Consider the following 144179-nt stretch of genomic DNA (forward strand, 5'->3'; position numbering starts at 1 on the left):
CTTTTCATGTGTTTGTTAGCCATCTGTATATCTTCTTTGTAGAAATGTCTGTTCAGGTCTTTTTCCCACTTTTTGATTGTTTTTTTTTTTTTTTCTGGTATTGAGTTGTTTATAAGCTGTTTATATATTTTGGAAATTAAACCTTTTCCAGTTGTTTGATTTGCTATTATTTTATCCCATTCTGAGGGCTTTATTTTCACCTTGTTTACAGTTTTCTTTCCTATGCAAGAGCTTTTAAATTTAATCAGGTTCCACTTGTTTACTTTTGTATTTATTTCCATTACTCTAGGAGGTGGGTCACAGAGGATTTTGCTTTTATTTATGTCATCAAGTGTTCTGCCTATGCTTTCCTCTAAGAGTTTTATAGTTTCTGGTCTTATATTTAGATCTTTAATCCGTTTTGAGTTTATCTTTTTTGTATGGTGTTAGGAAGTGTTCGAATTTCATTTTTTTTTTATTTGTAGCTCTCCAGTTTTCCCAGCACTAGCCACTTATTGAAGAGGTTGTCTTTGCCTTATTGTATATTCTTGCCTCCTTTGTCAAAAATAAGATACCCATAGTTGCATGGGTTTATTTCTGGACTATATATCTTGTTCCATTAGTTTATATTTCTGTTTTTGTGCCAATACCATACTGTCTTGATGTCTGTAGCTTTGTAGTGTAACCTAACATCAGGAAGCTTGATTCTTCCAGCTCCATTCTTCTTTCTCAAGACTAATTTGGCTATTCGGGGTCTTTTGTGTTTCCATATGAGCTGTGAAAAATTTTTGTTGTAGTTCTGTGAAAAATGCCATTGGTAATTTTATAGGAATTGCATTAAATCTGTAGATTGCATTTGGTAGTATAGTCGTTTTCACAATATTAATTATTTCTACCCAGGAACATGGAATACCTCTCCATCTGTTTATGTCATCTTTGATTTCTTTCATTAGTGCCTTATAATTTTCTGTGTACAGTTCTGTTGTCTCCTTAGGTAAGATTATTCCAAATATTTAATTATTTTCGTTGCAATGGTGAATGGGATTAATTCCTTAATTGCTCTTTCTGACTTTTCATTATTGTTATATAGAAATGCAAATGATTTTTATGTACTGATTTTGTATCCTGCAACTTTGCTAAATTCACTGATTAGCTCTAGTAATTTTTCTGATACCATCTTTAGTGTTTTCTATGTACAGTATCACATCATCTGCAATCAGAGAGAGCTTTACTTCTTTTCTGATCTGGATTCCTTTAATTTTTTTGTCTTCTCTGATTCCTGTAGTTAGGACTTCCAGAACTATGTTGAATAATAGTTGCAAAAGTGGACATTCTTGTCTTGTTTCTGATCTCAAGGGGAATGCTTTCAGTTTTTCACCATTGAGAATAATGTTTGCTTATCTTATATGGCCTTTACTATCATAAGGTAGTTTCCTTCTATGCCCATTTTTTGAAAGATTTTCATCATAAATAGTTGCTGAATTCTGTCAAAGGCTTTTTCTGTGTCTATTGAGATGATCATTTTTTTTTCTTTCAATTTGTTAATATGGTGTATCACATTGATTTCCATATATTGAAGAATACTTGCATCCCTGGAATAAACCCAAATTGATCATGGTATATGAGCTTTTTGACGTGTTGTTGAATTCTGTTTGTTAAAATTTTGTTGATGATTTTTGCATCTATGTTCATCAGTGATATTGATCTGTAGTTTTCTTTTTTGTGTATTGTCTTTGTCTGGTTTTGGTATCAGGGTAATGGTGGCCTCATAGAATGAGTTTGGAATTGATCCTTCCTCTGAAATTTTTTGAAAGAGTTTTAGAAGGATAGGCATTAGCTCTTCTCCAAATGTTTGATAGAATTCTCCTGTGAAGCCGTCTAGTCCCGAGCTCTTGTTTTTCGGGAGATTTTTTATCACAACCTCAATTTCAGTACTTGTAATTGGGTTGTTCATAATTTGTATTTCCTCCTGGAAGATTGAACTTTTCTAAGAATCTGGCCATCTCTCCCAGGTTATCTATTTTATTGCCATATAGTTGTTCATAACAGTCTATTATAATCCTTTGTGTTTCTGCATTATCTACTGTAACCACTCCTTTTTCATTACTAATTTTGTTGATTTGATTATTCTCTCTTTTTTTCTCACTGAGTCTGGGCTAAGGGTTTGTCAATTTTTTTTTATCTTCTCAAAGAACCAGCTTTCAGTTTTATTAATCTTTGCTATTTTTAAATTTCATTTCTTTTTCATTTATTTCTGCTTGGAACTTTATGATTTCTTTCCATCTACTATTTTTTTTTCTTCTTTTTCCAGTTTCTTTAGGTGTAAAGTTAGGTTGTCTATTCAATAATTTTCTTGTTTCTTGAGGTAGGATAGTATTGCTCTAAACTTCCCTCTTAGAACTGCTTTTGCTTCATCCCATAGGCTTTAAGTTGTCATGTCTTCATTGTCATTTGTTTCTAGAAATTTTTGAGTTCCCTTTTGATTTTTTTAAGTAACCTGTTGATTATTTAGAAACGTATTATTAATCTCCATATGTTTTTGTTTCTTACAGTTTTTTTTAATTGTAATTTATATCTATTCTCATAGCATGTGGTCAAATAAGATGCTTGATAAAATTTCAATTTTATTAAATTTACTGAGGTTTGATTTGTGACCCAAGATGTGGTCCATCCTGGAGAAGGCTCCATGTGCACTTGAAAAGAAGGTGTATTCTTCTGCATTTGGATGGAATGTCCTGAAGATACTCATCTCATATAATGAATCATTTAAGACTTGTATTTCCTTATTAATTTTCTTTTTTGATGATCTGCCCATTTCTGTGTGTGGGATGTTAAAGTCTCCTACTATTGTTGTGTTACTGTCACTATCTCCTTTTATGTCTGTTAGTGTTTGCCTTTTACATATTAAGTTGCTCCTATATTTGGTGCCTAGATATTTACAATTGTTTTGTCTTCCTCTTGGACTGATCCCTTGATCATTATGTAGTGTCCTTCCTTATCTCTTGTAATCTTCTTTATTTTAAAGTCTATTTTGTTTGATATGAGGATTTATCCTCCAGCTTTCTTTTGTTCCCATTTACATGGACTATATCTTTTGATCCTCTCACTTTCAGTCTATATGTTTCTGAGGTTTGAAGTGGGTTTCTTATAGACAGCATATATATGGGCTTTGTTTTTGTATCCATTCAGCCAATCTGTGTCTTTTGCTTGGAGCATTTGATCCATTTACATTTCAAGTAATTATTGATATATATATTCATATTGCCATTTTCTAATTTTGGGGGGTTGATTTTGTAGATCTTTTTTCTTTTGTTGTATTTCTTGATTATATAAGTCCGTTTGACATTTGTTGTAAAGCTGATTTGGTGGTGCTGAATTCTCTTAACTTTTGTTTGTCTGGAAAGCTTTTTATTTCTCCATCAGTTTTGAATGAGTTTCTTGCTGGGTACAGTAATCTTGATTGTAGATCTTTCCCTTTCAGTACTTTAAATATGTCCTGCCATTCCCTTCTGGCCTGCTGAGTTTCTGTTGAAAGATCAGCTGTTATGCATATGGGGTTTCCCTTGTATGTTACTTGTTGCTTCTCCCTTGCTGCTTTTAATATTCTTTCTTTGTGTTAATCTTTGTTAGTTTGATTAGTATGTGTCTTGGCATGTTTCTCCTTGGGCTTATCCTGTATGGGACTCATTGTACCTGTTAGACTTGATTGGCTAGTTCCTTTTCCATATTCGGGAAATTTTCAACTATAATCTCTTCAAAAATTTTCTCATACCCTTTCTTTTCCTCTTCTTTTTCTGGGACCCCTATAATTCGAATGTTAGTGCATTTGATATGGTCCCAGAGGTCTCTGAGACTGTCCTCAGCTTTTTTCATTCTTTTTACATTATTCTGCTCTTCAGACGTTATTTCCACCATTTTACCTTCCAGCTCACTGATTCGTTCTTCTGCTTCATATTCTGCTATTGATTCCTTATAGAGTATTTTTTAATTTTAGTAATTGTGTTGTTTGTCTCTTTATGCTTATTCTTTAACTTTCCTGTGGTGGTAGTTTAGTCACTAAGTCGTGTCTGACTCTTGTAACCCCATGGACTGTAGCCTGCCAGGCTCCCCTGTCCATGGGGTTTTCCAGGCAGGAATAGTTGAGTGGATTGTCATTTCCTTCTCCAGGGGATTTTCCCAACCCAGTAATTGAACCCAGGTCTCCTACCTTGCAGGCAGATTCTTTACTGGCTGAGCTATGAGGGAAGCCCTAGGTCTTTGTTAATTGATTCCTGCATTTTCTCCATTTTCAAGGCTTTTGATCATCTTTACTATCATTACTCTGAATTCTTTTTCTGTAATTTTATTATTTCCTCTTAATTTCCTCTTCATTTTTTTTTTTTTTTGCACTTGTGTGTTTCTAGTTTGTTCCTTCATTTGTGCAGTGTTTGTCTTTTCATTTTTTTAAATAGTTATTGTGTTTGAGGTCTCTTTTTCCCAGGCTTCAAGGAAAATTGAATTATTTCCTTGAAGAAAGTTGAATTATTTCTTCCTTTTGGTTTCTGCCCTCCTATGGTTGGTCCAGTGATTTGTGTGAGGTTTGTATAAGGTGAGACTTGTGCTGAGTTTCTATTTGCTTGTTTGTTTTTCCTCTGATGGGCAAGGCTGAGTGAGGTGGTACTCCCGTCTGCTGATGATTGGGTTTGTATTTTTGTTTTGTTTGTTGTTTAGATGAGGTGTCCTTCACAGGGTGTTACTGGTAGTTGGATGATCCCAGGTCTTGTATTCAAATAGTTTCCTTCGTGTGAGTTCTCACTATTTGATACTCCCTAGGGTTAGTTGTCTGATAGTCTAGGGCCTTGGAGTCAGTGTTCCCACTCCAAAGGCTCAGGGTTTGATGTCTGTTCAGGAATGAAGATTCCACAGTTGGTTTGTTATGGCATTGAGGGAGAGTAAAACAAATGCACAAAAACTAGGAATAAAAGATGCATCCCAGACAAATAGCAGTTACAAAATCAGGCAAATAATAATTAAAATAATGGAATATGTATATATATATATCCATGAGCAAAGTGAAAACAGTCCAACAAAAATAAAGTACAGTAGATTGATCTGGCAAAGAACAGTTAAGAACAAAACAAAAAGCACAAACTGGAAAACAAAACTAAAGCAAGGTGCCAAGTGGGGAATATAGCAATGAAAACAAAATCAGCAAATATGTTGAGAGGAAAGGAAAGAAAGAAAAGATAGAAATAATATACATGCAAAGTTAGAGGTAGATGAAGAAGATTTATATATGTTAAATATTAACTGCAAGGGGAAAAGAAAAGTAGGAAAGACAAATGAAGGAATAAATGTAGAAAAAAATATAGTAGGTTTAAAAAATTAAAATTAGAGAAAAAAGAAAAAAAAATGGAAGAAGAAAGAAAAAAGGGGAAAGAAAGAAAAAGTCCACAGAACTGCAAAAGCCCAATGTAGAGGCAGAGATTTATACCAACCAAAGAAAGTGCGATTGAATATACACATATACATATATAGCCATAAGCAAAATCAAAACAGTCCAACAATAATTATGTACAATAGTTTGACCTGGCCAACAAAGGAAAGCAAAAATTATATCTACCAGAGCAAGACTAATTAAAGCACAAACTGGAAAACAAAACTAAAGCAAGGTGCCAATTGGGGAATAAAGAAATGAAAATTAAACTAACAAATATGTTGAGTGAAAAGGATAGAAAGAAAAGAAAAAAGAATAGATATGTAAAATTAATAGAGGTAGATAAGATTTATATTCTTTAAAGATTAACTTCAAGTGTAAAAGGGTAAAAAGGGTAAGAAAAGCTAACAAAGTAATAAATGCAGAAAAAATAACAATAGGTTTAAAAAAATAAAATTAAAAAAAGAGAGAGAGAAAAAAAAAAAGAGGAAAACTCCACAGACCTTCAAAAGCCCAATGTAGAGGCAGAGGTTTATGACAAAAATAAAAAATGTGACTGAGGAAAAAGAAAAAAAAAAAGCTCAAAAGCTTAATTGAATTTCTTAGTGCCAATAAATGGCACCCCACTCCAGTACTTTTGCCTGGAAAATCCCATGGATGGAGGAGCCTGGTAGGCTGCAGTCCATGGGGTCACTAGAGTCGGACACGACTGAGCGACTTCACTTTCACTTTTCACTTTCATGCACTGGAGAAGGAAATGGCAACCCACTCCAGTGTTCTTGCCTGGAGAATCCCAGGGACGGGGGAGCCTGGTGGGCTGCTGTCTATGGGGTCGCACAGAGTCGGACACAACTGAAGTGACTTAGCAGCAGCAGCAGCAGCAGTGCCAATAAAATCAACAACTACAACAGAGAGGGTTACAAAAGGGGAAAAAAAAACAGAAAAAAAAATCCAAAAGAACCTACAGAACAAGTCAAAAAATAAGAATATTAAATATTTTTCTTGAGTCACTGCTGTCAGAATCCTTTCCAGCACTGGGAATCACAGTCCACCTTACCTTCCTAGGATGCCCTCGAACACTGTACTGATCTCTGAGCCTGCTGTGAGGGCTGCTAAGATTCTAATCTGGTCCTACTCCTGTGTGTCCTTGCCTCTGATGTCCACAGCTATTAGAGCTAGTGCATTTTCTTTTGTGGGAGCTCTCACTGGCCTTTTATATAGTCCATAGACACAGTCTGCTTAATTGATAGTGTGGGTTTAATCTGCAGCATGTACAGCTGGTGGGAAGGTTTTGGATCTTTTTCCTTAGCCACACTACCCCTGGGTTTCAACTATGGTTTTATTTCCACCTCTACATGTGGTCGTCCACTGAGGTTTAGCTCCTGAGGCTGCCCTGGAGGACTTGGGTCTGCCCCTGTGAGGGCCAGGTGTGAAGGTGGTGCAGCTGCTTGGGTCACAGGGGTTCTGGCAGCACCAGGTACTCAGAGGGTTTGGTAGCTAAAATAGTAGGAAATATAGTGCTCTAGAAGGGTATGGTGATATGCTCCAGTATTCTTGCCTGGAGAAGAATACCTGGCAGCCCCAGTCTACACGGTAGCAAAGAGTCAGACAGGACTGAATCAACTCCACTCGCATAAGCACAAGAGTTTTTTTTTTTGTTTTTTTTTGTTTTTTTTTTTTTTTGCCTGTGGCAGCTCTGCCCCAGTGACAGTTAAGCATGAAGGTGGTGCAGCTGCTTGGCTTGCAGGGACACTGGGGGCGCCTAATGTTTGGGGACACAGACTGCTTCCATGACAGGAGTTATGGCCCTATAAAAGTCTTTTTTCGAGCCTCTTATAGCTGGCCATCAGAAGGCCTCTTTGGCCTGTTTTTCTCTGTAGCTCCACCTGTTCAGGTACTTAGAGGGATCCCTTGCCTTGGGTCCTTCTCTGTTGTTCAGCACATCCACCACATAAGAGGCCTCCCTGACTGGGGTCCTACTCTGTATATCAGTGCATCAGGCACTTAAAGGGGTACCCTGCGTGGAGTCCTACTCTGTAGTTCAGTGCTTCAGGTACTTGATGGGCCAGCCTCTCTATTGTTCAGCTACTTAACTCTGGCTTGTGGGGAGAGAGGGACTATGGTGATGGCTCCAACCCCTATGCGTGACTCAGCAGTATCGTCTTGCTTCTGTGGCTGCCAGACTTTCCTCCAAAGGCATTTCCCACCACGATCTTCTCCCTCACATTCCATCAATCCGTCTCTTCACAGTTGCTGTCCCTTCCAGGAGTTCCATGTTCCTGCCCAGAATATGTATGGCTGCAGCAAGGACTGTCTGATTCTCATTCAATTTGCACTGCCATAGATCAGCTGTTTCACTCTCAGCCTTAAATATTTCTCCTCTGAATTAGGCAATTGCCCCGATGTGGGGATCTGACTACTGGTTCAGTACCCCCATCCACCAAGGACAGGTCCAGTTCTACTAACGCTCCTGTGTTTTCCCCTAGTTCCTTCATTCTACTGAGTTTTGCATAGTTCTATATACCGTTTTTCACTGGTCAGGTCCTGCTGTCCGCTCTCAGCTGGTGTTCTGCATGCACTTCTGTGTCTGAAGGTGTATTCCTGATGTATCCATGGAGAGAGATGTACTCCATGTCCACCTACTACTCCAACCATCTTATTCTCCTCTGGACTCCTTTTTTTACTATGATGGATATTCTATTTATTCTAAGGGAGTCTTGCCCACAGTAGTAGATACAATGGTCATCTGAGTTAAATTCACCCATTCCAGTCCATTTTAGTTCACTGATTCCTAAAATGTCAACCTTCACTCTTGCCATCTCCTATTTGACAACTTCCAGTTTGTCTTGATTCTAACATGGACCTAACATTCCAGGTTCCTATGCAATATTGCTCTTTATAGCATTAGACTTTAGTTCCATTACCAGTCACACCCACAACTGGGTGTTGTCTTTGGTTTGGCTCCATCTCTTCAGTCTTTCAGAAATTAGTTCTCCACTAATCTCCACTAGCATATTGGGCACCTACCGACCTGGAAAGTTCATCTTTCAGTGTCCTATCTTTTTGCCTTTTCATACTGTTCATGGGGTTCTCAAGGCAAGAATACTGAACTGGTTCACCAGTCGCTTCTCCAGTGGACCACACGTTGTCAGAATTCTCCACCATGACCCATCCGCCTTGGGTGGCACTACAGGGCATGGCTCATAATTTCATTGAGTTAGATAAGGCGGTGGTTCATGTGATCAGATTGGTCAGTTTTCTGTGATTATTGTTTTCAGTCTGTCTGACCTCTGATGGAGAAGAATAAGAAGCTTATGGAAGCTTCCTGATGGAAGAGACTGACTGAGGGGGAAACTGGGTGGGCAGGGCCATGCTCAGTAAATCTTTAATTCAATTGTCTGTTTAAGGGCAGGGCTGTGTGTTCCCTCTCCGTTATTTGACCTGAGGCCAAACTATGTTGGAGGTGATGAAGATACTGGTGACCTGCTTCAAAATGTCCCATGCAGGCACTGCTACACTCAGTGCCCCCAACCCTGCAGCAAGCCACCACTGACCCATGCCTCTGCCTGAGACTCCTGGACACACAGGGCAAGTCCAGGTCAGTCTCTTGTGGGGTCACTGCTCCTTTCTCCTGGGTCCTGGTGCAAACAAGATTTTGTTTGTGCCCTTCAAGAGTTTGTATCCCCAGTCCTGTGTAAATTTTGGTGGGTCTAGGGTTGGTTAATGGCAACCTCCTCCAAGAGGGTTTATGCCATACCCAGGTCTACTGCACCCAGAGCCCCTGCCCCTGCAGCAGTGCACTGCTGACACGTACCTTCTCAGGAGACACCCAGACTGTTCTGTCTCAGTCCTTGTGGGGTCTCCTGGTGTGCACAAGCTTTGTTTGAACCCTCTGAGCATCTCAGCAGGTTTCAGGTTTGACTCTAAATGGAGATTTCACCCCTCTTAGTGCCTTGCTGTGGATTCTTCTGTGCTCTTGGAAGAAGGATATCTTCTCAAAGTCACTCCAGCACCTACCATCTTGTGGAGGTGCTGCCATTCCAGCACCTACCATCTTGTGGAGCTTCTCTACTCTTCAGTTCATTTCAATTCAGTAGCTCAGTCAAGTACAACTCTTTGAGACACCATGAACCGTAGCACGCCAGGCCTCCCTGTCCATCGCCAACTCCCAGAGTCCACCCAAACCCATGTCCATTGAGTCAGTGATGCCATCCAACAATCTCATCCTCTGCTGTACCCTTCTCCTCCTGCCTTCAATCTTTCCAGGATCAGGGTCTTTTCAAATGAGTCAGCTCTCTGCATCACGTGGTCAAAGTATTGGAGTTTCAGCTTCAACATCAGTCCCTCTAATGAACACCCAGGCCTAATACTCTTTAGAATGAAATCGTTGGATCTCCTTGCAGTCCAAGGGACTCTCAAGAGTCTTCTCCAACACCACAGTTCAAAAACATCAATTCTTCTGCACTCAGCTTTCTTTATAATCCAACTCTCACCTCAATACATGACTACTGGAAAAACCATAGCCTTGAATAGACGGACCTTTTTTGGCAAAGTAATGTCTGCTTTTTAATATGCTGTCTAGAATGGTGATAACTTTCCTTCCAGGGAGCAAGCATCTTTTAATTTCATGGTTGCAGTCATCATCTGCAGTGCTTTTGGAGCCCAGAAAAATAAAGTTAGCCACTTTCCCCACTGTTTCCCCATCTATTTACCATGGAGTGATGGGACCGGATGCCATGATCTCAGTTTTCTGAATGTTGAGCTTTAAGCCAACTTTTTCACTCTCCTCTTTCACTTTCATCAAGAGGCTCTTTAGTTCTTCTCTTTCTGCCATAAGGGTGGTGTTATCTGCATGTTGTTATCTGGTGGTGTTATTGGGTGTTATCTGAAGTTATTGATATTTCTCCTGGCAATCTTGTTTCCCACTTGTGCTTCCAAAAACCCAGCGTTTCTCATGATGTATTCTGCATATAAGTTAAATTAGTAGGGTGACTATAGACAGCCGTGATGTACTTCTTTTCCTATTTGGAACCAGTCTGTTGTCCCATGTTCAATTCTAACTGTTGCTTCCTGACCTGCATACAGGTTTATCCAGAGGCAGGTCGTGTGGTCTGGTATTCCCATATCTTGAAAAATTTTTCACAGTTTATTGTGACCCACACAGTCAAAGTCAATAAGCCAGAAATAGATGTTTTTCTGGAACACTCTTGCTTTTTCAATGATCCAGTGGGTGTTGACAATTTGATCTCTGGTTCCTCTGCCTTTTCTAAAACCAGCTTGAATATCTGGAAGCTCATTGTTCACGTATTGCTGAAGCATGACTTGGCGAATTTTGAGCATTTCTTTACAAGCGTGTGAGATGAGTACAATTGTCCACTAGTTTGAGCATTCTTTGGCATTGCCTTTCTTTGGGATTTGAATGAAAACTGATCTTTTCCAGTCCTGTGGCCACTTCTGAGTTTTCCAAATTTGCTGACATATTGAGAAAAGCACTTTCACAGCATCATTTTTTAGAATTTGAAATAGCTTAACTGGAATTCCATCATCACTACTAGCTTTGTTAGTAGTGATGCTTCCTAAGGCCCACCTGACTTCACATTCCAGGATGTCCGGCTCTAGGTGAGTGTGAGCTATCACACCTTCATGAATATCTGGGTCATGAAGATCTTTTTTGTACAGTTCTTCTGTGTATTCTTGACACCTCTTCTTAATATCTTCTGCTTCTGTTAAGTCCATACAATTTCTGTTCTTTATTGAGCCCATCTTTGCATGAAATGTTCCCTTGGTATCTCTCATTTTCTTGAAGAGATCTCTAGTCTTTCCCATTCTATTGTTTTCCTCTATTTTTTTGCATTGATCAATGAGGAAGGCTTTTTTTTTTTTTTAGTTTCAATTTTATTTTATTTTAAAATTTTACAATATTGTATTAGTTTTGCCAAATATCGAAATTAATCCACCACAGGTATACATGTGTTCCCATTCCTGAACCCTCCTCCCTCCTCCCTCCCCATACCATCCCTCTGGGTCATCCCAGTGCACCAGCCCCAAGCATCCAGTATCATGCATCGAACCTGAACTGGCAACTCGTTTCATATGTGATATTATACATGTTTCAATGCCATTCTCCCAAATCTTCCCACACTCTCCCTCTCCCACAGAGTCCATAAGACTGTTCTATACATCAGTGTCTCTTTTGCTGTCTCGTACACAGGGTTATTGTTACCATCTTTCTAAATTCCATATATATGCGTTAGTATACTGTATTGGTGTTTTTCTTTCTGGCTTACTTCAGTCTGTATAATAGGCTCCAGTTTCATCCACCTCATTAGAACTGATTCAAATGTATTCTTTTTAATGGCTGAGTAATACTGCATTGTGTATATGTATTACAGCTTTATTATCCATAGGTCTGCAGATGGACATCTAGGTTGCTTCCATGTCCTGGATATTATAAACAGTGCTGCGATGAACATTGGAGTACATGTGTCTCTTTCCCTTCTGGTTTCTTTAGTGTGTATGCCCAGCAGTGGGATTGCTGATCATAAGGCAGTTCTATTTCCAGTTTTTTAAGGAATCTCCACACTGTTCTCCATAGTGGCTGTACAAGTTTGCATTCCCACCAACAGTGTAAGAGGGTTCCCTTTTCTCCACACCCTCTCCAGCATTTATTGCTTGTAGACTTTTGGATTGCAGCCATTCTGACTGGCATGAAATGGTACCTCATAGTGGTTTTGATTTGCATTTCTCTGATAATGAGTGATGTTGAGCATCTTTTCATGTGTTAGCCATCTGTATGTCTTCTTTGGATAAGTGTCTATGTAGTTCTTTGGCCCATTTTTTTTTTTTTTTTTTGATTGGGTCATTTATTTTTCTGGAGTTGAGCTGCAGGAGTTGCTTGTATATTTTTGAGATTAGTTGTTTGTCAGTTGCTTCATTTGCTATTATTTTCTCCCATTCTGAAGGCTGCCTTTTCACCTTGCTAATAGTTTCCTTTGTTATGCAGAAGCTTTTAAGTTTAATTAGGTCCCATTTGTTTATTTTTGCTTTTATTTCCAATATTCTGGGAGGTGGGTCATAGAGGATCCTGCTGTGATATATGTCGGAGAGTGTTTTGCCTATGTTCTCCTCTAGGAGTTTTATAGTTTCTGGTCTTACGTTTAGATCTTTAGTCCATTTTAAGTTTATTTTTGTGTATGGTGTTAGAAACTGTTCTAGTTTCATTCTTTTACAAGTGGTTGACCAGTTTCCCCAGCACCACTTGTTAAAGAGATTGTCTTTAATCCATTGTATATTCTTGCCTCCTTGATGGAGAAATGTACCGTGTTCATGGATTGGAAGAATCAATATAGTGAAAATGAGTATACTATCCAAAGCATTTTATAGATTCAATGCAACCCCTATCAAACTACCAACGGTATTTTTCACAGAGCTAGAACAAATAATTTCACAATTTGTATGGAAATACAAAAAACCTCGAATAGCCAAAGCTATCTTGAGAAAGAAGAATGGAACTGGAGGAATCAACCTACCTGACTTCAGGGTCTACTACAAAGCTACAGTTATCAAGACAGTATGGTACTGACAGAAAGACAGAAATATAGATCAATGGAACAAAATAGAAAGCCCAGAGATAAATCCATGCACATATGGACACCTTATCTTTGACAAACGAGGCAAGAATATACAACGAAGAAGGCTTTCTTATCTGTCCTTGCTATGCTTTGGAACTCTGCATTCAAATGGACATATCTTTCCTTTTCTCCTTTGCTTTTTGCTTACCTTCTTTTCACAGCTATTTTTAAGGCCTCCTCAGGCAGCCATTTCACTGTTTTGCATTTCCTTTTCTTGGGGATGATCTTGATCCTTGTCTCCTGTACATTCTCATGAACCTCCATCCATAGTTCTTCAGGCACTCTATCTATCACATATAGTCCCATAAATCTATTTCTCACTTCCACTGTATAGTCATAAGGGATTTGATTTAGGTCATACCTGAGTGGTCTAATGGTTTTCCCCACTTTCTTCAATTTAAATCTGAATTTGGCAATAAGGAGCTCATGATCTGAGCCACAGTCAGCTTCCAGTCTTGTTTTTGCTGACTATATAGAGCTTCTCCATCTTTGGCCTCAAAGAATATAATCAACCTGATTTCTGTGTTGACCATCTGGTAATGTCTATGTGTAGAGTCTTCTGTTGTGTTGTTGGAAGAGGGTGGTTGCTATGACCAGTGCGTTCTCTTGGCAAAACTCTATTAGCCTTTGCCTTGCTTCATTCTGTACAATAAGATCAAATTTGCCTGTTACTCCAGGTGTTTCTTGACTTCCTAGATTTGCATTCCAGTTCCCTATAATGAAAAGGACATCTTTTTTGGGTGTTAGTTCTAAAAGGTCTTGTGCTGCTGCTGCTGCTAAGTCGCTTCAGTCATGTCTGACTCTGTGCGACCCCATAGACAGCAGCCCACGAGGCTCCCACGTCCCTGGGATTCTCCGGGCAAGAACACTGCAGTGGGTATAGGTCTTCATAAAACCATTCAACGTCAGCTTCTTTAGCATTACTAGTCAGGACATAATCTTGGATTCCCGTGGTATTGAACGGTTTTCCTTGGAAATGAACAGAGATCATGCTGTCATTTTTGAGATTGCACCCAAGTACTGCATTTTGGACTCTTTTGTTGACTATGATGGCTACTCCCTTTCTTCTAAGGGATTACTGCCCACAGTAGTAGATATAATGGTCATCTGAGTTAAATTCACCCATTCCAGTCGATCTTAGTTAGCTGATTCTTAGAATGTTGATGTTCACTCTTGTCATCTCCTGTTTGATCACTTCCAATTTGCCTTGATTTATGGACCTAACACTCCAGGTTCCTATGCAATATTGCTTTTCATAGCATCAAATCTTGCTTCTATCACCAGTCCCATCCACAAACGGGTTTTGTTTTTGCTTTGGCCCCATCCCTTCATTCTTTCTGAAGTTATTTCTCCATTGATCTCCAGTAGCATATTGGGCACCTACTGACCTGGGGAGTTCATCTTTCAATGGCCTATCTTTTTGCCTTTACATACTGTTCATGGAGTTTCAAGGCAAGCAAACTTAAGGGGTTTGCCATTCCCTTCTCCAGTGGACCACATTCTGTCAGATCTCTCCACCATGACCCATCCAACTTGGGTGGCCCCACAAGCATGGCTTAGTTTCATTGAGTTAGACAAGGCTGTGGTCCTTGTGATCAGATTGGCTAGTTTTCTGTGATTGTGGTTTCAGTCTGTCTGCCCTCTGATGCCCTCTCACAGCGCCTACCATTTTACTTGGGTTTCTCTTACATTGGATGTGGGGTATCTCTTCATGGCCACTGCAGCAAGGTGCAGCTGCCACTCCTTACCTTGGATGTGGGGTAACTCCTCTCGGTCATGCTTGTGTACCATCACAGCCACCGTGCTTGTGCCCTGTCACATGGAGGTATCTCCTCACAGTCACTCCAGTGCTCCAATCCCAAAGAAAGGCAATGCCAAAGAATGCTCAAATTGCTAAAAAATTGGATCCATCTCACATGCTAGCAAAGTAGTGCTCAAAATTCTCCAAGCCTGACTTCAACAGTACGTGAACTGTGAACTTCCAGATGTTCAAGCTGGATTCAGAAAAGACAGAGGAACTAGAGATCAAATTGTCAGCATCTGTTGGATCATCAAAAAAGCAAGAGAGTTCCAGCAAAACATCTACTTCTGTTTCACTGACTATACTAAACTCTGATTTTGTGGATCACAACAAACTGTAGAGAATTCTTCAAGAGATGGGAATACCAGATCACCTGACCTGCCTCTTGAGAAATCTGTATGCAGATCGAGAATCAACAGTTAGAACTGTACATGGAACAACAGGCTGGTTCCAAATCGGGAAAGGAGTGTGGTAAAGCTGTATATTGTCACCCTATTTATTTAACTTATATGCAGAATACATCATGAGAAATGCTGGGCTGGAAGAAGCACAAGTGGGAATCAAGATTGCCAGGGGAAATATCAATAACCTCAGATATGCAGATGACACCACCCTTATGGCAGAAAGTGAAGAGGAACTAAAAAGTCTCTTGATGAAAGTGAAAGAGGAGACTGAAAAGGTTGGCTTAAAACTCAACATTCAGAAAACTAAGATCATGGAATCTGATCCCATCACTTAATGACAGATAGATGGGAAAACAATGGCAACAGTGACAGACTTTATTTTTGGAGCTCTAAAATCAGTGCAGATGGTGACTTCAGCCATGAAATTAAAAGAAGCTTGCTCTTTGGAAGAAAATTTATGACAAACCTAGACATCTCATTAAAAAGCAGAGACATTAGTTTGCCAAGAAATGTCCATCTAGTCAAAGCTATTATTTTTTCTAGTATTCATGTATGGATGTGAGAGTTGGACTATAAAGAAAACTGAGCACTGAAGAATTGATGCTTTTGAACTGTGGTGTTGGAGAAGATTCTTGAGAGTCCCTTGGACAGCAAGGAGATCCAGCCAGTCCATCCTAAAGGAAATCAGCCCTGAATATTCACTGCAACGAAGATGCTGAGCTGAAACTCCAATATTTTGGCCATCTGATGTGAAAAACTGACCATTTGAAAAGTGACTCCCTGATGCTGGGAAAGACTGAAGGTAGGAAGAGAAGGTGATGACAGAGATTGAGATGGTTGGATGGCATCACTGACTTAATGTACATGAGTTCGTGTAAGCTCTGGGAGTTACTGATGGACAGGGATGCCTGACATGCTGCACTCCATGGGATAGTAAAGACTCAGTAAAGACTGAGCTACTGAACTGAACTGCATATTTACATATACGTTAAATAAGCAGGGTGACAATATACAGCCTGGACATGCTTCGTTTCTGATTTGGAACCAGTCTGTTTTTCCATGTCCAGTTATAAATGTTGCTTCTGGTGTATGGTATAACAGAATCTTAAAATAACCATGCTGAGTAAAGAAGTAAAATAGAAAATATATGCAGAATGATTTTTTTAATATAAAATTATAGAAAATGCAGACTATTGTGACAGAGAGCAGATCATTGGTTACCTGAAGGTAAAAGTGACCTCAAATGCAATTACAGGAATATGAGAGTGATGAATACTATCTTAATTGGGGTCATATTTCCATGAGTATTTATTTTTCAGCATATACTCTTTAAATATATGCAGCATTCACACATCAATATACCTCAATAAAGTCATTAAAATAAAATATAAGAATCACCTGTGGAATTAGTTGTGAATAACTTAGATAAAATATAACTAAGATTTTCAAAGCCGCATAGTATACAGTTGTTTTTGTTGTTATTGTTCAATGGCTAAATCGTTTCTTTTTGACACCATGGACCGTATGACACCAGGATCCTCTGTCCTCTACTATCTCCGGGAGTTCACTCACATTCATGTTCATTGATCATCCTCTGCCCCTCCCTTCTCCATTTGCTTTTAATCTTTCCATCATCAGGATCTTTTCCAATTAATAGGCTCTTTGCTCAGGTGGCCAAAGTATTGGAGCTTCATCATCAGCAACAGACCTTCCAATGAATATTCTGAATTGATTTTGTTTAAGTTTTGCAGGTTTGATCTCCTTGCAGTCCAGGAGACTCTCAAGACTCTTCTCTGGCACCATAATTTAAAAGCATCAATTCTTAAATGCTCAGTCTCCTTGTGACACAGCTCGCACACTTGCACATGACTATTGTACAAACCAAAGCTTTTGTTGGCAAAATACTTTTATTGACAAAATTATGTCTCCGCTTTTTAATACATTGCTTATGTTTGTCATAGCTTTCATTCCTCATCCAGCCCATCATTTTACATGATGTACTCTGCATATGCATTAATTAGACAGGATGGGAATATGTAGCTTTGTCATACTCCTACCCCAATTTTAGAGCAATCTATTATTTCATGTCCAGTTCTAACTGTTTCTTGTTGATCCACATACAAGTTTCTCAGGAGATGGGTAAAATAGTCTGATATCCCCATGCTTTTAAGAATTTCCCACAGTGTGTTGATCCACATAGTCAGGAGATTTAGCATAGTCAATGAAGCAGAAGTAGATGTTTTTCTGAAGCTTCCTTCCTTCATCTATGTTCCAACAAATGTTACAATTTGATCTCTTATTCCTCTACCTCTATGAAATCCAGTTTGTACCTCTGGAAGTTCTTACTTCATGTACTGCTGAAGTCTAGCTTGGAGGATTTTCAGAAAAAAACCTGGCTAGCATGTGAAATGAGTGCAATCATATGGTAGTTTAAACATTCTTAGGCTTTAAACATTCTTAGGCTAACCCTTCTTTGAGATTAGAAAGAAAACTGACATTTTCCAGTCCTGTGACCACTGCTGAGCTTTCCATATTTGCTGATGCATTGAATATGGCACTTTAACAATATCATCTTTTGGGATTTTAAATATTAATAGTTCACCAGGAATCCAAACACCTCCAATAGATTTGTTTGCAGTAATGCTTTATAAGGCCCACACATCAGTATGTCTGGCTCTATGCGAGTGACCACACCATATTGTTTATCAGGGTCATTAAAACCCTTCTTGGACCAAACAGAAGCTGAAGATATTAAGAAGAGGTGACAAGAATACACAGATCAGATCAGATAAGATCAGTCACTCAGTCGTGTTCGACTCTTTGAGACCCCATGAATCGCAGCATGCCAGGCCTCCCTGTCCCTCATCAACTCCTGGAGTTCACTCAGACTCACGTCCATCGAGTCAGTGATGCCATCCAGCCATCTCATCCTCTGTCATCCCCTTCTCCTCCTGCCCCCAATCCCTCACAGCATCAGAGTCTTTCCCAATCAGTCAACTCTTCGCATGAGGTGGCCAAAGTACTGGAGTTTCAGCTTTAGCATCATTCCTTCCAAAGAAATCCCAGGGCTGATCTCCTTCAGAATGAACTGGTTGGATCTCCTTGCAGTCCAAGGGACTCTCAAGAGTCTTCTCCAACACCACAGTTCAAAAGCATCAGTTAAGAACTGTACAAAAAAAAGACCTTCACGACGCAGATAATCATGATGGTGTGATCACTCACCTAGAGCCAGACATCCTGGAATATGAAGTCAAGTGGGCCTTAGAAAGCATCATTACGAACAAAGCTAGTGGAGGTGATGGAATTTCAGTTGATCTATTTAAAATCCTGAAAGATGATGCTGTGAAAGTGCTGCACTCAATATGCCAGCAAATTTGGAAAACTCAGCAGTGGCCACAGGACTGGAAAAGGTCAGTTTTCATTTCAATCCCAAAGAAAGGCAATGCCAAAGAATCCTCAAACTACCACACAATTGCACTCATCTCACACGCTAATAAAGTAATGCTCAAAATTCTCCAAGCCAGGCTTCAGCAATACGTAAACCATAAACCTCCTGATGTTCAAGCTGGTTTTAGAAAAGGCAGAGGAACCAGAGACCAAATTGCCAACATCTGCTGGATCATCGAAAAATCAAGAGAGTTCCTGAAAAACATCTATTTCTGCTTTATTGACTATGCCAAAGCCTTTGACTGTGTGGATCACAATAAACTGTGGAAAATTCTGAAAGAGATGGGAATACCAGACCACCTGACATGCCTCTTGAGAAATCTGTATGCAGGTCAGGAAGCAACAGTTAGAACTGGACATGGAGCAACAGACTGGTTCCAAATAGAAAAGGAATACATCAAGGCTGTATATTGTCACCCTGCTTATTTAACTTCCTTACAGAGTACATCATGAGAAATGCTGGACTGGAAGAAACATAAGCTGGAATCAAGATTGCTGGGAGAAATATCAATAACCTCAGATATGCAGATGACACCACCCCTATGGCAGAAAGTGAAGAGGAACTAAAAAGCCTCTTGATGAAGGTGAAAGAGGAGAGTGAAAAAGTTGGCTTAAAGCCCAACATTCAGAAAACAAAGATCATGGCATCTGGTCCCATCACTTCATGAAAAATAGATGGGGAAACAGTGGAAACAGTGTCAGACTTTATTTTTCTGGGCTCCAAAATCACTGCAGATGGTTACTTCAGCCATGAAATTAAAAGACGCTTACTCCTTGGAAGAAAAGTTATGACCAATCTAGATAGCATATTGAAAAGCAGAGACATTATTTTGCCAACAAAGATCCGTCTAGTCAAGGCTATGGTTTTTCCAGTGGTCCTGTATGGAGGTGAGAATTGGACTGTGAAGAAATCTGAGCCCTGAAGAATTGATGCTTTTGAACTGTGGTGTTGGAGAAGACTCTTGAGAGTCCCATGGAATGCAAGGAGATCCAACCAGTCCATTCTGAAGGAGATCAGCCCTGGGATTTCTTTGGAAGAAATGATACTAAAGCTGAAACTCCAGCTTGACTGGAGTTGACTGATTGGAAAAGACTCTGATGCTGAGAGGGATTAGGGGCAGGAAGAGAAGGGGATGACAGAGGATGAGATGGCTGGATGGCATCACTGACTCAATGGACGTGAGTCTGAGTGAATTCTGGGAGTAGGTGTTGGACAGGGAGGCCTGGCATGCTGCGATTCTTGGGGTCACAAAGAGTCGAACATGACTGAGCCATGAACTGAACTGAACTGAACTGAACTGAAGACCTTTCTTGTATAATTTTTCTTTGTATTCTTGCTACCTCTTCTTAATGTCTTCTGCTTCTGTTAGGTCTTTATAATTTCTGTCCATTTTCATGTCCAACCTTGAATGAAATTTTCCCTTGATGTCTCCAATTTTCTTGAAGAGATCTCTAGTCTTTCCCATTCTGTTGTTTTCCTATATTTCTTTGCATTGCTCATTTAATAAAACCTTTTTATCTCTCTTTACTATTCTATGGAACTCTGCATTCAGTTGGATATATCTTTCCCATCCTCCCTGGCCTTTCTCTTCTCTTCTTTTCTCAGCTATTTGGAAAGCCAACTTAGAACCACTTTGTCTTCTTGCCTTTCTTTTTATTTGACATGTGTTTTGTCCTTCCTTCCTGCACAGTGCTACAAACTTCCTTAACAGTCACACTATCAACCAGATATAATCATTTGAATCTATTTGTCACTTCCACTGTATAATATTAAGGGGATCGATTTAGGTCATAATTGAATTTTCTAATGTTTTTCCCTACTTTCTTCCATTTAATCCTGTCTTTTGTAATAAGAAGCTCATGGTCAGAGCCACAGTCAATGCAAGGTCTTGTTTTGGCTGACTATATAGAACTTTTCCATCTTTGGCTGAAAAGAACATAATCAATCTGATTTCAGTATTGGCCATCTGGTGATGTCCATGTGTAGAGCTGTCTGTTGGGTTGTTGGAAAATGGTGTTTGTTATGACCAATGTGTTCTTTTGGTAAAACTCTGTTAGACTTTGCCCTGCTTCATGTTGTACTCCAAGGCCAAATTTGCCTGTTACTCCAGGTAGCTCTCGGAGAAGACAATGGCACCCCACTCCAGTACTCTTGCCTGGCAAATCCCATGGATGGAGGAGCCTGGTAGGCTGCAGTCCATGGGGTCGCAAAGAGTCAGACACGACTGAGCGACTTCACTTTCACTTTTCACTTTCCTGCATTGGAGAAGGAAATGGCAACCCACTCCAGTGTTCTTGCCTGGAGAATCCCAGGGACGAGGGAGCCTGGTGGCTGCCGTCTATGGGGTCACACAGAGTCGGACATGACTGAAGTGACTTAGCAGCAGCAGCCAGGTATCTCTTGACTTTCTAGTTTTTCATCCTGATCCCTTATGATGAAAAGGACATCTTTTCTGCTAATAATTCTAGAATATGTTATAGGCCTTTTAAAATTAATTAGTTTATTTTAATTGGAGGCTAATTACTTTTTAGTACTGGTAAACTTCTGCTTCTTTGACATCAGAGGTTGGAGCATAAACTTGAAATTCTTTGATGTTGAATGGTTTGCTTTGGAAATGGACTGAGATCATTCTGTCATATTTCAGATTGCACTCTAGTACTGTATTTCAGACTCTTTTGTTGACTATGAGGACTACTCTATTTCTTCTAAGGGATTCTTGCCCAAGGTAGTACATATAATTATTGTCATCTGGATTAAACTCTCCCAGTCCTGCCCATTTTAGTTCATTGATTCTTTAGATGCTGATGTTCACCCTTGCCATCTCCTGCTTGACCATGTCCGATTTACTCTGATTATGGACTTAACACTCTAAGTTCTTATGCAGTTTTGTTCTTTAAAGGATGGGATTTATTTTCACTACCAGACACATCCACAATGCAGCATCATTTCTGCTTTGGCCAACTGCTTCATTCTTTCTGGAGCTATAAGTAATTGTCCTTTACTCTTCCCCCATAGCATATTGGACACCTATTGTCCTGGGGGCTCATCTTGTGGTGTCATATCTTTTTGCCTTGTCATACTGTCTATTGGGTTTTCCAGCCAAGAATATTGGAGTAGGTTGCCATTCCCTTCTCCAGTGGACCACATTTTGTCAGAACTCTTCACTATGACCCATCTGTCTTGGGTGGCCTGGCATGGAACGACTCATAGTTTCATTGAGTTATGAAAGCCTCATCAACATGACAAGTCTCTGATCCTTAAAGGGGATATTAAAAAATTATCTATGCTAATTTGTCCCCTACCACATAGTGAAGTATATAAAAACACTGTCTTGGAGGAAAACTTAATTTTCTACACTCCTGCCTTCTATGAAAAAAAAAAAAAAAAAAAAAGCCTTCTCTCAGCTTTTCCAGAAATGTAGAAAGTTCAGCCTAACAAGGATGGCAATAGGCATAAAATAGAAGTTAGAGAAAAGGAAGGGGATGAGAATGCATTTAAGTTGTCATCACAGGTTGTGGTATAATTAAGAATTTGTCTGGTTTTTGTTCCGTGTTCCTGGCTCAGATTAAAAAATCTTTGTAATTTTCTGAATGACATGAGTGTCCTCTCTATGCCAATAACCACTGGTTATGGGTGACCAGTGAATTACTTCCAAGCTGCATCTGTTTCTCATAAATATCAATCATGACTAAAAGATTGGGGCTGTCAGCTTCCAGACTATGAGGGCAGAGAGGGGTGACTGAAAACTTAGTTTAATCACATGGCCAGTGATTGAAACACTCATGCATACATAATGAAACCCCAGTAAAATCTCTGGAACTAAAGCTCAGTGGTGAACACAGTAATATCTTAAAAGGGTGACACACCCTGACGCACAAGGAAAGGGCATGGGAAATTTACCCAGGGAAAAAATCTCCCAGATCTCATCTTATGTATATCCATCACAATAAGCCATAATTCTATATATATAATTCTTAGTGAGTTCTGTAAGTCTTTCTAGTGAATTGTGGAACTTGAAAGAGTTGTGCATGTGTGCTTAGTCTCTCAATTGTGTATAACTCTGTGACTTTATGGACTGTAGCCTGTCAGCCTCCTCTCCATGGGATTCTCCAGGCAAGAATACTGGAGTGGATAGATTTTCCCTACTCCAGAGGCTCTTCCCAACCCAGGGATCAAACCTGGATCTCTGTCATTACAGGTGGATTCTTTACCATCTGAGCCACCCAGGAATCCCAAAACCGTCATGAAAAAAGTGAAAGTGTAGTCACTGTCATGTGTGTCTCTTTGTGACCACATGGACTGTAGCCTGCCAGGTTCCTCTGTCTATGGGATTCTCCAGGCAAGAATACTGGAGTTGGTCAAATCTTCCTGACCCAGGGATTGAGCCCAGGTCTCCCACATTCCATTCAGGTTCTTTACCATCTGAGCAATCAGGGAAGGCTCTTAAAGAGTCATGGGGATCCCTCGAGTTTATAACTAGCTGATCAGAATTATGGGTAAACTTGGGACCCCTGAATTGTATCTGGTATCAAAATAAGGACAGTCTTATTTAGAACCATACCCTGAATTGCAGTACATGCAGTTGAGGTTGAAAGAGTACAAGCAATATAATAAACATAAAGAAAAATGTGTATTACTTATTTATCCAGATTAATGGAAACAGGTGAATATAAGGCCAACATTATAAGGTTTATTTTACCTAATTTTATATTATTATATAATCATAAAAATTAATCCCTGACATCAATTAGAGCAAGTAGAAGCAGCCATTCTAACAGCTAAGGACTCAGATGCAGTGAAATGAATGAAATGAATGAAATGAAGAGCCTTTCCTATTCCAAAATTTAGTACCTGAATATAATATCTTAACTTATCCGTGGATAAGTGGGATTTTAAAACTAAAAGAAAACAACAGAAGGGGAAAGACTAATGATCTCTTCAGGAAAATTGGAGAAACAAGGGAATATTTTCTCCAAAGATGGGCGGAATACAGGACAGAAATGGTAGATACCTAGTAGATGTCGAAGAGATCAAGAAGAGATGGAAAAAATAAATGGAAGAACTGTACAAAAAAAAAAAAAAAAACACGCAATGAACCAGATTAATTCAATGATGTGGTCAACCCCCCAGAGCTACATATTCTGGAGAGTGAAGCCAAGAGGGCCTTAGGTAGTACTGCTGTTAATAAAGCTAGTGGATGAGATGAAATTTCTGTAGAACTATTCAAAACTTCTAAAGGGTGATGCCATAAAGGTGGTTCATTCCATATGTCAGCAAATTTGGAAGACCTAGCAGTGGCCACTGAAAAAGGTCAATCCTCATCCCAATCTCCAAGAAGCATAGAATTAATAAGGTCATCTTTAAAAACTTGCATGTTAAGCTTCAGCATTATGTGAACCAGGAACTTCAATATCCAAGTTGGGTTTGGAAAAGGAAGAGGAAATACAGATCAAATTTCCAACATTCACTGGATCATAGAGAAAGCTATGGGGAATTCCAGAAAACAATCTACCTCTGTTTCTTAGACTACTCCAAAGTATTTAACTGTGTATCATAATAAACTGTGGAAAGCTCTTAAGAGATTGGAATACCAGACAATCTCACCTGTCTCCTGAGGAAAGTGTATGCAGGTCAAAAGGCAACACTTAGAACCCTGTATGGAACAATTATTTGGTTCAAGATTGAGAAAGGAGTACAATAGGGCTGTGTGCTGTCACCCAGTCTGATTAGTCTATACACTGAACACATCATGAGGAATGCAGGATGGAAGAATTACAAGCTGGAATCATGATAGGCAAGAGAAACATAAAAAACCTCAGATATTGCACATGATACCACTTTAATGGCAGAAAGTAAAGATGAACTAAAAAGCCTCTTGATGAAAGTGAAGGAAGAGAGTGAAAGAGCCAACTTAAAGCTAAATATTAAAAAAATAAGAAACCAAAAACTAAGATCATGGCATTTGTCGAGGTCCAGCCCCAGCTGATCCAGGGTATTCGAAGGGGAGATGGCGTCGGCAACTATTTAAATATTCATCAAAGATATAAAGAGTAATAGAATGAGGATAGCTCAGTAGGAAAATTCAGTGGAGAAAAGAGGCTGAGTAGCTTGGTTTACACGGAAAATCAATATAACCTGTGACACCAGGTTAGCTCTGACCACGGAGGCCGCAGGCGCCCTCTCGAATAGCAGAAGGTGCCCCATCTTAGACACCTTCTGGAGTGGGTCTTAGAAGCCCAGGCAAATAAATGGTCTCAGGGGACCTCCGTGCTCCAGATGGAGACTCAGCTGGAAATTGAGGAAAAGAATGACATTGGGAGACCAAGCTTTGGTGAGCAAGGCCCAAAGCTTTATTTTCAACAGGGCTTTTATACCCTAAGTTGCACATAGAGGATAATAGGGGATGTGAAATCATGCAAAGTCAGCAGTCTTTGATCCTTTTCAAAAACCAGGGTTTCTTTCCTGCAAATTTATCCTATACAAATGGTTTAGCTGATTTACATCATCTTCTGGCCAGAAAGCCTATTAACATTTTATGACTCTTGACAAAGGTTTGTCAACAGTAAGACTTATTTTCTCTAAGAGTAATTATTTTAAGGTTTGGCGCCATCCTCCGAAGGTGTTAGATAAAATTACATTCCTATAGGGCAGATGCGTAATGGGTTTACAACAAAGGAAAGAATTTATTACCTTAAGGGTCTAAAGTTGCTAACACCAAGGCCACTACTTATTTTTTCTACATACCAACTATATTAATTAATACACAGTCAAGGATACAATACAGGGGATGTGGAAACTTGGCAGCAAGCATTGGCTCATCAATGAAATCTTTTACTAGCTTTATTCTGACAGTTTCTAACTCTCTGAGAGACTCTAAGCTATTTGAATATCTTAAGCTTCCTGTGCCTCTCGAGGCTGGGAGACTGTAAACAATCTTATGCATAGTTGTAAGAGTCCAGGTAAACTTGTCAGGCGAGTTAGAGAGATATCTGAGGGGTTTGGATTTAAACACTCCTAATTGCCCAAGAACTTTATTAATTGGAGCTGTAAGTTAACTCTTTGACAGAGAGAGTGAGATGGTGGTGGGGGACAGCCCCCAGTAAAGTCAGAGGTGAGAGCACAAAGCAATAAAGTAGGCAGACTCTGGTTTTTTGGGGGTAGATGCTCGAGAATATTCAGGGGGACTCCTGAGGCTCAATCCCGCCTTTGCATATGCCGAGACTCCTTCCTCATGACCTTTGTCATGAGTGGAGTGCCTCTCGCCAGCTCCCGACAGGCATTGGTCACAACAACAAATTCATATCCAACTCTTTGTGACCCCATGGACTACAGTACGCCAGGCTTCCCTGTCCTTCACCATCCCCAGGAGCTTGCTCAATCTCAAGTTCATATGAGATCTATTCCAGTAGATCCATATAATTATGTTTGTACAAACGTTTTAAGTTGGTTGTGGCAGTTTCACACTGAACACACAAGATTATAAGAGATGGCGCAGGGAGAGCTGGTGGAAGAGCAACTCCCTGAGAAAATGTTGAGCATATATTTATTGGTAATTTCATGTTGCAATCTTTAACTAAAAGCAGTAAAGCAAGACAGACACCAGAACTCTAGGATTTTGAAAGCTTCCTTCTGGTGGTCTGGAGGTAATCACATGAGAGTCATCAAGAAGGGTCTTTGAAGATGAGGTGGGGACGGTGCTCATTCTGCATGCAGTTAGCATCTAGCTAATGCTAACCTCTCAGCCAGAATGTCTAACTTAAGGAAGGGCAAGCAAGGAAGGGAGAATGAGAAAGATTAAACTCCAGGAGACATTTCTGAGAAAGCAGTAAAACAGGGTTCCCACAGTTGACTTTTTGAGAAAAAAAAAAAAAGTTTCTCTTTTTGCATGTTCATGTAAAGAATAATATTCCCACTGGAATGTCTGTAAACCTTTTGAGTTTACTCATGGTCATCCTTGGATAGGTTATGCATGCTACAGATAGTATTATATATTTTGCCTCAGCATTGTCCCTAAAATATGCAGTTGATACAGTAGCTAAATGATACCCACACCCCCTGCACTGGTAGCTTGACACTTAGCCACTGGACCACCAGGGAAGTCCCAGAGGAGGAGCATACTAAAGAGAAAGAAGATGCACAGGGCAATGAGGAGTGGGCTCTCTTTCATTTACTTTCTGACTTTTATTTTTAAGTTCAGAGAATCTATTGCATGATTTTAATTTCAGTTTAGAAATAGGTTAACTGTGTACATTAGAAATGATTTTCCGTTTTACAGGATGACCTGACACTACTGTTACTTTTGATACGTGAAAGGAGAGGGCAAATGGTGGAGTTTTTAGTAAAGAAAGAAGCAAATATACATGCGGTTGATAAGATGAAAAAGTACCGTTGTTCTTTTTCTCTTTAAAACCCTTAGTGCTGTTCTAGGATGGTAATATCAAGATTAAATTAATAAGAGGATTCATTTGTGATCTACTTCTGTAGAAAATCAATTATTCTGACTGGAAATCATGAACAATATACAGCAGGAATGCATAGAAGGATTCCTATTCCTTTATAATATTGACTGATGTCATATGCAACCTCTTTTTGTTTGGTTGGTTGATCTTGTAATAGCTGAGGTATTTCAAATTAGTTTTATTAGGTTTGTGAAATATGGATTCTGCTTTTTAGTTTACCTCATGACAGTATCGAGTTTCTTCATTCTTTTAAAAGAATTATTTAACCTCTACTTTGTATGTATATACTTTTATAAGATGCATAGTAAAACTAAAAGACTTGATTTTGTCTTTTGGATAACTGTATGTTTAAATTACTTTGTTTGAAGAATGCTGATGTTACTAGGTTACAAAAGAGTCAGATACAACATAGCAACTAAATAACAACAGCCACAAAAAGGTGATTATTACTCACGGTCACCAGATCCTGTGGGCTCATCAGTTTTTATCCTTTCTCATTTTAGTACATTTTGATATTTTCATTTTTAATGCAGGTAGAAGCAAGAAAGATAGCTTTGATCGGATAAACAGTTCCTTTAAAAAAGACAAGTCAGAGGTGAATGATACAGATGACAATGATGGGCTTTAGATTCAGGTTAGGTTCAATTCCTAGGTTTCCTACCAATTAGGGTTATCATCAGCAAATAAATTTCCTGATACAAAAGGCAAATACTAATGCATCTTTCAAAGGTGCCTGTGTGTAATAAAGTTTTTATATATAGTATTTCATTATTAGCACCTAGTGCATGCTTGTCCACATCATTAACTGCCATAATGACTATTTTTATTCCCATTATTATCAATATTTTTTCTTTAAGCCTGCAAGTAGCCTTTCCTTAACCCCCCAACCTCTAGCTGACTTTGAAGCCGAATACATCAGACTAAGGAGGAAATAGGGAATTTATCCCTTAAATAGTCATCTGCCTCAGATAAGTGACCTCTACATCGTTTCTTGTCCATCAAGAACTTTATTATTATTTTTAAAAAACATTTATTTATTTGGCTACGAGGGGTCCTAGTTGTGGGAACTCTCAGCTGCAGCATATGGGATCAAGTTCGCTGACCAGGGATGGAACCTAAGCACCCTGCATTGGGATCCTAGCGTCTTATCCACTGGCCTACCAGGGAAGTCCCCATCAGGGACTTTTGAAATAGTAAGTGCTGCTACCTGGCATCCCAGTGGGACAGGAGGCTTCTTTTCTGTCCCTTCATTTTAGCCTTGGAGTTAATTTGCAAAGATGAACACTTGAGCCTGTAAATGGTCAGTTCTTCATGAAAGGGCAAGGCGTTCACTTGGTAAAGCATCTCAAATTAACTGTTTAAGTAAGTCAACTCAACTTCCTGAGGCTGAAGTCATCTCTCTGTTGTTTTAAAACAGCCCTCATGCTTGCTGTCAAGTATGAATCAACAAATGTTGTCAGACTTCTTCTTCAACAAGGTGCTGACATATTTTCTCAAGATGTTTTTGGATGGACTGCAGAAGAATATGCTGTTATTAGTGGTTTTAATATGTAAGTGTTCACATTAAAATTCCAGTTCTCACTAAACTGCAGCCAAAAATAATTTTAACTGTTACTTGCTATGTGACCAGTGAGAGTTCCAGTTTGGTGCAGGCAGTTTGGAGAATGGTGGTGAGATGTTCCCCCTCAAGAGCTGAAAGTCAAGCAAAGGCCAATTAGTGACTCTTGGCTGTGGGCTCGGGGTGCTTTATCTCAGGACATGTAGACCTTGATCCTTAGAAAGCTTGACATTAGCTATTTCATTCCAAGTGTGACCTCTTGGTATGGTGTATGAACAGTGTCACAGTTGTGATATTTCTAACTAGTTCTTTTGGTCTTGGAATATTTATTTCAGCATCAAATCCTGTTTTCCCTTGAGGGCTTGCCTCTCTATACACTTCTGCTTGAATTTTCCAAGAACCCAGAGGATTCCCTAAGATCAACGAAACAGTCCTCTTCCACAAGTCATTTGGAGGGGAGAAAATAGTTCCTTCTCATCATTCTGTTCCTTGCATTGATTCTACTGCTGCAGCACTGCTGCTACAGCTGGTCTTGACAGGGTCTGCTTGGCAGCTGGATCTGGAGTCTCGATGTGGTTCTATAAAGACCTTTAATAAAATAAATCAGGATGGGGAACACGTGTACACCCGCGGCGGATGCATGTTGATGTATGGCAAAACCAACACAATATTGTAAAGTAAAAAAAAAAAAAGTACTAACACACACACCAAAAAATCATTTTAGAAGAAAAAAAAATCCTGCAGTGGGCTCATGATTGACCTTTGCTCCCAGGCCACCCCTCTGGGTCTGGGTTCCCCAGACTTTAAGGTGATGGACACATCGACTTCAGAATGAGAGCTCATTTGTTCTCATATGTATGCTGTCACTCAGTCACTGCTGCAAACAAAGCTCCAGCACCCAGTTTGGGCAGCTGGGAGGCCTAGCTTCCCCCCTCACTCAGAGACCTTATGTGGAGCCCACATGGAAGCCTAGATCTTCATGATGAGGTGCTCTTGAGGCTCTTATTTATCTTTTCTGCTAGCAGATATCAGTGGGGACAATTTTAGGCTGTCAGAGAGGGTCAAGTGCTCCTGCAGGGATTGAGCAGACTTCCCTTTCTCCTTTGTATCTAGACTTGAACCTCAAGGCGGCTTTCTGTCCTGTGGGGGAACCTTTTCTTAGGTCACAGGTTCCCTGTCATCCTTCCTAGAGTAGTGGGTGCCTGCTTGCCTGAGATTCCCTAATTATGCTTGGCCCCTCATGGGATCTGTTTCCTGTAATAATGAAAATCTTCCAACGGATTTCTGTCTGCCTCCACCTTAAATGTTTTCAGTATCTGCCCCATAAGGAACCCATTTAGCTGAAATCCCTAAATCTCAAGTAAGTAGGTTGGAATTCAGAGAGGTAAGCCCTGTCTAGAACCTTCCAGTACTCACTGTAAGAGTAGGGATATGTCTTCCAAGTGAATTGGAGAGGAACATGGAGATTAAACATCATTGTCAGAAAGATCTGCTCATTCAGAGTTTGAGTAGGTCGAGAAGAAAGAGTAGTGGTCCAGGCCAGGTCTTGATTGTGATTAGTTTTCTGCTCTTGGTGTAATTAGCTGAAATAATGGTGGTTCTTTATGTTATCTAATGTAATGAATTCATATGTTATAAATAAATTTAGGTACACATTATCTAAAAGCTGAGATTCCCTAAATTATAAACCACAAAGAATAGCTAAACACCAGAATTAATAACAGTTTCATGCAACACTTGAATGTTAAACGTATGAAAAAGCACACATTGGGATTTACTTGGAATTTCAAAGTAATTACAACAATAAAGTTGAAGATGAAATTATTCCACTCTTTGACTGTTTCTGCAATCATTTTGGGGTACATTATCTCATTACATCCTATTAATCCTCTTTTGAAATAAGGTAGTAATATCCCAGTTGTGTAGAGGAAGACTTTGAACTGAAGAGAAACAACTCCTCCGGGAACAAAGAGCAGTTGGTTATAGAGGTAGGACTTGCAAGCTCGAGAGATTTTTCATGTGCCAAGCTAAATCTATTTAATTATTGGAGCTGTACTGACCTGAGTTCATGACTACTTCATCTTCCTTTTCTTTCTCCTTTCAGTTCAGTTCAGTTGCTCAGTCGTGTTCGACTCTTTGGGACCCCATGAACTGCAGCACGCCAAGCCACCCTGTCCATCACCAACTCCCAGAGATTACTAAAAATCATGCCCATTGAGTTGGTGATGCCACCCAACCATCTCATCCTCTGTTGTCCACTTCTCCTCCTGCCTTTAATCTTTCCCAGCATCAGGGTCTTTTCAAATGAGTCTGCTCTTTGCATCAGGTGGCCAAAATATTGGCGTTTCAGCTTCAACATCAGTCCTTCCAAAGAACATCCAGGACTGATTTCTTTTAGGATGGACTGGTTGGATCTCCTTGCAGTCCAAGGGCCTCTCAGGAGTCTTTTCCAAGACCGCAGTTTAGAAGCATCGATTCTTCAGTGCTCAGCTTTCTTTATAGTCCAACTCTCACATCCATACATGACTACTGGAAAAACCATAACCTTGACTTGAAAGTAATGTCTCTTCTTTTTAATATGCTAAGTTGATCTAACTTACTTTCCAAGAAGTAAGTGTCTTTTAATTTCTTGGCTGCAAATCACCATCTGCAGTGATTTTGGATCCCCCCCAAAAAAAAACCAAAATCAGTCACTGTTTCCCCATCTATTTGCCATGAAGTGATGGGACCAGATGCCATGATCTTAGTTTTCTGAATGTTGAGCTTTAAGCCAACTTTTTTGCTCTCTTCTTTCACATTCATCAAGAGGCTTTTGAGTTCTTCTTCACTTTCTGCCATAAGGGTGGTGTCATCTGCATATCTGAGGTTATTGATATTTCTCTCGGCAATCTTGATTCCAGCTTGTGCTTCATCCAGCTCAGTGTTTCTCATAATGTACTCTTCATATAAGTTAAATAAGCAGGGTGAAAATATATCTTTACTTTCTCCTTTACTACATGTTAAATAAAAGTTTATAGAGCTTAGAAACCTGAAAAGTATATGACAATTGAAGTTTTGATATTATCTCTTACATTGTCTGAAATGATCTAAGAATTTGGTAGTTGGTTTTCGTATCAGTGTTAAAATATTATTTATTGCATTTTTAACACATAGCTTTCGCCAACTGATTTCTGAATATAAAGAAAAGAGATCTAAAATTTCTCCTGAAAATAGCAACACAGGTACGTCATCTGATACCGAATTACTCTCAGTGATTCTACCATAGATAAAATAGGAATGAGAAAGTTTCAATAATGAAAGAATTATGAAAAAAGTTGTGTAAACTGCATGTGTATTTTATTTTTAAATTGATTTATTTATACTCTAGTATTCAGAATGCTTTAAGAAGTTAATTGTAGGTGATTTAACATCAAAGACAGTATTATCTGATAAGAAATCTACCTCTTTAATATGGACCCTAAAGTCATATATTATATTTTTGTGTAAATCAGAAAAAAAATTAAGTGATCATGATGGATATTTCATCTATAGTCATAGTACAGCAGATTGGACCTCTTATGAAAGTGAACTTTCATTTTTAGAAATGGTTTGGATTTAGTGAATGATTACTCATACGGTAAAGCATCTGTCTACAATGCAGGAGACCCAGGTTTGATCTCTGGGTCGGGAAGATCCCTTGGAGAAGGAAATGGCAAACCACTCCAGTACTACTGCCTGGAAAATCCCATGGACAGAGGATCCTGGTAGGCTACAGTCCATGGGGTCGCAAAGAGTCAGACACAACTGAGTGACTTCACTTTCACTTTAACTTTAACTTTCACTGTGTAGTGATTCAGTTCAGTTAAGTTCAGTCGCTCAGTCATGTCCGACTCTTTGCGACCCCATGAATCACATCATGCCAGGACTCCCTGTCCATCACCAACTCCCGGAGTTCACCCAGACTCACGTCAGAGTCAGTGATGCCATCCAGCCATCTCATCCTCTGTAGTCCCCTGTAGTGATTAGTCTCACTGAAATAATTACCATGATTAAAACTGAGAACTTGAATAATCCCTTCCTGGTAGGATAATAAATGATAAACAATAACTGCAAAGCTGAGGCAGTGTGCAGCATAGTAGTGAGATATTATTTCTGAAAGATACCTACCAATTGTACAGAAGGCAGAAGAACAATGCCTGGTTGAGAACCAGTTATTTTGCCTATTGTACCAAGCAGGTCTAGATTACCAGCTTCATTCCTTGCAGATCCAGAAAGAGTGAGATAGGTTGACTTCATTAGGATCAGATTTTCTTTTGTGGGTTGGACAATTGTCATGAGAGTATAGTTTTAAAAAAGCTGAACTTTTTTAAAAAGTTTTAAAAAAGTTTTTTAAAAATTCCATATATATATATATATTCCTTATATAAATATATATATATATATATATAATAAATTGGACGTCTTATGAAAGTGAACTTTCATTTTTAGAAATGGTTTGGATTTAGTGACTGATGACTCAGACGGTAAAGCATCTGTCTACAATGCAGGAGACCCAGGTTTGATCTCTGGGTCGGGAAGATCCCTTGGAGAAGGAAATGGCAAACCACTCCACCAATATATATATATATATATATATATATATATATATATATATATATATATATAACTTTTTTAAAAAGTTCAGCTTCTGTGTACCCTACTTCTTGCTCACCACTACAAGTCTAGTCCTCGTTCTCCTCACTGAATTGTGGGGAAACTCCCTGTATTCCCTTAGAGTAAAGGAGAGAAGTGGTGCCATCTCAGTAGGTCTGCTGACAGACCGAGACTCCCATTTTGGATGGACTCAGATTCGTCTCTGAACGTTGAACAGGCAATGGAGAAGGAAAAACCTATTATTCCTCTTTGTTTTAAGTCATCAGGTTTATTCCAGTTTGGGCAAACAAGAATTATTTCAGTCCATCAATTGGATTTCCAGTTAAGCAATTAGAACTTTTAGTGAAAAATTATTTTTAGGCTCTGCCGATACATTGGCTGTCAGTCTGTGTTATGGAAACTAAGAATGAGTGTTAACTAGATATTTCATTGGTTGGGATAGATGGATGCAGAAATAGGTAACGAACAACTTTTTTGGAGACTTCCCTAGGGGTGCAGTGGTTAAGATGGTTAGTAAGACATCTTCTAATGTAGGCAGTGTGGGTTTGATACTCAGTCAGAGAAGCTAAGATCTCACATGACCCAGGGTCAGACAGCCAAAACATAAAATAGAAGCACCATTGGAACTAATTCAGTAAAGACTTTAAAAGTGGTCCACATCAAGAAATCTTAAAAAAAGAAAAGGAAAAAAAAAAAAGCTGTTTTAAAACAGGCCAAATTTTATTCATGTCAAGAAAGTTCATTTAATATATAGACAAACTTTCACTTTTTTTTCTTTTGTTCAAGGACATGAGCTCACTCATTTTTATTGTATGTTTTTGCTTTAAAGGTTTCCCAAGAAACCTGGCATTGATTTAGGGCCTACATCAGACGATGAAGTCTTAGATTTTAAAACCAAGGTAAAGTGTTTTGTTGTTAAATTAGTTTTCCTGCTCTGAAATTAGTTTCATGTAGTATTTACACTTATGATTAGACAGTGGAAGTGACCAATAGATTCAACGGATTAGATCTGATAAACAGTGTTCCTGAAGAACTATGGATGGAAATTCATGACATTGTACAAGAGGCAGCTATCAAGACCATCCCCAAGAAAAAGAAAAGCAAAAAAGCAAAATGGCTGTCTGAGGAGACCTTCCAAATACCTGAGGAAAGAAGAGAAGAAAAAGGAAAAGGAGAAATGGAAAGATATACCCATTTGAATGCAGAGTTCCAAAGAATAGCAAGGAGAGATAAGAAAGCCTTTCTCAGTGATGAATGCAAAGAAATAGAGGAAACAATAGAATGGGAAAGGCTAGAGATCTCTTGAAGAAAATTGGAGATACCATGGGAACATTTGATGCAAAGACGGACACCATAAAGGACGAAATGGTATGGACCTAAGAGAAGCAGAAGATATTAAGATGAGGTGGCAAGAATACACAGAACTCTACAAAAATGATCTTTATGATCCAGATAACCTGGATGGTGTGATCACTCACCTAGAGACAAACATCCTGGAATGTGAAGTCAAGTAGGCCTTAAGAAGCATCACTATGACCAAAGCTAGTGGAGGTGATGGAATTGCAGTTGAGCTATTTCAAATCCTCACAGATGATGCTGTGAAAGTACTGCACTCAATATGCCAGCAAATCTGGAAACTCATCATTGGCTGCAGGACTGGGAAAGGTCAGTTTTCCCTCCAATCCCAAAGAAAAGCAATGCCAAAGAATGTTCAAGCTACCACATAATGGCACACATCTCACATGCTAGCAAAGTAATGCTCAAAATTTTCCAAGTCAGCCTTCAAGAGTACGTGAACCATGAACTTCAGATGTTCAAGTTGGATTTAGAAAAGGCAGAGGAACTAGAGATGGGAATACCAGACCATCTGACCTGCCTCCGGAGAAATCTGTATACAGGACAAGAAGCAACAGTTAGAATTGGATATGGACAGAAAAGATGCTTGGAATGATTTCTATTTTTTTTTAATTTATCAAGGCTAGATTTATGGCCCAGGATGTTATCTATCTTGGAGAAGGTTCCATGTGCACTTGAGAAAAAGGTGAAATTCATTGTTTTGGGATGAAATGTCCTATAGATATCAATTAGGTCTAACTGGTCTATTGTATCTTTTAAAGTTTGTGTTTTCTTGTTAATTTTCTCTTTAGTTGATCTATCCATAGGTGTGAGTGGGGTATTAAAGTCTGCCACTATTATTGTGTTATTGTTAATTTCTCCTTTCATACTTGTTAGCATTTGTCTTACATATTGTGGTGCTCCCGTGTTGGGTGCATATATATTTATAATTGTTATATCTTCTTCTTGGATTGATCCTTTGATCATTATGTAGTGACATGGAACAATAGACTGGTTCCAAATCAGGAAAGGAGTACATCAAGGATATCAATTTTCACCCTGCTTATTTTACTTATATGGAGAGTACATCATGCAAAATGCCGGGCTGGATGAAGCACAGCTGGAATCAAGATGGCTAGAAGAAATATCAATAACCTCAGATACGCAGATGACACCACCATGATGGCAGAAATTGAAGAACTAAAGAACCTCTTAATGAAAGTGAAAGAGGAGAGTGAAAAAGTTGACTTACAGCAAAACATTCAGAAAACTAAAATCATGGCATCTGGTCCCATCACTTCATGGCAAATAGATGGAGAAACAATGGAAACCATGACAGACTTCTTTTTTGGGGGCTTCAAAATCACTGCAGATGGTGAGTGTAGCCACAAAATTAAAAGACGCTCCTTGCATGAAAAGCTATTCCCAACCTAGACAGCAGATTGAGAAGCAGGGACATTACTTTGCCATCAAAGTTCTGTCTAGTCTAACCTATGGTTTTTATAGTAGTCATGTATGGATGTGAGAGTTGGACTGTAAAGCAGGCTAAGTGCCAAATAATTGCTGCTTTTGAACTGTGGTATTGGAGAAGACTCTTCATAGTCCCTTGGACTGCAAGGAGATCCAATTAGTCAATTCTAAAGGAAATCAGCCCTGAATATTCATTGAAAGGACTGATGCTGAAACTCCAATACTTCGGGCACCTGATGTGAAGAACCAACTCATTGGAAAATACCAGTTCTGGGAAAGTTTGAAGACTGGAGGAGAAGAGGACGACAGAGGATGAGATGGTTGGATGGCATCCCCGACTCAATGGACAAGAGTTTGTAAAACCTCTGGGAGTTGGTGATGTGCCGGGAGCCGGCGAGAGACATTCCACTCGTGACAAAGGTCATGAGGAAGGGGGCTCGGCATACGCAAAGGCGGGATCGAGCCTCGGGAGTGCCCCCGGATATTCTCGAGCATCTACCCCCCAAAAAACCAGAGTCTGCCTACTTTATTGCTTTGTGCTCTCACCTCTGACTTTACTGGGGGCTGTCCCCCACCACCATCTCACTCTCTCTGTCAAAGAGTTAACTTACAGCTCCTATTAATAAAGTTCCTGGGCAATTAGGAGTGTTTAAATCCAAACCCCTCAGATGGCTCTCTAACTCGCCTGACAAGTTTACCCGGACACCTACAGCTATGCATACGATTGTTTACAGTCTCCCAGCCTCCAGAGGCACGGGAAGCTTAAGATATTCAAATAGCTTAGAGCCTCTCAGAGAATTAGAAGCTGTCAGAATAAAACTAGTAAAAGATTTCATTGATGAGCCAATGTTTGTTGCCAAGTTTTCACATCCCTTGAATTGTATCCTTGAATGTGCATTAATTAATATAGTTGGTATGTAGAAAAAATAAGTAGTGGCCTTGGTGTTAGTAACTTTAGACCCTTAAGGTAGTAAATTCTTTCCTTTGTAAACCCATTACACATCCACCCTATAGGAACGTAATCTTATCTTCGGAGGATGGCGCCAAACCTTAAAATAATTACTCTTAGAGAAAATAAGTCTTTGTTGATAAGTGCTTGTCAAGAGTCATAAAATGTTAATAGGCCTCTGGCCAGAAGATGATGTAAATCACCTAAACCATTTGTATAGGATAAATCTGCAGGAAAGAAACCCTGGTTTTTGATAAGCATCAAAGACTGCTGATTTTGCATCCCCTATTGTCCTCTATGTGTAACTTAGGGTATAAAAGCCCCTGTTGAAAATAAAGCTATGGGCCTTGCTCACCAACGCTTGGTCTCCCCATGTCATTCTTCCCTTTAACTTCTAGCTGAGTGTCCATCTGGAGCGTGGATGTCCTCTGCGACCATTTATTTGCCTGGGCTTCTAAGACCCACTCGAGAAGGTGTCTAAGGTGGGGCACCTTCCGCTATTCGAGAGGGCGCCTGCGGCCTCCGTGGTCAGAGCTAACCTGGTGTCATGGGTTATATTGATTTTCTGCGTAAACCAAGCCACTCAGCTTCTTTTCTCCACTGAATTTTCCTACTGAGCTATCCTCATTCTATTCCTCTTTATTATATCTAATTAACATTTGAATAGGCCGCCTAGCCGTCTCTCCTTCGAAGACCCTGGATCAGCCGGGGCTGGACCCCGGCAGGTGGCGCCCGAAACAGGTTTTTTCGAAGGTAAGCTCCCCAAAGCAATTAGGGTCATCAGCCCTTTTGCTCCCCCGTTCTCGGAACAACTGGGTCATCAGCTCTCTTGTTCCCCCACGGAGCAGTTTGGGTCATCAGCTCTACTGCTCCCCCCTCGGAACAGTTTGGGTCACCAGCCTTCTGTTCCCCCCCCCCGGGACAATCTGGGTCATCAGCCCGATTGTCCTTCCAGTGTTCGGGACGGCTAGGACCCCACTCAAGGGTGCCGCGGACCCCCCTGTAGGACAGACAGGGCGAGAGGAGTGGGAAGTGTTGAAAGTGTTAAAGTGTTAGACTTAGAGAGAGAAAACAGTTTCTGAAGTTAAAAGGCCAAAGAAAAGCCTGATCTTTTGATAGCTAAAAGCAAAATCTTTTACTATACTTAATTTTCTGACATGGGTAACACTGAATCAAATGAAAGACAGCTCTTTATAGGAGTAATCTTACAGTTATTAAATAAAAGAGGAATCAAAGTTAAAAAATCTGCCATTCAATCATTTTTTTCATTTGTACAAGAGCACTGTCCCTGGTTCCCAGACGAAGGCTCTGTTAACTTAGATGTCTGGGAAAAAGTAGAAAAACAGCTAAAAACTTACCATGCCGAACATGGCTCAGAAAATGTTCCTAATGACGCTTTTTCCTTATGGAACATCATTAGAGATGTCTTAGACCCTGCCCCCGATTCAGAAAAACTACATCTTAAAGGGGATAGTGAAGAAAATGCTGTGGCTAAACCTGCCCCTGAATCTAAAAAAGTAACCTTTAAAGAGGAAAATGAGGTCGAAACTGTAATTAAACCTCAGGAAAATGAGAAAAATGAAGACCCACCTGACTATAGGCAACTAAGAAAAATGTTAGCAGCCATGACTACTCAGAAACAACTTAAAGTTATGGATGAGAAACAAGATCAGCCTTCCCCAAAAGAAAAAGACAATTTAGGCGAGATAATAGCTAAATATCACTCTGATGGAGATCGGCATCTCTTAAACAATGATGCCCCAAAAGGCCTAAGAGAAACTTCCCCTGTCAGATCATCTGCTCCTAGGAGCTTGAGGGAAACATCCCTTATCAGACAGTCTGTAAGATTTAGTCACCAAACAGTTAAAAGATCTCCAAAACAGGAGAAGAGAAATACGGGACGCTCCCATCCCCCCATGCCTCCTCCTCCATGTGGGGGTAAAGGGCCTCCGCTAGGAGTTTCCCGGAAAGGGGTTTTCTCTAGTCCCGAGGATAAATTTGATCCTCACCTTGAGGCTTCTTTTCTAGTCCCCTCTGCAGTTTAGATAGGGTAAAGAGGGTACAAAATAAATAAAAATATTCTCAAAAAAAAAAAATGGGTTTCTCTGCATCTAAGAATAGACAAATGTTTATTGGCTCTGTATATTATGATTAGACATGTCCTGGACCTCCGTCATGAGGCTGTTAAATAGCCTATGAGAGAGGCTATAGCGGTGGATGGTGGTGAGTCTCCACTTTCTGCACAGATCATAATTTCTGCTATTGGAAAAAAAAAAAAAAAAAAAAAAAAGAGGGAGAAAGTGCTTTACCTCCCAAGGAAGGAGAGGGCTTACAGGACGCTGCGGCTGAGCGCCCTGGCGAGCTCCCTCCCCCTCTGCGCAAACCTTTAAAAAAAACTTATCCACCACTTTCTGATTTAAGGCGATTGCCACCGCCTCCGTTTGTGCCTCCCAGGACCCAGGAGTTCCCCACTTTGCCCCCAAAGCCTCTCAAAGCGTTGCCTAAGCCTGAGGAAGATAAAAAGTTTTTTAAACAAAGGAGCTTTTAGTACACAATATGCAGAGCGTGCTCCTTGGAGAAAACCCCCTCAGGGGGGTCTCACCCAGGCTAGGAGAAAAGGTAAGAGGATTGAGCAACAATATTAACCCCTGACGTGCCGCTTACTCCAATTCCAACGGGAGTGGCTGGCCCCCTACCCGAGGACTTTGGAAGATTTGTCCTGGGGCGTAGCTCGCTTTCTTTTCAAATAAAAAAAAAAAGAAAGAAAGAAAGAAAGAAATTTCGGTGGTGCATGGTGTAGTAGATTCTGATTATATTGAGAAATTAAAGTCTTGATCTCACTGCCTACCAAAACTGTATAAATTAATAAAGGTCAAAGAGTAACATAGCTTTTGCTTTTACCTTATTATCAGAAAAGAAAAAACTTGACTTCTCAAGCTAAGAGCCACAAAACATTTGAATCTAGTGATCTAGCCTTTTGGGTGCAGGCAATTACAGCTCCAAGGCCTTTAAAAGATCCTTTAATTCAAGGGAATAAAATGTCAAGACTGAGTTACAAGCAGTTATTTAGGCCTTTCAACATTTAGGAGACCACACCTTTAATCTTTTGACTGACTCCTGATATATTGTAGGGTTGTTTCCTTGTATTGAAACTGCTAATATTCTAAAAAATAAAACTACTATCTTCTCCTTGTTATCTGATTTACAGAAAGATTAAATACAGAGATAAAAAATATTTTGTGGGACATAGAGCCCATTCCAGCTTGCCCGGCCCTTTACATGAAGGAAATGCTTTGGCAGATGCATTGACTAAAGTAATTGTTTTAAACTTAAATAAAAAGATTGATAAGGCCAAAAATTCTCACAAAATTCACCATCAAAATGCAGCTGGTTCAAGGTATAAATTTCATATCTAGAAAAACAGCTAGACAAATAGTGAAGTTATGTTCCAATTGTAATTAATCACTTAAACGTAAACACACAGGGGCAGACTACAATGATGAGACACTAGATGCCTGAATTACAGGCTACGACTCGGCCCCTGGTCAAGTAAAAAGGCCTCCTTACGGGAGAGTGAAAAAGGCCAGATGTGTTGCTAACTTGTGGGAGAGGGTATGCTTGTATATTTCTACAGAATGCAGATTCTCCGGTTTGGATCTCAGACAAATTCGTCATGTCACATTCCCCAAAGACCAGGTTCGCGGCGCGCGCACTCGCTCGCTCCCCCTCCCCCAGCCAGCTCTCGCCTCCGTGCCACCAGCAGCGCCTCGCACCCACCTCTCTGCACCCCGTGACCTAGAGCAAAGAAGTCTGTGCAGCGAGTGAGGGCCAGAGAGGAAAGCGCGCCCGCGGAGTGCCGTCCAGACCAGCGTGGCCCCACCGGCGAGAGGGGACCGCCCTGAGCCCAAGCGGTGGCGGCTAGCCCTAAACCACGAACCCTGCCCCTCCGCCCACCATAGGCGCCTTGGCCCACAGCCTGCCGCTCGCGTTCTGCCTCCTGATGCTGGGGACACTGCTCCCCCGGGCTGACGCCTACAGCTGCTCCCTGGTTCATCTTGTTTAAACCCTCAATATAATGTTTGCTCCTTGCTACAACATCCACCTTATCTTATGATGTAACCACTTATTGAATTATGGTCTTGCTGTATTACAACAACTACAGGATTTAATGCAAACACGACGGTTTGTGGGCTTACTTATCTTGGGAACAGCAGCTTTGATAAGTGCAATCACTTCTGTTACTGTGGCAGCAATATCATTGACTCAACAAGTACATACTGCTCAATATGTTGATTCTATGTCCAAAAATGTTTCTTTAACATTGGCAACACAGGAAGCTATAGAGAGAAAATTAGAAATGAGGGTAGACGCCCTAGAGGAAGCAGTAATACATATTGGGACTGAATTGCAGGCTTTAAAGGTGAAAATGGCATTGTCTTGTCATGCTGACTATCGGTGGATATGTGGAACACCCCTGAAAGTAAATGAGACAGATTTTGAATGGGAAAAGATTAAAAACCATATTTCAGGTATCTGGAACAGCTCTGACATTGGTTGAGACTTAGGGAAACTTCACTATCAAATAGCAACCATGGAGCACTCCCGATTAGATTTTACTGCTGCTGGAACAGCAAATGATTTCTTCCATACTTTCCCTAACTACATCTCAGGAAAGAATATTCTGTCTAATGTCTTTAGCTATGCTGCGGTGGCTGCTTTAATTCTGCTTCTCATAATCATTCTTCCTTGTATTGTCAGGATTCTTCGGCAGAGTATTCAGAGGCTCGCGACTGAGCTACATCTGGCTGTTTTAAGAAATAAAAAACGGGGAGATGCCGGGAGCCGGCGAGAGACATTCCACTCGTGACAAAGGTCATGAGGAAGGAGGCTGGGCATACACAAAGGCGGGATCGAGCCTCGGGAGTCCTCCCGGATATTCTTGAGCATCTACCCCCCAAAAACCAGAGTCTGCCTACTTTATTGCTTTGTGCTCTCACCTCTGACTTTACTGGGGGCTGTCCCCCACCACCATCTCACTCTCTCTGTCAAAGAGTTAACTTACAGCTCCTATTAATAAAGTTCCTGGGCAATTAGGAGTGTTTAAATCCAAACCCCTCAGATGGCTCTCTAACTCGCCTGACAAGTTTACCCGGACACCTACAGCTATGCATACGATTGTTTACAGTCTCCCAGCCTCCAGAGGCACGGGAAGCTTAAGATATTCAAATAGCTTAGAGCCTCTCAGAGAATTAGAAGCTGTCAGAATAAAACTAGTAAAAGATTTCATTGATGAGCCAATGTTTGTTGCCAAGTTTTCACATCCCTTGAATTGTATCCTTGAATGTGCATTAATTAATATAGTTGGTATGTAGAAAAAATAAGTAGTGGCCTTGGTGTTAGTAACTTTAGACCCTTAAGGTAGTAAATTCTTTCCTTTGTAAACCCATTACACATCCACCCTATAGGAACGTAATCTTATCTTCGGAGGATGGCGCCAAACCTTAAAATAATTACTCTTAGAGAAAATAAGTCTTTGTTGATAAGTGCTTGTCAAGAGTCATAAAATGTTAATAGGCCTCTGGCCAGAAGATGATGTAAATCACCTAAACCATTTGTATACGATAAATCTGCAGGAAAGAAACCCTGGTTTTTGATAAGCATCAAAGACTGCTGATTTTGCATCCCCTATTGTCCTCTATGTGTAACTTAGGGTATAAAAGCCCCTGTTGAAAATAAAGCTATGGGCCTTGCTCAGCAACGCTTGGTCTCCCCATGTCATTCTTCCCTTTAACTTCTAGCTGAGTGTCCATCTGGAGCGTGGATGTCCTCTGCGACCATTTATTTGCCTGGGCTTCTAAGACCCACTCGAGAAGGTGTCTAAGGTGGGGCACCTTCCGCTATTCGAGAGGGCGCCTGCGGCCTCCGTGGTCAGAGCTAACCTGGTGTCACGGGTTATATTGATTTTCTGCGTAAACCAAGCCACTCAGCTTCTTTTCTCCACTGAATTTTCCTACTGAGCTATCCTCATTCTATTCCTCTTTATTATATCTAATTAACATTTGAATAGGCCGCCTAGCCGTCTCTCCTTCGAAGACCCTGGATCAGCCGGGGCTGGACCCCGGCAGTGATGAACGGGGAAGCCTGGTGTGCTGCAGTCCATGGGATTGCAGACAGTCGCACACAATTGAGCAACTGAACTGAGCTGAACTGATGTTGATATTTTCATAAAATTTGAAATACAGTGTAGATGCATAAAATATATTAATAAAATCATATGAAACGGAGGCTTTGCTCATAGTATATCCTTAAGAATACTGATAGGTTACTGATCTATTGTATATAAAATCTAAATATATGTGTTTCTCCACATACGTTATTATACTTTTTTTTCCCATAAAGTTTGTTCTTGACTAGGAATGTCTCACTTTTTCCTTTCTTCTTCCTCTTCTACCTTTAAAAAAATTTTTTTTATATTTACTATTAACCTAATTTTTTCTTGCATAACACATTTCTTCAGTGTCTGTTCTTTAAGTCCATCTCTTGCTGTCTCTATTGTGAGCATGTTTGCTTATGGCTTTCTATTTAGAGTGTGGCTTTCATTCATGATCATTGTCCTATGGGTTTAACCTTGTTTTTTTTTTCCCTGTTTCATGGAAGCAGCTGAGTTTTTTTCCCTGTTTCATTGGTCTCTAGCTATTTGAAAAACAGAATAGAAGTAGCTTATCATGTTTGCAGTTCTAAACCCATCTAAATAAGGTTCTGTTAAAACCTAAACTTTCATATTTCCCTTCACAAGTGATAATCCATGTATATATTAATCATGGAAGCAAATTTCAAAATATAGCAATTAATATAAATGTCTTAGTTTTTCAATAGTGCTCTAAACTACCGGGGATAAATTATTACTCTAGAACATTTTGGTAGAGAGAGTAATCTAGTGAGTGTCCTAGTATTTGTATAGCAGTCAGTCAGGGGTAAGGAGAGGAACATCTGGGGCTTCTGATGTCATCTGTCATAATCCTTTCCCCATGAGCAGGTCAGTCAGTGACAGAACTGGGATTTGAATCCACATCTGAATGACTCCAGAGCCTGTGCTCATTGTGTTAGATCATAGAGGAATGGGGGATGTTATAATTCTTTCATTCAGGTTGATACTTGTTATATTCTTCAAGCTCTTAATTTCTTCTCCAGCATGTCCTGAAATCAAAGTTAATGAAGCTAATGAAGGCTTCTCAGCAATCCATGAGAAACAGTAAGTTATTTGAAGACTGTCCTTCTGGTGTTATTCCTTGATTTGAAATGACACATGTTCTCATGTACTCTCTCCTGTTTTCACTGTACTAGAAGCAAAATGTGGCATTTTGAGACAAGAGAGTACAACTTTCTCTCAGGAAAATAATTCTGATAGTAATGTTGAAGATGTGGTTGAAACATTTCCCAAACCATCACCCTGGTTTGAGGGCATCTGTCATCCTGCCTTACCATCGCCTGAGCCTGTTTCATAACTTCTCAAGTCTGTAGCAGGCCTTGGTCGTACAAAGGTAAGTTTGTTCTGTTTGTAACTCTTCCTTCCCTGTATTTATTCACATACCAGTCCCCCTATCCTTATGGTGACAAAAAGTATCCCACCACAGAAATAGAAGCACTCAAAGTCACGATATGAAATGGTGTGATAATAAGAGCCATACATGTGCATGATTCAGATTTATAAATATTGGCATACTAAGTATGCTGTTATGAAAGAAAAGAATTACATAGCACTGAGGAAAAACAACTAGATGAATATGAAGATGGGGAGGAGGATGAAGAGGAAGAATTCCTTTAAGAAGGACAAGATGAATAAAAGATGGAATGAGGGTGAAGATGAGACAGATATTATACAAACACAACAGAAATTGTGGGGTCAGTCAGACCAGGAACTCTATATTATAAATATGTGAGAAATTATTTCAAATTCAACTTAATAAGAGAAAGTGAGGTTGTAAAAAAAAACAATGCTCATACTTTTTTGAATGACATATAGCTGATTTTTATGAATAACTAAAAAAAAAATGTGTTCTTTTTTTTTTTTTTTTTTTTTTGGTGGTTGTTTTTGAGGTTGGTGGTGGTTCTAGTTTTTTCGTTGAATTGAAGTGTAGTCAGTTTAAAATACTGTGTAAGTTTCAGATGTACAGCAATGTGATTTGTTTATTATTCCCTCTGGAAGTTTATTTAAATTTGAAGGGATTTCTCTTTTTTTTTTTTTTTAATTCTCACTTTGAAACTAATGAAGCTATGTCTTCTATTTAACCTAGCAAAACTTTTGTTTAGAGATAATTCAAGATGATCCCTGTTTTAGGCCTCCAGAGATGTATTATGAATTAAGAATTTCTGGCCCTTCTGTTTCTTGTGGTTTCTAACTTCACGTTAGTTCAGTCGCTCAGTAGTATCCAATGCCAAATACTTACTGTACTTATTTAATTTATCATACTGCTTGCTATAACCTTGGTGGGTTATAGCAACCCTAACCCTAACCCTGTTTTAGATCTTTCTGAAAATAAAGAGGAAATACATAAGCATTTTATCTATTCTTTTTACTAAAATTATAATTTATAATTTTATAAATGAGATTCTTAATCTCTCTTCATTAAATGAGAAAATTTTCAGCTGCAACATTCTGAAAGAAGAAATGTAGAAGTATATTTTTTCCTTTGGAGAGATTCTGATTTCTTTTTTCTGAATGTAAGCAAATAATGGGTAATTACATACATTAAATGAATGAGATCACGATTTATGCTTTTTTCTTATATAGACTGCTGCTGCTGTTGCTAAGTCACTTTAGTCGTGTCTGACTCTGTGCAACCCTATAGAAAGGAGCCCACCAGGCTCCCCCGTCCCTGGGATTCTCCAGGCAAGAACACTGTAGTGGGTTTCCACTTATATAGACTACTTGTTATTATTAAATAATAAGGAAAGAAAAATTACCAGCAGAGTTTATAAAATTATCTGTGGAAGATATTTTTTCTTTTAAAAATATCTCTAGCAACATGTACATTCCACATTATTTTTATTTATTTATTTATTTATTTTTTAATTGGAGGCTAGTTACTTTACAATATTGTAGTGATTTTGTCATACACGGACATGAATCAGCCATGGATGTACATGTGTTCCCCATCCTGAACTTCCCTCCCACCACCCTCCCCATCCCATCCCTCTGGGTCATCCCAGGGCACCAGCCCTGAGCACCCTGTCTCATGCATCGAACCTGGACTGGCGATCTGTTTCACATATGATAATATACATGTTTCAATGCTATTCTCTCAAGTAATCCCACCCTTGCCTTCTCCCATAGTCCAAAAGACTGTTCTTTACATCTGTGTCTCTTTTGCTGTCTCGCATATAGGGTTATCCTTACCATCTTTCTAAATTCTATATAAATGTGTTAGTATACTATATTGGTGGTTTTCTTTCTGGCTTACTTCACTCTGTATAATAGGCTCCAGTTTCATCCACCTCATCAGAACTGATTTAAACATATTCTTTTTAATGGCTGTGTAATATTCCAATGTGTATATGTACCACAGCTTTCTTATTCATTCATCTGCTGATGGACATCTAGGTTGCTTCCATGTCCTGACTATTATAAACAGTGCTGCGATGAACATTGGGGTACATGTGTCTCAATCACTTCTGGTTTCCTCAGTGTGTATGCCCAGCAATGGGATTGCTGGATCATATGGAAGTTCTATTTCCAGTTTTTTAAGGAATCTCCACACTGTTCTGCATAGTGGCTGTACTAGTTTGCTTTCCCACCAACAATGGAAGAGGGTTCCCTTTTCTCCACACTCTCTCCAGCATTTATTGTTTGTAGACTTTTGGATAGCAGCCATTCTGACTGACGTGAGAGAGTACCACATGGTGGTTTTGATTTGCATTTTCCAGATAATGAGTAATGTTAAGCATCTTTTCATGTGTTTGTTAGCCATCAGTATGTCTTCTTTGGAGAAATGTCTGTTTAGTCCTTTGGCCCACTTTTTGATTGGGTCGTTTATTTTTCTGGAATGAGGTGCAGGAGCTGCTTGTATATTTTTGAGTTTAATTCTTTGTCAGTTGCTTCATTTGCTATTATTTTCTCCCATTCTGAATCTCTCTCTGCAGCATCTTTATAGTTTCCTTCATTGTGCAAAAGGCTTTAAGTTTAATTTGGTCCCATTATGTTTATTTTTGCTTTTATTTCCATTACTCTGGGAGGTGGGTCATAGAGGACCCTGCTGTGAATTATGTCGGAGAGTGTTTTACCTATGTTTTCAGCTAGGAGTTTTATAGTTTCTGGTCTTATGTTTAGATCTTTAATCCATTTTGAGTTTATTTTTGTGTATGGTGTTAGAAAGTGTTCTTGTTTCATTCTTTTACAAGTGGTTGGCCGGTTTTCCCAGCACCACTTGTTAAAGAGACTGTCTTTTGTCCATTCTATATTCTTGCCTCCTTTGTCATCAATAAGGTGTCCATAGGTGCATGGATTTATCTCTGGGCTTTCTATATTGTTCCATTGATCTATATTTCTGTCTTTGTGCCAGTACCATACTGTCTTGATAGTAGCTTTATAGTATAGCCTGAAGTCAGGCAGGTTGATTCCTCCAGTTCCATTCTTTCATAAGATTGTTTTGGCTATTCGAAGTTTTTTTTTTTTTTGTATTTCCATACAAATTGTGATATTATTTTTTCTAGTTCTGTGAAAAATACCGTAGGTAGCTTGATAGCTATTGCATTGAATCTATAGATTGCTTTGGGTAGTATACTCATTTTCACTATATTGATTATTCCAATCCATGAACATGGTATATTTCTCCATCTATTTGTGTCCTCTTTGATTTCTTTTAACAGTGTTTTATAGTTTTCTATGTATAGGTCTTATGTTTTTTTAGGTAGGTATATTCTAAGTATTTTACTCTTTTCGTTGCAATGGTGAATTGAATTGTTTCTTTAATTTCTCTGTTTTCTCATTGTTCGTGTATAGGAATGCAAGGGATTTCTGTGTGTTAATTTTATATCCTGCAACTTTGCTATATTCATTGATTAGCTTTAGTAATTTTCCGGTGGAGTCTTTAGGGTTTTCTATGTAGAAGATCATGTAATCTGCAAACAGAAAGTTTTACTTCTTCTTTTCAAATCTGGGTTTCTTTTATTGCTTTTTCTGCTCTGATTGCTGTTGCCAAAACTTCCAAAACCATGTTGAATAGAGTGGACACCCTTGTGGTGAGAGTGGGTACCCTTGTCTTGTTCCTGACTTGAGGGGAAATGCTTTCAATTTTTCACGACTAAGGATAATGTTTGCTGTGAGTTTGTCATATATAACTTTTATTATGTTGAGGTATGTTCCTTTTGTTCCTGCTTTCTGGAAAGTTTTTTATCATAAATGGATGTTGAATTTTGTCAAAGGCTTTCTCTGCATCTATTAAGATAATCATATGGTTTTTATCTTTCAATTTGTTAATGTGGTGTATTACATTGATTGATTTGTGGATATTGAAAAATCCTTGCATCCCTGGGATAAAGCCCACTTGGTCATGATGTATGATCTTTTTAATATGTTGTTGGATTCTGTTTGCTAGAATTTTGTTAAGGATCCTTGCATTTATGTTCATCAGTGATATTGGCCTGTAGTTTTCTTTCTTTGTGGCATCTTTGTCTGGTTTTAGTATTAGGGTTTTGGTGGCCTCCTAGAATGAGTTTGGAAGTTTACTTTCCTCTGCAATTTTCTGGAGGAGTCTCAGTAGGATAGGTATTAGCTCTTCTCTAAATTTTTGGTAGAATTCAGCTGTGAAGACATCTGGACCTGGGCTTTTGTTTGCTGGAAGATTTCTGAATGCAGTTTCAATTTCTGTGCTTGTGATGGGTCTGTTAAGATTTTCTATTTCTTCCTGGTTCAGTTTTGGAAAGTTATACTTTTATAAGAATGTGTCCATTTCTTCCAAGTTGTCCATTTTATTGGCATATAATTGCTGATAGTAGTCTCTTAAGATCCTTTGTATTTCTGTGCTGTCTGTTGTGATTTGTCCATTTTCATTTCTGAGTTTGTTGATTTGATTTTTCTCCCTTTGTTTCTTGATGAGTCTGGCTAATGGTTTGTCAGTTTTATTTATCTTCTCAAAGAAACAGCTTTTAGATTTGTTTATTATGGTCTCTTTTGTTTCTTTTGCATTTCTTTCTGCCCTAATTTTTAAGATTTATTTCCTTCTACTAACCCTGGGGTTCTTCATTTCTTCCTTTTCTAGTTGTTTTAGGTGTAGAGTTAGGTTATTTATTTGACTTTTTTCTTGTTTCTTGAGGTGTGCCTGTATTGCTATGAGCCTTCCCCATAACACTGCTTTTACAGTGTCCCATAGGTTTTGGGTTGTTTTGTTTTCATTTTCCTTAGTTTCTATGCATATATATATTTTTTTATTTCTTCTGTGATTTGTTGGTTATTCAGAAGCGTGTTGTTCAGCCTCCATATGTTGGAATTTTTAATAGTTTTTCTCCTGTAATTGATGTCTAATCTTACTGCACTGTGGTCAGAAAAGAGGTTTGGAATGATTTCTTTTCTTTTTTTTTTTTAATTTACCAAGGCTAGATTTATGACCCAGGATGTGATCTATCCTGGAGAATGTTCCATGTGCACTTGAGAAAAGGGTGAAATTCATTGTTCTGGGGTAAAATGTCCTATAGATATCATTTAGGTCTAATTGGTCCATTGTATCATTTAAAGTTTGTGTTCCCTTGTTAATTTTCTGTTTAGTTGATCTATCCATAGGTGTGAGTGAGGTATTAAAGTCTCCCACTATTATTGTGTTATTGTTAATTTCTGCTTTCATACTTGTTAGCATTTGCCTTACATATTGTGGTGCTCCTCTGTTGGTGTATATATATTTTTAATTGTTATATCTTCTTCTTGGATTGATCCATTGGTCATTATGTAGTTTCCTTCTTTGTCTCTTTTCATAGCCTTTATTTTAAAGTCTATTTTATCTGATATGAGTATTGCTATTCCTGCTTTCTTTTGGTCTCCATTTGTGTCAAATAAGTTTTTCCAGGCCTTCACTTTTAGTCTGTATGTGTCCCCTGTTTTGAAGTTGTCTTTTGTATGCAACATATATAGGGGTCTAGTTTTTGTATCCATTCAGCCAGTCTTTGTCTTTTGGTTGGGGCATTCAACCCACTTTCATTTAAGTTAATTATTGATAAGTATGATCCTGTTTCCATTTACTTTGTTGTTTTGAGTTCGAGTTTATACACCCTTTCTGTGTTTCCTGTCTAGAGAAGATCCTTTATCATTTGCTGAAGAGCTGATTTGGTGGTGCTAAATTCTCTCAGCTTTTGCTTATCTGTAAAGCTTTTGATTTCTCCTTCATATTTGAATGAGCTCCTTGCTGGGTACAGTAATCTGGGTTGTAGGTTTTTCTCTTTCATCACTTTAAGTATGTCCTGGCATTCCCTTCTGGCCTGAAGAGTTTCTATCGAAAGATTAGCTGTTATCCTTATGGGGATCCTCTTGTGTGTTATTTGTTGTTTTTCTCTTTCTGCTTTTAATATTTGTTCTTTGTTAATTTGATTAATATGTGTCTTGGAGTGTTTTGCCTTGGGTTTATCCTGTTTGGGACTCTCTGGGTTTCTTGGACTTGGATGACTATTTCCTTCCCCATTTTAAGGACGTTTTCAACTATTATCAGCTCAAGTATTTTCTCATGGCCTTTCTTTTTGTCTTCTTCTTCTGGGACTCCTCTCACTTGAATGTCAGGGCGTTTAACATTGTCCAAGAGGTCTCTGAGGTTGTCCTCATTTCTTGTAGTTCTTTTTTCTTTTTTCCTCTCTGCTTCATTTATTTCTACCATTATATCTTCTACCTCACTTATCCTATCTTCTGCCTCCACTATTCGACTGTTGGTTCCCTCCAGAGTGTTTTTTATCTCATTTATTGCATTATTCATTATTTATTGACTCTTTTTTATTTCTTCTAGGTCTTTGTTAAACATGTCTTGCATTTTCTCAATCCTTGTCTCCAGGCTATTTATCTGTAACTCCATTTTGTTTTCAAGATTTTGGATCATTTTTCCTATCATTATTCTGAATTCTTTTTCAGGTAGACTCCCTATCTCCTCCTCTTTTGTTTGGTTTTGTGGGCATTTATCATGTTCCTTTACCTGCTGAGTATTTCTCTGTTTTTTCATCTTATTTAGATTGCTGTGTTTGGGGTGGCCTTTCAGTATTCTGGCAGTTTGTGGCTCCTCTTTATTGTGGAGGTTCCTCACTGTGGGTGGGGATAGTTGGATTGTCAAGATTTCCTGGTTAGGGAAGCGTGTGTCGGTGTTCTGGTGGGTGGAGCTGGATTTCTTCTGTCTGGAGTGCAATGAAGTGTCCAGTAGTGAGTTTTTTGATGTCTATGGGTTTGGTGTGACTTCGGGCAGCCTGTATATTGAAGTTCAGGGCTATGTTCCTGCATTACTGGAGAATTTGCATGGCTTGTCTTGCCCTGGAACTTGTTGGCTCTTGGGTGGTGCTTGGTTTCAGTGTAGGTATGGAGGCTTTTGGATAAGCTCTTATCTATTAATGCTCCCAGGTGTCAGGAGTTCTCTGGTGTTCTCAGGTTTTGGACTTAAGCCTCCTGCCTCTGGTTTTCAGTCTTATTCTTACAGTAGCCTCAAGACTTCTCCATTTATACAGCACCAATGATAAAACATCTAGGTTAATGATGAAAAGCTCCTCCACAGTAAGGAACACATGGAGAGGTTCACAGAGTTACATGGAGAAGAGAAGAGGGAGAAGGGAGATAGAGGTGACCAGGAGTAGGAGAGGGGGAATCAAAAGGGGTGAGAGCAAGCTAGCCAGTAATAAATTGCCTATGTGCTCTCCACAGTCTGGACCCCTTGGAGACGTTCATGGAGTTACAAAGCGAAGAGAAGAGGGAGGAAGGAGACAGAGGTGACCAGGAGGAGAAAAGGGTGAATGAAAAGGAGAGAGAGAGATCGAGGCACTAATCAGGTCCCTAAGTATTCTCCACAGTCCAGAACACACAAATAGATTCAAAGGGTTGGGTAGAGAAAAAAAGGGGCAGGGAGGAGATAGAGGCGACCTGGTGCAGACAAGGCAGAGTCAAAAAGGGGAGAGAGCAATCAAGCCACTACTCATACTCCCAAGTTAAAATGGGTACTGAAGATTGGGTTCTTAAAGGTATGAAATTGATAATAAATACCAAAAAGCAAAGATGAAAAATCTAGAGTAGAGGTTAGACTGAAAAATACAATATTAGCAAAACAAAACAAAGTCACAAAAATTATGAAATATATACATGAAGTTTGCTTTAAAATTAGGGTCTTTTTTTTTTTTTGCAAGGTAATAGTAGGTTCTAAAAATGAAAATTAAAGGAGTAATGTCAGGGGACATTCAGCTTTAAGGAATCCAATATGCTCTTCTTTTCTTTTGTGTGCCATTTCTCAAGGATTCTCTATTCCTCATCAATTGCTGCAGGAACGAGCAGAGCTGCACCCAGTTCCTGGGACTGAGATCCTGAGAAAGGGCACCTGCTTGGTCCCTTCAGTGACTCCCTCCAGTGACCTCACTGAAACGTGATCTGTTCAGTTATGCAGACATGCAATGCTCTCTGGCTCTTCGAAGATTGTTATTTGCTTGGCTTTGTTTTTGCTCAGTTTTTTTTTTTTTTTTTTTTTTACTGCCTAAAGCTGCCTTGTATGAAGATATATAAACATGCTTTTCTGCAAACAAAACACTCGAGACTTGTTTCACTCGAGACTTGGGTCCCCTGCATCCCTCTTCTTGTCAACTCCAGTCCCCAGGTCCCGGTCTACAAAAACCATGACAGAGTAATAGAGAACTTAAAAATAAAAATAAATAAATAATGATAATAGTAAAAATATGTCTAGGAATTTCTCTGGAGCTGTTGTGCGCAGTGTGGGGTCAATTCAGTTTCAGATAGTTCCTTAATCCAGCTTATACTTATCAAGATCTATAGGCCCCTTCCAATGTAGTCGCTGCTAACTACAGGGTTTTAATCTGTTGCACCTGTCACTTCCAAAGCAGTTCCCTCTGTTTATTTTAGCTTCTTTCATTTGTGTTCTCTTCAGTGTCTAATTTCTATCCTGACACAAGGGTGGTGAAGGTGGTCACTTATTTAGGCTCACTTGTTCAGTACTGCTGTGGGGACAGAGGGACACTGCAAATAAATATCACTGGCATGTGTGGGGAGCACTTGCAGCATCTCGGCCAAACTGGGTTTGCCCCTGCTCATGGTGCATATGCTTTCCTACTCTACACTCCTCAGGCTCTAGGTTGCTCTGCTGAGGAACTATCTGAGGTGGGCCCTGGGTTGCGTGAACTTCTGAGGTCTAAGCCACTCAGGTTCAGGTTCTCAGGTAGTCCACAAAGGGGCAGACTTGGTTGGGCCTGCATTTTTTGTCCTTCCCAGGTCCGAGCAGCTCAGGCGACCAGGTGCTTGGTGAGCGCTGTCTCCCCAGGTGGGGAGTGCGTCTTATCACATCCCTGGCCCCAGCCGCTTGGTTTCCTGGGTGGCAATGGGTGCTCCCATCTCCAGTGTGCCTTATGTCTCTTCTGGGGAGCTGATCTCTGGCTGTGACCCTGCCGGCAGAAGTCAACCATCCAGAATCCCAAGGGGTTTTGGTTAGTGACTGGCTGCTTGCTTGCAGCTTGGTAGAGGATGCCTCTCTGGGGCCGAGTTTGCCTCTTTCCAGCTCTGGCTGCCCCCCTCCTGCCTCCCTGTCTCCAGTTGGGGATGGGCCGACCCGCAGCCATCTAGCTCTCCTCTGGTATTCGCTCAGTCCTTTGTTTTTTGAGCAGGCCTGGCAGTGCCTTAGGTTAGGGCTTTTTGCAGGATAGTTCTCTCTCTCTCTCTCTACTCTCTCTCTCTGGCTATCCCACAGTTTGGGTTGCTATCTCATGTTAGTTCCCTCAGATTTCCCCCTCAGGGCATTCAGGCCCAGTCCTTACCCTAAGCAGTGCAGCCCGTGCCTCCCTATTCAGCCCCCACTTGCTGGTGGTGGATGCAAGTGCAGGGAGTTCCAGTTAGGCACGTGATCTGTGGGTTTTATTTATTTATGTATTTATTTTTCCTCCTGGTTATGTTGCCCTCTGAGATTCCAAAACTCCCCACAGACCGACCAGTGAGAGTGTTTCCTGGTGTTTGGAAACTTCTCCCCTTTTAAGACTCTCTCTCTGGGATGGATTTCCATCCCTACCTCTTTTTCTCTCTTTTTATCTTTTATATTTTGTCCTACCTCCTTTCGAAGACAATGGGCTGCCTTTCTTGGTGCCTGATGTCCTCTGCCAGCATTCAGAAGTTGTTTTGTGGAATTTGCTCAGCGTTCAAATGTTCTTTCAATGAATTTGTGATGGAGAAAGTGGTCTGCCCATCCTATTCCTCTGCCATCTTAGGACTGCGGCCCCCCATACTATTTTAAAGAAACTTAATTAATTTCAGTGTTTATAGATGTTAAATTACCATGTCAATTATTTGTTATGTGAAAATAACATGTAAATTCTTCCATATAGAAAAGTTAGTCATTGGGGTTACTTGATTTTTTTACTTGTTTTTTTTTTTTTTTTTCTTTCCCGATGTGAATATTGAGTCCTTGTTGTTCATCATAAATGTATTTGAAAACTTTTAAACCTTCAACTTGGATAATCATAGTTTTACTCCATTTTTATATCTAGGTCATTCCTTTAATCTTTACCTACCATTCCAGAAGACATAGATAAGAAGTTACAGTCATTAGTGTGCTGTTTACAGGAAAAGAGGCAGTAAACCATCTGAATGTTCAAATAGGGTTGTAAAAAAATCCATTTATTTTTAAATGAAGGATAATTGCTTTCCAGAATTTTGTTGTTTTCTGTCAGACAACAACAGAAATCACTCTTAGGTACACCCGTGTCCCCTCCCTCCCAAACCCCCCTCCAATCTCCCTCTCCATCCCACCCTTCTAAATTGTTGAAGAGCCCCTCTTTGAGTTCCCTGAGTGATAGGTCAAATTTCCATTGACTATCTATTTTACATATGGAATTGTAAGTTTCCATGTTACTCTTTCCATACATCTCACCCTCTCCCCTCTTCCCCTTCACCCGTGTCTCTAAGTCTGTTCTCTCTCTTTCTCCATTGCTGCCCTGCAAATAAATTCATCAGTACCATCTTTCTAGACTCCATACATATGCATTAGTATCAGATATTTATATTTCTTTTTCTGACTTACTTCACTACGTATAATAGGCTCTAGGTTCATCCACCTCAATAGAACTGAAACAAACGCATTTCTTTTTACAGCTGAGTTGTGTTCGTTTGTATATATGTACCACCACATCTTCATTCATCTGTCGATGCCCATCTAAGTTACTTCCATGTTCTAGCTATCATAAACAGCACTGCAATGAACATCAGGGTGCATGTGTCTTTTTCCATCTTGGTTTCCTCAGGGTATACTCCTAGGAGAGGGATTGCTGAGGCATATGGTGGTTTATTCCTAGTTTCTTAAGGAACCTGAATACCGTCTTCCATAGTGGTTGTATCAATTTACCTTGCCACCAGCAGTGCAAGAGGGTTCCCTTTCCCCCCACACCCTCTCAGGCATTCATTGTTTGTAGACTTTTTGATGATGGCCATTCTGACTGGTGTGAGGTGGTATCTGATTGTAGCTGAGCAGTAAAGAATCTGCCTTCAGTGGGAGACCTGGGTTTGATCCCTGGGTCAGAAAGGAGGGCATGACAACCCACTCCAGTATTCTTTCCTGGAGAATCCAATGGACAGGGGAGCCTGGAAGGCTTCAGTCCTAGGGTGGCACAGAGTCAGACATGACTGAAGTGACTAAGCAGCAGCAGAGGTAACAGACTTCTGGATAAAGGCCATTCTGCCTGGTGTGAGGTGGTATCTCATTGTAGTTTTGATTTTTATTTCTACTGTGTTTTTTTACCAAATCAATGTTGACAATATAGGGCTTGAGGCTTAAAAGTATTGCTACATTTGGAATGTCAAGTTGATCTGCAAGGGACATTTCAAGAGAAGCAAAAGCATGGGAAATAGTAATAAATATGTGGGGCTATAATAACAGCAGTTAGCTTTAGTGATGTTTTAGTAAGTGCAAACAATTTTGCATAGCTTAATTAGCATGTGCAGAGTGCCTTTATGGCAACTGTACTTGAAGTAACATAAAGTAACGGTGCCCTGTTTGAAGGAGGCAGCTATGGAAGGCTATAAGAAGGGCCTGATCTCTTAGATGTGGCAGCCACTGCTTGGTGATGCAGCACCGTGTTTGAATTCAGCATCCTGGTTCTGTCATATAGAAACTGTGGGATCTTGGCAAAACCTGTCTTCACCAGGTTAAAAGTAGGATATTTCTTCAAAAGTGATTAGGAAAACTTCATGCAACTCATTGTTATCACCCATTCCAGCAGAGTATCTCTGAGGGTCTAACACAGCAATATGTGGATCACTTACTTGGAACTGCTGGTCAAAGAGGAAAAAAGACATTAAATGTATAAGTAGAAGGTAAGAACTGTATTTTACAGAAAAATCATGTTTTAAGAAATTAAAAAGGGGGAGATGCCGGGAGCCAGTGTGAGGAACTCCGCCTGTGGCAAAGGTCATGAGGAAGGAGGCTTGACATATGCAAAGGCAGGATCGAGCCTCAGGAGTCCTCCTGGAAATTCTCGAGCATCTATCCCCAAAACCAGAGTCTGCCTACTTTATTGCTTTGTGCTATCACCTACACCTCTGACTTTACAGGGGGCTGTCCCCCACCACCATCTCTCTCTCTGAAAAAGAGTTAACTTACAGCTCCAGTTAATTAAGTTCCTGGGCGTGACAGGAGTGTTTTGGTTGACAGACCCCTCAGAAGGCTCTCTAACTTGACTGACAGGTTTACCCAGACTCCTACAGCTATGTATACGATTGTTTACAGTCTGCCAGCTGAGAGAGGCACGGGAAGCTTAAGATATTCAAATAGTATAGAGCCTCTCAGAGAGTTAGAAATTGTTAGGATAGAACTAGTAGAAGATTTCATTGTTGAGCCAATGCTTGCTGCCAAGTTTCCACATCCCCTTTATTGTATCCTTAGAAGTGTATCAGTTAATATAGTAGGTATGTAGGAAAAATAAGTAGTGGCCTTGGTGTTAACAACTTTAGACCCTTAAGGTAATAAATTATTTCCTTTGTTGTAAACCCACTGCACCTTTGCCCTATAGGAATGCAACTTTATCTAACACCTTCGGAGGATGGCGCCAAACTTTAAAATAATTACTCTTAGAGAAAATAAGTCTTATGGTTGACAAACCTTTGTCAGAGTCATAAAATGTTAACAGGCCTTCTGGCCAGAAGATGATGTAAATCACCTAAACCATTTGCATACAATAAGTTTGCAGAAAAGAAACCCTGGTTTCGATAAGGATCAAAGACTGCTGACTTTTCATGATCTCACACCCCCTATTACCCTCTATATGCAACTTAGGGTATAAAAGCCCCTGTTGAAAATAAAGCTACGGGCCTTGCTCACCGAACTTGGTCTCCCCGTGTCATTCTTTCTTGTTTCCTTTTCCTCCTTTTCTCTTCGGTTCTTCCTTCATGCCAAAGTAATTTGGAGCACAGGGGTCCTCTGTGATCACTTATTTGCCTGGTCTTCTAAGACCCACTCAAGAAGGTGCCTAAGGTGGGGCACCTTCTGCTATTCGAGAGGGCACCTGTGACCTCCTTGGTCAGAGCAAGTTTGGTGTCATGAACTTTATTCATTTCCCATGTAAACCAGTTATTATTGAGCATCTAATAAATCTCTCAGCCTTTGCTATCCCTTAATCGCCAACGCCATCATCCCGAGGGAATCCCTGGATCCAACCGGGGCTGGACCCTGGTAAGTGGCACCCAAACCAGGCTTCCAGTCAGTTAATCCCCCTAATTGTGCAGTTTTCGGATGGCTAGGACACCACTCAAGGGTGCCCGGGACCCCCTGCATAAGGTAGGGTAAAGAAGGGTGGGAAGTAGTGAAATCTTTTCGAAGAGAAAAGTAGAAAAGATAGTACATTTTCTGACATGGGTAACACTGAAACTAAAGAACGGCAACTCTTTATACGAGTAATCTTGAAGTTGTTAAGTAAAAGAGGAATTAAGGTTAAGAAAACTAATATTCAATCCTTTTTTACATTTGTACAAGAGCAATGCCCTTGGTTTCCACAAGAGGGCACTGTTAACCTAGATATCTGGGGAAAAGTAGGGAAACAGCTAAGAGCTTATTGTGCTCAGCGCGGCCCAGAGAAAATTCCTACTAACACCTTCTCTCTGTGGAATATGATTAGAGATGCTTTAGATTCCGCTCTTGAATCTGGAAAGGGACTCACTAAAAAGGAAACTAAAAATGAAAAAATACCAGATAGAAAAGAAAGTGGGCTTGAAAAGGTACCTGTAGAAAAAGGCAATGAAAATGAAACGATACCTGATAAAAAAGAAAATGAAAATAAAGAGTCCATACATACCTATCAAGAACTAAGGACTGTATTAGCTGCTATGAAAACCAGCAGTCATAAAGATGAAAAGAAAGATCAGCTTTCCCCTCAAGACGAAACAGCTTTAGAGGAGGCAGCAGCTCCATATCATTCTGATGAGGATCGGCCTCTCCTAGCAGAAAACATCCCTAAATAAGTAAGAGAAATATCCCCAGTCAGGCCATCCGCTCCTGAGAACTTTGGAGAAACATTCCCAATTAGGCCATCTGTAAGATCTGGGTATCAGACAGTCAGGGCATCTCCAGAACAGGAGAGGAGATGCTCCCGCTCTCCCATTCCTCCCCGCCCTTATGGAAATAAAAGGCCCCTATCAGGAGTTCCCTGGAGGAGGGTCCTCTCGGGCCCTGTCAAGGAGATTAATCCCTACATTGAAGCCTGTTTTCCAATAGTGTATGATGCACATGGTACGGGAAAAACCCCTTACTGGGAACCCATTTCAATGAAAATGATAAAAGAGCTTAAACAAGCTTGTGCTACATATGGGCCTACAGCCCCGTATACTATAACACTGTTAGAGGCCTTAGCGGCCAAATGGATGACACCTCATGATTGGAAATCAGTTGCTAAGGCTTGCCTATCTGGAGGGCAATTTATGCTTTGGAAAGCTGAATATTCTGATGCTGCCCAACAGCAGGCTGATGCCAAACGCAGACATGACCTGAGTCATATTACCAAAGATATGATAGCAGGAACTAATGCATTTGGAACACTGGGGGATCAAATGACTCTAGACACAAGGATTCTAGATCAAGAGACAGGCTGTGCCCTTAAGGCCTGGCAATCACTGTAAAAGGAAAGGAATCAACATCTTCCTTTTCAAACATCAAACAAAAACCAGAGGAGCCATATGAGGACTTTGTAGCACGGCTTATGGAAGGAATTCACAGAGTAATTTCTAGTAATGAGGCAGCTAACATATTGATAAAACAATTAGCATTAAAAAGTGCTAACTCTACTTGCCAGACTATCCTATGTCCTATAAAAAAATATGGAACACTGTCAGATTTAATCAAGCAATGTGCAGATGAGGGCCAGCAATGATGCAGGGTGCTGCCATAGCAGCACCCATAAAAGGAGATTCTTATCAGCAAGTAGTTCAATCTTTTCTTACAGGCAGGAATTCCAATAATCAAGGCCGGAATGCTGGCTCGTCCAGAGCCTGCTTTTCTTGTGGTCAGGAGGGGCACTTTATATGCGCCTGCCCCCAAAGAACAGCTAATTCTTCTCAGCCAAACCCTGCCTCCATGGGTATGACTCCTAATCTCCCTAAATCACTTTGTCCTCATTGCCAGAAGGGATATCATTGGGCTAAAGCCTGTAGATCAAGATTCCATAAAAACGGAACCTCGCTAGTTCCTGACCAGCAGTCGGAAAACGGGTTGAGGGGCCAGCCTCAGGCCCCGATAACGACTGGGGCAATGGCAACAACAATTAACCCATTCATACCCTTCGTCCCACAACAGAGCTCATCAGAGCAACCCCAGGCAGCCCAGGATTGGACCTCAGTTCCACCACCTCAACAAAATTGACACCAGATAGTCCCACTATAAAAATCCCTACCGGGATTAGAGGCCCATTACCAACAGACTTGGTAGGAATCATATTAGGCAGAAGCTCTTTAGCCATGCAAGGACTACAATTGTCCCTGGAGTAATTGATTCAGACTCTACAGGAGAAGAGAAGGCATTGGCACTCTTGCCTGGAAAATCCCATGGATGGAGGAGCCTGGTGGGCTGCAGTCCATGGGGTCGCAAAGAGTCGGACATGACTGAGCAACTTCACTTTCACTTTTCACTTTCATGCATTGGGGAAGGCAATGGCAACCCACTCCAGTGTTCTTGGCTGGAGAATCCCAGGGACGGGGGAGCCTGGTGGGCTGCTGTCTATGGGGTCGCACAGAGTTGGACACGACTGAAGCGAATTAGCAGCAGTAGCAGCTACAGGAAAAATTCAAATAAAGATTTCACCCGCAACTAAAACTATACAAATTCATAAAGGACAAAGAATAGCTCAGCTTTTACTTTTACCTTATCACACTGCCATAGGGCATGCTGCTACTCAAAGTGAGAGACAAGAAAGAGGGTTTGGGTCTAGTGATATGGTCATTTGGGTAACAGAGATTACTCAGAAATGCCCTATGAAAACTATCTTGGCTTATGGCAAGTCTGTTGTGGGGCTGTTAGATACAGGGGCAGATGTTTCCTGCATTGCTGGGAAAGATTGGCCTAGTTCCTGGCCAATGCATACAACTGAAAATAACTTGGTGGGAATAGGGAGAGCCCAGGCAGTAGCTAAAAGTGCAAAAATATTAGATTGGCAGTTTGAGAATACCTGTGGAACTTTCCAGCCTTATGTAGTTCCTTCACTCCCCTTTACTCTATGGGGGAGGGACGTGTTATCTCAAATGCAAGTGCTACTTTTCAGTCCCGATGAAAAAGTGACCTCTCAAATGCTCCATATGGGCTATGATCCATCCAAAGGATTAGATAAACAACAGGAAGGAATAATTGAGCCAATTTGTCCAACCCCTCAACAGCTACATACTGGATTGGGATATCCAAATTTATAATGGAGGCCATTGTTTTTGCTGCTGACCCCATTACATGGAAATCTCAAGACTCAGTGTGGGTAGAACAATGGCCTCTGCCTCAGGAAAAATTACTGGCAGCTAAAATGTTAATTTCTGAACAATGGCAACTGGGACATATTGAGCCCTCCACTAGTCCCTGGAACACTCCTATTTTTGTTATTAAGAAAAAATCTGGCAAGTGGCAACTTTTACAAGATTTAAGAGCTATTAACGCCACTATGGAAGATATGGGGGCCTTACAACCTGGGCTTCCTTCCCCAGTAGCCGTCCCAGAAGGACATAATATTATTGTAATTGATTTGTAAGACTGTTTTTTCACCATCCCCTTAAATGCTCAGGATAAAAAGCGATTTGCCTTTAGTTTACCAGCAGAAAATTTTAAACAGCCTCTTTTAAGGTTTCAATGGAAAGTGTTGACCCAGGGAATGAAAAATAGCCCTACTTTATGTCAAAAATTTGTTAATGCAGCTATAGAAGATATTAGGGCTAAATATGAACAACTGTATATGATTCACTATATGGATGATATTTTAATAGCTCATCCTGATAGAGCTCATTTACAAACTGTCCTCCAAGATTTGACCCAGGCATTGACAGCCAGAGGCTTAAAAATTGCCCCAGAAAAATTCAGGTCAATCCGCCCATAACTTACTTAGGAAGGGTTATCAACTAAGAAACAGTGACTCATGCACCTTTATAATTAAGAAAATATCACCTTGTTACTTTAAATGATTATTAAAAACTTTTAGGCGATATTAATTGGATTAGTTCCTATTTAAAACTAACCACTGCCTAATTAAAGCCTGTTTTTAACATTTTACGCAGGGATCCTGATCCAACTTCTAAAAGACAATTAACTGCTGAGGCTCAGGAGGCCTTAGACAAAGTAGAAGCAGCTTTATCTGATAGCTATGTAAAAAGAATTGATTTACAAACAAACTGGCAACTCCTCTGCCTGGCTACTCCAACAGCACCTATGGGAGTTTTATGGCAAAAAGGACCCCTAGAGTGGATCCATTTTCCTGCTTAAGTTAAAAAGGTAGTGGCTTCTTATCCAGGTTTAGTGGCTACTTTAATATTAAAGGGAGAAAGCAGAGTATTGAATTATTTGGTAAAGAGCCAGCAGAAATTGTAATTCCATATAATAAAGAACAGCTTGATGCTCTTCTAATGTTTGATGAAAATTGGCAGATTACTATAGGAAATTATTTTGGCCAAATTCTGCATCATTTACCTTCACATGTTTTGCTAAATTTTATGTCTGAACATCCAGTTATTTTCCCTGTTAGATGTAAACACTCCCCCATCTCAGACGCTCAAATGGATTTTACTGACAGGTCAGCTAACGGTAGAGGTTCTATAGTTACAAGAGATCAGCATAAAGTTTTACATATGCAGGAGACTTCAGCCCAGAGAGCTGAACTCACAGCTGTTATAGAGGCTTTTGTTATGTTTGCAGAGGAGGAATTTAATGAAAGTGAAAGTGGAGAGTGAAAAAGATGGCTTAAAGCTGAGCATTCAGAAAACGAAGATCATGGCATCTGGTCCCATCACATCATGGGAAATAGATGGGGAAACAGTGGAAACTGTGTCAGGCTTTATTTTTCTGGGCTCCAAAATCACTGCAGATGGTGACTGCAGCCATGAAATTAAAAGACTTTTACTCCTTGGAAGGAAAGTTATGACCAACCTAGATAGCATATTCAAAAACAGAGACATTACTTTGCCAACAAAGGTCCGTCTAGTCAAGGCTATGTTTTTTTTCTGTGGTCATGTATGTATGTGAGAGTTGGACTGTGAAGAAGGCTGAGCACCGAAGAATTGAAGCTTTTGAACTGTGGTGTTGGAGAAGACTCTTGAGAGTCCCTTGGACTGCAAGGAGATCCAACCAGTCCATTCTGAAGGAGATCAGCCCTGGGATTTCTTTGGAAGGAATGATGCTAAAGCTGAAACACCAGTACCTTGGCCACCTCATGCAGAGTTGACTCAATGGAAAAGACTCTAATGCTGGGAGGGATTGGGGGCAGGAGGAGAAGGGAACGACAGAGGATGAGATGGCTGGATGGCATCACTGACTCGATGGACGTGAGTCTGAGTGAACTCTGGGAGTTGGTGATGGACAGGGAGGCCTGACATGCTGCGATTCAGGGGGTCGCAAAGAGTCGGACACGACTGAGTGACTGAACTGAACTGAACTGACTCTCAGTATGTGGTCAGGCTGTTTCCACACATTGAGACTGCGGTTCTGCCTGAGAACAAAACTGCAATATTTCACTTGTTAACTTAACTGCAGCAGCAAATTTGGAAACGAAGCCGAGCATATTTTATTGGCCACATTCGGGCTCATTCTGGATTGCCTGGACCTTTAAATGCCTTAAATGACCTGGCAGATTCACTAACTAAATTCACAGTGACTTATGCTTTTGAAGAAGCCCAAGCTTCTCATTCTCTCCACCATCAAAATGCTACTGTGCTAAGATATCAATTTCAGATTCCTCGAGAATCTGCTCGGGAGATTGTTCGTTCCTGTTCTCATTGTCCCACTGCTGTGAATAGTGTACCTATGGGAGTTAACCATCACGGTTTCAAACCTAATGCACTCTGGCAAATGGATGTAACTCACATCTCTTCGTTTGCAAAATTGGCTTTTGTCCATGTAACTGTGGATACCTTTTCTTATGTTATTATTGCAACTGCTTGTACAGGGGAAGCAGTTAAAGCTGTAATACAACATCTCTTTACTTGTTTTTCATATTTGGGCCTGCCAAAAACTTTGAAAACTGACAATGCTCCTGCTTACACTTCTAAGTCTTTTCAGGAATTTTGTATAAGCTTTCAAATTAAACATAATACAGGCATCCCTTATAATCCACAGGGACAAGCCATTGTGGAACGAGCACATCAAACATTAAAAATCCAAATTCAAAAACTAAAAGAAAGGGAGTCTAAGTATAGCTTTCCTCATCAAATCTTGCAACATGCTCTTTTCGTAATAAATATTTTAAATGCTGATTCAGCCGGAACTACAGCAATGCTTTGCCATTGGTGCCCAGAGCAATTGAATGCAAAACCATTAGTTAAATGGAAGGACCTCCTCTCCGGACTATGGAAAGGTCCTGACCCATTGTTAACCAGTGGTCGAGGATATGCTTGTATTTTTCCACAGGATGCAGATTCTCCGATTTGGATACCGGACAGACTGATTTGTCATGTCACAGCTCCCCAGGCATCTGGTCCCTCCGCTGCCACGACCACAAAAAAGGAAGGGACGTCCTCTACCTCCACTCCCTCCACCAATACAGGAAGCCCAGCTGGTCTCAAGACAAATGACGCCAGAGATTCTGGATGAACAGGAAGAGGAACCACCCACCAGACAGATGTCACAACTCTGTATGAGATATTGTTCCCCCTAATTCTTTACCTTGAAGGAAATTACCAGGATGTCCTACAAGGGGCAACTCAACAAGCTTCCATACCTACCTGGGGACAGATTAAGACGCTCTGTCACCAGGCACAAGGGATAGCTTCCCTGCAGGGCTCTCCTGCCTCCCCTGAGAAGGTGTTTATTGCTATGCTTGCCTTATTATCTTGCCAGGTAAGCACCTCCTTCCCCACTCCTGAAAAGTATTGGGCTTACTTCCCAGATCCTCCAACCTTTCAAGTAGTTACTTGGAACAGTGACCTTTTACGGGTCCACACAAACCAGCCTCAGTTACTGGAAGGGTCATATACTTCCCATACAACAGATAAATATCTATTAATTTCAATTTTACCTTCAGGTGATTAACAGATGATCTTCCTGTTTGCTTCAACTTCCCCAACAATATAGAAAGCTTTATTACTCCCCCTAAGGAAGGATGTATTTGAGCCTCTAAAAAAGCAATTCTGACCCATTCTCCAGCCTCAAGTATTGAACTTAGAGGGCATCTAGCGGTTTGGATATTACAGGCTCATATACTCGGGGCCTTTGAACCCCACAAAACTGTATTCCATAGACCCCCTCCTGGATATCCAAGATGTTATAATATCGAGCCTTCAGATATCATATGGAACACCATAGATGATCGTACAGGGTATCCGATTTGGAAATCTTGTACTTATGATTCGAGAATTGATTATAGAATACCAGGAGGATGAAATTACATGATTCAAGACTGGAGTAACCCAGGCCCAGGTACAAGCCCATTGTTCCTTGGTGACTTTCTCAGTAGATATTATAATTGGAAGAAAGACTTGGTTCATTGGCCATTAAACATCACTAGATGGCATAATAATCAATTTGTTCCTCCTATATTGTCTTATACAACTAAGAACAGAACCTTTTGGCAGCCAGAAATTTGGAGGGCCCTGGCTGCCACTGCTCCCATTTCCTTATTCCATCCAGATAGCAATTCTACTTATTCCGTTTTAGCTTGTCTACCCTCACCTTATGTTTTTCTCTTTACTAATGACTCCAAGAGACTAAATGTATACATGAATTATTCAGGCAAACTTACTATAGTAACTTGTGAACAATGTATGCTTTCATCTTGTTTGACCCCCCAATATAATGTTTGTTCTCTTGTGGTGTTAAAACACCAACCCTATCTCATGATACCTGTAACTGTGCCTAATTACTGGAATGATAATTATGGTTTGGCTGTATTACAACAACTACAGGATTTGATGTGAACACGATGGTTTGTGGGCTTACTTATCTTGGGAATAGCAGCTTTAATAACTGCAATTACTTCTGTTATTGCGGCAGCAATATCATTGACTAACAAGTACATACTGCTCAATATGTTGATACTATGTCCAAATATGTTTCTTTAACAATGGCAACACAGGAAGCTATAGATAAGAAGTTAGAAACGAGGGTAGATGCCCTAGAGGAAGCAACAATACATATTGGGACTGAATTGCAGGCTTTAAAAGTGAAAATGGCATTGTCCTGTCATGCCGACTACCAGTGGATATGTGTAACACCTTTGAAAGTAAATGAGACAGATTATGACAGGGAAAAAATTAAAAACCATATTTCAGGTGTCTGGAACAGCTCTGACATTGGTTTAGATTTAGGGAACCTTCACAATCAAATAGCAACCATGGAGCAATCCCGATTAGATTTTACTGCCACTGGAACAGGAAATGACTTCTTTCACACTTTCTCTAACTTCATTTCAGGAAAGAATATTCTGTCTACTGTTTTTAGCTATGCTGCTGTGGCTGCTTTAGTTCTGCTTCTTATAATAATTCTTTCCTGTATTGTCAGGTTTCTTCGGCAGAACATTCAGAGGCTCGTGACTGAGCTGCATTTGACTGTTTTAAGAAATAAAAAAGGGGGAGATGCTGGGAGCCAGTGTGAGGAACTCCGCCTGTGGCAAAGGTCATGAGGAAGGAGGCTCGACATACGCAAAGGCAGGATCAAGCCTCAGGAGTCCCCCTAGATTCTCGAGCATCTACCCCCAAAACCAGAGTCTGCCTACTTTACTGCTTTGTGCTCTGACCTACACCTCTGACTTTACAGGGGGCTGTCCCCCACCACCATCTCTCTCTCTGAAAAAGAGTTAACTTACAGCTCCAGTTAATAAAGTTCCTGGGCGTGACAGGAGTGTTTTGGTTGACAGACCCCTCAGAAGGCTCTCTAACTTGCCTGACAGGTTTACCCGGACTCCTACAGCTATGTATACGATTGTTTACAGTCTGCCAGCTGAGAGAGGCACGGGAAGCTTAAGATATTCAAATAGTATAGAGCCTCTCAGAGAGTTAGAAATTGTTAGGATAGAACTAGTAGAAGATTTCATTGTTGAGCCAATGCTTGCTGCCAAGTTTCCACATCCCCTTTATTGTATCCTTGGAAGTGTATCAGTTAATATAGTAGGTATGTAGGAAAAATAAGTAGTGGCCTTGGTGTTAACAACTTTAGACCCTTAAGGTAATAAATTATTTCCTTTGTTGTAAACCCACTGCACCTTTGCCCTATAGGAATGCAACTTTATCTAACACCTTCGGAGGATGGCGCCAAACTTTAAAATAATTACTCTTAGAGAAAATAAGTCTTATGGTTGACAAACCTTTGTCAGAGTCATAAAATGTTAACAGGCCTTCTGGCAAGAAGATGATGTAAATCACCTAAACCATTTGTATACAATAAGTTTGCAGAAAAGAAACCCTGGTTTCGATAAGGATCAAAGACTGCTGACTTTTCATGATTTCACACCCCCTATTACCCTCTATATGCAACTTAGGGTATAAAGCCCCTGTTGAAAATAAAGCTATGGGCCTTGCTCACCGAACTTGGTCTCCCCGTGCCATTTTTTCTTGTTTCCTTTTCCTCCTTTTCTCTTCTGTTCTTCCTTCATGCCAAAATAATTTGGAGCACAGGGGTCCTCTGCGACCACTTATTTGCCTGGGCTTCTAAGACCCACTCGAGAAGGTGCCTAAGGTGGGGCACCTTCTGCTATTTGAGAGGGCGCCTGTGGCCTCCTTGGTCAGAGCAAGTTTGGTGTCACAAACTTTATTGATTTCCCATGTAAACCAGTTATTATTGAACATCTAATAAATCTCTCAGCCTTTGCTATCCCTTAATCACCAACACCGTCATCCTGAGGGAATCCCTGGAACCAACCTGGGCAGGACCCCGGCACCAGTCCATTTGGGGGCTTCCCTGGTAGCTCAGTTGGTAAAGAATCTACCTGCCATGAAGAAGACCCAAGTTTGATGCTTGGGTCAGGAAGATCTCCTCAGGAAGGAAATGGCAACCCACTCCAGCATTCTTGCTTGAAAAATCCTACCACCAAAGGAGTCTGGTGAGCTACAAATACCCATGGGGTCAGAAGCATCGGACACGACTTATGAGGAAAACCCCAAGCCAGTCCATTTTAGTTCACTGATTCCTAAAATGTTGATGTTCACTCTTGCCATCTCTTGCTTGACCGCTTCCAATTTGCCTTGATTCATGGACCTAACATTCCAGGTTCCTATGCAGTATTGCTCTTTACAGCCTTGGACTTGACTCCCATCACCAGTCACATCCACAGCTAGGTGTTGCTTTTTCTTTGGATCCATCTCTTCACTTTTCTGTATTTATTTCTCCACTGATCTCTAGTAGCATATTGGACACCTACTGATCTGCTGATGGGGAGTTCATCTTTCAGTGTCCTATCTTTTTGCCTTTTCATACTGTTCATGGGGTTCTCAAGGCAAGAATACTGAAGTCGTTTGCCATTCCCTTCTCCAGTGAACCATGTTTTGTCAGAATATTAAAGCATAACCTGTCTATCTTGGATGGCCCTTCATGGCTTGGCTCGCTCATAATTTCATTGAGTTAGACAAGTCTGTGCTCCATGTGATCAGTTTGGTTTGTTTTCTGTGATTGAAGTTTTCAGTCTGCTTGCCCTCTGATGGATAAGGATAAGAGGCTTATGGAAACTTCCCGATGGGAAAGACTGACTGAGGGGGAAACTAGATCCTGCTCTGATGGGTGGGGCCATGCTCAGTAAATCTTAAATCCAATTTTCTCTTGATGGATGGGGCTGTGTTCCCTCCCTGTTGTTTGTCCTGAGGCCAAACTATGGTGGAGGTAATGAAGATAATGGCACCTCTTTCAACAGGTCCCATGCATGCACTGCTGCACTCAGTGACCCTGGCCGTGCAGCAGGCCACCTCCAATCCTTGCCTCAGCCAGAGACTCCTGGAAAATAAAACTAAAAAAGGTAAAAATACAGACACACACAATCATAATGGCTAATTCCATTAGTCATTAGAGTTCTGATATCACATATCCTGTCTCTGGAGAACTTCTGTGTGCACTCAGAACATAATTGAGCATGGAAGTAATGTTTAGAGTTGTTGTGAAAAGAGTTTTGACTTCTTGGATCCCCTGGCCCAGTGGGTCTCTGGACTTCAGGAATTCTCAGGGCACACTACAGAACCACCACTTTAAACCATTGGCATGGTTGGATGTGAAATGATAAAGGGACCCTTGTGTTGACACGGGGTTTAAAGTTTCACTTTTACATTTCTTGCTTGTTTCTTTGATTTCTCTAAAGAAATTTTGACCAGAGAGTTTCTTTTTTTTTTTTTTTTAAAGCAAATATTTCTGTGTTGCATTCATTCTTCCCTCATGGTGCTCTGTGCTCTTTGGATCCAGTGTGGTGCTAGACATCCTATTTTTATGTGGAAACAATTGGCCACCCACAAGACTATCATGTCTCATATAAGTTTATGATGTCTATTCAGGGCTTAAAAAATCAGTTCTGAAGATATTGATAATCTGAGGAAAAACCATCTCATTGTAATTAAAGGTGTCATTGGTGGTGGTGTTCAGTCGCTAAGTCGGGTCCAACTCTTTTTGAGCCCATGGGCTGCAGCACGCTAGGCCTCCCTGTGCCTCACGATCTCCTAGAGTTTGCCCAAGTTCATATGCATTGCATCAGTGATGCTATCCCACCATCTCATCCTCTGACATCTCCTTCTCCTCCTGCCCTCAATCTTTCCCAGCATCAGGATCTTTTCCAGTGATTCAGCTCTTCACATGAGGTGCCCATAGTATTGGAGCTTTAGTTTCAGCATCAGTCCTTCCAGTGAATATTCAGCATTGATTTCTCTTATGATTGATTGGTTTGATCTCTTTGCTGTCCAAGGGACTCTCAGATGTCTTCTCTAGCATCACTGTTTGAAAGCATCGATTCTTTGGCACTCAGCCATCTGTATAGTCCAACTCTCACATCTGTACATGACTACTGAAGAAACCCTGACTTTGGCTGTACGGACCTTTGTCAGCAAAGTGATGTCTTTGCTTTTTAATGTTGTCTAGGTTTGTAATATTAATTAAAGTAGCAGCACTCATTAAAAGTGTTTTTAAAACCATTGTCTCTAGAGCACACAGTATTACAAGGCGTAATTAAGTGTAAAATAAGGTAGATATACATTTTCTTAATAATATATTTGTATGTTGAAAAATAGTCATGCATGGATAAGAGAGGAGGACTATAAAGAAAGCTGAAAGCAGAAGAATTGATGCTTTTAAACAGTGGTGTTGGAGAAGACTCTTGAGAGTCCCTTGGACTGCAACAAGATCCATCCAGTCCATCCTAAAGGAAATCAGTCCTGGGTGTTCATTGGAAGGACTGATGTTGAAGCTGAAACTCCAATATTTTGGCCACCTGATGTGAAGAGCTGACTCATTTGAAAAGACCCTGATATTGGGAAAGATTGAGGGCAGGAGGAGAAGGGGACGACAGAGGATGAAATGGTTTGATGGCATCGCTGACACAATGGATATGCATTTGCATAGACTCCAGGAATTGATGATGTATGGGGAAGCCTGGTGTGCTTCAGTTCATGAGGCTGCAAAGAGTCAGACACGACTGAGTGACTAAACTGAACTGATGTTGAAAAAATAATTATTGGTAAAGTTCTTATGGAATACAGAATATGTAATAGAAGTTGAGTGAATCAAAATCAGTAATCAGTCAGTCAGTTCCGTCACTCAGTCATGTTTGACTCTTTGTGACCCCATGAATCGCAGCATGCCAGGCCTCCCTGTCCATCACCAACTCCCTGAGTTCAATCAGACTCACGTCCATTGAGTCAGTGATGCCATCCAGCCATCTCATCCTCTGTCGTCCCCTTTTCCTCCTGCCCCCAATCTCTCCCAGCATCAGAGTCTTTCCCAACGAGTCAACACTTTGCATCAGGTGGCCAAAATACTAGAGTTTCAACTTTAGCATCATTCCTTCCAAAGAAATCCCAGGGCTGATCTCCTTCAGAATGGACTGGTTGAATCTCCTTGCAGTCCAAGGGACTCTCAAGAGTCTTCTCCAACACCACACTTCAAAAGCATCAATTCTTCGGCACTCAGCCTTCTTCACAGTCCAACTCTCACATCCATACATGACCACTGGAAAAACCATAGCCTTCACTAGACGGACCTTTGTTGGTAAAGTAATGTCTCTGCTTTTGAATATGCTATCTATGTTGGACATAACTTTCCTTCCAAGGATAAGCGTCTTTTAATTTCATGGCTGCAGTCACCATCTGCATTGACTTTGGAGCCCCCCCAAAATAAAGTCTGACACTGTTTCCACTGGTTCCCCATCTATTTCCCATGAAGTGATGGGACCAGATGCTATGATCTTCGTTTTCTGAATGTTGAGCTTTAAGCCAACTTTTTCACTCTCCACTTTCACTTTCATCAAGAGGCTTTTTAGCTCCTCTTCACTTTTTGCCATAAGGGTGGTGTCATCTGCATATCTGAGGTTATTGATATTTCTCCTGGCAATCTTGATTCCAGCTTGTGTTTTGTCCAGTCCAGCGTTTCTCATGATGTATTCTGCATAGAAGTTAAATAAGCAGGGTGAAAATATACAGCCTTGATGAACTCATTTTCCTATTTGGAACCAGTCTGTTGTTCCATGTCCAGTTCTAACTGTTGCTTCCTGACCTGCATACAGATTTCTCAAGAGGCAGATCAGGTGGTCTGGTATTCCCATCTCTTTCAGAATTTCCCTCCGTTTATTGTGATGCACACAGTCAAAAGTTTTGGCATAGTCAATAAACCAGAAATAAATGTTTTTATGGAACTCCCTTGCTTTTGATGATCCAGTGGATGTTGGCCATTTGATCTCTGGTTTCTCTGCCTTTTCTAAAACGAGCTTGAACATCAGGAAGTTCAGCGTTCACATATTGCTGAAGCCTGGCTTGGAGAATTTTGAGCATTACTTTACTAGCATGTGAGATGAGTGCAATTGTACAGTAGTTTGAGCATTCTTTGGCATTGCCTTTCTCTGGGATCAGAATGAAAACTGCCCTTTTCCAGTCCTGTGGCCACTGCTGAGTTTTCCAAATTTGCTGGCATATTGAGTGCATCAGTTTCACAGCATCATCTTTCAGGATTTGAAATAGCTCAACTGGAATTCCATCACCTCCACTAGCTTTGTTCATAGTGATGCTTTGTAAGGCCCACTTGACTTCACATTCCAGGACGTCTGGCTCTAGGTCAGTCAACACACCATCGTGATTATCTGGGACATGAAGATCTTTTTTGTACAGTTCTTCTGTGTATTTTTGCCACCTCTTCTTAATTTCTTCTGCTTGTTTTAGGTCCATACCATTTCTGTCCTTTATCGAGCCCATCTTTGCATGAAATGTCCCCTTGATATCTCTCATTTTCTTGAAGAGATCTCTAGTCTTTCCCTTTCTGTTGTTTTCCTCTATTTCTTTGCATTGATCGCTGAGGAAGACTTTCTTATCTCTTCTTGCTATTCTTTGAAACTCTGCATTCAGATGCTTATATCTTCCCTTTTCTCCTTTACTTTTAACTTCTCTACTTTTCACAGCTATTGGTAAGCCCTCGCCAAACAGCTATTTTGCTTTTTTGCATTTATTTTCTATGGGGATGGTCTTGATCCCTGTCTCCTGTACAATGTCATGAACCTCATTCCATAGTTCATCAGGCACTCTATCTATCAGATCTAGGCCCTTAAATCTATTTATCTCTTCCACTGTATAATCATAAGGAATTTGATTTAGGTCATACCTGAATGGTCTAGTGGTTTTCCCTACTTTCTTCAATTTAAGTCTGAATTTCTTAATAAGGTAATAAATCAGTAATACTAGGCAATTAAAAAGTAGAAGAAATGAGACACACTAGTTTACGTCTCTTCTTGAATCATGGTGACGTGTGAGATACTGTAAGCTGTGAAGGACTAGTGAGTTTCAGCGGAGAGGTGGGCATGGAACTGATTCTCTGAAGAAAGACTTTGTACAATTTAGTCAGAGTTGCATTCTCACATTCTAATAAATGGAGACCTTGTTTTCACATTTTTCAAATTGGGCTTCTGCTGCTTTGACCATCAGTAATGAGACTTGTAAACGAGCCAGGCATTTGAGATGTGATGGTCAGTATGCATTGGTGGCCCATTCAATGACAAAAATCAGTCAGCATCCACAGAATTTGGACAGAAGACCGTAATAGATAAAATGAAGATAGAGCCTGTAGCGGTGTTCCTGGTAGGGAATTACTCGCTCTGTCCTCTATGCAAATCGGAGCTGCCAGGTAACAGAGGAAGCAACGAAGGTAATGCAGAAGCCCAGAGCACTCAGCTGTGGGCCACTTGGGCACGGCCTTACCATCCAGCTGATGGTTCCAAATTAAATTCTGTGGCAAAGTCTACCTTGTGCTAACTCCTTTTATGCAACCTATAGCCAATCAGTAGCTCTTAGCAAGGTGTTTGCATTCTCCCTCTGACCATTTGTGAAGTTGTGAAATCACTTAGTCGTGTCTGACTCTTTGAGACCCCATGGACTATAGTCCATCAGGCTCCTCCATCCATGGGATTCTCCAGGCAAGAATACTGGAGTGGGTTGCCATTTCCTTCTCCAGGGAATCTTCCCGACCCAGGGATCAAACCCAGGTCTCCGGCATTGTAGGCAGACACTTTAATCTCTGAGCCACCAAGGAAGCCCCTCTGGCCATAGTAATACAATAAATAACAAAAAGAGTTGGGAAAACATAATTCGTTCAGGCTGGTGTTTAGCATACACCTAAGAGTGGGTAGCAGGATTATGTTTAGAATGCTGGGACTAGTTGGGAGACTAGGTAGCCATCTAGAGACTGCCTTCTCAAAACAGGACTTTGTAGCAATGTTTTTATATGGCTGTCAATTCATAAGTATTAAGCATGATTATATTCACTATAACTGCAAAAGCAACTCTGACACCAAATACTAAAATATTTTTTGCATTTTCTGTGACTTCATATTTTTAGAATTGGCTTTCCCAGTGGTAATGGGAGTTATGGGAAATTTGCTACATAGTACCTCCTTCTCAGGTGTGTCCACATAGTATATCAACTTGTTTTAGTATTTGTAATGAATTAAGAGTTCACAAGGGAGGTTGGTATAAAGGAGTGGTGTATCACTTAAAAGCAGTATATAGAAAGTCAATTCTGATTCTACTAGGATGCCCAGTCTATTGAGTAACCATGTCTAAGAATGTGTTGTCCATAAATACTAATTAATTTAGTGCCCTTAATCAGTCATACGGTCAGGACTATGGTAAGAAATCATCCACTCTTTCTTTTTTCACTCCTGTACTTTTTTCTTTTCTATCTTCACCTTGCATTTACAGAATATTATCAGTTATCTCCTAGTATAGTGACTACGGGCTCTAAACTCAACATGTTTGTCTTTTTTTTTTTCTCTTTTAATCTATACAACTGAGTCATTTGCTCTTGTCTCTCCATGAGCTTGGTAGGTCCAGGGAAAACAAGTTCAAAAAAATGCCTACATGAGTCCCTTCAACACTGGACGATGTGAGATAGGAAAACTACAAAATAGATAGAAGCCACTTCAGTCAGTTCATGTTGATCATTTTCTTCTCAGTCAATACATTTTATAAAATATTGAGCAGTTATTTTATCCTTCAGTGTCCCTGGATTTGTACATTCATTGGTTTATTAAAGATTTATTCTATACTGTACCCTGAAAGTTTTATATCCTAAATATTTCTGTAAACACTCCCTCAGTTCAGGCCTGCATCACCTTGTTATTCCCAGTATTAATGCCCTCAGATTCGCCTTCCTCCAGTTATTCATATGCCCTTCAGATTCCTCCCTCCCATGGTGTTCAGTCACCAATCTCAAAAGCACACGTTACCATGAGGCACTCTGAGTCACATTAATGTCTAGACCTCTTAAAGCACCATTGATGCTCTCATAATCTGACTTCTGCCTGACTCTCTATCTCTAGCCCTTTTAGTCCTTTGCTCTAGAATTCTGAACTGCTGCTGGTGCCCTCTTCACTTGTCCCTGTTGTTGTTCAGTCGCTGAGTTGTGTCTGATTCTATGTGGCCCCATGGACCGCAGCACACCAGGCTTCCCTGTTCTTCACTATCTCCCAGTGCTTGCTCAACTCAGGTTCATGGAGTCGGTGATGCCATCCAACCATCTCATCCTCTGTCATTCCCTTCTCCTCCCGACTTCAACCTTTCCCAACATCAGGGTCTTTTCTAATGAGTCAACTGTTCAAATCTGGTGGCCAAAGTACTGGAGCTTCAGTGCTAGCATCAGTGTTTCCAATGAATGTTGAGAACTGATTTTGTTTAGGATTGACTGGTTGGATCTCCTTGCAGTCCAAGGAACTGTCATGAGTCTTTCCTAATACCACAGTTGAAAAGCATCAGTTCTTCGGTGCTCAATCTTCTTTTTGGTCCAACTCTCATATCCATACATGACTACTGGAAAAGCCTTTGCTTTGACTAGACAGACCTTTGTCAGCAAAGTAATGTCTCTGCTTTTTAATACGCTGTTTGTCATATCTTTTCTTCCAAGGAGCAGGTGTCCTTTAATTTCATGACTGCAGTCACCATGTGCATTGATTTTTGAGCCCAAGAAAATAAAGTCTGTTTCTGTTCTCATTGTTTCCCCATCTCTTTGCCACGAAGTGATGGGACTGGATGCCATGACCTTCATCTGTCTATCCCTTCACTTTGGACAAATATCTACCCTGTGGTGTGTGTGCTTCTCTCCCCATCTTGCTACAGCCTGAAATGCTCTCCCTCTCCTGCCCTCTGTTCCCTTAAACAGTGTAAGTCTGCTCTCAGGCATTATCTCTAGAAAATCCATCCCTGACACACTTTTCTACATTTTTCATGAAACTCTAGTGTCAGTACTGAGCAGAAACCCAAGAAATAATTATTGAATAAGAGACATGAGGGCTCTGTATCAACCTAGAGGGGTTGGATGGGGAAGGAGATGAGACGGAGGTTCAAAGGGGCTATATATGTGTACCTATGGCTGATTCATGTTGAGGTTTCACAGAAAACAACAAAATTCTGTAAAGCAGTTATCCTTCAATTAAAAAAAAAAAAAAAAAAACGCTATATGCAGGTGACTTTTAAGAGCATGTCCTCTGCAGTCTAGGAGCCAAGAGGATAGACATGTAAAGAAATGATTTACAGTTCAGATCTATATCTGTCACTAGGAAAATCTATAAAGATACACTAGAAAAATATTTAAAGTACTAAGAGAGCTACAAGGAAAGGCTACCTCTTTATCAGGTGAAACATGGCAGTAATCAAAGACAACTTCACAAAGCAGTTTGAGCTTTAAAAGATGAAAAGTAATTTGTCAGAAGAGTAAGGGAAGCATTTCAGATGAAGGAACTGACAAAAGCTAAAAAGTAAGAGGAATTTTGTAAACCATGAAAAATGTTGCAGTTGATGCTTGGCTTCTGCTGCTAAGTTGCTTCAGTCGTATCTGACTCTGCCTGACTCCATAGATCGCAGCCCACCAGGCTCTCCCATCCCTGGGATTCTCCAGGCAAGAACACTGGAGTGGGTTGCCATTTCCTTCTACAATGCATGAAAGTGAAAAGTGAAAGTGAAGTCACTCCGTCGTGTCCAACTCTTCGCACCCCCATGGACTTCAGCCTATCAGGCTCCTCCTCCCATGGGATTTTCCAGGCAAGAGTACTGGAGTGGGTTGCCATTGCCGTCTCCCTGATGCTTGACATGTTGTTAAAAATGTCCTGTTATGAGAAGATAATGTATGGTGACTTTATATGTCTGTCCTGTATTTTGTTTGGTTTCTGATTGTTTTGTTCACTGCTGTTTGGATCAATCTGTTACTGAATCTTTGAGCTGTTTGTGTGCTTGTAAGAAAAAAAGAGACATTACTTTGCCAACAAAGGTCCGTCTAGTCAAGGCTATGGTTTTTCCAGTGGTCATGTATGGATGTGAGAGTGGGACTGTGAAGAAAGCTCAGTGCCGAAGAATTGATGCTTTTGAACCGTGGTGTTGGAGAAGACTCTTGAGAGTCCCTTGAACTGCAAGGAGATCCAACCTGTCCATTCTGAAGGAGATCAGCCCTAAGATTTCTTTAGAAGGAATGATGCTAAAGTTGAAACTCCAATACTTTGGCCACCTCATGTAAAGAGTTGGCCCATTGGAAAAGACTCTGATGCTGGGAGGGATTGGGGGCAGGAGGAGAAGTGGACAACAGAGGATGAGATGGCTGGATGGCATCACTGACTCGATGGACATGAGTCTGAGTGAACTCTGGGAGTTGGTGATGGACATGGAGGCCTGGCGTGCTGTGATTCATGGGGTCACAAAGAATCAGACACGACTGAGTGACTAAACTGAACTGAACTGAAACTGGTGACATCTGGTATTTCCCAAATGGTTTGTTCAAGTTTTCAGGTCATTGGAAGTAGTTCTTAAAGAAGTAAATATTCAGCTGAAGATTAAGATTGATTTAATCTGTCATTTCATACAATGTTTTAGATCTCTGTTTTAAATGAGGATTATGTCTTTTATCTAAACATTCTAAGTAATTTTAACTAAACATGAAGATCTGTCAAGAGAACTAGACTTTGAAATGATAACAGAGAAAGTACAAGAAAAATTTGATGAATATGAGAATAACCATGCACAGTTATGTAAAACTTTAAATTTCATTATCTGGTGTAGTACTGTATGAGAAAATGTGTATCAAACAAGGTAAATTAGAATGGAAAGATAAGTTAACACCCATCACAAATGAGTTAAAGTGGAAGATCAGTTAAATTTTGTGAGGAATACCAAATTACCATTTCTCCTCAGGAAGATCCACTATGTGATAACCCTAAAGAAGTAGCAATTCAAAAGGAAATAACTCCTAATCTCACAAATAATATACTTGATTGTGAGGAAAAATATGAATTTGGAGTATCTGTCTCTCTAGTATTCCAATAATTTCCTGAACAAAAAAAAAAAAAAAACCTAGTCTCAAAAATGTTTTTCCATGGTCTGTAAACTCTGGGTCCCTTGGATAGATTTGTCTGTCATCTTCAAAACTTTATTTCCCTGAAAATAAATAGACTTTGAAAATTGTCAACCAGACATTGAACATGTGTTTATGAAAATTGAGGAGAATTTTTATAATGATACAGAAAATTAAAAAAGTAGGGGAGCCAGTATTTATATTCAAAGTGAAAGACCAAGAGATTGATATGCAAATGTCACAAAATATGAGGCAAGATCCCACTAATTGGAAATTTGACATGGAACAGGCATGTCATTCTAGTCTGTGGCTTGTCTACTCTGGCAAGATGAAACATAGAATTCAAATAAAAATTCACGTTTTCCTTGCTGTTGTTAAAATACTGTTCTGAAAAATAAAGCAATACAGGACTGGTTCCAGAAGCCACTGCATGCAGATAATTGCAGTGCTAGTAACAATAAAAGCATGGAACCCGAATTAGAAAATGGGAATTCTCCTCCACCCAATAGTCACAGCGTATCTGAAGTGTATGTAAATGAAGAATTAGAGAAGGATATGCAGAGGTTTACGAATGAAATAGACATGTTTCAAGTAGAGCTGCTGGCTCTGGAAAAAGAGAAAATCTAACTTCCAAAGAGTTTCTCATTTTCTCTTGCCTTGGTTTTTCTCTTTCTTGATGATATGGTCCATTTTGATTTTCCATTTATGAATAAAGCAGGGTAATCCAAAGAGGTAATTGTGTAGAAATCAATTATTATCTCAATAACAGGTATTCAGGAAACTATTTTCATGGCTTTTGTCCTTCAATAAATTCTCATATCTAATTCTTCTCTGTCCGTCTTCATATGGACTGGGAAACTCATTTAGCTATGTACCATGTGGTCTTCTGAGCCAGAATAAGCACCAAGGAAATTGCTTAAGAAGAATAATCAGCTAAGGTTTTGTGTCTTTTTTTCCCCTTTAACTCTGTTGGGTTAAATATGTTATATTTCCATAGGATGGGAATAAAGCACTGACTGAGAGATGGGACATGCACATGTGTTCCCTCTAATCTCTTCATTGTGGTTGAATATGTGTGATCTTCTCTGCTTTCTGCAATCGCTGGGCACTTAGATTTCCAGCATGGCCTCTTCAGGATCTTTTTAATAACAAATATGTGTGCTCCCAATATGCTTTAATCAGCACTCTCAGATGTTTCTTTTGAGACAGACCTTTCCATTATGTTGTTTACTAAAATGTAGAAAGTTTTGACATGTGTGATTTTGTTACATAGATTGTGTGTGTGTGTGTGTGTGTGTGTGAAAGTTGCTCAGTCATGTCCAACTCTTTGCGAACCCTTGGACTGTAGCCTGCCAGGCTCCTCTGCCCATGGAATTCCCCAGGCCAGAAAGAATACCAGAGCGGCTAGCTATTCCCTTCTCCAGAGGATCTTCCTAACCCAGGGATTGAACCCAGGGCTCCCCATTGAGGGTGGATTCTTTAATATTTGAGCCACCAGGGAAGCCCATAGGCAGTATAAACCCTGAGCAAAAAAGAAAAAAAAAATTAAGTGTTTATCTACAAAGGAGAAGACTGAGTTCTGAGATGCTGTGAGATTTTTCTTTCTTCAGTAATAGGTTTTTAAAATTGTTTGTTTGCTCTTTTGTGTAAGACGTGTTTTGACTGAATTTGAACAAAAGATAAAAAGATTAAAAAAAAAAAATTATGTATTCTCCTGTTTAAAAAAAAAAAAAAAGGAGATGAGCCCTACCCCCAACTAAGGCATTGAGTTACTGTGCCAAAGTCATGCTTTTAACTTATCTGATTAATCTGATGAATTCATTTGATAATATAAAACATTCAACATTCCAGAATTGTATCATCTCTTTTGATGCCATAAAATGCTGGGGAGTGCCAGTTTAGGGGCCTTAAACAAAACCTTGAACTTTTTTTTTTTTTACTTTATTGCTGTTTTTGGTAAATAGTGGGGCAATACTAGGTAATTATTTCTATACCCTCTAGCTGTAAGGTTTGATGGTTATTGAATGTGGAATTGGGAAGCATTACTTATATTCCAGAATTCCACACTAACAACTCCTCAGTTTCATTCTGCTCCTTGTGTTTTGGTAAACTCTGGTTCATTTAATTTAGCAAACACCGTCACTTTTTTGCTATCTCCCGGATCCAAGTGAAAAAAGAATTGTGAAAGGCAGAGGGGAAAGAATAGCTTTAGTGCAGAGAGAAGAATTTTTCCTTTCTGAGGTCCGAAGGTGTCACATCCTCTACATCTGGCTGTTTAATGGAAAATCCCGGTAGTGGTAGTAAAGACCAAAGAGGACAGATTTTGTGTCTTTGTCTTTTTATCTCTCTGTCTCTGCCAGTCAGATGACTGGGAAGACTGAATATGAATAATCACATCTTATTAAGAAAGCCATTTTTGAAATTTTGGGGAATTTTGTTTCTTTTCCTCAAACAGAAAGGAGCAGATTTTACAAAAATTTCAGTGACTTGTAAGTGATAAAATTAAAGTAAACACAAAAATATTTTTATCACTTAAATTCAGGGTGAGCACTGAGTCAAATAATAAAATTGAAAACAAAGATCTTTGTAATCAATACATAGCAATTATTCTTAGTTCAAACTTCCATTAAAGGTTGAAGAAGAAAAGAAGCACAAAGGTAGTGAAGTGGAAGTATCAGAGAACATATGTGATGCTGCTGATGAGAGTGGATTGTTTCAGCACAGAAAGAGTGGAGGAAACAGCAACCAGGAGTTTCCTGCTATGCAGAATGAGGGTTCTGATAGGTAACCCTATATCAATATTTAACAGCACGGCCCTTGTTATGTTCCTATAAAATAATTTCTAACTTGAACTAATGTTTGTGATGTACACATTTTATATTTAACTAGAGATATAGTTATTTTTATATTCTTGTCCTTTAGCCTTATTACTAGAGTTCCTTTTTTAACATACCACCATGTTACATATTAGAGTATTCTGGATTTGACTGCATATTTGCCTTAATCAGTGTGTTGTATATTTAAATTTGTTTTGTCACTAATGAACATCCTTTCGTTTCAGTTTGAAGACGTCTTTCAGCGTTTCTCATGAGGCGGGACTAGTAGTGATAAACTCCATTAGGTTTGCTTTGTTTGGGACAGTTTTTATTTCTCTTTCATTTCTGAAAGACAACTTTTCTGGAAAGAGTACTCTTGGCTGGCAGGATTTTCTCTCCTAGCACTTTGAGTAAGTCCATGGAGGGAGGCCAAATTGCTGATGGTGGCGGGAGAACCGATGAGGCATTGGTCTTTCAGCCGTGATGCTGCTGTCGCTGGATCATATGGGTGGTTTAAAAGGGAGCTTTCCTCCCCTGGCCAAATATTTCCTTGGTTTCTTCTTTCATGGTATATGTGCCTCATGTCATTTAAAATACTACCTAAGTTAAGAGTGGCTTTTTTTCTGTGAATTCTCTTTTTCATTTATTTTTGGCTGCGCTGGATCTTTGCCGCAGCAGTGCTTGGGCTTCTCAGTGTGGTGGCTTCTCTGAATGCTGAGCGTGGGCTCTAGGGTGCTGGCTTCAGTAGCTGTGGAGCACGCTTTAGTTGTACCATAGCATGAGGGATCTTCTCTGACCAGGAATGGAACACTTTCCCCCTTTATTGGTAGGTGGACTCCTAAGCACTAGACCACCAGGGAAGTCCTTAAATTCACCATTATTATATTTAGAAGCAAAACAAAAAAATATAGTGTAAATCTATTTATGACTCCCATGTCTAAGAGTCAAGGTGCTTAGCCAGTGGACTCCAGGTTTTCAGTGTGGCCCTTGAGGTTCTTCTCAGTGTCTTTCCAGATGCATCTCTCTACTTTCTTCCATGTATTTTGTGCTCTTCCTTCCAGGTTCCTCGGAAACAAGCCAGATGCCCTGTGCTTGATGTTTGTGCTCACATTAGAATCTCCAAGTAGGATGATTTTCTCCCTTTTCTGTTTCTCATGACCTCCTCTCTTCACTTCTTCTGCAAATCCTTCCTTATTTCACTTATCACTTTCATATGTCAAGTTTTATATATCATATTGTATCATAATCATATCTGTGTTTGAAGGAAGAATTTGTTTTCTTGCATATGGTTGGTACTATATAACTGTCTTGTGAATTAATAAATGACTTAAGATGGGTAAGAGTTGGAATTTTATAAGAATTGGTTGTTTTTTACTCTTTATCAGTTGAATTATTAGAAAACATTGGCTTTTTTTGTGTGGACTTTTTAAAGTAGCAATCCTGGTGTGCACAGGAAGGAAGTAAAGAAAAAGCACGATGACAAATGGACACCAGAAGAATGTGTGATTGCACCATATTTGAAAAGACCGATTCACTGACTAGTGGTCTGCTGCATGTGAATGATGACAGCATTTTAAGGGAAGTGGATCAGGGTGATGACAGGTACATTCTCCAGATTCCTTGTTTGTAGGGGAAGATATATTAGCACTGAATACTTATTCTGGAAATAGAGCAGCATTATACGGTGCTCAGGCCAAGACAAGAGATTGCTCAACTCTCGTGGACGAACACTGCTGAAAGGTTAAGGTGAGGACCAGTGCCTTTGGCTGGAAGTCATTTCAATAAATAGTCCCCTTGGAAGCTGGACTGTAATGAATACATGTAAACATTCAGTAGGGAATGTTATTGGGACAGGCAATGAAGAACTGGATGGTATCTGAAGAGGAATGTGGAGTTCACAGGTGTTACTTGTTTTATGTTAAGAAGGGAGCTTTTAGAGTGTGTATGCTATTGGAGGGAGAAGGCAATGGCAACTCACTCCAGTACTCTTGCCCGGCAAATCCCATGGAGGGAGGAGCCTGGTAGGCTGCAGTCCATGGTGTTGCTAGGAGTCAGACACTACTGAGCGACTTCACTTTCACTTTTCACTTTCATGCATTGGAGAAGGAAATGGCAACCCACTCCAGTGTTCTTGCCTGGAGAATCCCAGGGACGGGGGAGCCTGGTGGGCTGCTGTCTATGGGGTAACACAGAGTCAGACACGACTGAAGTGACTTAGCAGTAGCAGCAGCATGCGATTGGAAATGAGCCTGCAGATGGCATATTTATTTAGTTTAGTCTTGTTTGCATTTCCAATACTAGAAAGCTTATGGATTGTATGGCATTATCTTTAAACTATTACAGTGAACTAATTGTGCATTCTACTTCTGTTCATGTATAGTTTTATGGTAAGGGCTTGTTCATTGGTTCTGAAGTGTAATATGTCTATGTAATGGAATATGCAGATGATTGCTTAAGTTAATTCTATCATATATAGATTTTCAAAAAGTACATAATTGTGAATTTACAAACACTTAGGCTATACTGAATAGGATATGGTCATTCCTTGATGATTCTAATTGATAGTACCATGATGAGTAGCTATGACTTTGTAAGGTGCTCTGAAACATCGGAGAAGGCAATGGAACCCCACTCCAGTACTCTTGCTTGGCAAATCCTATGGACGGAGGAGCCTGGTGGGCTGCAGTCCATGGGGTCGCTAAAAGTCGGGCACCACTGAACGACTTCACTTTCACTTTTCACTTTCATGCATTGGAGAAGTAAATGGCAACGCACTCCAGTGTTCTTGCCTGGAGAATCCCAGGGACAGGGGAGCCTGGTGGGCTGCCATCTATGGGGTCACACAGAGTCGGACACAACTGAAGTGACTTAGCAGTAGCAACAGCTGAAACATCACATCATACTAACCTCATAGTTGTTTATAGATTCCAGGGAAAGGGGGGATATTTTATTTATATTCAATAGAAAAACATTATTAGCAGTCTTTCACAAATTACTGATATATTTTCTGTGTCCTTTAATGCTGCTCTTATTTATTTCTGCATCCTTTATAGACAATTACTTGCCAATGCAAAGAGTTTATATAAAAAAGAAAAGTTTAGGTATTGTTTGTATTTTTGAATATTTAATATTAGCCAGAAAAGAATCATTTGTTCTTTTAGGCCTGCAAGGAAAACACCATATGAAAAGAAGAAGGCATAGTAAAAAAAAAAAAAAAAAAAAAAAAAAATGAACTGTCAAAAATATTATCCTTGTCGAAAATACTTTGCCAAAGGAATAGTGATAAAATAGAAAATCTTCCTTTGTTGTAGAGAAGTTTACTCTGAACACATCATTTAGAAACACTGTTGATAAAGTTATCCTTTTGATAAAAATCTCTTCTTTTAAGAAATGTCTGTTTTTGTTTTGATACGGAGATTTATCACCTCTGTACACTTTGTGTATTTATGCATATTTTAAGCACATTGTGAAACAGTATTGTTTATGTGTAGGTCAAAGAACAAATTAATTACGTGAACAAACTGGATGACTTAACTCAGTCGTCCGAGACTGTTTCTGAGGATGGTGACGTGCTTTACGAATTCCATGTTCCAAGTAGAACCTCTCAACATGGGGTATAAAAGTAGGACCGCAGTGTAAATGTTAATGGAAAGCCTGTCTGTGTATAGCCTAGTGATATATGCACACCTTGTCAGTACTGCTCTAGAGCCAGGGATATGCTACAGTGCTGTGCATCTCAGAAGTTTGTTTTACATTAAAAGGACATGAAAGTGAGTGTATACTCTGAGCCACAGGCCTATGATAATCTCACTCACTGTACCTTCTGTTGACTCTTCTTCTTTTCTGTGCCTTCACCCGTGGTCAGGCCAGCATCATTTTCCTCCTAGAGTAACTGAAATAATCTCAGGACTTCTTTCCCTGCCACTCCACCTGGCAGAACCTCAGTCTGCACAGCAACTGTAATTATTGCCTATTTTTAAACATTCAGGTCTCATCATGCTACCCCCTTGCTTCAAGCCCAACTGTTGCCTCTCTTTGCTGTGTGGTTAAAGGTCACAATTGTGTGATTCCATCTGGTTTTAGTTTTCACCCTTCTTTCTACATGAATTCTAGAATCAGCTTGTCAGTTCCCTAAAATGTCTGCTGGTCTTAGCATTTTCATTTTCCCTCAGTTCAAAATACTTTGCATTTTCTCTTTTCATTACCTTTTTGATCCAAGGATTATTTAGATCCGTGTGATTTAGTTTCCAAATATTGAGAGTTTTCCAGAGATCCTTCTTTGCTCTTGCTTCTCATGATTCATTAGGTGTTTCCAGAGGGGCTCTGGGACTAGGGCTGATTATTTCCTGCCTTGGAGGCAAGACCTTGCTGACTACCCTGTTCATTCTGCTGGTACCTAGGAATTTTCCAGCCTGGCTCATGAGAATAGATAGAATTCCTGGGACTGAGTGAGCACCAGTCACAGGTTCCTATAGTCTTTTCAGATGGTTTCTCCCTGGTCTCATGTGGTTTCTCCCTGATGGGCTCTGTTTGTTCCTCTGCTGAATACCTGAGGGGCTCCTCCTTAGATCTCCAGGGTCATTTTTCTCTCTGTTCCACTCTCTCCTCTCCGTGGTTCTGATCTGTGATCTCTGCCCACTTTCACCACAGTTCACCAGACTGTCAGTTTCATCACCTCCTGTCAGGGAGTCTGGTTAACTCAGCTTCCATTCCTTCTCCCTGTGTTGGGGCCTGGAAATTCTCTCAAGGCAGTGAAGTGGGGCATTCCTTAGGCTAACCTCATGTGTTTCCAGGATCATTGTATTTCATTCCCTGAAGTTCTTTGTCATGAAAATCATTATTTCATGTATTTTGTCCGTGTTATTTTTGCTCGCTCCACTCAAGAAGGTAAATCAGTAGCTGTTCACTCTGTATTGGTTAAAAACATAATGGCAGCTGGAGACTGTCCACAGGGTTGTTCTTCCTACTCTACTTACTACTTCCTGCTCATCCTTCATTTCTCAATGTGACATCTCTTCCCCAGGGAAATCTTTCCTGGACCCAGTCTATGCCAAGTTCTGTTATGTGATCATAGAACTCTCTTTCCTTAGAGCATCTATCTAAGTTCATAATTATTTTATTTGTCTTCGTCTTCTACTAGACTTCAAGCTAAACAAGACCCAGGAGCATCTGTTTCATTTGCAGAGCTTTAGTATAATGTCTTCCACATTATAGACCCTTAATACTTGTTCAGTGAGTGGATGAGTGAACGTGAAAGGCACAGTCCTTTATGCTCAAAAATTACTCATATATTTTTTTTTGTTTGTTTCTATCTTTGTTTTCTTCATCATGCAGATTCTGTTAGCTTGTTGAAAATTCAGGATGCAATTCTTTTGCAGGAAAGATTAGTAGATTTTCAAAGAAGCCACTGTGAACTACTTAGAGGAGACTTTTACAGAAAGAAAAGTAAGGTTAATGGGCTACAAAAAGAGCTGTCAGAAACCAAATAAGTGGAATTACAGTTAGAGCAACAGAAAGTGGAGTGGGAACAAGAGCTCAGCAGCTTGAGGTACTGTACACCTCACTTTTAAAGAAATATTTGAACTATTGTTTCCTTTAATATTGCAGAGACGTAGACGTGTTATAAGGACTAACTTATCCTCTAGGATTTTACAGGGGAGAAAGTGTTACTAGTATTGTGGAGTGTGAAATTCTTGGAAATAATATAGCAGGTTCTTAACAGTGAATGCTTCTAATAACTTAATGTATAGTTTTCCAAATCATCATTTTCATGAGTGTACAGAAGTCCACCATAATGGAAACCCCATTAAATATTTACCAAATTGACTTTCAGTTGTTTTTCACTTTTCTATATTCTATTTAATACTGCAAGGAACTCCTTTTCTATAAATTCATTTTTACCTTTCTAATTATTTTAAATACATTTTCTTTAATAATATCCTATAATTTGGTCAAAGTATGAGAACTTAAAAATGGTCTGTGATCTATATTTCTAAACTATTTTAGGAAAGTTTATATTACTTTACACTCCCACCCACAGATTTATGAAGTAGCCATTTGTCTCAAGAGAAGATGAAAACAAAATTTATGCATTTTATTCTTAACCCTCTGTCTTAGAACAGTGACCATTATATTGCATTCCCCCCAAATTTACTATTTTAAAAATTGTGAAAAGGGAACAAAAGTTATTGCAACAGTGAATAATCTCATGATTTTCTAAGAAGAGTTTTAAATTTTTCAGATTCACCTTAAAGCAAGAAGAAGAGAACAGAAGAAATGCCAAGATGTTGCATGAAAAAATGAGGGAGCATTTAAGAAGAAAAGAAGACCGATATAGTAAAGAAGTTGAAGTGAAACAGCACCTAGAACTCATTTTCCAAGCAGTAGAAGTGAAAGTGAAGACTGAGAGAAATAATCTGAATCAGGTAGAGTAATCTTTGGTGAAAATTTCAAATTTCTAATATGATTTTATCAATATTATTTATAATATCCCCTTTAAAAATATAATTTATTTAGTGTTATTTTGTTTAGTGTTATGGGAAATTTTAGGTAAATTGTTAAAAACAAAAGAAAAGAAATTCAAAGTTCCCAAAGTAACAAGGCCAGAAATAAGAATTGCATGATCCTGACATGCTAGGTGCACTTTTTCGAGCAAAGGGAGGAAGAGGTCACAGCAGTAGCTCACACAATAGATCCTGAGAAACTAGAGGGTTGAGAATGGTGTAGAAACTGGAGGTTAAGCTCTCAGTGCACCTCAGGCAACCGATCCTTCAGCCTTGACTGACCATTCATGAGTGAATAGGTCTAGAAGAGAAGGGGTGCTGGGAGGGACCATCGTGCCTAATTTTACATCAAGTTGCCTCTGGTCTTCAATCTGGCAGGTGGCTGAGGGTCGTGGACCCCTCTCCCTCTGTGCCCATCAGCCCTCCTGCCCCATGAACAGCTCAGAACAGGCTCCAGCTTTCCCAGCTGTGTTCTCCCTCACAGCAGAGTAATCAAGGACAGATGTTAACTGGCATCCTCGAGAGGTGCAGGATTTTTTTTCCAGCAGTTGGTAGAAACCAGACACTCTTGAAGTTGGTTGTCCTTCCTTCTGCAGAGTTTTTGAGTGGCATCTCACAGCAGAGGAATTTGCTTCCACACCCGATGTCTCTCTCAAACATGGACTGGGTCCATCCCCGAGGTCCTAGCAGCAGATCTCCCACAATGAAAAGGTGTCAGGAAGAGCTCGGGAAAGTAGTATTTTTAATGCAAATCCATTTGTTTAGAGCAGTCAGGTGGTGACATACGATGGCCTCATCCAAGGAGAGGCCTTTAATATTTCCATAGGAATCAATCTCAAATTTTCTGTGACTATCTCAGAGGAGCTGGCATCCTGATTGTGATTTAGGCAAGGAAGACCGTGTGTGGTCTACCAAGTCCCTCTGCTTTGGAGTGAAGGTGTCAGTCACTCCATGCACGTCATCACCTTCAGTGTCTGAATTAGAGTCCATTCTTGGCTCCACTGTCATTTCTTTAACCAATACCCTGTCAAAGACCTTTTCACATCATTTACTGTTTTTCATTTTGTAAAAAGCTGCCACATCAGTTGTAGAAACACTTTTGAACACTTTAAAAATTTGTTTCTTTAGAATAAACTTATAAAAGTGCCTCCCCCACACCAAGTTGGGGAGGGGGCGGACTCTTGCTACCAATTAAAGATATTCTGGGTTTTGGTAATGATTTCACTTCCTCAATTGATCATTAGGTTAGTTTATCACTTTCCCTAATGGTAAAGAGGAAACTATAGGCAGTTCAGAAACCACATTGTGGGTGTGATTCTTCTACTTGTGAGAAAATGAGCACTCTGCTATGTGAGTGTCCTATTTCAGTACAAGGAACTTTTGAAAACAGTGATAGATATGACATAATATATATTTAGTGATAGTTATTAAGTGTTTTTCATTGTATTTTCCCCATCTTACTATTTTAAACATTATGGAGAGATAATGAAAGTTATTGCAGCAGCAAATTATCTCATAGTTTTCTAAGAGCTTTCTAAATTTTAGCTTATTTACCATTAGTGTATGTACCATGAATGAAATAGGAAGCTTATTTTGTATTGATATGTTTGTACTAGAGACATGTGGTTTGATGTAAGAAGACTAGTAGAGTCCAAAGACCTGGGGAAAGGCTGCAGCTTACTCATATTTTTAACTTTTTCCTTTCCAGAATCATTACAGCTAATGAGTTAATTAATGTTTGTAGAAGTGCCTAGTACAGTTGTCAGTATAGGTATAGGTATAATTCAGGTACAGTATAGGTATAATTCTTGTAGTTGCCTATTAAAATGTTAGAAGTTAGCATATTCTCAAGGAAAAACTTTTGTACAAAATTTAGTCTATTTATACAGAGTTAAGGCTCTTACTGTGAAGTAGATGTATAGGAGGTATCAAATGCAGTGTTTATAAACCTAGAAAGTGGTGTTGTTTATTGAATTATAGTTAATTAACAATATTCTGTTAGTTTCAGGTATACAGCACAGTGATTCAAATATATATGTATATGTGTGTGTATATTATATAAATGGGGCTTCCCTGCTGGCTCAGACTGTAAAGAATCTGCCTGCAATGCAGGAGACCTGGGTTCAGTCCTTGGGTTTGGAAGATCCCTTGGAGAAGGTGGAGAAGGCAATGGCACCCCACTCCAGTACTCTTGCTTGGAAAATCCCATGGGCAGAAGAGCCTGGTAGGCTGCAGTCCGTGGGGTCTCTAAGAGTCAGACACAACAGAGCAACTTCACTTTCACTTTCATGCACTGGAGAAGGAAAAGACAATCGACTCCAGTGTTCTTGCCTGGAGAACCCCAGGGATGGGGGAGCCTGTTGGGCTGTAGTCTAAGGAGTCACACAGAGTCAGACACGACTTAAGCAACTTAGCAGCAGTAGCAGCAGCAGCCTGGAGAAGGAAATGGCTACCCATTCCACTATTCTTGCCTGGGAAATTCCATGGACAGAGGAGCCTGGTAGGCTATAGTCTATGGGGTCCCAAAGAGTTGGACATGACTGAGTGACTAATACACATACACACTTACTCACACACACACTCACATGTACACACATATTCTGTTTCAGATTCTTCTTGTAGAATATTAAGTGTAGTTCCTTATGTTGTACAGATCTCTGTTGGTTATTTTGTATATACTAGTATGTGTATGTTAATCCCAACATCCTAATTTATCCCTTCCCCTACCCGGCTTTCCCCTGTGGTCACCATAAGTTTGTTTTCTGTGTCTATGAGTCTCTTTCTGTTGTGTGAATAGGTTCATTTTAGATTCTACATATAAGCAGTATGATATAATACTTGTCTTTGTCTGACTTACATCACTTAGGGTGATAATGTCTAGGTCCATCCCTGTTGCTGCAAATAGAATGATTTCATTCTTTTTTATGGCTTACTAGTTTTCCATTATATAAATATTCCACATCAGATGCAATTTTTAAGTGCAGTCAGATCTATGAATATTTTATTTTAAGCCTTCTGGGTTTGTTGTAGTTCAGAGAGAAGCCTTTTCAGTTCTGAGCTTCTTGAAAAGTCTCTTGGGATTTCTTTTTGACTTTCGTGGATTCATTGTCTTCCATTAAATTTCTGAACCTTTGGGAATTTATGCTTGTATAAAGTCTGAGATTTGTATTGAACCCTATTTTTTCCTGTTGGAGACACACTTGGTGCAGTCTTCTCATTGTATAAACATACAAGTTAGTCTTTCATTTCAGAAGAAATCATGGAATGTCAGTTTACTGAGTACTAGCTAAACATCTCCTTTGTTTCACCTAGGTTTATGATAGTTGCAAAGAAACAAAAGACCTGTTGCACAAAAAGCACATGTTGCAGGAGGAAATTGCCATGCTAAGACTGGAGATAGATGCACTGAAAAATCAGCACCGGAAAAAGAAGAGAACTATTTTGAGGGCATTGACATTCTCAAAGTAAAGAATGATGATCTTCAAAAGGCAATAAAACTGAATGAGGAAACGTTAACAAAGACTATATCCCACTATACAGGCCAGCTTAATGCTCAGACAGCTGAGAATACAGTGCTAAACACTAAGCTGGAGAATGAAAAAGAGAGCAAACAAAGACTGGAAACAGAAGTGAAATCCTACCGTTCTAGACTGGCTGCTGCCTTACATGATCATGATCAAGGTCAGACATCAAAAAGAGATCTGGAACTTGCCTTCTGGAGAGCAAGAGATGAGTGGTTATGTTTGCGGGACAAAATGAAGTATGATGTGGCTAACAACGAGACGCTTTCCCAGCAACTACCTACAGTGGAAAGTATATTCAATAAGATGAAAATCAAGCTGCATCACACGAGAGATGATCTTAGAGAAAAGACTTTGATGTTAGAATGTGTCCAGAGAGATCTAAGCCAATCAGAGTGTCAAAAGCAGGAAACTGAACACATGTATCAGAATGAACAAAGCAAAGTGAATACATACCTTAGAAAGCAGGAATCCTTAGAGGACAGATTATCTCAACTCCAGAGTGAAAATTACAGGTAATGCATGCATTCCAGGTAATGCATGAAACAGAGCCAACAGTAAAGAGAAGATGGTCATTAGCATCCAAGACCAGTTTCAGCAGATCGTGAGAAAACTTCAGGCCGAACGTGACAAACAAGGTCTGATGCTTGAGAAAAGAAACAAGGAGTTCATCAAGGAATGGAATCATTTAAAAGAGAGAATGTATTGGCACGAAAATAAGAAAGCAGAAGGAGAAATGAGTATCCAGAAGGAGAAATAATCCTCAGACTTCCTAAAAGAAAGTTCAAAGTGATTCTTGATTCTGGCTAAATGTTGAATCTGCTGCTGCTGCTGCTGTTAAGTTGCTTCAGTCGTATCCGACTCTGTGCAACCCCATAGATGGCAGCCCACCAGGCTCCCCTGTCCCTGGGATTCTCCAGGCAAGAACACTGGAGTGGGTTGCCATTTCCTTCTCCAACACATGAAAGTGAAAAGTGAAAGTGAAATCGCTCAGTCGTGCCCAACTCTTAGCGACCCCATGGACTGCAGCTTACCAGGCTCCTCCATCCATGGGATTTTCCAGGCAAGAGTACTGGAGTGGGGTGCCATTGCCTTCTCCAAAATGTTGAATCTAGTTGAATACAAAAATACACAGGCTGTGAATCTATGGCCTCTCAACCAACCTAAAAGCATACCTTGTATCCAGCAAATAAAAATTAGACCAAAGAAATCCTTTACTTTGAGTAGGGACATTGTGTCGTTTATGAAATGTTAAGAGATTTAGTTCTAAATTGTTAACATAGACAGGTACTGGTAATTTACTCTTTATTAAGGTAATAATTTTAATCTTTATGTTACCACATTTCAGTATCATGACAAAGAAGATAAATGAAATGCTCAAACCTGAAATAAATATTTTGAAATGAAGCTTCAGTTACCTGGATTATCTTGATAGTCAATTCCAGATTTCCCAGAGGCTGTATTTTATATATCATACTTTTGCTTCAGTATAGCTTTTTGTTATCTTTGTTGGTAGAATTTTATTTTTATTCATGTCAATTTGAGTTAATATGGGAAACATTTTAGCCTTGAATAATTTATTCTTTAAGCCTCCCAACTCTTCAAATGCATCTACTTATCATTAAATCATAATTTGGGACTCAGGTGGTGAGCTTTAGCAAAACTATTCTTGATTTAATCTTCCCAATGCTATTTATGATTTACTTAACATTTTTACAAACAATGTGCTCATAATTCTCATTTTAAGTATCAATTACTATCATTTGAATACAAACTTGTCCTCTAAAAATGAAGGACAGCAGGATTCATGAGCAGCAGGAATGGAGTGAGTCAGAGAGAGGGTTGTAGGAGCTGCGATCTGGAAGAAGGTAGAGGCCAGGTTGTCGAGGCTCCTTGAAGGCCATGGGAGCAACCTCATTTTTTAAATTGCATTTTTCTTTTATATTGGAATAATCACGATGGTGTGATCACTGACCTATAGCCAGACATCCTGGAATGTGAAGTCAAGTGGGCCTTACAAAGCATCACTATGAACAAAGCTAGTGGAGGTGATGGAATTCCAGTGGAGCTCTTTCAAATGCTGAAAGATGATGCTATGAAACTGATGCACTCAATATGCCAGCAAATATGGAAAACTCAGCAGTGGCCACGGGACTGGAAAAGGTCAGTTTTCATTCCAATCCCAAAGAAAGGCAATGCCAAAGAATACTCAAACTACTGCACAATTGCACTTATCTCACATGCTAGTAAAGAAATGTTCAAAATTCTCCAAGACAGGCTTCAGCAATATGCAAACCGTGAACTTCCTGATGTTCAGGATGGTTTTAGAAAAGGCAGAGGAACCAGAGATCAAATTGCCAACATCGACTGGATCATGGAAAAAGCAAGAGAATTCCAGAAAAACACCTATTTCTGCTTTATTGACTATGCCAAAACCGTTGACTGTGTGGATCACAATCAATTGTGGAAAATTCTGAAAGAGATGGGAATACTAGACCACCTGATCTGCCTCTTGAGAAATTTGTATGCAGGTCAGGAAGCAACAGTTAGAACTGGACATGGAACAACAGACTGGTTCCAAATAGGAAAAGGAGTACATCAAGGCTGTATATTGTCACCCTGCTTATCTAACTTATATGCAGAGTACATCATGAGAAACACTGGGCTGGAAGAAGCACAAGCTGGAGTCAAGATTGCCAGGAGAAATATCAATAACCTCAGATATGCAGATGACACCACCCTTATGGCAGGAAGTGAAGAAGAACTAAAAAGCCTCTTGATGAAAGTGAAAGTGGAGAGTGAAAAAGTTGGATTAAAGCTGAACATTCAGAAAACGAAGATCATGGCATCTGGTCCCATCACTTCGTGGGAAATAAATGGGGAAACAGTGGAAACAGTGTCAGACTTTATTTTTTGGGGCTCCAAAATCACTGCAGATGGTGACTGCAGACATGAAATTAAAAGACGCTTACTCCTTGGAAGGAAGGTTATGACCAACCTAGATAGCATATTCAAAACAGAGACATTACTTTGCCAACAAAGGTCTGTCTAGTCAAGGCTATGGTTTTCCTGTGGTCATGTATGGATGTGAGAGTTGGACTGTGAAGAGAGCTGAGTGCCAAAGAATTGATGCTTTTGAACTGTGGTGTTGGAGAAGACTCTTGAGAGTCCCTTGGACTGCAAGGAGATCCAACCAGTCCATTCTGAAGGAGATCAGCCCTGGGGTTTCTTTGGAAGGAATGATGCTAAAGCTGAAACTCCAGTTCTTTGGCCACCTAATGTGAATAGTTTACTCATTGGAAAAGACTCTGGTGCTGGGAGGAATTGGGGGCAGGAGGAGAAAGGGACGACAGAGGATGAGATGGCTGGATGGCATCACTGACTCAATGGACATGAGTCTCAGTGAACTCTGGGTGTTGGTGATGGACAGGGAGGCCTGGTGTGCTGCAGTTCATGGGGTCGCAAAGAGTTGGACACGACTGAGTGGCTGAACTGAACTGAACTGATGGTTGATTTACAATTTTGTGTTAGTTTCAGATGTAGAGCAAGTTGATTCAGTTACTTGTACACTACATCCATTATTTTTCAGTTCCTTTTCCCAGGTAGGTGACTACAAAATATTGAGGAAAGCGGTTAGCTAAGGGCAAAGGTGGGGAGGAGTGATAAATTAGGAGTTTGGGATTAATATAGACACACTACTAGATATAAAATAGATAAGCCACAAGGTAATGGCCTCATTTTTCTGCTGAGGTAGGAATCTATTGGAAAGATCTGAGCAATGGTTGGAATATGTGAAGATCTCTGAGTTAATCAAAGCTTCTAATAAAAAAGGAAAGGAAAATATTTCCACACTTTCCACAGTGTGGAATTTTCCATCACTTTTCCCACCTACACACTCATTTCTTTCTGGACGTGAGGTGGTGAAGCTCTGCAGATTTATTGGTAGGGGCAGGGTGTGGACATTGGGGCCACATCCTTTGTCTGAGTAACTTAATATCAGGAAGGCTGGAGGGTGGCCCCTTCTGTGTCTATAACCAGAGTCAGTGAGGAGGAAAAAGAAGGTGAGTTGCTGTCTGTGGTGATGGTTTTCAAAGTTCATATGTTGGAGTTATCTATTATTAACCTAACATAATAGTAAAGTGATTTGATAAACTCAGTGACAGAGCATCTTATTAGGCAGGTGTGAGACAACTTCAACAAGAACTGGATGACACTGTAAAAAAGCAGTCTATGTCGGAGGCTTCACTGAAAGTCATGTCATGTTATTGTGCTAAGTTAGAAGCTGAGGCACAGGATTTGAAGAACAATTGTAAACTACTACAACTACGTCAACTCACAAGTCAGGTATGTATGAAATTGAACGTGTTAACAGTTAATATGTAGGATAAAGTGTTTTAGGGCACTCGTTTTCATGGTCAGCTTTCTTCTGTATTTTTGTTACAAGTAACTTACTATAGTTTTCTTATCTTTATAATGCACTCGTTCCTTAAACTCTGACTTTCATCCTACCATTTGCATTATATTACTTTTTCCTTATATTATTTATCCTTAGGAAAGTTGAGAATTGTGCCTCATTATTCACACAAGTTGAGAGCCTTTTCTTCCTTTGAAACAATACTTTTAAAAGTGATAGCTGTATTACCATGATGAGGCAAGCCAGATTAAAATCAGAGGATAATATAAATTTAATGGAACATTCAGAAAATTATAATTTCTCATCTTTCCTTTTGTGAATGGCTGTAGAGTTCTGTATATATTTATTTCATGGATTTCAGAATAACTTGTGCAGAAAGGGTATTATACAAACCAGTTGAAGTTTAGGCATTGCCTTCTTTCCTTTTCATTTTAAGGATATTGTAAAAGCATGGAGGTACACAGATGGTGTAGAATACGTACATCCAAACTAGAGAATTAAGAAGGTTATCTGGATCCTGCCATTGGATTTTTTTTTTAAAAGCTATTGAGATATAATTGACATATCATAGAATTCACCCACTCAACATATGTAGTTCAGTATCTCTTAGGCTAGAGAGGTGTAACCAGTGACTACAGTCAATTTTAGAGCATTTCCATCACTCGCTAAAAGAAACCCTGCATCCCTTATCCACCACTTGTGGCCTCCCATCTCTCTCAGACACAGGCAACCCCCCATCTAATATCTGTCTCTGTAGACATGCCTGTCCTCAGTGTTTTATATAAATGGAATCATGCTATATGCTCCTTTGTGATGAGCTTTGCTCATTTGATGTCATGTTTTCACAGTTCATCCATGTGATAACAAGTATCAGTTTTGCCATTTCTGTTGGTTGTCAACAGTAAGCTAAGCCATGCATCCATCATCACTTGATGGAGCTTTGGGTTGTTTCTGCTTTGAGACTATTAATAATGCTGTTTTGAACATTGATTTCCATAATTCTGTGTGCACATGTTTTTATTTCCCTGTGATTGTATCTTATCCTCAAAGTTAGCTGGCTGATTTCACCTTTTCTTGGCCCTTGCTCAGACTGTCCTTTCTGTCTTTACAGTTTCTTTTCCTCTTCGGTAGTCCTTCATTATTTGTGACCTGGCACCCAGTCTCTCATCCTTCATGGAGCTTTTGTGACTGTCCAGCTCTTTGAGCCTTTTCACATTAGCGCTTGTTACCTAGACTCTGAGGAACAGTTTAGCCCCTAATTTTACACTGTTGACATTTCTTGCATGAGGGGGAATCTTGGCTAAGTATACATTGGTCTAATAGCAAATATTTATTGATATGCACATCACTTGTCTTGTATAAATGGGCAGTAACAAAGGATTACAAGAATGAGGCATTTTTTATTGTTGCTGTTCAGAAAAATGTGTGGATCATCTTTGTAAACTGTTAGGAAATGGGATTTCTTTAACTTTGAAAATAATTCTCTTTGGAATGCAATTCAAATTAGCAAAAAGTCTTTGTACTTCAGAAAAAGGCTTATGGGATTAGAATCCATATTTATAAGATTTATTAATTAGAGTCTTATTCTCACGGTCTTCTTTTAGGAGGGACTTATTAACTTAGCCCTAGATAACTCAATACAATATCCCTCAAACTTCTTTAAAATCCTGTTATATTAAAATGGGGGAGGAGTAACAGACATTCTACTAAGAGGTGACTTGTAGTCATTTTATGAAGAAAAAGAAAAACATTATTGTAGAACAATAAAAGCGTAAAATCAAGTGCAATTGTTGTGTGACAAAGATGACAGTGAAGAACATATTTTGTGACTCTTGGTTTGAACTTCTTTCTTGATTCTCTGAGTAATCTCTGGTCCTACATTCTATAATACAGATACCGTCATATTTATTTGATCCTGGATTTGAGTTAGGCTGTGCTCAGTCCACTTTCTTCACTAGCAAAGAGTATCTTTTTATTCTTGAAGACTGATGATTTTCCAGCAGAGCTGGAAACCACATCTTCAAAATGTCTGCACCTGGATGCAAAAAATCAAGTTTTTCAACAGGAGTTATTATCTATGAAACTAATGCAAAAGAAATGTAAAAAACTAGGGAAGAAGAAAAAGAAGTTGGAGTAAGAAGTAGTGAACCTCAGAAGTCATATAGAAATGAATATGATAGAACACATTCAAGGAGAGCAATATCAGCAGGAGATTGAAGAAAGAGTGAGACAGGATCTTGTAGAGAAATGAAAAGAATTCAACCTATTTTTGCAGGTTAATTTGTTGATCTGTCATATGCTTGAATTCACTTTCACTGTACATTACATTTTAGATCTATACAGTTTACGTGTTTCCTCTACCTCCCTTAGAGCAGTTAGTTTTGTAGATTTCTGGAAGGAAGGGAGGCATTTGTTTTCCCTTTAAATATTTCAGTTTCCATCACAGTTATCACTAAATTGATCTTTCAGAATGATTCTCACTAGAGAATCCTTTTACTTATAAGACCAATTGGTAAAAAAACAAGGTCATTAGGAAGAAAAGAAAATATTGTGGTTTAAAACTGGTACCATCCTCTTGAATTATTCTTAAGTTGTCTTGTTCAATTTTTAAAATTTTAAGTTGATCCTCTTATTCTTTGAATTATCAGATTATATAAGTACTACTATAACAGTGATTCCACTTTAATTTTATAATTCAGATTTAATTCACTTCACATTAACAATAATTGTTTTAAACTTCCGCTCTTTTTTTTTTTTTTTCACCTTTGAAATCACTCTTTGAATCACTGACTCAAAAGTAAAGGGAACAAGTATAATTTTCAAGGTTAATGATTATTTTAAAAATGTTATCTTTTTCAATGTGCCTTAGACACAAGCTGAATTCCAACAGATGAAACTCAGAATTAAAGACTTGGAATCTGAACTCTCCAAAATGAAAAATTTGCAAGAAGATTCTAATAAAGCATAGTTGGAAAAATATAAGCAACTCTACCTAGTAGAATGTGAAGTTAGAAAGTCATTGGAAGATAAACTAGAAAAGCAGGTCAAAACACAGAATCACAGAAACTAAATTTAGTTCATTAATTTGTCTCTAAAGCCTAATTTTTATACAGTGGGGTACATGCAATTAGTAGGAAGTGAAAGCTAACTACATGGTCACTGCTAAGGGGGCGCTTTAAGACAAATTATTAGTACTGTATTAAGTTTTTCCACACTATGTAAAGGCATACTTATGAAATAGGGGGAAATTAAAACATGGGTTAAAGGCAGGATAAATCACAAAGTGGCTAAAAGTAATATAGTGACCTGACTGAGGGGTCTGGAGAATGGAAAGGGCAGATCCCACCTTCAGTGCCTAGTCCAAGTTTCCCCAACTATCTGAAAGCAGAGCACTCCTAGGAAGCCTTTCATAAGCCAAAGCAGCATAAAGCAAAGAAGCAGGTACCCGAGGACAAATTCTGCTAGTTGATACATAAAATGAATATGCACAAGTGAAGCACAGGTGCTCCCAGACAGGGTTTAGGGCTGTGGGGACTTGATGCTGAGATGTGGGGTATGGCTTCTGGGGAAAGAGCTCAGTGGGGCCAGTCTCCCTGCTGGGGGAGTGCAATGCCTCTCACTGTAAAACCGTACACTGAACACTGTTTAGAGTTTTGGCTTTTTTAATGAGACCAGAAATTGTCTTCAGATTCTTTATTTCTCTATCATCAAAAACAGGTACTGACATAGGTCCTTCGTAGAAGTGAAGTAACCTAAAGTGAACTGTGGAAAAGCACGGGATACTTGTAAGTGATCCTGGGGCTGTTTTAGCTCTTTTCAGCCTCACCCTTTGACTTTCTCATCCTCCCTTCAGATTGTGGCTCTAAGTGATACCTCAGAGCCAAAAGCTTAATTTCTCCAAGGTCATGAGTGAAACATGTATACAAGGGTGGTGAAAGCAAATGCTTGAAAGTGGCTTTGTGGGATGGTGTGTTTCTTCATCCCTGAACTGTTTCCTGGAGGCATGTGTGTCCCAGGGGGCAGCAGGTGTCACTGTGAGGCCACCTCCTTTTCTCTCTGATACCCTTTCTCTCCTCTCACAACTGTGATTTGTTAATTGAGGAGCCCTAGACACATGTGTACTTCTTTAGAACAAGGTTACAACTATCATTGTTTATAGGAGGTCTGCTCTGTGTTTTCAGTGTTCAAACAGTTTATTGGGAATACTATATGGCAACTTTAAAAATGCAGATAATTTGGGGAAACATGAATAAAGTTGGTGTTTTCCATCTTCCCCAGGACTCATGAGAGGCTGGCGATGATCAGTACCAAACTTGAGGTGAAGAAAGAACAGAACAGATCTTTACTCAGCCCTCTTAGCATGAGGCCAGTCCTGGAGCCCCCTTGTGTTGGAAATTTCAATAATCCTTTAGTGCTCAATGGAAATCCTACTCCAAGAGCAAACGTAGGGTTTTCTGCTTCAATTCCATGCCCCTCGAAAAACAGCATGGAGACTTACTTGACTGAGGTTAGTTCTATTATCTTTTGTTCATTTGGGTTTCAGATTTCTGATATGAATGATCCTTGTTTTTAATTTGGTGAACTTATGAGTTGTTTACTTGACTTATGCACACTAAGTAAAAGCTGTCATTAACTGTGCTAATCAAGGAGACATTTAATGATTCTTTTTTGTCCTAGATCTCTTGTTTTAAGAGATACTTTTAAATTTCTTGAAAAGCTGCATTGAAATTCTACTTTAGAAATGAAATCTTATTGCCTAGTAACTGAAAGTATACTTTATGATGTTTGACTTACTTTCCAATTGATTTCACTTTGGCAGTGGTTCGTAATCATTTCCAAGCTTTGCTGCACCCACCACAGTTTATCTACACCTAAGCATAAGTGACACTGGCAACCCATTCCAATACTCTTGCCAGGAAAATCCCATGGACTTTATTTCACTTTATCTCTATCTTGACATCATCTTGATAAATGGTATTTAAGATAGCAATGATAGAGAGTCTTGAAATTGCAACCAGTTTTCATTGTGTGATCATTGTGGTTAAAATACCCATTTCAGTCTGTGCACACGGGTTTATCATTTTGATAGTGTTTCTGTGATGTTGGTGATGTAGACAAGTAGCCCTTGTTAAATGCAGTCTCAACCTGTTTTCTCATTTGACATCTTGCCATCATAGAAGAGCAACCTAAAGTTTCTTCTACAGCACTGTGGCTATGTTGGGTCTTAGTACTTGAAAGCCGTGAAACTGGAGGATGTGCTTTAGCTGTGCAGTCACAGCGGGACTCTGAAAACTTCATCCCAAGTCAGACACTTCCCCATGCAGGCCTAAGGGGAGGAAGCAAATGCTTGACCCCCATCCCAGACACAGGCTGCCTACTGAAGACCCAAGTTCACGGTGCTGTGGGCACATAACATCTTTTCAAAGAAGAGATTTGGAACCAAGCAAACACTTCTTAGTTCCTTGTCCCAAACTCACCTGTTAGACAAATCTCTTCTCTTCTTATATGGCGGGTAGGAATATAAGTCCTCCCCTTGAAACTTCATGCTAAGGAAATGAAGTTCAACTGTAATTTCTGACTAGATTTAGATTATAATTCAAATTGCACTCATATTTTTTGTATAAATTAAATAATGATGAGAGCTTGGATAGACATATGCTAGACAGTAAAAAGAAACCTGTTGCATGTTTTAAATTTTGCTCTAAATGACCCAAAATGTGGATAATTCATTGTTGATTGATTTTAATCAGGTTTTATCTAGAGAAAATGAACATGCTTTTAAGGATGAATCTTTTCAGTTTTGGCCTGCTTGATTCAAATAAAGATTTTCTTCTTCAAGTTCCCTGTCTTGTTTTTATTTTATTTTTTTTAATTTAATTTTATTTTTTTAAATTTTATTTAAATTTTATTTATTTTTTTAAATTTTATTTTATTTTTAAACTTTACAATATTGTATTAGTTTTGCCAAACATTGAAATGAATCTGCCACAGGTATACCCGTGCTCCCCATCCTGAACCCTCCTCCCTCCTCCCTCCCCATACCCTCCCTCTGGGTCATCCCAGTGCACCAGCCACAAGCATCCAGTACCGTGCATCGAACCTGGACTGGCAACTCATTTCATACATGATATTATACATGTTTCAATGCCATTCTCCCAAATCTCCCCACCCTCTCCCTCTCCCATGTAGTCCATAAGACTGATCTATACATCAGTGTCTCTTTTGCTGTCTCGTACACAGGGCTATTGTTACCATCTTTCTAAATTCCATATATATGCGTTAGTATACTGTATTGGTGTTTTTCTTTCTGGCTTACTTCACTCTGTATAATCGGCTCAAGTTTCATCCACCTCATTAGAACTGATTCAAATGTATTCTTTTTAATGGCTGAGTAATACTCCACTGAGTATATGTACCACAGCTTTCTTATCCATTCATCTGCTGATGGGCATCTAGGTTGCTTCCATGTCCTGGCTATTATAAACAGTGCTGCGATGAGCATTGGGGTACACGTGTCTCTTTCGTTTCTGGATTCCTCATTGTGTGTGCCCAGCAGTGGGATTGCTGGATCATAAGGCAGTTCTATTTCCAGTTTTTTAAGGAATCTCCACACTGTTCTCCATAGTGGCTGTACGCGTTTGCATTCCCACCAACAGTGTAAGAGAGTTCCCTTTTCTCCACACCCTCTCCAGCATTTATTGCTTGTAGACTTTTGGATCACAGCCATTCTGACTGGCGTGAAATGGTACCTCATAGTGGTTTTGATTTGCATTTCTCTGATAATGAGTGATGTTGAGCATCTTTTCATGTGTTTGTTAGCCATCTGTATGTCTTCTTTGGAGAAATGTCTACTTAGTTCTTTGGCCCATTTTTTGATTGGGTCATTTATTTTTCTGGAGTTGAGCTGCAAGAGTTGCTTGTATATTTTTGAGATTAGTTGTTTGTCTATTGCTTCATTTGCTATTATTTTCTCCCATTCTGAAGGCTGCCTTTTCACCTTGCTAATAGTTTCCTTTGTTGTGCAGAAGCTTTGAAGTTTAATTAGGTCCCATTTGTTTAGTTTTGCTTTTATTTCCAATATTCTGGGAGGTGGGTCATAGAGGATCCTGCTGTGATGTATGTCGGAGAGTGTTTTGCCTATGTTCTCCTCTAGGAGTTTTATAGTTTCTGGTCGTACATTGAGATTTTTAATCCATTTTGAGTTTATGTTTGTGTATGGTGTTAGAAAGTGTTCTAGTTTCATTCTTTTACACATGGTTGACCAGTTTCCCCAGCAACACTCGTTAAAGAGATTGTCTTTAATCCATTGTATATTCTTGCCTCTTTTGTCAAAGATAAGGTGTCCATATGTGCATGGATTTATCTCTGGGCTTTCTATTTTGTTCCATTGATCAATATTTCTGTCTTTGTGCCAGTACCATACTGTCTTTGATAACTGTGGCTTTGTAATAGAGCCTGAAGTCAGGTAGGTTGATTCCTCCAGTTCCCCTCTTCTTTCTCAAGATAGCTTTGGGTATTCGAGGTTTTTTGTATTTCCATACAAATTTTGAAATTATTTGTTCTAGCTCTATGAAGAATACCGTTGGTAGCTTGATGGGGATTGCATTGAATCTATAAATTGCTTTGGGTAGTATACTCATTTTCACTATAATGATTCTTCCAATCCATGAACATGGTATATTTCTCCATCTATTAGTGTTCTCTTTGATTTCTTTCACCAGTGTTTTGTAGTTTTCTATATATAGGTCTTTAGTTTCTTTAGGTAGATATATTCCTAAGTATTTTATTCTTTCCATTGCAATGGTGAATGGAATTGTTTCCTTAATTTCTCTTTCTGTTTTCTCATTATTAGTGTATAGGAATGCAAGGGATTTCTGTTTGTTGATTTTATATCCTGCAAATTTACTATAGTCATTGATTAGTTCTAGTAATTTTCTGGTGGAGTCTTTAGGGTTTTCTATGTAGAGTATCATGTCATCTGCTAATAGTGAGAGTTTTACTTCTTCTTTTCCAATTTGGATTCCTTTTATTTCTTTTTCTGCTCTGATTGCTGTGGCCAAAACTTCCAAAACCATGTTGAATAGTAATGGTGAAAGTGGGCACCCTTGTCTCGTTCCTGACTTTAGAGGAAATGCTTTCAATTTTTCACCATTGAGGATAATGTTTGCTGTGGGTTTGTCATATATAGCTTTTATTATGTTGAGGTATATTCCTTCTATTCCTGCTTTCTGGAGAGTTTTTATCATAAATGGATGTTGAATTTTGTCAAAGGCTTTCTCTGCAACTACTGAGATGATCATATGGTTTTTCTTTTTCAATTTGTTAATGTGGTGTATTACATTGATTGATTTGTGGATATTGAAGAATCCTTGCCTCCCTGGGATAAAGCCCACTTGGTCATGGTGTATGACCTTTTTAATGTGTTGTTGGATTCTGATTGCTAGAATTTTGTTAAGGATTTTTGCATCTATGTTCATCAGTGATATTGGCCTGTAGTTTTCTTTTTATTGTGGGATCTTTGTCAGGTTTTGGTATTAGGGTGATGGTGGCCTCATAGAATGAGTTTGGAAGTTTACCATCCTCTGCAATTTTCTGGAAGAGTTTGAGCAGGATAGGTATTAGCTTTTCTCTACATTTTTGGTAGAATTCAGCTGTGAAGCCGTCTGGACTTGGGCTTTTGTTTCCTGGAAGATTTTTGATTACAGTTTCAATTTCCGTCCTTGTGATGAGTCTGTTAAGATTTTCTATTTCTTCCTGGTCGAGTTTTGGAAAGTTGTAGTTTTCTAAGAATTTGTCCATTTCTTCCACGTTGTCCATTTTATTGGCATGTAATTGTTGATAGTAGTCTCTTATGATCCTTTGTATTTCTGTGTTGTCTGTTGTGATCAAAAATATTTATCCTTTCTCAATTAACTATGTCAACTGCTACAAATAGGAGTTTGCTTTTGATTTATTCTTATTTATGCATTTAAAGCACATAATTTAGTTAGAAAGTCATGTCATGCCACAAGCATTGTTTAATTTTATAAGAAGGATTTATATATTCATTTTGTCCATGTTATAGTTAAAAATCTTTGTGTTTTTTCTTAACCTGCAAAAGTTGCTGGCACAGGACTCAGTAATAATGCCATTGGCTTTGTTACTTCTTTTGTAGAATTATGAACTTTGAGTAAATCAATGAGTCTCATACCTTTCAAAAGTTTTTTCTTCAAAGAAAACTACCTTTCTTCTAAAAAAAGTCTTCTGCATGGAACCATGTTATATAAAATGGAGACAAGTATAGAACCGTTTAGCTAAAGAGTGGCCAGAGGCCCTGCAGCTGTGACTTCTCTGTTCCTCAACCCTGCAGTGACCCCTGTGGGACCTTCCTTTTCTATGGGACATAGTTCAGAAACTAACACTTATGAGAGAATCCTTCTCGCTAAACATCTTCAGAATTAAATCATGCTGGCACATTGTTGTATATTAAACAACATATATATACATATGTATATACATTATATTCAATTTTTTGTATATAAATTTCTCACCTTTCTGTGTTTTCATTAAATGGAAAAGTTTAAAGAAAACCACAGATGTGTTCTCCTTATTAACATTCAACTCAAACTACTTCCGCCATTTGAACAGGATCCTCACCTAGAAATCAAAATAAAGTCTCAGAAGTACATATATAGACCAGGAGCTTTTAGGGGAGAAGATAGTAATCTTATGGTTCATTCCGAGGATTATGGGTCATTCCCTAATTCTCTGAAATTATATGTACTTGATAGACTGATATTTATTGTACTTTTAATCAGATTAATCTAAATAGCATTCCATTTGTATGTTCTCTGTTATCTATAAGCAAAATAAGTAGGAATTCTTTTTTTTTTATGTGATTTTTTTTTCCTACTGAGGTAATCTTCAGGTTAGGTCTAGTCTCTAAAAGTATTATTTAAAAGTCACATTTAATAAGTTATAAACATATAAATTGTTTATCATAAAGATAAATATTTGACTCATTTGAGATGCAGTGGGAGTTTGACAGGAGTATAGCTAGAGCACTAAGAGAAGGTATGTTGCAAAAATGTATGAATTAAATTTAGATATTGATTTCTGAAATACACTGTAAACAACAAATGTCATCTCTTTCCATTGTTTGGATAATAGATGCTATGTTAATTTTTTATATATATATACATCAGATCAGATCAGATCAGTTGCTCAGTCATGTCCGACTCTTTGTGACCCCATGAATCGCAGCACGCCAGGCCTCCCTGTCCATCATCAACTCCCGGAGTTCACTCAGACTCACATCCATTGAATCAGTGATGCCATCCAGCCATCTCATCCTCTGTCGTTCCCTTCTCCTCTTGCCCCCAATCCCTCCCAGCATCAGAGTCTTTTCCAATGAGCCAACTCTTCGCATGAGGTGGCCAAAGTACTGGAGTTTCAGCTTCAGCATCATTCCCTCCAAAGAAATCCCAGGGCTGATTTCCTTCAGAATGGACTGGTTGGATCTCCTTGCAGTCTAAGGGACTCTCAAGAGTCTTCTCCAAAAACACAGTTCAAAAGCATCAATTCTTTGGTGCTCAGCCTTCTTCACAGTCCAACTCTCACATCCATACATGACCACAGGAAAAACCATAGCCTTGACTAGACGAACCTTTGTTGGCAAAGTAATGTCTCTGCTTTTCAATATGCTATCTAGGTTGGTCATAACTTTCCTTCCAATGAGTAAGCTTCTTTTAATTTCATGTCTGCAGTCACCATCTGCAGTGATTTTGGAGCCCAAAAAAATAAAGTCTGACACTGTTTCCACTGTTTCCCCATTTATTTCCCACGAAGTGATGGGACCAGATGCCATGATCTTCGTTTTCTGAATGCTCAGCTTTAAGCCAACTTTTTCACTCTCCACTTTCACTTTCATCAACAGGCTTTTTAGTTCCTCTTCACTTTCTGCCATAAGGGTGGTGTCATCTGCTTATCTGAGGTTATTGATATTTCTCCTGGTAATCTTGATTCCAGCTTGTGTTTCTTCCAGTCCAGCGTTTCTCATGATATACTCTACATATAAGTTAAATAAGCAGGGTGACAATATACAGCCTTGACGTACTCCTTTTCCTATTTTGAACCAGTCTGTTGTTCCATGTCCAGTTCTAACTGTTTCTTCCTGACCTGCATACAAATTTCTCAAGAGGCAGATCAGGTGGTCTAGTATTCCCATCTCTTTCAGAATTTTCCACAATTGATTGTGATCCATACAGTCAAAGGCTTTGGCATAGTCAATGTGAAAACATGAGCAGTCATAGTGAAAAATATCATTCTTCATTTATTCATCATGTACCATAGCTTGAAAAACAGTCTCTGAAGGTTTGTGTATTTCTTTTTATTTCTAGCTGTATCCTTCTTCTACTTCCTCCATCCCTGTGGAGCTATCTTCCTACACCCTGACACTGTTCTCAGAAAACTTGGCGTTCATCAACTTCTCAAGTGTCTGATAGTGGTTAAGGCTAGGAAACCCAGACTCAAGCAATCACGTTTGTGTAGCTGTCACTTGGTGGGTAACTTTAAAATTTCTCTCTCACTAGATATGTCACCAGTTTATCTTTTACCCTCAGGAAATGCTCCAATCACCCACATCAATTTGGATCCTGCCAAAGTAGTTGGCCTTATCTCTTTACCACCTTACTCTGCCACTTAGCTCTGCATCTAACCAGCCAGACTATGTAGGATCCCACAGATTCGCTTGCTCACCTCCGGTCTTTGTATGTGCTTCCCCCCCTCCCCCATCTCTTGGGGGGGGGTGGGTGGAGGACTTTTTCCTGTCCTTCAGGTGGCTACTTCCATATCACCTCCACCAAAAACCTGGCAGTATTGACACAAACCTGGCTTCCCCTTCTGAGTGTTCCTTGTGCCATCTTTTATATCTTAGTATTTGTGACTCTGTATGGAAATTGCCTGTTTGTTTGTTTTTCTAGTTTAGGGCATATCGTTTTTCAGGGTGGACTGTGTCACCTTCATCTTGTAATTCCAGTGCTTGTCAAAGAGACTTTGCATGAATGCATGCATATTCCTCAATTCACTCAATTGCATGAGTATATGAATGAAGAATGAGAAAACAAGGAGCTCTGATACTCAGCCCCACATGTGACCATAAGCAGATTATAAAATTGTAATCTTGATTAGTGTTTTATGTTGTGTCATCTATAGATATATTTCATTTTTCGGAATACTAAGAAAGGTCTCAGGTTTTGTTTGTTTGTTTTTGTTTTACTAATCTTAGTTAACCCAAGTATTTTAGGTAAAAAAATATAATTCTTTCCTTTTCTTTCCGTTGATGCTCAGTTTGCATCTGATGCCTTTAGAGTGTCTTCTTGAGGATCTACAGCTGGGTCAAATGTATGTGATGACCTACCTTTGTAAACAGAAAAACAAGATATACAGATTTGGAAGGAAAAATGCATGATTTAGAAAGATAAATAGGAAAAGTTTCTCTACTGGACCGTTTCCATAATATTTCGTTGTTTCCCATTAAACGTAATGATAAAATCTTTATTAAAGGAAAACATTTTTGTATTATGTGTGTATGATGAAAATTTATATATCATTTTAAGTGATGTTTCTCTGTATCTAACTTACTTTTTAGCAGATTTAAACATCAGCACTGTTGAATTTTCCATATTCTAAGTGATAGTCTTAGTCACTCAATTGTTTCTGACTCTGTGTGACCCCATGGACTATAGCCCACCAGGTTCCTCTGTCCATGGAATTCTCCAGGCAAGAATACTGGAGTGGGGAGCCATTCACTTCTCCAGGGGATCTTCCAGATCCTGGGATCAAACTGAGGTCACCTGCATGGCAGGTGGATTCTTTACTATTTTAGCCACCAGGGGCGCACTTTACAAACTCAGACTGAGCTCTAATACCAGCTATTTAAACAGCACCCAAACAAGCAGACTTGTCATTAATATTTAGTGGTGTTCATTGATAGCATTTTTGTATTTTCCAGTTTTTATCACTAACTAAAGATTTAGATATTGCTGTTATGACTTCCATCGATGTTTTGATGTGTTACAATTGTTAATAGTGGCATAAAACTTACTATATGTAACTTTAAACACGGATTCATAGGCCTTTCCTCATGGAGAAATAAGATTTGCCTGAGTTTTTGCCTTTTAAATGAATTAACTTTTTATAATTGTTCTTCTTAATTAGAGGATAATTATTTTACAATATAGTGATGGTTTCTGCCAAACATTGACTTGAATTGGCCATAGGTATGTGTATGGTCCCTCCCTCTTGAACCTCCCTCCCCATTACAACCCTCTAGGTTGTCACAAAGCACCAACTTTGGGTTCTCTGCATGATACAGCAAATTCCGAAAAGACACATGTACCCCAGTCTTCACTGAAGCGCTACTTACAGTAGCTAGGACATGGAAGTAACCTAGATGTCCATCAACAGATGAATGGATAAATAAGCTGTGTATTATTCAATTATAGAGAGGAATGTATTTGAGTCAGTTTTAATTGACTTTTGATTTACTTTTGGAGGCAGTGTTAAAATTAGAGAAAGCTCCTCTGGATAAATAAGATTTGCCTAAGACTTTTCACCTTATCTTTACCTATCTAACAATCTATATATTTTTGCTTTGCTTTTTGGAAAAAACTCTTGGAAGACTTTTTTGGAGAAAACACCAGACAAACAGACATTATTACAAAACTTCCCCAACTCCCATATATCCTCCTAAGGTACCATTTATCCTTCCTAAATGTTATTTGTTCTCCCATAAGTACCTCGCCCAAGTCACCTGTTATTCAGAAGATGCCTTTTTCTCTTACTCCCTATCATTTATTAAGTAGTATATCAGCTCCCAGTAATTCCATTAATGCTGAAAAAACTGATATTGAACGTTCTATGAAGACCTACAAGACATTCTGGAACTAACACCAAAAAAAGATGTCCTTTTCATTGTAGGGGACTGGGATGAAAAATTAGGAAGCCACAAGATACCTGGAGTAACAGGAAAATTTGGCCTTGGAGTCCAAAACGAAGCAAGCAAAGGCTAACAGAGTTTTGCCAAGGGAACGCACTGGTTATAGCAAGCACCCTCTTCCACCTACACAAGACAAGACTCTGCACATGTACATCACCAGATGGTCAATACTGAAATCATATTGATTACATTCTTTGCAGCCTTTCAGGTATGACCTAAAGAAAATCCCTTATGATTATACAGTAGAAGTGACAAATAGGTTTATATGATTAGATCCAATAGAGTGTCTGAAGAACTATGGACGGAAGTTCATGATATTGTACAGGAGGCAGTGATCAAGACCATCCCCAAGAAAAAGAAATGCAAAATGGCACAATGGTTGTCTGAGGAGGGCTTACAAATAGCTGAGAAAATAAGAGAAGCTAAAGGCAAAGGAAAAAAGGAAAGATATACCCTCCTCAATACTGAGTTCCAAAGAATAGCAAGGAGAAATAAGAAAGTCTTCCTCAGTGATCAATACAAAGAAATAAAGGAAAAACAATAGGATAGGAAAGACTAGAGATCTCTTCAAGAAAATTAGAGATACCAAGGGAACATTTCATGCAAAGATGGGCTCAATAAAGGACAGAAATTATATGGACCTAACAGAAGCAGAAGATATTAAGAAGAGGTGGCAAGAATACACAGAAGAACTATACAAAAAAGATCTTCATGACCCAGATAACCACAAAGGTGTGACCACTCCTCTAGAGCCAGACATCCTGGAATGTGAAGTCACAACCTTAGGAAGCATCACTATGAGCAAAGCTAATGGAGGTGATGAAATTCTGGTTGAGCTATTTCGAATCCTAAAAGATGATGCTATTACAATGCTGCACTCAACATATCAGCAAATTTGGAAAACTCAGCAGTGGCCACAGGACTGGAAAAGGTCCGTTTTCATTCCAATCCCAAAGAAAGGCAATGCCAAAACATGTTCGAACTACTGCACAATTGAACTCATCTTACATGCTAGCAAAGTAATGCTGAAAATTCTCTAAGCCAGGTTTCAATAGTATGTGAACCTTGAACGTCCAAATGTTCAAGCTGGATTTAGAAAAAGCAGAGGAACTAGAGATCAAATTGCCAACATTCAGTGAATCATCAAAAAAGCAAGAGAGTTCCAGAGAAACATCTACTTCTGCTTTATTGACTACACCAAAGCATTTGACTGTGGATCACAAAACAACTCTGGAAAATTCTTAAAGAGATGGAAATACTAGATCACTTGACCTGCATCTAAAACATCTGTATGCAGGTCAAGAAGCAATAACTGGACATGGAACAACAGACTGGTTCCAAATCAGGAAAGGAGTACGTCAGGGCTTTATATTGTCACCCTGCTTATTTAACTTATATGCAGAGCACATCATGCAAAATGCTGGGCTGGTCAAGAAGCAATAGCTGGACATGGAACAACATACTGGTTCCAAATTGGGAAAGGAGTACGTCAAGGCTGTATATTGTCACCCTGCTTATTTAACTTATATGCAGAGTGCATCATGCAAAATGCTGAGCTCGATGGAGCTCAAGATTGGAATCAAGATTGCTGGGAAAATATCAATAATCTCAGATATGCATATGACACCACCCTTATGGAAGAAAGTGAAGAAAAACTAAAGAGCCTCTTAATGAAAGTGAAAAAAGAGAGTGAAAAAGTTGGCTTAAAACTCAACATTCAGAAACCTAAGATCATGGCATCTGGTCCCACCACTTCACTGCAAATAGATGGAGAAACAATGGAAACAGTAAGAGGCTTTATTTTTCTGGGCTCCAAATCTCTGCCGATGGTTACTGCAGCCTTGAAATTAAAAGATGCTTCCTCCTTGGAAGAAAAAATATATGACCAAACTCAACAGCATATTAGAAAGCAGAGACATTACTTAGCTGACAAAGGTCTGTCTGGTCAAAGCTATGGTTTTTCCAGTGGTCATGTATGCATGTGAGATTTGGACTAAAAAGAAAGCTGAGCACAGAAATATTGATGCTTTTGAACTATGGTGTTGGAGAGGACTCTTGAGAGTTCCTTGGACTGCAAAAAGATCCAACAAATCAATCCTAAAGGAAATCAGTCCTGAATATTCATTGGAAGGACTGATGCTGAAGCTGAAACTCCAATACTTTGGCCATTTGATTTGACGAACTGACTAACTGGGAAAGACCCTGATGTTGGGAAAGATTGAAGGCGGGAGGAAAAGTGGATGACAGAGATGAGATGGTTAGATGGCATCACTGACTCGATGGACATGAGTTTGAATAAGTTCCGGGTGTTGGTGATGGACAGGGAAGCTTGGCGTGTGGCAGTCCATACGATCACAAAGACTCAGACACGACTGAGCTACTGAACTGAACTGACTGATATCAACCCCTAGTTGTAGTTACCCCTTACAGTCACATTTCTTTGCGAACCTCTGCATGTTATTGTTTCGTTGCTCAGTTGTGTCCAACTCTTTGTGACCCCATTGACTGCAACACGCCTTGCTTCCCTGTCCTTCACCATCTCCCGGAGTTTGCTTAAACTCACGTCCATTGAGTCAAACATGCCATCTAATCATCTCATCCTCTGTCACCCCCTTCATTCCAGCCCTCAGTCTTTCGCAGCCATCAGGGTCTTTTACAATAAGTTGATTCTTTGCATCAGGTGGCCGAAGTATTGGAGCTTCAGCATCAGTCTTTCCAATGAATATTCAGGGTTGATTTCTTTTAAGATTGACTGGTTTGTTCTTGCTGTCCAAGGGACTCTTAAGATTCTTTTCCAGCACCACAGTTTGAAAGCATCAGTTCTTCAGCGCTCAGCCTTCTTTATGGTCCAACTCACACATGTGTACATGACACCTGGAAAGCTTGAATATTTTGGAAATTAATCTCCTGTCATTGCATCATTTGCAAATATTGTCCCCCATTCTGTGGGTTGTATTCTGTCTTGTTTATGATATCCTGTGCTGTACAAAAGCTTGTAAGTTTAATGAGGTCCCATGTGCTTATTTTTGTTTTTATTTTCATTACTCTTAAGAGGTGGGTCAAAAAAGATATTGCTATAATTTGTGGCAGAGAGTGTTCTGCCTATGTTCTCATTTAAGAGTTTTATAATGTCTATCCTTACATTTTGGTCTTGAATCCATTTTGAGTTTATTTTGGTGGATGGTGTTAGGGAGTGTTCTGATTTCATTCTTATACATGTAGCTGTCCAGTTTTCTCAGCACTGCTTATTGAGCAGGCTGTCTTTTCTTCATTGTATCATCCTGCTTCCTTTGTCCTAGATTAATTGACCACAGGTGAATGGGTTTCTCTCTGGACTTCCTATCCTATCCCATTGATCTATGCAATATCTTATGATTTTTGTGGCAGTACCAGTGTTTTGATTACTATAGCTTGTGGTATAATCTGAAATCAGGGAGCCTGATCCTGTTCAGCTCCTGCTCTTCTTTGTCAATATGGTTTTGGCTCTTCAGTGTGTTTTGTATTTCCATACACACTGTAAAATTTTTTGTTCTAGTTCTATGAGAAACATCATTTGTAATTTGATACAAATTGCATCGAATCTGTAGATTGCTTTGTTTATTATAGTTATTTTGACAGCAGAAAACGGTTTATTCAGAGTGGTTCTAGGTATGTGGTGGCCACATTGAATTAAATCAGATTGAATCAGATTCATTAAATCAGATCTGATTTTCCCAACCTGTGGCTCTTTGTGTCCTGAAGAAGGCACCAAATGACTGGCCAGGGCTCTGATGCTTTGGAAAACGTGAGATGTAATTCTAAAAGGCCAGCATCTTAAAGCATTCAGTGGTCTGTCTGCGACCCTTCCTTTTGCTTCATTTTAGTGTAATGTGGGTCAAAAGGAGAAGCAGACAGGAAAATGATTGCCTGTCCTGGCATGTGGTAATATTGTGGAATATGAAAATGTGAGTCAAACACAGAGACAGCCCAGTCAAGCAGCACCTAAACACACAGGATGTGAGTGTGTACTTGGTCTTCTGAAAAAAGATTATACAGTAAAGAATGGAAGTTATGAAACATACTTCAAAAAAAAAAAAAAGGTAAGGAGAAAATATTTTAGAAAAAAAAAAAAAACTATGAAAAGAATAAAAAGTTGGAGATGAAAGAGAGAGGAGAGCTCAAGGGAGCAAGAGACCAGGGAAGGTGGTTAAAAGTACTGACCTGGGAACTCCAGGAGATAAGATCCTATTCCTCTGTTTCTTGCAATTATAATAATAATAATTGAATTTCGGATGAATATCATATAAGTAGAGGACAAGAAAAAATAACCAGGTCATCTGAAACCAATGGAATTCTTTATTTCAAGGGACTCTATATAATTTTTATATATTATATTTTACATATATCTTACTGCATTGTGTGTGTATGTATGTATGTATGTGTGTGTGTGTATATATATATATATATATATATATATATATATATATATATAATCTGCTGCTGCTGCTGCTAAGTCGCTTCAGTTGTGTCCACCTCTGTGTGATCCCATAGACGGCAGCCCACCAGATTCCCCCGTCCCTGGGATTCTCCAGGCAAGAACACTGGAGTGTGTTGCCACTTCCTTCTCCAACACATGATAGTGAATAGTGAAAGGGAAGTCACTCAGTCGTGTCCGACTCTTCACGACTCCATGGACTGTAGCCTACCAGGCAAGACTACTGGAGTGGGGTGCCATTGCCTTCTCCAAGGACGTTATGAACATCCATAAATCTACACTAAAGATATAGTGGCAAAACATGGCCAGAGATTAAAAGAATAATCTTGCTAACTACCTTCAGAGGAGCTATAATGGATGAGAAGCCAGAAGTTCCTGATTCAGCAACATCATCTCAGTGTTTCGTCAGTGTTCTCATGCCAATAGTACCATTAAAAAAAAAAGTTTCATAAGTTGATAAATGATAGGAAAGCTTGACATGACATTATATATATATATATATATATATATATATATATATATAGTATTGTATATATATATATCCTGATGATGCTTTAAAAAGTTAAAATTATGATCATAAGATACATGAAGGGTGTAGACAGTTAGCATATTAACACCAGTATCAAGACTATTTGAAACCAAAGGAGGAAGATTAGTCTAATTAAAAGTTACTTCTTATTTAATAAAGAGAGCTATATTCCTCAAGACTTACCCTTAGATATATTATTATTTTTAGCTATATTTTGCCTATCTTATTACATGAGAGAAATTTTAATCTAGTTACTTTGTTTTCTTTACCCATCTCTTCTTCCCCAGCCCTCTTTCAAAGCATTAAAAACAAAATATTTGAGCTGATTTTGTCCAGGAATTTTCACCGTGCATGTAGAGTATCCTGCTTGTGGCCTCCCTGTGTGGTGTTTATTCCCTGGTGCCTTACTGGCAGGTTTCTCTGAACCTTAACGTCTCAAATACATGACCTGAAGTGCTGAGAAATCTCCCCCTTCAGTTCAGTTGTTCAGCTGTGTCCAGGTCTTTGCAACCCCATGGACTGCAGCACGCCAGGCCTCCCTGTCCATCACCAACTCCTGGAGTTTACTCAAACTCATGTCCATTGAGTCGTGCCATCCAACTATTTCATCCTCTGTTGTCCCATTCTCCTCCCACCTTCAATCTTTCTCAGCATCAGGGTCTTTTCCAGTGAGTCACTTCTTCACATCAGGTGGCCAAAATGTTGGAGTTTCACCTTCAGTATCAGTCCTTCCAATGAATATTCAGGACTGATTTCCTTTAGGATGGACTGGTTTGATCTTGCAGTCCAAGGGACTCTCAAGAGTCTTCTTCAACACCACAGTTCGAAAGCATCAATTATTCGGCACTCAGCTTTCTTTATAGTCCAACTCTCACATCCATACATGACCACTGGAAATGCCATAGCTTTGACAGGGCAGACCTTTGTTGGCAAAGTAATGTCTCTGCTTTTTAATAGGCGCTTTAGGTTTGTCATAACTTTTCTTCCAAGGAGCAAGCATCTTTTGATTTCATGGCTGCAGTGACCATCTGCAGTGATTTTGGAGCCAAAATAAATAAATAAAGTCAGCCACTGTTTTCACTATCTCCCCATCTATTTGCTATAAAGTGATGGAACCAGATACCATGATGTTAGTTTTCTGAATGTTGAGTTTAAGCCAACTTTTTCACTCTCGTCTTTTCAGTTTCCTCAAGAGGCTCTTTAGTTCTTCTTTGCTTTCTGCCATAAGGGTGGTGTCATCTGCATAAATGAGGTTATTGATATTTCTCCCAGCAATCTTGATTCCTGCTTGTGCTTCATCGAACCCAGCATTTCTCATGATGTACTCTGCATATATGTTAAATAAGAATGGTGACAATATACAGCCTTGACGTACTTATTTCCCTGTAGGCAAACCAATTGATTTCTGCTCCCTTTGTCTTCCCATAAAAGGGAGTTTCAGAGGATAATTTCCCAGGAAATTTCCAGTGGTTTTAAGATCAAAGACTGGTTTTGATGCCTTATCTCTTTCCTTACAGCTGTTTTGAGTTCTGTTCTCCTACATTAGCAGAAGCTTTTTAAAAAAGCATTCATTATTTTGCAGCTTAACAGGTGAGAACAGAGGCTTCCCAAGGGCCAATCCAGTTCCATTTGAGGCTAGATCAGTCATCCATGTGGTTCTCATCAGCTGTCTTGTTCTGTGTAGAGTGAAGATTGTGTGGAGACTGAAGGTATAGGCAGAAATGCTTCACGCTTCCTGTGTTCCAAGAACAGAGATGCTCCACTAGCTCACTCTTCAACCTTATTCCCAGCAGGTACAATGGATTTGTTTGAGTTCTGAGCTGCTGCCAGAGTGGAGAGTCTGATTAAATCTCCATGCTAACCAAAATGTTCAGCACTGGTGCATCGCATATTGACTGATTTCTAACTTGAAGTCCTGGGGTCTTCCTGGAGGAAAGGATAACAGGAACTTGTTCTTGTGTATTGTCAGTAGTGGTGTCTTAGATCAAATGCCTGCAAAGTTCCAAAATGTGACCCAAGTCAGGTGACCCAGCCCTCTTTCCCATGTAGTGAACAGCGTCAGGGATGTCTCTCCCCAGCGGGTACTTGAACTATGTATTCTCATCTTCATCATGGTAATGTAGTGAACTCTTCATGCTTGGCAATGAAAAGATGGACAATTCAAACCAGATGATTATAATCCAGTTGTCTCTGGATGTAATAAAGACAGTCATATGATGAGACACAGTCTCTTTCTCACACACACATACCACTCATATATGTTTGAGTTTAATTGTATTCTGCATCTAATTATACTCCACTCTTGACTTGGGCCACACCATCATGGACCATGGGGCACAGAAAGACAGCTAGGGAGGCACCAAATTGACCCTCCACTGGTGGTTATTTGAAAGCTGATCATAAGGCTTCAAGTTCATAGTTGCAGTGGGTGCTGCCCCTACATCAGTAGCACAGAAACCTTCCTGCTGTACCAGAACGTCAATCTAAAAACGGGTAACATCAGTAGGAAGACTGGGGAAGAGGGCAACACTGCCCCAGCAAGTTAACAGTCCTTGAAAACCAACCAATCTCAAGTCCCCTGGAAACTAGAGAGGCCTATAGCTGTCACAAATAGGTCAGACCACATAAATCTCATAGAAGACTCAGTCTGGCGCTCTGGGGATCAGAGCAGATGATTTAAAGTCTCTTTCTATATAACTGTGTGTTCTTTGGGAGAAAAGATTGGGGGTGGGGGAGCAAACTGATTTCCAAAAATCTACGCTAAAGAAAGTTAAACAGCTTTCTTTAGACTTTTAGTATTCTGGTTTGTTTGCAAATCTCTAAGAGGGGGAAATAAAAGGGAGCTTTTCCCAAATGTTTTTCAACTGGGATTCTCTCTTCACTGGGAATCACTCACATTTCAACATGCACCAATGCCCTCCTATGCCCCCGCCCCAACCCAGTTTGGAGAATGTCAGCTGGAGAAGTCAGGGAATCTCCCACTGTCCAGAGTTGCCAGCTCTGCTGAGACTCAGCTCCCAGGTCAGTGAGAGTCAGCTCCAAGACAGTCCAAAGGGGTAGCCTTCACAATTGGACCCCCACATGCTTGGTGGTATGTGAATACTTGCTAAGGTTACATCAATACATGGATTAAAAATAAATTGAAGATCCACAGCCTGCCTGTGCACCCTTTCCAAAGGTTGCTCTGCTGAGAGCTGAGCAGCAGTGAGCAGTCCCAGGTGGGCGGAGGGTCTTGCTTCCTGCAAAGACCTCTCCATGAAGAAGAGACCTGCCCTCTCTCCCTCTGCTTACTATGATGAGTTTCTCCAGGGCCCACAAATCTTTTGAGTGCCAGACAAAATCGTGTTTTTTGAGAAAGTGAAAGTCTGTTGGTTTAGTATTAAATCTTTTTCCAACTCAGATGATTTCTAATACTTTGCTTTCATGAAATTTGATAGAAGACCAAATTGAGCTCTGTCAAAAGTTAGATCATTAAAAATCATTTTGATGATAGATCACCCTATCAGAGGGAGCTCAGTAATGGACATTACTATGATAAAGTTCCTTTCATTTTCATGAAAAATGTTTCATGAGTGTATAATAACTGTAACAACAATAAATGTAAAATGTTGGTGAGGCTTGCCATCTATTTTAGGAAATAGATGCATCTTAATTTAGCAAGTCTGATGAAAACTGGTTTTTCCAATAACATTGTACTTTTTATATATAATAATTATTTATGAAATCCTGTTGTGATAAATCACATATTAATAGTACCTATAATGATAGTTCAGTCTGGAATTATTTCTTTAATATCTAGAGCTACTTGGCTACAGGATTTAAACGTTACCTTCAAATTAAAATGTACAAAATTAAATTCAATTTATATACATACTTTTGCTGCAGATAAATGTGAGTGATCAATGAAAAGATTTTAGGCATAAAATGTATCACATTAACATAAAATTATGTGAAAAAGTACAGTGGAAATACAACATTAAGGAGTAAATGAAATAACTTTTGCCTACTAAAGATGAACTTGTAGGTGTATATTAAAACGAATTAAGGTGGATCTCAAATTGCTGTGGCATTAGATTGTCCTGGAAACAGTGAAGAAGTCATATTAGGATTTTACTTTTAAATGTTTCCTACTTCTGTTTCACCAGAGATTATATCCTTGGCAACTACTTAGATTGAGGAAGAAATGTTTTAGATGTTAACTTAAACACGTGTGAAATGTCATATAGTGTTTTTGTTGTTGTTAAGATAGTGCTAATATGCATTTTGAAATATGCACAAATGAATAATTTGAAAAGACATATAGTTTAAAGAATTATTTTAGGGGATAACCAAGCAGGAAATTGAAGGTCTCTATATCCAACAGCACATAAGGAGAATGAAAAAACAGGGGTCCAGAAATGGCTCCATTTGGTCTGGTTCAGGCTCTTTCCACACTTCCTCCCACTGCCCTCCTTCTAGTGCAGGATCCAGGTCTAACAGGTCCTCAGCTCCAACTTAATTTCCCATGTTACCACTACTCTCCTCCCCCAATGCATGGCACTCATTTCTTTCACACTTAATGACAATCATGTTGACTTGGCCCTGGGACCACCTCATGGAATATCCAGTCAGTCATCATCTCCTGGCTCACGCTCCCTCCCTCACTCTTGCCTCAAATCCCAGAAACCCTCTTTATGCTTCCCTCTTTATACTTCCTCTTTTCTTCTTTAGCACAACCTGCTGTGATAGATGAGGGTAGAAGGGGACGGATGGATGGATGGATAGGTAACTATGTAGAAAGAAGAAATTGGGGCTCAGAGGATTTAAATGGCTTGCCTGTGAAGACACAGCAAGAAATGGTGGAGTTAGTATTTGGAAGCAAGTCACCTGTCTTCAGACTCTTCGCCTTATGCATGACATCACTGAACCCAAGTCCAAGGTCAAAGAAAACCACTTGGAATCTTTCGAGCCTGGGGTGGCCCACTCAAACCTTACTGATCATGTAACCCTGGAGATAGTGGTGGGTGTTAGCATGTGGTCCTTGTCCGATGGCCACTGTCTGGGGCCTTCACAATTCATCTAGGTTCTCTGCCAGACATTTGGAAAGGACTTACAGCCAGGGAAATGAACATATATGTGTACTTCCATGTACTGTGGGACAAGATTACTTAGAACAGGACATGATGGTGTGGAGCTAAGAGAGCTGAGTATAAACAAACATTCACATAAAAATGGGCAAGTTTTGCTGCAAGTGGTGTTTTAGTCTGGATAGCTGTACCAGAAATAAAACTTGGGTAGATGTCAAAACACCAGTCATCTAACTTTAGCTTTATTTTTAATTAAAGACACTGACTTTTAGAAACCAAGAGAATACTAAACCTGTTTCGACTTACCTCAAATTGCCCAAATTAATAGTTATTTCTGGATAAGTTGACTTCACCTATGCTTTTGTGTCATTTTTTGGAAAACTTTTAAGGATACTTTTTTTTTAAGTGCATTCAGACATACAGTTTAAAAAATAATTACTCCTACTATGGAGCTTGATATTTTTATTCTTCATTGTGAGGTATTTCATTTGAGGCTGAGCCCTTAAAACGTTTTAAAGTTAGTTGGGATTCAGGATCACAAAAACTTCAGACAGAACTTTAGCAACTAAACAACAACTGAACGACAGAGTAATTGATTCCCTAGAAGTTAAAGGAGTCAATCTGTAAGTCAGATACACAGTGAGTAATTTTAGTTCACTTAGCACACATAGGACATAATTTGCTAAAGAAAGGACTATGGCTTTATAAACAGCTGAAGGTTGCTGTCCAAGACCACATGGAAGTTCAAGTGTGCAGATGGCCAGGAGTTCAGCAACCTGGACTTATTCTACCTGTCCTCATGGATTGGCTCCAGCTGTTTCCTTCTGAGCACAACTCAACTTGCTGAATAGTCAGGCTCACTGTCAGTGACCAACTTTCGTATATTGTCCAACAGGAAAGGATGAAAGAGACCAGTGCAAATGACCTCCCCTGGCATTTGGGGCAGGAAAATCTATTTCTGTGAAACTTTGCTGTACAGGAGAAACAGCATCCAGACCCCTGGTGTCTACATATCAATAATGCTTCTATTAGGATGAATAAAAGTCACCTCTCCCAGCGTTTCAAACACTGAGGATCATTTTATTTTTAGCTGCCAGTGCTGCATACAGAGAGGACACAGGGTTCCAGGGAGGTGGAGGGGCTTGCCTGAGATCATAATGCAAATTATTAGTGGTAAGTCAAAATATTTCCTGGTATCTCTTGACTCTAAACACCCACCTACTACTATCCACCTGTGAACTTGGAATCGATTCACGGATTAATTTACTATTCATGGCCAGTGTTTGTGAAGTGTTGTAATGTCCTGTGCCAAAGATACTTGTGTGCATGTTCAGTTGCTAAGTTTTGTCCAACTCTCTGTGACCCCATGGACTGTGGCCTGCCAGGTTCCTCTGTCCATGAGATTTACCAGGCAAAATTACTGGAGTCAGTGCCCATTCCCTCCTCCAGGGCATCTTCCTGAGCTCTCCTAAATCTCCTGCATTGGCAGGCAGATTCTTTACCATTCTGCCACCTGGAAAGCCTTCAAAGATGCTAATAGTATTTTCTTAGTATGATTTGATATCTATTTATAGTGTAAGGCAGTAGCAATGGAATATAAGCTATAGAAGAAACAATTTAAGTTGGAATCCATTCTGAAAATACTTGAAAAAAAAAAAGAAAAAAAAAAGGTCAGGGATGGATAGAACACAACTGTGCCCAGACTGAAAGCTTTGGGAAGAGTGGGATATTCCAGTCTGGAGTAGTCTGGAATATTCTCCATGTGCCCCAGTGCTGAGCACCAAGCCTGGCTCAAAGCTGACAGCCAGAGAGTGTGTTCATCCAGACTGAAGCACGTGCATGTTTCATTTGAGCTGCTCTCTTAGCTCATCAAAAGGAGTATCTTAGAGTTTTTCATTTCTGGTTCCTCCAGGTGTTCCTATCAGGCTCCCCTGGATTATTGGGAGGAAACTGGACCCTGAAAGTAGCCCAGGTGAGTGGGAACTCAGAAGGCATGAGTTCTTGCCTTGAAGTTCAGAACCTTGAAGCAGCCATGCAAGATGTGGCCAGGACGAGCTGCCAGTGCTGCTGGGCTGGTGTGTAGAAGAGGACCCCTGGCCAGCTCATCAATCCTCCTGTCCAGGAGCCTTAGCATCCAGTGCAAGGTGCTGGCTCCCAGGTACTCCGAGCTGGAGCTGTGGACACTTCATCCATATTGTTTCTAACCTGCTGATGCAGGCTGCATGTAAGTACAAGGAAAGGAGCAACCTGGGTTCACATGAAATCCACCTGAACACCCCAGCCTGCTGCTTGCTGCCTGCCTTCCAAGAAGAGATGTGGCAGCTCTGCTGCTGAACCTCGGAAAGTCCTCTACATGTGTTTGTGATAGGAGATTCCTCTTCCAGAACACAGATACTGTTGGCTGTTTGTTTTCCTGAGACAATCAACTTGTGTTCTTTCCCAGCAGAGCGCCTACACAGCCCTAGGCTTCTGTTTCTCTGGATTGTGGAAACACTACTCTCCTTTTCAGCTCTCCTTGGAAAACTATTACGGACCTCCTAGAGAAGAAAGCTATTGCTTAGGGTTCTAAGTGGATTCAGGGGAGGAGTAGGGTGGTGTGGGCACAGATGATACATGCACCAGTTTCATTAACTGAGACAATGCAGATTGTCCACAATATCAAATGATACACCTCTGGAAATCCTAGCTGGCGAGGAGATGGTTCACAGCTTAAGAAGTGGCTTCATAACTTATTCAGAATGTGGTAAGTCCTTCAGGATTCTGAGCCCAGTTTTTTCAAGCTACTCAATGACATGGGAATGGAGGGGGAAATGTTCTAATGTGAAAGAAATGTAAAAGAGACCTAAGTCACATAATAATAACCTTACATAGTGTCTCAAAGAAGCCTACAATAAGAAAGAGTGTTTTAGGTATTTGAGGAACTTTAGGATATATGAGAACAAAGAGGAATTTATCTGTATCTGCTAGGTTATCCGACTTTTTGGTATATAAATGTTCATTGAAGTCTCTAACAATCCTTTGTTCTTGTATCTTATCATTTGTAATGTCTTCTCCTTCATTTAGAATTTTATTTTAGTCCTTTCTTTTTCTAGATGAGTCTAGCTAAAGATTTGTTTATATTAAAAAAAACAGAGCTTATTAGTTTCATTAATTTTATGTTATTTTTTTTAATTTTCTATTTAATTTATTTCCTTTCTGTTCTTTTCCTTATATTAATTTTGGGCTTGGTATGGTCTTATTTTTCTGGTTCCTTATTAGGTTGCTTATCTGAGAGCATTTTTTTTTCTTCACGTACACATTTATTGTTATAAACTTTCCTCTGAGATCTTCTTTTGCTCCATCCGTTAAGTTTTGGTGGTATTCGTTTTCTTTCTCTCTCTCTCTCTCTCTCTCTCTCTCTCTTTTTTGGAGCCTAATATCTCTTGTCTAGCTGCTGTGCTATAAATCCCATCATAGTGTCATGCCAAAAGGTGCAAGTTTCTTTATCTGACTTTCAGGAAGCTAGTAGAGAATTAATGTAAGACATGCTGGAGCAAAACAGGAGCAAAAAGCACTGAAGCTTGCAGAGGCCACTTCCACCTAGTAAAGTCCCTACATGTAAGATTGCCACCCAGAAATAGAGAGAGCCATGGTGCGCTCTACTTGGGCATCCTGAAAGAATCCCAGAGCTGCATGTTACAGAGATTTCCTTCTGTCTTTTCTGTTTGTAACTCAAATGTACAGAATTAAACTAGTTCCTCAGGCTGTATCAAAGCAGCTTTCCTCATGTCACAAAAATTTCCAGAAGTTTGAGACTTAAAAGTAGATCCCCAGTGGGGGCAGTGGTGTCAAAGCCCACAGCAGGAGCTCGGGGGAGAGGCTTACAAGCCTCCACTCTCATCCTTGCTGACACACCACAAACCTTGTTTAGAACAGGTTACTCTAAATTATCAGGAAGTTCCATGCATGGTTAGATCACACAATGACCCATTCACTGTCTGTTGAGAGCTGACAGTGTGGCCACCACTTTTCAGGGTGCAGCGATGTCGCAGGGACTGAGACACCATGCTTTCTGTCATTATGGCATTTATAGTCGAGGAACGTCTGAAGTAACCTCATTTATAAAGAGGCGGAAACCTGGTTTTGGTAGATTTGATTGTCAGAAAAAGAGATAGTACCCTTTACACTTTACTGTCCTTGTATTTTCTGTATTTGTGTTTTTGCATCAATTTGTCCTCCTAGGACTCCAGCTCAGACCAGTTATATAGTAGTCTAAGAAACCAACAGAAGTCCACAAGTTGGCTCCAATACCACCCCCCCTTTTTTTTTTTTTGGTGGTTGAAGTAGCATAATCCACTAAATCCCTCAAGTTTTGGTACTGCTGTGTCATCTGGGAGTGCTTTAGAAACTGTGAATTAGAGAAAAGTTGACAAATAAATTAGAAATTCCAGTGAGGTTGTTCGGGTGTCTGGGTCACATGTGTTCCCAATTCTGTTCTGAGCTATTCCATTGACTATCGATGCTGAGACACCATGTCTTATGTCGACCTGGCCTTTGTAAAGCAGGGGAAAGTGAAAGTGAAGTCACTCAGTCGTGTCCGACTCTTTGTGACCCCATGGACTGTAGCCTACCAGGGTCCTCTGTCCCTGGGATTTTCCAGGCAATAGTACTGAAGTGGATTGCCATTTCCTTCTCCAGGGGATCTTCCCAACCCAGGGATTGAACCCAGGTCTCCCACATTGTAGACAGACGCTTTACCATCTGAGCCACCAGGGAAGTCCCTTGTGAAACAGGGGGGTCCTGGTCAAAAATGTGGTCAGCATTCCACTGCAGAATCATGGTATCTCTCTAAGAGGAATATTAACCTTGGTTTCCATCACTCATTGAGAAGATAAAATAGAAGATTTAAATGATGGCTCCAGCATTTACTAGCAGTATGACCCTGAGAACTTAAGCAAGTTAGTATAACCTCTCTAAACTATTGCTTTAGTTCATTATCAATAAATGAGGCTAATAACATTTACCTTGCAGTGCTGCAATGGTTAAATGATAAAGTCCGTGGTAGAGGGTTCATATACACTGTGGGCTTCCCTTGTGGCTTAGCTGGTAAATAATTGGCCTGCAATGTGTGAGACCTGGGTTCAATCCCTGGGTTGGGAAGATCCCCTGGAGGAGGGAAAGGCTACCCCCTTCAGTATTCTGGCTTGCTTTAAATTTGTACCCCAGGCATCCCCTCACACACTGATTCTGGACTTGGCCATGTGATGAGCCTTGACCAGTGGAGCATTAGCAAGAGTGATGCAAGTGAAAGCCTGATAAGTCCTTGCACATTGGGCTCTGTTTTCTTGGAATCCATCTGCCATGCTGTAAAGAAGCATAAGCAGCCATGTGGAGAAGCCCACTTGGAGGAGAATGGAGGCCTTAAGCCAACTCCCAACTGGGCTCCCAGCCTGCAGCCAGTACTGATTTCCATCCATCTGTATGAGTCTATTTTAGATCTTCTAGACATCCAACTCAAAGCCAGCAACATTCTTGAAGCCTAGTAACCTTGTGGTCAACCCCCAGGGCTGTAAGAAGGACTAAGAAATTGTGAGAAGCCATTAGATTTGGGGTGATGTGTTATGTAGCAGTCGATAGCTAAAACAGAGCCATGTGGACTCCTGCCACCACAGGTGGCATTGATTTTGTGTCTGGTGGAAGAGTGGAGAAGTTTGGAGGAATGACGAAGAGACTGGTGCAGGCTGAAACATAGTGGAGGCTATCCTACTGGAAGCTGCAGGAAAGAGAATTTGAGTTCTACAGCCACAGAACAGTTACCAGAACTATGCTGGTGGAAATATGGGAACTAGAAGAGGTGCCTCATGAACTTGGGGTCTGGCTAAGGATTTTCCTGGACAGGATGTTGAATGTGTCATCTGCCTCCTTTTAGACACCTGTGGTAAAGTCCAGGAGGAGCTACTTGAGCTAAAGAAGGGAATGTTTAGATTTCAAGCAAATTTAGAAGAACTGAAAAGGCACTAGACCTTGTGGGTTTGATAATAAAATTGCTTTCATCTCTCCAAGTAAAATTTCTCAAAGTGAAAAATGGCCTTGGTTTGAAGATGAAATCCAGAATGCTGTTAGTAAAACATGATCTCAGGGTCAACGTCTCTGTTAAAACATGAGCAAGATTTAGAGTATCTCAGTGATCCTCTCAGCTAAACAAAAAAACTTCTAAGAGTCTTAAAGGTACTATGTAAAGCAGAACTACCAGATCATCCAGAGGAATGGGGAGAAATGTTACATGGTTATTAAGTCTTTAAATATATGGGTGGTTTCTTATGCAGCAATAGATCAGCCAAACAGGTCACTAATGGTTTTTAGATGCACTTGTATAATGGTAGGATAAAATATTTTTGACTTCACATTTAACTTTTGCCATATAGTCAGAAAAGGGCTACTTTTGCAAAAATATTCAAAATGTTAATTTTTACCCATGTGCTCTGTATTTTTGTCAACATCTTTATTTTCTCTTCTTAAATTGTTAACTGGTCAAGTTTTATATAAGGGCCTCTCTCATAAGCTCAGTTGGTAAAGAATCTGCCTACAATGCAGGAGATCCAGGTTCGATCCCTGGGTTGGGAAGATATCCTGGAGAAGGAAATGGCAACCGACTCCAGTATTCTTGCTTGGAGAATCTCATGGACAGAGGAGTCTGGCAGACTACAGTCCATGGGGTTGCAAGAGTCGGACATGACTTAGTGATTAAACCACCACCTTCACAAGCTGTGTGTATTCTCATTTATTATTGGCTTGATATATTTTAAGCAGTTCTATGATATTGCTTTCATCAACTTCATGAAATCCTGCACCTTTTGCAATATTTACAATTTCTTTTCACTTTTACTGTCCTTGAATTTATTATCTGCTATAATGTTGGTAGGATGGATACTAATGTCTTGAAAGAATGGGTCTTCAGTTAGACATTAATTTTATAAGTAGTCAGTTTATTAATGAATATTTTTTCTTTAAGAAGTTTTGCTTCTTTTAAATAACCCAGACATTGAATTCTCATATAATGAGAGTCACTCTGGTACCACTCAATTTATAACTGAACAGGCCCTAGGACCAGACAGGGCTTAATGTTCTGGTCGAAGCTGAGTTGAAGTATGTGATTCAGGCTCACCATCTAAGAGAAGCTTATGTTTTTCACCCTGAATCTAAATACTGGTGCAATCCACTCAGATGTAACTTTGGAGTGCGAGAGAACTAGAGAGAAGTCTGGCCCACTTGGCATGCCACTGTAAAGTGTGGGAGAGGTGGAGAAAAGAAATAAATGCTCTGTGAAGAGAGATTCTGCACAGTGTGCAGAAGGATGCTGACAAGAAAGCTCTCCCCATCCATGTAATCCTCCAAGGCACCATGAGCCTGCTCCTGGCAAATGTGTCCTGAGGCATGTCCAAGGTGCTGGGCAATAAAATCAGTACATCTTCATCTCTTGTGGGAAGATAGAGGAAGGAGTGGGTAAAGAAGTAGTAAAGCAGGAGAAAAGGAGTAAAGAATCTCCTGTCTCTACAGTGTCCGTCATACTGGAGAGAATCCATCCATTAGGTGATGGGAAGCTGGTTGGACAGAAAGTAGTAAAAGGAGGTAGGTATTGTACTCAGAGGGCAGATCCCTCTATATTTCCCTCTCACAGTTCCCCTTTGGAGAGGAGATAAGAGAACTGAGCAAAGGAAGCCACACTTCTGGGTGGCATTGATTTAGCAACTGTGATAGAAGTTGGTTACAGGAATGAGCTCTCCTCCAAATTGAAGTTCAGAAGTTATTGCTAAAAAAAAGCCATAAGAGTTTTTAAAAGCCAATTTTTCCCAAAGTCTGTTACTAGAAATTGGAGGGAATTGACTCCAGGAAAGGATTGAAGTGGAATGAGAAGCTCTGGAGTGAAGATCTAGAGATTTGTGTCAGATTAAGCTGAGATTGAGAAGAGGAGAGAGATCCAAAGGAACGTATTGTACATCAAGTGGAATTCTTTAAAAGAGTTATTTCAGAAGAGTTACCTGCTTCTATTGCTGAGTGTTAAGCTTAGGTATTTCCACAAAGCACTCCTTTTTGTAAATAAAGAGTAGAACATGTATAGCATAATCTAATCCCAAAGGCCACATTTTTTTTTCTTAGTTTGAACACACACATTTATTACATGAAAAGATGACATTTAAACTGAGTAAATTGTTTCAGTGTTGGATAAACTTTCAGCTGAGGTTGTACATTTATAGATACAGAACATATATATTTGTCCATTCATTTAACAATTATTCAGTGCCTGCTCACTGCTTGTCATTACATGTAGTGTTCAAATTATTAATGAAAATTTAGAAAGCTTATTTTTAAAGGCTGTAATGTGTAAAGAAGTTGCACTGGCAGTAAGTCATAGAATTTTTAAATGGAAAAAAGTCAGTAACGGAAAATTTGGGGAAAAACAGATATTCTTCTGCAATGTACTTTATCTTAGAAGTAGAAGTTGCTGAAATACTGACCACGTTATGCCTTTGCAATGAAAGCACAGAAAGAAAGGTTAATACGTGCCAAAGGCAACTAAAAAAAAAAATCGGGGGAAAAAATTCTAACTGTGATGCCTTTGGGGTTTTGCTATAAATGAACCTGTTGGACTTTTTCCTGATGCCAGAAAAGGGGCTGCAATCTAGCATTATTTATGTTTCAGTTATATGTATTAACCCTGTTATTCCAATGCTTTCACAGTAAACATAAGAATCCCTGAACAGCTCCCAACTTTTCTATTCATTTCTCAACAGTCATCACAGTGTCCCATCAAGCCAAAAATCCTGTGAGATCCTTCCTCTGGAATAAGAGCCTTTTTCACAGCAAGCTTTCCAACAGGATTTTAACTCTTCTATGTAGCTGGCCAAAACACTGAACCAGCAAATTGAAAACACACAGTGGTATGTATGCTCGGGTCTTAATGAAATTTCCCATGTGTGCTATTCAGTCAGCTTCATACATTCTCAGGACAGGTACTGAAGAGCTGAGGACTCAGGCAAGTGCTCAGAGGTGAGAATTTGTCCAGGATACACAATGTGTGAATTCAGTCTAGAGAGTGGACCCAGCTGTGGTCTTCTCTTTAGCAGGAGGGCTCTTCCCTTTTAAGAACTGTGTCCCATTCAGCCTGCCATGGCTTCTACTACCTCCCCGGGACACTTCACTTCCTGTGGGAAAGAACCACTCATTCATAATATCTCAGGGAAAGTCAGAGCAGCATTAGAATAATCACACAGATACCCTCTCTCCACTTCTCAACTATGGCTTATTTCCATTTGCTTCAGAGGACACTGATGTGAAAGGGAACAGTGTGATACTGACATCAATGAAACCCACCTTGCTCTCAGTCTGAGGGTTGGTTATGCTCTGAAATATAAAGGGGAACTTGGTTCCTTAGAGACCCATCTGAGCCCCGCCATGCTAAATCTTAACCGTGGTCAGTTCCATGGACTCTATTTAAGAGAAGGTGTTTCAGAGGACGTTGAACAAGGCTCTCAAGCCATTCTTCTGCAGGTAAAGGCTGTGTCTTCCAAGGCAAGACTTTCTCTCCCCAACCTGTTGATGGCAGCAATTTGGCTTTTGGTGGATATTATCCCCCAAAGGAGGGTGCTCTATTTTATTCACTTCTGTATGCCCAGAGCCTAGAATAGTGCCTGACACATGGCAGTTGAAGGGGAAATGTTGCAAGTTATTTGTTGAAACATACATGTGATTGACAACAGTGTCAAGATGCTCAATCTATACATAACCACTTCCATTTGGCATCTAGAAACTTACACAAGAGGATGGTGGGGATTTAGTTTGATACACTTAAAATTGCACAGGAATTCTTAGACCCTCGGCTCAGCTTCTGGAAAAATCAACTAGTCCCCCTGTTTCTGTTTTGCCAACTGTGAAAAGGGGTCTGACCAAGTCTTCACTGTGACAGAGTGAGGAAAAAATGTGAGCACAGTGTTTAACACCTAACAGAGCGATGCATTCCAGTGAGGTGCTTGTCAACTCCACTGTTAGCTCCTTCTTTTTCTGAAATGCAGATATGGAAAACTATAGAGTGAGATGTCTATCAAGAGTCCATCCCTCTTGTTTATATCTTCTCCTGATAGAATTGTCATGGATTCAACACCAGAATGTTTGTTTAGGCTAAATATTGGTCCCCAGATTGATGGATTGAAGCTATTATAGACAGTGCCTACATGTCCTAAACCCGCCTTCTGAAAATGTACTCTGTATGAACAGGCAAGGGAAGGACAATGTATGTGGCATGTCAGCAGTCCCATAACTTCTCTGTTACAGAGCAAGATTCCCACAGAGTTTGAACACAGAATTATCTTTAAGGAAGGCGTTGTTTGGGAGCCAAGGGACCCCAGGCAGGGATTCCTAACCCCAAGCCCCATTCCCAGCACCCCTAACTATCTGTAGTTATGTGACCAGGGCAAGGCATTTAACCCTTGGGACTTAGCTTCTTTGTCTGTGAAATAATGCTGGCTTCCTGCCTCCCAAGGGGACAGAAGGAAGAATGATTTAATATTTACATAGTGCATTGAGAACCTCCAAAAAGGCAGCATACAACTGGTAAATATGATATAATGGGAAGAATGTCTTTTAAGTTGTTGGTCTCTGCTCAGCCTTTCCATATGTCTCTGGTCAGCCTTGTTCCACATGTACAATATTAAAATGACAGGTGAAGGGGTTTGATTGGATAATGTGCTAGTCAGGCATTGTCAGAAAAACAGATGAATATATATATATATACACATACATACATACATACATATATATAATCACCAATATGATATGTATATATGTGTATATGTGTGTATATATATATATATATATATATAATATATATATATATATATAAGGACATACCTATATTTATATATACCTAGGATATAGGCATGTATTTTTTCATTTTGCTTCACTTCATTGCACTTTACAGATATGTTATTTACAAACTGAAGTTTTGTGGTTAAACTTGGTGTTTGCCTGGTGTTGAGCAAGTCGGTTGGTACCATTTTCCCACTAGTATTTGCTCACTTTGTGTTTCTGAATTTATCTTACTAAGGTCAGCCTCACTAACCCCAAAGCTGAGGGCTTACTCTGTCAGTAGTTGAGACCTATACCAGTGCCTTATTATGGCCCCAGGAGCTGCCTGTGGCTCAGATCATGAACTCTTTATTGCAAACTTCAAACTTAAATTGAAGAAAGTAGGGAAACCACTAGACCATTCAGGTATTACCTAATTCAAATCCCTTATGATTATACAGTGGAAGTGACAAACAGATCCAAGGGATTAGATCTGATAGACAGAGTGCCTGAAGAACTAAGGACGGAGGTTCATAAGACTGTACAGGAGGCAGCAATCAAAACCATCCCTAAGAAAAAGAAACGCAAAAAGGAAAAATGGTTGTCTGAGGAGGCCTTACAAATAGCCAAGAAAAGAAGAGAAGCAAACGGAAAAAGAGAAAAAGGAAAGATATATCCATCTGAATGCAGAGTTCCAAAGAAGAGCAAGTAGAAATAAGAAAGCTTTCCTAAGGGATCAATGCAAAGAAATAGAGGTAAACAATAGAAAAGGAAAGCCTAGAGATCTCTTCAAGAAAATTAGAGATATCAAGAGAACACTTCATGCAAAGATGGGTATAAAAAAGGGCAGAAATGTCATGAATTTAACAGAAGCAGAAGATATTAAGAAGGGGCAAGACTACACAGAAGAGCTATACAAAAAAGATCTTCATGATCCAGATAACCACGATGGTGTAATCACTCAACTAGAGCCAGACATCCTGGAATGTGAAGTCAAGTGGGCCTTAGGAAGCATCCACTATGAAGCTAGTGGAGGTGATGGAATTCCTGTTGAGCTACTTCAAATCCTAAAAGATGATGCTATGAAAGTGCTGCATTCAATATACCAGCAAATTTGGAAAACTCAGCAGTGGCCACAGGACTGGAAAAAGTCTGTTTTCATTCCAATCACAAAGAAAGGCAATGCCAAAGAATGCTCAAACTACCACACAATTGCACTCATTTCACTTGTTAACAAAGTAATGCTCAAAATTCTCCAAGCCACACTTCAACAGTACATGAACCATGAACGTCCAGATGTTCAAGCTGGATTTAGAAAAGGCAGAGGAACCAGAGATCAAATTGCCAACATCTGTTGGATCATAGAAAGAGAAAGAAAATTCCAGAAAAAAAATCTACTTCTGCTTCATTGATTCCACTAAAGCCTTTGACTTTGTGGATCACAACATACTGTAGAAAATTCTTAAAGAGATGGGAATAGCAGACCACCTAACCTGTCCCCTGAGAAATCTGTATGCAGACAAGATGCAATAGTTGGAATCGGACATGGAACAATGGACTGGTTCCCAATTGGGAAAGGAGTACATCAAGGCTATATACTGTCACCCTGCTTATTGAACTTATATGCAGAGCACACCATGTGAAATGATGGGCTGGATGAAGCACAAGCTGGAATCAAGATTGCCAGGGGAAATATCAATAACCTCAGATATGCAGATGAGACCACCCTTATGGTAGAAGGTGAAGAGGAACTAAATAGCCTCATGATGAAAGTGAAAGAGGAGAGTGAAAAAAGCTGAAAAGGCTTAAAACTCAACATTCAAAAAACGAAGATCATGGCATTCAGTCCCATCACTTCATGGCAAATAGATGGGGAAACAATAGAAACAGTGAGAGACTTTATTTTTTGGGGCTCCAAAATCACTGCAGATGGTGACTGCAGCCATGAAATTAAAAGATGCTTTCTCCTTGGAAGAAAAGCTATGGCCAACCTTGACAGCATATTAAAAAGCAGATACATTACTTGGCTGACAAAGGCCCGTCTAGTCACAGCTTTGGTTTTTCCAGTATTCATGCATGGATGTGAGAGTTGGACCATAAAGAAGGCTAAGAACCAAAGAATTGATGCTTTTGAACTGTGGTGTTGCAGAAGACCCTTGAGAGTCCCTTGGATTGCAAAGAGATCAAACCAGTCAATCCTAAAGGAAATCAGTCCTGAATATTCATTGGAAGAAATGATCCTGAGGCTCCAATACTTTGGCCACCTGATGTGAAGAACTGACTCATTTGCAAAGACCCTGATGCTGGGAAGGATTGAAGGCAGGAGGAAAGGGGGATGACAGAGGATGAGATGTTTGGATGTCATCACTGACTCAATGGACATGAGTTTGAGCAAGCTCTGGGAGTTGGTGATGAATAGGGAAGCCTGGCGTGCTGCAGTCCATGAGGTTGCAAAGAGTCAGTCACAACCGAGTGACTGAAATGACTAAAGTGACTACACTGAACCTCTTCCATCTTGCAGGGAGCAGAGACTTGTCCTCACTGGAGTAGATACATTCTAGATGTCGATCTGCCTTTCCTGCCCCACAGTGCTTCTTCCAGGAACTCTGTCCACAGAACCCATTTTCGAGCATCATGGTACTTCCTGTAGCATTGCTTCTGATCAGTGATTTTCATAGCATTTCTTCTTTGATGGCAAAGGGAATACAGCAATGTGCCCTTGGCTGTGGAATTAACTGGTTTTACTGAGGACAGCATCACCTAGAAGCAACTGGGAAAATTTTGAAAGCTTACTGAGACAGTGTGACAGCTAATGAAGACTCAAGTGTGTCAGATGGGAGTCAACATCCTGAAAGGGTGGGGTGCAATCTTAAAGGGTGTTGTACATGCTGTGAAGGATATAGTGTATATTTGAAGCATAATGGTGCTATCTTACCCCCCACAGCCAGAACATATGGGTCTTGTTATTAAGGGGTGGAAGCGGCTTATTTCACCAATGAACCCACAACCCAGTTGTAGAATTTTTGCTTCCCATCCTGGCTTCCTTGCGCTCTGCTTCCTTGAAGATCTTGGTCCCCAAAGGGGAGCTGCTCACCAGGGGATACTCACATATGTCCAGGGCTCCAGGTGAACAACCCCAATCAGGAAGGCACTTTGGCAGACCTTCTAAAGAAGCAAAAACATGACTGATGTGTCTGTGAAGAATCCAGGAGGACAACCCTCATAGGCCCCTGCATCCGGAAAATGCATTCTGGGTAGTACTGGAAGAGTTTTGATTCTGTCCAGTTTATACAACAAGAGAGACATCAGTTCTGTATACTGATTTTTATTTATTTGTTCATCTAAATGGAAAGAATAATCAGGTTCTTCAGGTCTGCAGAAACAGAAAAATTTTTTCCAGCCCTCTGAAGCACTAGATACAATTAAAAAACAACAACAACAAAAAAACAACAAAAAAACACTTCCTTATTCTCTTGTCTGCATAAGTTACAGCACTAATTTAAAATAAACTTTTTTTTTTTTAATAAACTTAACTTAAAATAGAGCAGGGCTGCTGGTGAAAACAAAATTAGTTAGTCCGGTTACTCCCTCATTTAGCCATCACTGGTGATTCTGCAAAGGTTATTACTATTTATAAACTCAGCTTCTTTTTAAATATTCATTTATTTATTTGGCTGCACCAGGTTTTAGTTGTCACATGTGGGATCTAGTTCCTGGATCAGGGATTGAACCTGGGTTCCCTGAATTTGGAGCATGGCGTCTTAGCCACAGACCACCAGGGAAGTCCCCTCTACTTGTTTCTTGATAAAGGGCCCACCTGTGCCTTTAAAACATTGCTTGTTTTGTCCATATTTTAATGCTGTAGTTAAGAACATGAACACTGAAATCTGATGCTTGTGTTTGAATCCTGGCTCAGTTCCTTTCTGGCTATGTGATCCTGGGTAAGTCAATTAACCTTTCCGTACCTAAGTCCCCTGTCTCTAACCTAAGGATGGTTGAGTGTTTGGAGCATTCATTACAATAACATAGGTAATATGTTACAATAGTGCTTGGCACATAGTAAGCAGTGAATCAGATCAGATCAGATCAGTCACTCAGTCGTGTCCGACTCTTTGCCACCCCATGAATTGCAGCATGCCAGGCCTCCCTGTCCATCACCAACTCCCAGAGTTCACTGAGACTCACGTCCATCAAGTCAGTGATGCCATCCAGCCATCTCATCCTCTGTCGTCCCCTTCTCCTCCTGCCCCCAATCCCTCCCAGCATCAGAGTCTTTTCCAATGAGTCAACTCTTCGCATGAGGTGGCCAAAGTACTGGAGTTTCAGCCTCAGCATCATTCCTTCCAAAGAAATCCCAGGGCTGATCTCCTTCAGAATGGACTGGTTGGAACTCCTTGCAGTCCAAGGGACTCTCAAGAGTCTTCTCCAACACCACAGTTCCAAAGCATCAGTTCTTCGGCACTCAGCTTTCTTCACAGTCCAAATCTCACATTCATACATGACCACAGGAAAAACCATAGCCTTGACTAGACGAACATTTGTTGGCAAAGTAATGTCTCTGCTTTTGAATAAGCAGTGAATAAATGTTAGCAGTTGTTATTGTTAATATTATAATTTGGCGATGCTTGCTCTAAGTTAGCGTGCCAGAAATAGAAACCATTTTATATCCCCTCTTTCTCTAAAAACCTGCAGAACACCTGCTAAATGACTGTTATGGATTGAATTCTGTCCCTTGTTCATATCCCCTCCTCTCTGCCCTGAATTTTTCTGTTCAAGTTTTAACCCCCAATGAGACTGTATTTGGAGATGGCACCTTTATGGAAGTGATTAAGGTTAAATGAGGTCACAAGAGTGTGGTCTAATCTGAGAGGCCTGGTGTCCTTAGAAGGGCCAGACATTTCTGTCTCTCTATATGTACAAAAAAGACAGGCCATGTGGGGACGGACATAGAGGAAAGGTGGCCATTTACTAGCCTGGAAACAATCCCATTGACACCCTGATCTTGGACTTCCAGCCTCCAGCACTGTGGGAAATAAATGTCTGTTGTTTAAGCCCCTCAGGCTGTGGTATTTTGCATTGGCACCCTAAACAGACTAAGACGTTATGAAACGTTTTAACTCATATATTGAAGGAGAGACAAATGGGCAGTCCTAACGTAGCATGCCTGATGCCATCCTCAAATGTCATTTCTCCTTGTGGGAAAAACTTAACTCTACCATCTCCCATGGTGGTGGTGGGGTTGTCGGGAGGAGTCATATACCATCAGGACTACTGTCCCCTTGCTTCCCTCAATATAATTGTTTTCTACAGAATTAATCAAGGCTTCAGGATGACTTTCAGCTATGTAGAGGATAGTTATTGTCCATGAGGAGCTCTTACTCTTACTTCTTTCCTCTTCCAACACAGATGATCTTGTAGGACTAAGAATCTGGTCCATTGAGTCACAGCTTCCCTGGTGGCTCATACAGTAAAGAATCTGCCTGCAATGTGGGAGATCTGGGCTTGATCTCAGGGTTGGGAAGATCCCCTGGAGGAGGGCATGGCAACCCACTCCAGTACTCTTGCCTGGAGAATCCCATGAACAGAGGTGCCTGGGAGGCTGCAGTCCCTGGGGTCACAAAGAGTAGGGCATGACTGAGCGATTAAGCACACATCTGTCCATTGAGTCACCGGTTGGATTCTGGATTGGTGTGACCCCATAGATCTTTAGCCTTCATTCCCTCAGAAGCTGGGCCACACTGGCTGGAGTCCTGGCCATTTCACTTCAAGGCACGCCCAAAGCCTTCCCAGGGTCTTCTGGTTCCCTGAGACCATGCTGCTCATGGCCACTTCCTTCTGAGTCCCTGCTTCATGCCAGCTGGATTTCTGCCCTCTCACAAGAAGCGTGCATGAATTTAATTGTCCTAACTGAAGACTTGGGGATCTCAGGAAGATTTGGTTGTCACTGGATGTGAGGCCTTGGAATTTTCTCTCTCCCCCCACCCCAATTTTCTCCTTACCTTTACCTTCCGAATTTCCTAAGAACTCTCTCTTCAGTCAGAGAAGACTTTGGCTGAGTTCTAAGACTTAAACTTGCAGAAAGCCTGGTTAATAAGATGCTTGCAGAACAAAGAGCCTTCCATTTTACATCAGTTTTGCTTATCAACTTATTGTAAATATAATATGTATGACACATGTATGATGATATGTATATTATATCCATGCTATTTCATATATATATGATGTTTTGACTATACAAAATATTTATACTTATAAATAATCTTTTTTTTTTTCTTACTACATGAAGAATGATAAAGGCAATTGGGAGATAAAAGGAACTGCCTAATTTAGAAATAAAGATTTAACTGTAGAGTTTAGGTCTCTTCAGAGTCACTCATTGACTTGTGAAAAGCTCTTTGGAACTTCTGAAACTATTTCTCAGGTGTAGGGTGTTCAGAATCTGAAAGTAGGAATGAGGTTAATCATGAGACCATGTAGCTGTAGGAAAATCCAAGCAATGTGGCTTTGGCTTTTCAGATGTTGAAGGCTTTCCTAAGAGCATCGTTAAAACATAAGAGATGGAAAGGGAGAGAGAGATTCGGAAAAGTTTATTAGATCACACAGAATTTCCAAGGTAAACTCTGAGGCGGTAAAGTTAGATTTCTGTGCCATTTGAATGTAAATGAACTACTCAGAAAATACAAAAACGTACGCTGAGTACTCATGGCAATTGACGGCAATCATTCTAAGAAGGCCATGACTGGAGCGCGCTTTGTGCCTGCAAAGCTTCCACCTGGTCGGTGCGCAGGGCTCCAGGAAGAGGGCTGGGCCGCTTCTCCCCACACTGACTTTTCGGCCGCGGACCTCTGCGCTGGCGCAAACACCGAGTTCGGCAGGGGGGCTCCCGGTCCAGCGCCGACTGCGCTGTCTCCCCAGCATCCAGAGCCACTGGACGGCTTCCCGCCTCCGCCCCTCCCGCTGCCGCCCACGCCCCAGCCACGAGGGGCAGGAGGCGGCGGTGGCCGCCTCTCTCCGTGCCCTTTTAAAAGCCTCCCAAGCGAGGCCCCACAGGAGGATCCCGGCGGAGGAGGGAGCAGCACGCTGAGCTTCCGCAGAGGTGCGTGGAGCCAGGTCCCAGGGCTGCGCCTCCCGCTGGTGGGGCCTGGCACTTCAGGTTCCTCAACGCTCTCGCTCCCGCCTCGGGGCTCCCCCCCTCCCCTGGCCATGGCGCCCCAGGTAGCGCGCCTGGGGCACAGAGCCAACCTGGCGGCTCCCACCGCCCGCCCTCGCCGCCGGCATACTGCGCCCTCTGCGGCTTCCCGCGCTCCGCCTGCCCGGCGGGCTGGAGGCCGCCGGTGGCTGCCAGCTGCCCTCCTAGTGGAGACCCCTGAGCGAGGGCTGCCGAGCGGAGCTGGCCGAGATCATCGTGCACGCCAAGGTGCTGGCGCTGCACGAGAAAGTACAGGGCCTGTACAACTACCTGCCCTGGTAGTATGAAGCCAGCGACACAGGGCTCTTCTACTCTGCTGAGATCGAGATGCTGTGCGACCAGGCATGGGGCAGCATGCACGAGGTGCCTGGGGGCTCCAGGCTCAACCTCACCGGCCTGGGCTACTTCTCCTGTTACTCCCACACCGTAATAACTGTTCATTGAAGAAGGCCTTCTTGTTTCTGCTAGCTATTCTTTGAAACTCTGCATTTAATTGGATTTACCTTTCCCTCTTTCACTTCCTTTTCACTTCTCCATTCTTCTGCTGTTTGTAAAGCCTCAGATAACCACTTTGCCTTCTTGCTTTTCTTTTTCCTTGCGATAGTTTTGTTTTCTGCTTCCTGTACAATATTACAAATCTCTGTTCGTAGTTCTTCAGGCACACAGTTAAGTAGATCTAATCCCTTGAATCTATTTGTTACCTCTGTTGTGAATTCATACAGGATTTGATTTAAGTCATGCCTGACTGACCTAGTATTTTCCCCAGTTTTCTTTAGTTTAAGCCTGAAGTTTTCTACAAACAGCTGATCATCTGACCCACAGTTAGATCCGGCCCTTGTTTGTGCTCACTGTACAGTTTCTCCATCTTCGGCTACAAAGAATGTAATCAGTTTGATTTTGGTATTGATCATTTGGTGATATCAATGTGTAAAGTCATCTCTTGTGTTGTTTAAAAAGGGTATTTGCTATGTCTAGTGCATTCTCTTGACAGAATTCAAGAGCCTCTTGATGAAGGTGACAGAGAGGAGTGGACGAGCCAGCTTAAGATTAAGTATTTAAGAAACTAAGATCATCACATCTGGGCCCATTACTGCACAGCAAATAGAAGGGGAAAAGGTGGAAGTAGTGATAGATTTCCTCTTCCTGTGCTCCGAAATCACTGCAGATGGTGACTGCAGCCATGACATCATAAGACGATTGCTTCTTGGCAGGAAAGCAATGACAAACCTAGATTCTGTGTTGAATAGCAGACATTACTCTGCTGACAAAATCTGTATAGTACAGGCTATGGTCTTCCCAGTGGTCATGTACAGTTGTGAGAGCTGGACCTTAAGGAAGGCAGAACACCAACAAATTGATGCCTTTGAATGGTGGTGCTGGAAGACACCTGAAAGTCCCTTGAACAGCAAGGAGATCAAACCAGTCAATTTTATGGCAGATCAACCCTGAGCATTCACTAGAAGAACTGAAGCTCCAGTGATTTGGTCATCTAATGCAAACATGACATGTTGGAAAAGTCCCTGATACTGCGAACGATTGTGGGTAGAAGGAGAATAGGGCATCAAGGGATGAGATGCCTGCACAGCATCACGGATGCAATGAACATGAACTTGGGCAAACTCTGGGAAATGGTGAGGGACAGGGAGGCCTGTTGTGCTGCAACCCATGGGGTTGCAAAGAGTTGGACAAAACTGTAAACAAATTCTATGCTAGTGTATATATATATATATATTTGTTTAAACATACATACATTTTCAGACATATTTGATGCTGCTGCTAAATCTATTTACATAGATATACTACAGGTCATTCAAATAGTGAAGCATTTGAATCTGCCAATCAGAATGTTTGTGATTTTGGAATTGTCATTGGGTATTTTATTCTAAATATAAATAACAAGCTCTTTTTCCCTATATTTAAGCCTTAAGAGACTATTTGAAAAATAGCTCAAGCTAATTAGCAATGATCCAAAAGTAGAGGAAAAAAATAACTCTTAGACTATGTTGGTCACTGAAGTACCTCTGAAGGGTCCAGAGGCATCCATACAAAATATTTAGTACTGGAATTTTTTTGTTTTTGAGTGCAGCACTTTCACAGCATCATCTTCCAGGATTTGAAATAGCTCAACTGGAATTCCATCACCTCCACTAGCTTTGTGTGTAATGATGCTTTCTAAGGCCCACTTGACTTCACATTCCAGGATGTCTGGCTCTAGGTGAGTGATCACCTCGTCGTGATTATCTGGGCCGTGAAGCTCTTTTTTGTATAGTTTTTCAGTGTATTCTTGCCACCTCTTCTTAATAACTTCTGCTTCTGTTAGGTCCATACCATTTCTGTCCTTTATCAAGCCCATCTTGGCATGAACTGTTCCCTTGGTATCTCTAATTTTCTTGAAGCGATCTCTAGTCTTTTGCATTCTGTTGTTTTCCTCTATTTCTTTGCACTGATCGCTGAGGAAGGCTTTCTTATCTCTTCTTGCTATTCTTTGGAACTCTGCATTAAGAAGAGGTGGCAAGAATACACAGAAGAACTGCACAAAAAAGATCTTCATGACCAAGATAATCACGATGGTGTGATCACTCACCTAGAGTCAGACATCCTGGAATGTGAAGTCAAGTGGGCCTTAAAAGCATCACTGCACACAAAGCTAGTGGAGGTGATGGAATTCCAGTTGAGCTATTGAAAATCCTGAAAGATGATGCTGTGAAAGTGCTATCCTCAATACGCCAGCAAATTTGGAAAACTCAGCAGTGGCCACAGGACTAGAAAAGGTCAGTTTTCATCCCAATCTCAAAGAAAGGTAATGCCAAAGAATGCTCAAACTACTGCACAATTGCATTCATCTCACACGCTACTAAAGTAATGCTCAAAATTCTCCAAGCCAGGCTTCAGCAATATGTGAACCATGAACTTCCAGATGTTCAAGCTGGTTTTAGAAAAGGCAGAGGAACCAGAGGTCAAATTGACAACATCTGCTGGATCATGGAAAAAGCAAGAGAGTTCTAGAAAAATATATATGTCTGCTTTATTGACTATGCCAAAGCCTTTCACTGTGTGGATCACAATAAACTGGAAAATTCTGAAAGCAATGGGAATACCAGAGCACCTGACCTGCCTCTTGAGAAACCTATATGCAGGTCAGGAAGCAACAGTTAGAACTGGACATGGAACAACAGACTGTTTCCAAATAGGAAAAGGAGTACGTCAACGCTGTATGTTGTCACCCTGCTTATTTAAAATTATATGCAGAGTACATCATGAGAAACTTTGGGCTGGAAGAAGCATAAGCTGGAATAAAGATTGCTGGGAGAAATATCAAAAACCTCAGATATGTAGATGACACCACCCTTACGGCAGAAAGCGAAGAGTAACTAAAAAGCCTCTTGATGAAAGTCAAAGAGGAGAGTGAAAAAGTTGGCTTAAAGCTCAACATTCAGAAAACGAAGATCATGGCATCTGGTCCCATCACTTCATGTGAAATAGATGGGGAAACAGTAGAAACAGTGTCAGACTTTATTTGGGTTCCAGAATCACTGTAGATGGTGATTGAAGCCATGAAATTAAAAGATGCTTACTCCTTGGAAGGAAAGTTATGACCAATCTAGATAGCATATTCAAAAGCAGAGACATTACTTTGCCGACAAAGTCCGTCTAGTTAAAGCTATGGTTTTTCGTGGTCATGTATGGATGTGACAGTTGGGCTGTGAAGAAAGCTGAGTGCCAAAGAATTTATGACTTTGAACTGTGATGTCGGAGAAGACTCTTGAGAGTCCCTTGGACTGCAAGGAGATCCAACCAGTCCATTCCAAATGAGATCAGTCCTCCATGTTCTTTGGAAGGACTGATGCTAAAAGTGAAACTCCAATACTTTGGTCACCTCATGCGAAGAGTTGACTCATTGGAAAAGACTCTGATGCTGGGAGGGATTGGGGGAAGGAGGAGAAGAGAACGACAGAGGATGAGATGGCATCATCCCTCTTGATGGACGTGAGTTTGAGTGATCTCCATTAGGTGGTGATGGACAGGGATTCCTGGCGTGCTGCAATTCATGGGGTCGCAAAGCGTCGGGCATGACTGAGCAACTGAAATGACTGAACTAACCTTCCCTAAGTTTCAAAGGGCAGTCCAGCTGATAAGAGAAGGGAGGGGATGTAAAAACAGAGGAGAAGCATTCAAGTGGTGGTACAGCCTTAGGGCAAAATCTGGTTCCTACTCAAGGAAGACCCATAACAAATTCTTTGAATTCTTCTATGGAACTGGGATCCCCACCCAGGTGGAAGATGATAACTTCAGGATGAGCACAAGATTCCTGGAACACCACCCTGTTGCCTCACCGCAAATTTTGCCTTCCTTTTCTGGGGACCAGTGATAACCATCTTGTAAGGTATACTCTTTGGCCTCTGTCTCTTTCGTCTCTGACAGGGTCCGAGAGTTTTAGACTAAATTGCTGTTACCACAAGGATGGAAGCCAGTTTCAGATATAGAATACCTCAAGTTAGATCAGGTAGAGAGAGGCTTTTGCTCTGCTAGGCAGAACTACATGCATGAACAGCAGGAAGAAGTTACAGAAGAAAGATACCTCTGTCCCAGTTCCCAAGAAATCTCTCAGGGGACAGTTGTTTGGAAAAGCTCACTGACTGAAACGACCTACCCTTCCCAGATACCATAGTAACCATTTGCATGAATTGTTTTATGACAGGAGGTCCTGGTAAGAACATGGAACTAATAAACCACCACCAACTGGAAGAGTTCGAGAAAGGTCAAAAGGAGACACCACATGTTTGACCACCTCCCTGAATCATTCTCACTGGCGGCCATCTTGGCTGAGCAATGCATGCACAACAAGGAAGGACTCTGAGTCAGAATGATTGGTCAGGGACAACCTGGAAATTAATCCCATCACCATAAAACTCAAGACTGGGAGACACGTGGCAGAGCAGTTCTCCTGGGTTCCCTTACCCTACTGCTCTCCACCTGAGCACCCCTTCCCAATAAAGTCTCTTGCTTTCTCAACACACATGTCTCCTCAGACAATTCATTTTTGAGTGTTAGCCAAGAGCCCCATTTGGGCCCTGGAAACAGAAGTCCTTCCTGCAACAGAAGGACTGATGCTGAAGCTGAAGCTCAATACTTTGGTGACCTGATGCAAAGAGCTGATACATTAGAAAAGACCCTTATGATGGGAAAGATTGAAGGCAGGAGAAGAGTACAACAAAGGACAAGATGGGTGGATGGAATCACCAACTCAGTGGACATGAGCTTGAGCAAGCTCCAGGAGATGGTGAAGGACAGGAAAGACTTAAGTGCTGCAGTCTGCAGTCCATGGGGGTTACACAGAGTTGGACACGACTGAGCGACTGAACAAAACCAACAAAACACACATAAACAGAAACACACACACACATGTCCCATAAATATTAGAAAATTTATTAGTTTCATTCTAGTAGTATTAGATATATTTTTAATGCCAAATGTATGCAAATGGTTTGTGTTTGATGCCATTGAATATGGTGTAGTGGTAGTTCCAAGAGGTTGTCCCTCTACAAATGCAGTAAAAGTGAATGAAAATGTCAAATTTAGCGTGTGTGTGTGTGTGTTTTTAATTCTTAATTAAAAAAAAAAATGAAAACGGTCAAATGCTTAGTTTTGATGTTTAGTCACTAAGTCATGTCTGACCCTTTTGCAACCTCATGGACTATAGCCCACCAGGCTTCTCTGTCCATGGGATTACCTGGGCAAGAATACTGAAGTGAGTTGTCATTTCCTTCACTGGGGGATCTTCCCAACCCAGGGGTCAAACCTGCCTCTCCTGTAATTGTAGGCAAATTCATTACCATTGAGCCACCAAAGGCTTATAGCAACCAAGTAAAAGCCTAATCAAGAAGGCAACTTAAAAATAGTTGGGGAGCTTTGAAGTGTTTTTACTTGCCTTTGTCCTACCTCTCTCCTGGCTCCAAAATGGTCTTGAAATGACAACTGGTATTCCAATATGTCATTCTGGTCCCTGGCTCCAGAGGAAGCAAAGTTGAATTTATTCTCAAATAGTTATTTGTATGTGTTTTAGTCTAATGCCTACCTATAGGACTGACAAAAGCACTCGCCTCTGCTTCATCTGATCCAGAACTTCCTCAGGGCAGAAAAGTGGTTACACAGAGGGCATTTTTTTTTTTTTTCAGAAAATGTGGAAGGCAAATGAAGAACCCACTGCTGCATAGAGCAAATGATTACAATTTGAGGAAGAATAACAACCTGATAGAAGTCTGAGGGGAAAATTTGTGAAGAAGGAGTCTTTGAAGAATTATGGCACTGAAAATCTCACATGAGTATTAGGGAATATAGAAATTTATGTGCACGCTCAGAGAAAGATTTGTGTTAAAAACAAACAAATCAAAGAACCTGAGATGACTCTAAACTGTTACCTCAGACTGATCTTTAGGCTCTGCACAAATAGGAAGTAAAGACTGAGCAAGGTCAGTAACTGGCCAGCTAAGGATAAAGGAGTGTTGCAACAAAGAGCTGGTGTGCAAAGACTAAGAGAATTTTGGGTTCTGTTTTCGTTTATAAGCATCCAAAGACATCACTCAGCATCACCTAACCAAAAGAAGAAAGACTGCAGACCACACATATCAATGAATACATTCTTTACAAACATAGATTAGAAAACTCATTAAAAAACCAAACAATTAAAAGCAGAGAAAGCAACAACAAAAAATTTCAAGGTGGCAGAGAAATCTAATTTCCAGAATTAACAAGTCTAAAATTTAAAATGTTCAGGTTTCAACAAAAAATAATGAAGCATGTAAAAAAAAAAAATGTATGCTCCACTCATAAGAAAATTAACCAAAAGTGTCTCTGTGGAAGTATAGACATTGGACTTACTAGAAAAAGACTCTATTGTCTTATAGTCAAAGAGGTAAA

General features: G+C 40.1%; 1 pseudogene; it reads left to right on the forward strand.

Moving 5' to 3' along the window:
* Positions 1 to 58021: 58021 nt before the first annotated feature.
* LOC112577705 lies at positions 58022 to 106684 on the forward strand (annotated as a pseudogene).
* Positions 106685 to 144179: the final 37495 nt, after the last annotated feature.

This window comes from Bubalus bubalis, chromosome 20 (assembly GCF_019923935.1).
Source record: "Bubalus bubalis isolate 160015118507 breed Murrah chromosome 20, NDDB_SH_1, whole genome shotgun sequence".
NCBI classification, from domain to species: Eukaryota; Metazoa; Chordata; class Mammalia; order Artiodactyla; family Bovidae; genus Bubalus; species Bubalus bubalis.